Raw genomic sequence first — 144179 nt, 5'->3', positions numbered from 1 at the left:
AGACAGTTTTGACAAAGGAAGGCACTAAAATGTTCATTTCTTCATTGCACGGTCCATGACATACAGCTTTGGGCATCAACAGCTGTGTCACTGAACAGCTGTATTTCACTTTAATAAAAGTACTAAAAATACGTTTTTTATGTATTCTGAAATATCAGTAACGCTAGTTCATAGCCACCGAGAGCTTCGGTGGTAACTTACACTGTCCTGTAGTCAATACTGCTGATAGATACTGCGTTGTAGACCTAAAAGCTCATCTCATTGTATCACAGTTCTGCTGGCTCTAGATGCTATCTCAGAAAAACTTCCTTTTCCTTGAATTCAGAAGTCTTTTGGAAATGAACTACTAAACCTGAAAAGAAGTGACTATAAAGCAGTATCCATACACCTTTTGAGCTTCTGGCCTCATCAATTTTAATATAAAATAACAATGCAGTCCTATGGCTTAAGAGAGATTTTAGCAATGTGATTAGCCTTCTGGCTTTTCCAAAGAGGGAACAAATGTAAGTTACTTGGCTACTTAACCAGCTTTTTTGTATATGCTTTGTAATTCTGCATTTTGTTTAAGAAATGAGCAGTGAGTTGTCAAATGGTTAAACAGATAGAAAACATGAAAACAGTTTTTCAGTAAAATAAATTCAAATGCAGTCATCTTCGTACTTTGCCACTATGCATCTTTAAGCTCCATGTAGGAACAATTGCCTTCTAGACTCTTTAGGTCATTTATTGGGACAACTGAATATTTCTCAGCCAAAGAAAATGTTGCTAATTGTTACAGGTAGAGTTGCTTGCTTCTCAGTTTTATACTTAATGTGGCAAGCTTAATGTTGGTTATTATTTTATATGGAATTATAGTAATGTGTAGTATTACAGCATATGCCTAATCATTTTACTATTTTCTTGTCAGGTGATATGAAAGACGACATGACTGACCTGCAGGTGAATGGGAACGCTGGTCATTACCCTCTGGATGTAGAGGAGGTTGAAGAAGACTCTAGTGCGCAGCTTAACATGCGTGGAGTTTTTCTACATGTTTTTGGAGATGCCTTAGGTTCAGTAATTGTGGTAGTGAATGCCTTGCTCTTTTATGGGTTGTGGAATCCATGCCCCAAAGATGGGCCCTGCTTTAATCCATGTGTCAATAATCATTGCATGGAAAATGCTACTTTATCCCAAACAGTTGGCCAAGCAAACATGTCTGAGCAAGAGAGCATTACGGTGGCTGGTCCATGCTGGTTGCTATATTTAGATCCTGTCCTTTGTTTGATGATGGTTTGTATACTCCTTTACACAACTTACCCGTTACTTAGGGAGTCAGCCCTTATACTTCTACAGACTGTTCCCAAACAGATAGATGTTCATTCTTTGAACTCAAAATTACGTACCCTTGAAGGAGTCGAAGCAGTCCATGAATTACACATTTGGCAACTAGCAGGCAGTAGGATCATTGGTACTGCTCACATAAAGTGTCCTGACCCTTCTACATACATGATGGTGGCAAAGCGCATAAAAGAGATCTTTCATGACGAAGGGATTCATGCAACTACGATTCAGCCTGAGTTTGCCAGCGTTGGCTCTGAATCAGGGAGGGGGAAATGTGAGTTTCCTTGCAGGACTCAGTGTGCTTTGAAGCAGTGTTGTGGAACAGGAGAAGATAGTACTGCAAAGAAGACAGAAAAATCTTCGTCACTTAGTATTTCTTGCTCAGAAGTTATCATTGAATTTCCAAAAACTAGGAGGACTAAGTCAGAGAGCATCCCTTCAGTTAAGCTAGAGCCAAACACCGATCAAAACGAGCAGTTTGAATCATCTTTGTAACTCCCTGAATGGTGCTACCTGAATTTTGGTGACTTTCACAACAACTATATTGCAAGAGGAAGAGACAGACGTTTGAAATGCAATTTTGCCAAGTAGTGTAATTGCTGAAGTTCTTGTTCTTGTCATATTGCTAAATCTAGAATGCTTGTTTTAAAGAACATGTCACTGTCATGATACAATGTGTTTGTGTTGACTTTGTACTGAGACAGACAGAAAGTGCACCAATGCTGTAACAACTTCAGAAAACCAGTTTTAACATTTCAGCAGAGACACTTTTTGCTGTGCTTCAAATTAAAAATATTTTTTCCAGTGAAAAGGTATTTGAGGGGGTAAGCATGTAGGAACTCAATTTGTGTAACAGATTTCTTGGACCTACTCTTTCCTTTAATATTTGATTTGTAGATATTTTAATATATTGCTTATTTAGAAGCCCTAAGGAAACCAAAGTTCATAGAACATTTTTAAAGACGTAACTACTTAAAACTGGAAACCACTTTGCAGTTTCACATATTTTTCTTAAACCTATATAATAATAAATGTGAAGGCTTTTCTAATGAATTTATCATATAGCATATTTTAAAGAGAACATCATGTGATTGTTAGAAACTGTCCCCACTTTTTTTGGTAAAGTAGTGAGGTGACTAAAATGAACTGCTTCTGAAACTATCAGATGTGAAAGGGTTTTTTTTCTATTGGAATGGAAGTTCAAGCTACTGTACACTGCTCTGTGATCAAGACATGAGACTGATAAAGTAACACTTACTTTCATATTTTATGGATTTTCTGGTGTTTTTCCTTATTTCCAAATTGTTTCTGGTCATAAAAGTCTTTGAAGTTTAGAGAGTCCTTAACTCAGTGCTGTGAATGAAGACCTGGAGCTTCATTTGTAACTGATGCTCGGTTTAGTAAGATAAAAGAATTAGTTATGTCAGTAAGTGCTCTGTCGGGGAAGGTCTGCCAAGCACAGACAGTATAATTCATGCTTTTAAGCACAGATAGTAGCCTCCGTAACAAGTAATTCAAGTGGTGCATTTTGCTTGTAGTTGAGTGTGTCTAAGCACTTGCAGTGACTGCAGTCCTGGTCCTTTCAGTTCTTTGGGAGCCTTCCACTGACTTTTGAGGAAGTGGGGCAGGGAGTAGAATTTTATTCACTGTGTTTCACACGTCAAGATGTTTATGTATCACATAGTTTCACTTATTAAGTATCTGAATCTATGGTTTAAAATGTTAACTTGACAACTGGCTCTAAAGAAGCTGTTACAGTATGCTGCCAACTTATACCTTCACAAAGGAGAAACTGGTCTATGGACTCTGAATTTGGCAGAGACTAGATAAGAGTTGAAGGTAAAACATACAAGAAATCTAATCTAAAACCCTGACCCTTTTGATCCAACCTCAAGTTATGTATGGGAAATAATGTCCTGTGATTTAATTGACTGCTTCTATGCTCAAAACTGGAAAACGACTCAGATCTTCCATTGTTTGCTTTATGACTCTGGACATGATAAATACTCTGCCTCAGTTTCCCTGTCTTAAAATGGGGATAATACCTACCTCACAGGGGTGTTGTGAGGCTTAACTCTTGTGTGAACAGCTCTGAGATCTGTTACTGGAAGGCACTGGAAGGAGTATAAGATACTAAATTATTTACTCTTTCTACAAATGTATTGCAATACCTAGGCACAACAGAGGGAACTGAGGATAGTTTTGGCCTTACGAAATTCTTTGATGCTGTGGTTTTCAGGTTTTTAACAGTATTTAAATGTAGATTTTTTTAAAAAGAATGTTTTGTTAGTGAAGGGAATGTAGCTTTGCTTCTGGATACAGAACACCTCACTAGTTTGCATTTCTGCTATGTGTCTCATATGATAATTGCTCCTAAGTAGTTCAAAATAGTTTGCTGCTCGTCGGACCAGGATTGGCCCAGGTCACGTCAGTGACCTTACCCAACTTCTCGGCAGAGCATTGCAGTCAACTCTCGATTATCCATGGGTGGATTACCAGTGTTGTGTATCAGTTGTGCAGTCTACAGGGCCAGACTAGCTCTGCATTGTATGCCAATGGCGTTGGCCAAATGCTGTGTGCCGAAGCATTGGAAAAGTAGAGGAGCTCAGTCCAGTTTCTCATGAGCCTGCTCTCACGGGGTTTGTTAGCTTGGGTGCAGCACAGCACTGCGCAGTTCTTTTGCCTCTTGGCTGCTCAGATGCATCCACAGGAAGCTGCGGTGGGTGGATGAGTCGGTTCAGATTTGCGCTAGCTCGGGGATGTTGGTGCTTCACAGCCATCAGCATTGCTCACCTTTTTCTGTGTTTATGATAGTTGTATAGTCTCATAAACTAACTTAAATATGTTAATATAGTATTTATATATGGTTTTGTTTTGTCTGAGTTATCTTAACTCTTTCTCCTGTTACCTGTATATGATCTAGAGTTGACTGTTAAATGAGATCTTGTATGAGACTACATTTGCAAAATATGCTACCACTGCTAGTATACTACAAAGTATTAACCAAGTAAATCTTGAAATGAACAAAGTACTTTTTTTTTTTTTCCTTTGGAAATGTGTATCCTTGCTTTTTATGGTAAACTTTCACTAATTATTTTGCTCGCTAGTTTAAAATTGGTCTTGGTCATTATTAGTATGAATTATTGAGGTCCTGCTGTATATCACTAATGCGCCGTAGAACTACTGCGCTTTATTTTTAAAAAAAATCAAGACAAACCACAGTAGCACCGAGAAGCCTGACTTATTTCTCTCCTATTGCTCTTCTGAAAAGAGAGCAACAGTTAAGTCTTGACAGTTGCCAGCATTGGTTAACAGTCTCAGTAAATGCATCTGAATAGATGGAGTTGTAGTCACTAATTACATTGTAACTTTTTTTTTTTTGATGCCAGAAGTCATATTTTTCTATTTCTGTGTCCATTGCAGGCAATGGCTACCTTAAAAGACAAAAAGCTCTCCCCCATGTTATTTTTATCAGGACAGGATGCAGACATGATGATGATGATGGGGACAGAAGGGGGAGTTGCGTGGCCTCTGTCATGCGCCATATTGCATGTGCAGCACCAGTTAGTGTTAATGGGGCCCTTTAGTTTTTTTAGCCCTCGATGGTAAATTCCCTGAAAACATATAATCAGGTCAAGGTGGTGGCTGTACAGCAGCAGGAACACAGTTTTTGTGGCTGTATGAGACCTGACTGTAACCTGCTACCTTGCGATAGAACTTGATTTTTTTAACCTGATCTGTCTGTGCTTACACAGACTTGATTTGTTCTGAAGATCACAGTTCCAGAATACTGACAGCACTCAAAAACACTGCGCAGTCTCTTTTTTCTTTTTTTCCACAAAGCATGAAATTAGTGAATCTCATGTAAGCGAGCACTGCAGTGGTGGGGAGCTAATTGTATTGTGTATCACATTCCTGAATTTTTAAAATAAAAAAAATGGAGCACTGATTTTAAGGAAAAATAAGTTTGTATTTCAGTGTCTAGATTGTTTATGCTTCTGATTAAATGTGTCAGAGATGTATCAAACATCATTGGGTAAAATATTTTACACTTAGTACATGTCTCATCCAGAAACATGCTATTTTAGAATCACTACTTAGATTCCATCTGCACCTAAGGTTGCAGTGCAGAACGAATTCAGCTGCTGAGTGGGATAGTCACAGTACCGTGAAGCTTTACTTTTTAGCGGAGTAAGCTGCTTCTGTGGAACTCCTTATAATTTTAGCTCAATTGCATTCAACATCCACTCCAGGCTTTTTGGTAATATCTGTTATTGCTGCGTCATGGTATTTGGTATGGACATACAAATAGTTATGTAAAAGACAAAACTAGCCCCAACTTGTGACTCCCCAAAACTTATGCCAAGGGCTCAGTCCTGTAAATTTCTGTATTCATGAATAGTTTCTTTGGGCTGACGAGTAGTTACTTGCATGCAAAGGATTACTTGCAGGAGGGAGTCCAAAGCTTCTGCCAGGACAGCCTGGCTTTTGAAGAATGACTGAAAGTACCTAGATTTTTATGGGTGTATTAAAATCAGGAGTACTGTGGTGGTTCTAAATTTGCTGCAGAAATACTATCAGTTTGTTATAATCTTAATTCCAGGATTTATTCCTTTTCTCCATTCTCCAAAAATAAAGAACAACTAAAAAAAAAGCTCACTGAGTGTTCCTAAGACTTGTTAACAAGTTTAGCTGAACTGACATTGCTGTTTGCTTCTGAAATTGGGCCATCTGAGCTTATTAAACACTGCCTAGTGGAGTTTGGGGAGGAGGGATAAAGATTCTTGCCATTCTCCTTCCCCTGCCCCCTGCTTTGACTGCACTTTCTAATCTCTTCAGCTATGGAGAGACGGAGGGGAACGGAGGGGGTGAATTTTGTAGCTAGATGTTCTGAGTTCCATGTGGAGGGAATGGGAAATACTGTTAACTATATTTAAAAGCATATAAATATGCTTTGACTATTTTAGTTTCATAGCATAGCATCAGTTACGCCCTTTTTAGATACGCATTTAAGTTATTCAGCTCTGTAGTAACTTTGGCTTTTTCTTTCTCTGCTGGACAGAAAGAGGTGGATGCGCCATTTGCCTGAGCTAAAGCCAGTCTTGACAATTTTCCAAATCAAACGTAGCTTTGCTGATAACAGGAGGTCTGATTATTCCTTATGACCTTTGCTTTGTGTGGATAGCTGCCTGTGAGGTACAGTACCATGTTTTAGCACGCTTGCATTTATTTTTTTTTGCATTCACGGTGTTATCTTAAGTAGTTGAAGAGCAAAACCATAAATAAAGGTAAAAATACCTTTTATCTATATGTCTCCAAAAAGTACATGGGATTAATTTGGCTTCTTTTTTTTTGTGTCCTGGATCTGAGCAATGTTAAAATATAATGGGCATAGCTAGTGTTCATTGATGGTATTTCTTTTTGCCTTCTCTTAAAATAAAGAATAATGTTCTTTTTTGTTCTTTTTTTTTTTTTTATTAAGTATTGGAGTCCCAAGAAAATAAATGGAGCGCTTGAATGTCAAATACTTTTAGTTGGGATTTCTTTCTCAGGTCAGTTCCTAGGAAGAAATTTGACTAGTAGCAATGCACTTTCACCGTCTTCCAGAACCTTTCAACCTGTACTTCCAGAAACAAGTACAAAGAGCACAAGTAGGAGAGGAGGTTAATAAATGGGTTGTAAAGGGATGGCCTCCAACTGTCTGGATTCCAGGTGCAATTAAAAGAATAGTTGCTCAGTTCTAGTATCATGTTAAGAGTTAATTATGCAAAATGGATTTTTCTTCCTAAGAAAAACAGCCTTTGAAAAGAATAAAAAAATCTTCCTGTCCTGTTAACTGGCCATGGCTAAATATGTAACATATGGGTCAATAAGATAGGCTTCCTTATAGAAGTCTGTACTGTTTTATTTGATGTCAAAGTCTTTGGAAGATAGCTACTTTAGAGCAGAAGATGCTTTGGTGGTTTTCAGCTTCCATTTGTTTCAGTTCAGAAACACTGCAGTTTGTAAAGCTTGTTGGGAGAAAAGTACTGACTGCAGAAAAAGATACAGCTGCCAGCAGTAATACTGGGGAAGGTGGGATCGTGATTAATACCTGTCCTGAGCTGTTCATGAGCTTGCAACGAGGAGTTCATTTTGGAGCCCTTCACTGCTGCAGCCTCAGCAGCTGCTTTTTCTGCTTCCCACTTCCCAAGAGGGAAAAGTGGTCCTGTATTGTTAGTTATATAGGAAGGAGGGTGTTTGGTTGTACTGTAAGCGCTGCACGTGAGCTTGAATTTTGCCATTTTCCGAAGCTGCTTCTACCTTGTCATGAAAAAATGTGGTTTAAACTTAATGTGAACATCCTTTAGGAGACATGCCAGCATGGGGATTTTTAATTAACAGGATGGGTAAGGAAACTTCGGGTCTATAGCTTACTTTTGCTTTACATGGACCTTTACCCATGCCATTCCTAGAGTGTAATCTCCTACCCCAGATGGTTGCCTGACCACCTCAAGGACCAGATCCAGCTCCCAGAAGAGCTGGTGCCACAAGGGAAAGGCAGGATGGGAGGGAAGCCGTGTCTGACTCCAGGCAGGCAATCCCTTTCAGCAGGAACCTTCACCTCAGTCCGGTCTGTGCTAGCATCCCAAACCTGGCATGAAACCCTTGCCACCGAAACTTTGGTTAGCATTTATATGTACCTATTTTCTGTTACCTTTTCTTTTTTTTGTGACAATCAATACAAACTTTAAAGTAGTGCTCAGGCCAAACTGTAATCCCCCCTCCTGTCACACAAGCTCCATTTCTAGTCACAGCGTTGGTAGGCATCCCAGCGTTTCCCTCACCCCAGCTAAGAATAGCCGTGGCGATGCTGTGGAGCAGGATGCGCAACCTGCTGGGTTTCCTGCCTTTGTGCTTGTGTCGCTGGCCTGGGCTGAAGCCTGTCCTCCTCCATCTTCCCTGATAGCGCTGCTGGACTCGCTAGGTGAATATGTTAGGTTGGATTTGTGAGATTAGTTTTGCTGTGCTGGTTGGCCTACGCTTGTTCCAGTTGCATTCTGCGGTTGCAAGGCGATTGCAGTCTGCAGTATAGGCAAAACCTCAGCTGAGTGAGAGAGTTACTCGCTGCCGGTCTTTCTTGCTTCAGAGTACGGCTGCCGAGCGTAAGCGGTTGCTGCTGGCCCGCTGCAGACAGTGGCGGAGGAGGGCTGCGGACCTGGATGCGGCGTTGCCGGTTGGTTTGATGTTACCGTGTCACCCTTCTAGCTGAGGGTGCAGCTCGGCAGGGGTGTGCAGCAAGTACAGCACGGTGAGTCTCAGCAGGTAACTGGGTCATTGGCGCTTACCTGATCGTGGTGCTCGTACCCTAGTTTAGGAGCGAACACCGCTCCCACAGATAAATGCTGCACATACTGCTATAGCCTCAAGATTTTTGCATTAGGCAGCGTTGGCCGGAGGCGCAGCCCATCGTTCTTGTCCTGGGGTGCTCTAGGACTCTTCCTTCCCCCAGTCAGCCGCAGACAAGCTCATTTTCCCTTGAGAAAGGGATTATGTGAATTAACAAAATTTGGGTGATAATTTTCACTTGTATTTTTGTGGCCAGGTCGGAAGGGTCTGACCCAAATGGATGGGGTTGATTTTGTGTGCTTCCAGCTGAGTGTAAGGAGGGGTTGGGTTAAAATACTAGGTAACATCTAGGCTCAAGCAGTTCATCTTCTGAATATCCATGGGGGCAGAGGTCTTAGACTTTTATATCATGCTGTTTTGAAGGGATTTGCTCTTCTCACATTGCTGTTCAGAAAAATGAAAGGAAGAATTGTGTTTAATTATCAGAAGAATTATTAGCCAGCCTTGGTAGCTGTGTTTCCAGTTTGAAAATCTCCCTGCACATAGTAGATGCACAGTAGAGACATGATGAGTTAGTCGGCAAGCTATCACTGAAAAGGAGGTGTTTGGTACATATGCTTCACCTTGTAAGTGGAATGACACTTGGCACCATAATGTCCCAGTTATCTTTTTTTGAAGAAGTAGGAAAACTACAGAACTGAATATCGAGTCAAACTGCGTGGGCACAGCTCCTGTGTCAGGATCGCGCTGATGTCATGGTTGCAGTGTGACATCACTAGCCATATGTGAAAAGCTCAGAGCGTCACCCAAGCCGTGTATGTTATTTAAAACCTCAGTAACATTTGCTGAAAACCCGCACGGGTTTTTTGCCCTTAGCATATCCAGAGAAGTTCAGCCACGCAGCTTAAACATCTCACTACCAATTTACATGTTCAGCTGGAAGGCTTTAGAGCGCGGTGTGTAATTCACCTGCGTTGCAACAGTGTGTGCTGCTCTGGAATGAAAATGTGCTATTGAACCCAGCATCTGAATGCCATTGCCCTTGTGTGCCCTTTCTAAAAGTATCTCTGAAAATGAGGTGATGTCAAAATAATGTTTCTCTACTGAAAGCTGTTTGGATACTAAAGTCTACAGCTTCTGCAGTAGCCTTCTGTCAACAAGAGGCTGGCTGTCTCCCTTGCAGTGCTCCTGACCACAGATGCATTGCAAGACCAGCCTCTGTGGCGCTCTCAATTGCTGGCCTCTGCCCAGACAGTTATCTTAGCTATTGCTGCCTCTTTGGGAGTTTCGCAACAATTAATGTGACGTGGAAAAAGAAGGGGACTGGCACTGGAGTTCTTCAGATTTTTTTTTTTAAGAATGGAAAATTTGATCTGCGAGATTTTTGCCAAAACTTTTCAACTCTGGTAGTATCAGGAAGACAGATCACTTCTCCCATGGTGGTCACTCTGGTTAGCAGAGAGCAAATGAAATTATAGCTTTGGAGAAATGGAGAAAGATGAGCAACGGAGTGTGTATGGATTTTGCTTTTGGACTGATTATAATTTTTTTCCCCCCTGCAGCTGTTTTGATGCAGGTAATGATGTTCTTTGGTCTTCCTCTATAGTTCTGCAGTGCTTAACAGCTTATTACTGTGAGACCTACACGTGATGTCAGTGGAAATCAAAGTTAGTGAAAGACATGGAAAAAAGTGCTTAAACAGATCACAGCTGAAACTGAGACCTTAATCTTTCCGAGACTGAAAAGGTATCCAGCACAACCTCAGCTGTTACGTCAGGAAAGGATAGTGCGAAGCACCAAGTTTAGCACACTGCTATAAAAATGGTGTAGAAAATCAGGTAACAGTAGTTTTGTTTCACACCTGAGCATATGAGAAGTGGCCTATATGAAGAGATTGCAGCGTGGCAAAAGTAATTTCTTTGCACGGAGGCTTTGTTGCTGGCAATGGTTAAAATTCTGATAGAGCAGTATTTCTCAAATTAACTTAAGGTAAAGTCAAATGTAGAGAGTCCTTATGCAATATGAAGTTCCCCTTTCGAAACAGCAGTTTGGAGAGAAAAAGTCATTGGTCTGAGCTAGGACAAAAATTGCTTAAACAAGATAAACAAGGCCATCTTTCCCTTCCCCTTTATCTCTAAACCTTAACCTTAAATTACAAACCTAAGGTTAATGCAGTGCAGTGCAACTGCAACTACTGAAACTAGCTACATTTTAATAGATCTTACTTATTTTGATAATGATAAAGATTTGAAAGTTCCTCTAGGTAACAGAAATATTTCTATTCTTTTAAGGTTCAAATGCAAGTATTTTTTAATATTACCAAGAATGTTTTCAAATTAAATAATTAGTTCTCCCAATAAAGCATTTCATAACACTTTTGGCCTGTATCAGACATAGTGTGGCCAGCAGGAGCAGGGAAGTGATCGTGCCCCTGTACTCGGCACTGGTGAGGCCGCACCTCGAATACTGTGTTCAGTTTTGGGCCCCTCACTACAAGAAGGATGCTGAGGTGCTGGAGCGTGTCCAGAGAAGGGCAACGAAGCTGGTGAGGGGTCTGGAGCACAAGTCTTACGAAGAGCGGCCGAGGGAACTGGGGTTGTTTAGTCTGGAGAAGAGGAGGCTGAGGGGAGACCTTCTCTCTCTCTACAACTACCTGAAAGGGGGTTGTGGCGACGAGGTTGTTGGTCTCTTCTCCCAAGTAACTAGTGATAGGACAAGAGAAAATGGCCTCAAGTTGCGCCAGGGGAGGTTTAGATTGGATATTAGGAAAAATGTCTTCACCAAAAGGCTTGTCAAGCATTGGAACAGCCTGCCCAGGGGAGTGGTGGAGTCACCATCACTGTTGTTCAAAAAACATGTAGCCGTAGCACTTCGGAACATGATTTAGTGGGCATGGTGGTGTTGGGTACACGGCCACGTATGGCGTAGGTGTAAAGGGAGCGATGGGCTGGTGGAAATGGCAGCACCAGTGATGTAGCAACTCTGATACTGGGCTACCAGTCCAGTTGTTCCTTGGATTAATGCCTCTGCTGAGTTTAGATCTGACGTATGAGTCTTGAAACTCAATTTATGCAGAAATGACTGCTTAAACCTGGTTACTACTTCTTTCCTTGTGCAGGTGGCTTTTCTAGGTCATCCGCTTTTTCCACGATGACTTCGAGGCACTGCTTGGGCAGTAGTTGCCTCCCCCCAGCGTAGCACTGAGCTCGCAGGTAGGTATCCGCCAGGCAGGGCTGCTGCACGTTTCCTACTCTGGTAACGGGGAAAAACATCCACCACAAGTGAGTTTGCAACGCTTCACTAAATAAGTAATAGATACTAAAGTCTCCAGGACTTTGGAATCACGTGGACTCTGACTTTTCATGCAATGCTATATAGTGTTTAGGTAAAAGGTTACAACTATACTTACTCTAAAATAAACCTATATGTAACATGGAGGCAGAAAGACAGACAGAATTAGTACTGCTTCTTCTTTAATAGGAGTCAAGCTGAGACAGAGAAGGAGAGTTTATAAACGTTTTCCGTTTCATTTTTTTCCTTTCACACTTTGCATGACTTCTTGTTAGAAGGCTGGAAACAGACTTCTGTTAACTTTCGGTTATTAAAAAACCAAAGAGCAGTCTTGGAAAAGAAATTGGGGTCTGAGAACACAGCAGGGTAATGGGAAACTTAATAAATATCCTGTTGTTATAACATCTGTCATTTTAGCATTAACAAGCTCATGACTTTAGCTGTTGTATGATCACAGCTCCACTCTGCAGATTAAGCGAAAGGCTGTTAGACCTTTCAAATAAAAGCTTTCTGCACGGTAGGATGCTTTAACCTCTTGTATCCTGAAGCTATTTAGCTAAAGCAGCCTGAAAGTGATATTGAGACAGACTCCTGTGTGGGTCAATTAGGAGGGATACAGAAACAGTTAAGGGGTTTCCTCATTTTGTTCTCTTTGATGTCCAGAAGAGCCAGAAAAAAAAAAAACCCAAACTAAAACCAAAATAATGATGTGGGTTGTTCTTTGTTTTAATTTTGATTTGGCCATACTCCGATTCTCTTAAAGGTTGTGGAGAGGAGATTTAAGACACTGTCTTATTAAATGAATAAACATCACTGGAGCAAAACTGTGGTAGATGTCCATTGCTTCTAAGGCAGTAAACGTATACCAGACACAAACACAGAATGGTATTTACATTCATTTAAAACAGGCCTATGTAAGGACCAGAACAACTGTACAAATACTGAACTCCATACAGCATCTCTCGCCACCTGTTTCTGTGATTTCTTTAGCCTGTTGACTCATATTTTTCTTTTCTGGAAGCTTAGGAAAATGCCTGCCATGCTGAAAATGCTCCTGGTTTGGTTTTAATCTTGGATGAAGTTCATCCAAAAGAGTTCCATGGTGATAATGTTTCTAACTTCTTTATTTTTTGCTTTTATGTGTCAGGTGGTGAAATGAGAGCCCTCCATGAACTGTACGCAGCGAATGCTGCAAAGACACAGCAGACATTGCTCCCCTGGTACATGGCTTCTTACACAAGGAGGAGCGGAGGGGCTGAAAGAAAGAGGTTGTCTTGGTGGTGGTGGTAAGTCCATAGCACATCGGGTGCAAGCACGAGCTGTGGTTTTAGAAGAGACCTATAGCTATCTTGTCCCAGCGCGCTCTGTTGTCCTCCCTCAGGGCAAGGAAGGACCATGTCCAGCTCACAGCTGCCTCCAGGACCGGTGTCAGTCTACCGAAGTATCGGTGGATGACATGTCTCATAGGACGTAAGGACAAACCACCATGTTCACATGCTGCTTAGATGCTTCTGAAAAGCCCAGAGGCATCAGTCTGCACTCCCAAGTGCTTTCAAGCCCCTGCGTACTTTAGGAGCCTACATCCCAAGTGATTTTTCATAGAATTTAGGCTCCTTAATGCATGTTTGACTTGTAGAGGCTCCTTAGATCATGTTTGTTTACTTTAAATAGGATTGAGATTGTCCTGGAAATGCTACTATTCTGTGTGGGGAAAAAAAACGGTTAAGGCGAGATGTACAGAAGAGATGGTGTCTCATGTGGCATGACTGGAAAGCACAGACGTGATCTGGGGCACTGGGGCACACAAAGCTCTTGCTCAGGTCATTAATAAGCCACTGGTTTCCTTCATGTGCTTGCAACTTCTGTGCCTTTTAATGGTGTTAAGGCAAGAGCAGGAATCTACATCCTCCCCTCACGTTTTGAAAATACCAGCACAAACATTTCAGTAGTTGGAGGTGGTTTCACTGCAGTGACAGACTCGGGAAGGACTTTTTTTTGGTAAAATGCTTTAACTTCCTGAAATAGTTAAAAAATCCACCTGGCTCCAAACCACTTTTCATTTTGAAATACTTTTCCCTTTTGTAAGTGAAATTAAAAGTTCAAATTCTTGCAATGTTTTGAGTAGAACAAAACATTTGGACCCCAGTAGGTTTTGCTAAAGACTTTCAAAGCTGCTAACATCTAGAAAATCAGTTATTTGCATGGGGCTTATTAGAACCCATTGAAGAATGAGAGAAATGAATCCCAACATTGCAGTTCAACGGTAGTGCTAAGATCTTGCAATTAAACTGTGCTGTTGGATTATGCATATTAGCACATAAATTACTCTTTAAGTGATAAATGTTGAACCAAATAAGTATCTAAAGCTTCTAGGAAGGGATAATCAGTAAGGTTAGACTGTCAAAATGCAATGCTTTTCTTTTGCAGAATAGAAATAGAAGTACAGCTTACTGCAAACACAACAAATTGTTCACTGTGACTGAATTGCCAGGTTAATCCACATTTCTTCTTTTTGAAATAGAGGTGGCACCTTATGGGGGTTTTTTTCCCTTTAAAACAAGGCAAAAATTAGAATAATCAAAACCTTGAGGAACATCTACCAGACTTCCAGAGAGTGGCTGCAAAAACCTACGGAGGTGCTAATTCATGTTCTTCTCGTTCCAGCAAAGAGGGTGCTGGGAAGATCAGAGGCCGGCTGCGTGGCAGGGAGCGCGGCTGTGTGGGGATGTTGCTCGCTGTTTGGTGCCAGCGTGGGCGAGCGCAGCCTTGCTGCTGTGCCTGGGCTTGCAGGAGCCAGCTGCCACCAGAGGGGCTGCATCACCGCAGTCCTCGTCCACGGCTGCAGTCACCACGCACCGCTGCAGTCACCACGCACCGCTGCAATCCTCGTGCACCGCTGCAATCCTCGTGCACCGCTGCAATCCCCGTGCGTGCCTGCAATCGCCTGGCGCAGCGGCCGTACTTAGGCACAGCTGCAATCCTCGTGCACCTCTGCAATCACCGTGCACGGCTGCAGACCTCGTGCATGGCTGCAATCCTTGTGGATGGCTTGCAGTCACCTTGCAGGGCTGCAACACTTAGGCATGGCTGCAGTCCTCGTGCGCGGCGGTGCTGGGGTGGCCCTGGGCAGGTGCAAGGGGATTGATTACGGGGGCTTGGCCGCTGGCGCGGAGGGCAGCCCCACGCTTATCTGGCGAAGCAGCCCGGCACCACCCTGCCTCTCCCCTGGGCAGCCTGGGGACGGCTGCGCTTGGGCTTGAGCAGGCTCTGGCCGGCAGCGGTGCACACCTTGCCGGCCTCCATGGACAGTGGCAATTTACTGAGCCCTCCACCATTGCTCACTCACCCAGGAAGCTTTACCCCGTCCCTCTGCCCCGTGCCAGTGACCAACTAGGACATTGCCAGCAGGATCAGTCCCGCTTTCTCCTGATGGCGGGTCCCTGCCCCGCAACTGCCCCAGAAGACGCCGGCCTCCGCGGCGCCGCTCCGCCTGAGGACAGCCCGCGGCGGAAACCGGCGCCGGGGGGGTTGTGGCAAATGGAGCAACAGTGAGGCTTGCCGCAGGGCCGCTGCGCAACCCCAATGATGTGAGCGATTGCCCTCGCGCTATAAAATGCAATTTGCCGAAATGAAACCGCTCCAGCCGCATGCACCCAACCGCAGCGTCCAAGCAATGCCGGAATCACCACCACCACAAGAAAACAGGCGGCCACCATTAGCAGGGAAATTCATCTTTTACAAGAGCCACAATGGGCCATTAGCTTTTAACCAGGTTTTAGGGGTGGGAAACAGCTTTCCTGTTGGGCAAACCTTAACAAGGAAATAACTGGCTCCAAACATCCAGGGGCGGCGGGGAGTTCAGAGCAGAGTTAGCTCTGAACTCCGCAGCTTGAGCTCCTTGGTACAATGCAGCCAGCTCCCGCGCGTGGAGGAGCCGGTGGCGGAGCTGCAGGGAGCTCCTCTTATTTATTTGTTCCCACTGTACAGGCTGACACAAGGGCTGTGTTTTATGTTCCTCTGCAGGAAGGTGATAAAGGGCCTGGGAGCTGCTGAAAACCATTCACCAATAAATTCAAAGGGAAAGGCCATTTCTTGTGCCTTGGAAGGAAAGCTGAGGGATGCTGGAAGGCAGAGAAGACCAAAACGGCGCATCGCATGGCAGCGTGGCAGGAGGCATCAGAGCAATTTTTCTGGTTCGTTTTGTTGCTTGTTTTTTCTTTTTTTCCCCTCAGTGATTTTTACTCTGCCTGTGGCTAGGCAATCAATATCTCTTTGCCACCAATAAATATTCTGGGCTTTTAAATGATGATGTATTCCAGGGTGAAACAAATTAAGTGCGAGATTGCTGCCCTCTTGTACTCAAAACTAATTCTGTGGGTCTAAATGGAAACTCGGAAAGAGATTCCTGAACCAGGTGGCAGATCTGAACAGGGGGAAAACTGTCAGGTCTGGCTTCAGCTGTCAGCTCTGTCGCCAATCCCTCTTCTTTCATTGAGTCAAAGCAGAGATTGGGCTGAGCTCTGTGAGCAACTCCGCAGGCTGAATCCACTGGGGAGATGCACAAGGTTGAGTGTCAGCCTGCCCGGAGCACCGCAGCGCCCTTTGTTGCCCTTGACAGGAGTCTGAAGAGCTGGATACGGGTTCAAGGGGCTGGCATGACAAGCATAGCCTGGGCTGAGCTGCAACGGCCCAAACGCCCGGCCCCTGGGGTGCCACACGGGCAGGGACTTCAGCTTTGACCTGTTGGTGCAGTGGCTGGTCAGGGAGTGTCCCCTGAGGACCTGCTGCTGCAAGCAATCCTTCCCTTTGACACCCATCCCGGGGAGCAAGTTGGGAACTTGTCTGGAGCCCTGAAAAGTCTGCCGTGGCTGTGACAGCAACCGATCCCGTCCCCATGTGTCTGAGGGAGAGCAGGTCAGCTTAACTAAGCACGGGGGAAGTGACCTGATTTGCTTCTTAAGCAGCGTTGGATGATTTAGTGCCAAACATTGTTACAGGATCCACTATTCTCTTTGGTTTCCTATGGTGTTTTCCTGAGGTAGTAGAGGGATCGTGTAGTGACTGCCGCTGTGTTTCTCCCGTGGTGTTACTGCTGCTTGAACCCTTCAGCAGACACAGAAACTTTGCAGGACAGTTCAGGAAACATTTGACTCTGTTCTCTAACTTCTGCTGCAGCAAGAGCTGCTGGTTTGCGGGATGAGGACAACCACAGAAGACGGAGGGCAAAGACACTGCGCAATTTTGCCAGGAGCAGATACTGCAATGCAAAACACAGCTGGCCCTGAGCAGGCGGATGCGTCACGTCAGTGACCGGCCCTCCCTCAGAGCCAAGCCCTCACCGCGGGATCCTGGCCTCCTGGGGGGGGGACAGGAATCCCCATGGAGGGTTGTCTCTCTCTCCCCCTTCTTCGTCTTGGGGGGGGGGGGGAGGGGCGGAGAGGGTGCTGCCGTTTTTATAGCGGCAATAGTGTGCTACCTGTGCATTAATCCTCCTTAGCTTGTACATGTGTAAGGGCAACGCATGATGGGCCTTGACATTTGTCATCAAGAAAATGAAGTTCTCCCAGTTTCAGGTCACACTGTCCTGGTTTTCTACCAAAGCTTTTCATAACAACAGCCATTTCATTTCGATAAGCTAATAATAACCCCTGCAAAACCTGTATATCAGCACAAGGCTCGCCACAGCTGCAACTGTCAGCAAAACAGCAGCTAATGCTGCAGAGGGGCGAGTGCTGAGGAAGTCTGAGCCCTTGCCCATGGTTAGTCTTAGGCAGCGTTCGCCAAGCCAGGCCCATCGCAGGGCTTTGGCTCTGTCCTAGCCCGCCTCCACCATGCTTGCCGGTCAAGTTATCACTTGGGAGAGGAGGCAGCAGCGTAAGACCAGGCTCCACAAATAGAAATTTTTTTTAAATTACCGAAGTATTTTCTCATCCTTTCTCTCCAAGAAGTGCCTGGATGCCAGAGGAGGCCAGAGAAATGCTTCGGGTCTTCCGCTGCAAGAGGAATCAGCTCTGAAAAAATCTGCATTGGCATCTGGTGGGAATATTTGGTGCATCAGAGCTTGGCCTGCTGCTTCTCGTAGAAATCAGCAGGAATTTTGTGGCTTGCTTCTCTGGCCCAACTCCGCTCCCGTGGCTGGCAACCCCTGCTAAAGAAAAGCCGGATTTGCTGCGGAGGGTATTTCAAGGGGGGGGGTACTGGGGAGAGGGCAGGTCCTGCTGGCAAGTCCTTCGGCCTGAGTCCCCCTGTAGCCCTGAGATCTGATGTTCATTTTTCTTCCCCTTGGGCTTTGCCCAAGGGAGCCTGTGGGTTTGCTGCTGGCCAGTGTGTAGTGCATGCAGCTTGGGGCCCTGGGGCTGAGGACGGATGGGGGAGATAAGCTATCTGTGAGTATAAATGTGCCTTTAGCTTTGTGCACCTTGTAGTAAAAAGGAGAATTTCTGAAAAGGAGATGCCAAGAGAAGGGCTGGGCGGTGCGTGCCTTGTTTCTCACCCTCTTTCCATCAGCACCCACTGCTAAGTCCTTTTAGAGGCAGGCTACAGAATGAAAGACCCATCAGACCCAGTGTGACAGTCCCTAGATGACAAAAATACAAGTATTTATGAACTGATGAACGTGGGATACTTCCGACCCTGGGCAAAAGAACAAAGACCCTGCTTAGGGGATAAGCCCTGAGATCTTGTAATGACCAGGGCACTTGTGGCTTTTTTCTTGCAGTTCCTGTATCTGGCTACCCTGATATTCATCCACATGCTGCAAGATTTGAAACACATACTCTGCAAGTTAGTGTGCTGTTCAAGCAATGGTAATATGGGCAACTTTTCAATGCTCCAGCACAGTTTGGAGCATAAGTCTTACAGGCTGCAGTGAAGCTTCCAAGCAGGTGAGGTGGTTGAGCCAAGAGAGGTGTTCCAAGGTGCTGCTGAGCGCTGCTGCCACAGCAAACCCCATGAGCAGCCGGTGACTCAGGTCTCTGCTGTATCCCCTAATGAAAGGCCAAAGGATCTGGTGCCTTTGTATTAACCACTGCAAGCCCAGCTCTCCACTGTTAGTATCTACCCAGAGTTTTGTGTATCATGGAGTGTTTAGATAACCAAACAATTTTTTGAGTGCTCTGCTGAGAAAAAACACTGGTGGCAGACTCCTAGGAGGCAGCACCATGGGCCGTCCTGTGTTACCCTTCTTGCAGAGGGAAAAATACAGGACCCCTGTGCCATCGCCGTATGCTGCGCTCTATTTCGAAATGAGCCTGACGTGGATGAGCAAACAGATTCACAGCCCAGCAGAATGTTTCCACTGTGCCCTGCAGAGTTTCTGTGAGTCCCGTGGCCCATGGGATGTGTTAGTAAGTGAGCTGCAGCGTTCCCACTAATTTAGCATAATAACACTCAGCATATCCCTTGAGAGGCTGTAAGGAACGAGCTGCATCCACTGCAGCCAAGGGGAGCTGCATCCTTTTGCTTGCTACGCTGCTGTTTTCATGGTACCTTTTATGTCTGGTCCAAGATGGAGAGAAGCACCTGAGCACCAGGGATTTTACAACGTGACCCCACTGTATGTGTTACGCCATGATCCCAATCTTCACGGCTCCCTTTTTGGCCTGGGTGCTTTTAGGTCAGGTACATAGCTCTGCCCCCAGCCTGCACACCTACCTCAATGTCTAACTTGCTGTGCTGCCTACTGCTTTTATTTGCACAAATTTTCAAAAGTGTTATAGTGGCCAGACTTGATGGATTGCCTTCCTGAAACAGATGGATGACCAGATGAAGTGTTTATTTGGGCATATCGATTCCTACTTGTGTCCTAATTTTTTAATTGCTGAGTTCAGCCTGCAAACTCTTTGGGGGAACTGTCTTTGGTATTCCCTTTTCCTGAAGTAAAAACCCGTACATTTGTCCGTACATTTCCTGCTTTCCTATATAAAGAAAAAAACATAGGATTTTATGTTTGAGGAAATAGAATGTAAAGCACTATCCAGCAGTTCAGTTTAACGTAGGGCTGCTTTCTGCTGATGGGCAAGAATACACTTCTGTGTGTTTTTCTTAGGTTTCCATGATATTCTCTTACTGTGAGAAATGAGCAGCGCTAAGAAGAGGTGACGCACGCGCATGACCCTATAGTATTTCTGGCAAGTCCCCGTCACGTGCCTGCCAGCAGCTGCCTGTGCGAAACATGGTGGTCAGATGTGCCACCAGCCTGGGGAGCCTGAAGTTTTCCTAAGGCACAAGCCCACGGATATGGAGGAAATGGTCAGGAAACATCATCCCAGAAAAACATCTTAAACAGGGCTACTGCCAACTCAGGGTTGGCATCTCTGTCCCTTCCCAAAATCACCAGATGCAATTGCAGGTGCTGATGGGCTAGCCAGCGTCGCCTGGCACAAGGTGGAGAGCTGGAATGAGAGGGGGACCTGGTGCGCTGCCGTTGAGCTAACGGCAGCACACCAGGTATCGCCTCTTCTCCTCCTGCTGCCAGAGAGGCGAGTAATTACCATATCCATTTTAGAAATGAAGAAACTAATGCATGCATAGGCGGAAGGGTAGAGTTTTAAGAATATGTGGGCGTCTGAGATGCAAATGCTTTGGGAAACACCACGTTGCACCTGATTTGCATCTGTAGGCATCTAAATACTTGTACTGATGTGACCCAGAGGGCCACGTGCGAGGGCGCAGGGAGCACGAGCAGTGGCTCAGGGTGAGCTCCTTCGCTCCCTCACTGGGGATCCCTCGCTCCTTGCAGTGCCTGGGCCAGTCGCTCCCCTGCCTTTGGACCCACTCCAGGCACAAGCACTCCTGAGTTCCGCTGAATGGCAGTGATGATGGGATGAGATGGGATGGGGCTGCGTTTCCCTCTTCGCCTTGCAAGAGTAGCCTGCATTGGCGGCCTCGCTGATCCTCCCAGCTCCTCCTCCATGCCAGCTTTCCTACTTCAATTAGAAATCTATGTAAAAACTCAGCAGATTTGTTTTGCTTCAGGAGTAGGAAACCTGCTGGTTTTGCCTGACTGAATATTACCCCAGCTCAGGCTGGATGCTGCATGTCACCTGCCAGGCGCCTTCAATGCTCCTGGGCAGGAGGCAAAGCCGATGCCCCATGTTCACCTCTCCCAGTCTCTCGGGACTTTGGACACTCCTTTTTATGATGATGACAGGGATGTTGAAAGCCATCACCCAAGCTGAAGTGCAAAAGAGTGAAGGAGATTACCTCAGCGGAAAAATAGATATAATTATCTGTAATAGACTCAGTAACTGTGTATGCAATCATTTCCTCCTGAAGACCTTGCTACACTTGAGAAGAGAAACTTCCTGGTTTCTGTGCAAAGAAGAGTGTCATCATGGTTTATCATTAATGAACCATCCTGTTCCAACCTTCATTTTCCAGTTTTCAGTACACCTGTGGCATCACTTGCTCTAGAGAAACAGACAGACTCCAGCTCAGATCTTTTGGGGAGCTTTGAGGGACAATTTTGATAAAGGTCAAGAAGTACTTTTTCAGCTGCAGCCAAAGGCTTTTCCTTTCTTTCTGAGTCCAACTGGTGGGTTTCCTAACTTTGTCATGGCTCTGAAGTTCACCTGCAGGCATCTGCTCAGCTGTTTCTATTGGAGCATGGTCCTGCCATTTTCCCAGAGGACATCTAGATGGGCAGCCGGATGTGGCCCTCCCTTAGCAGTGCCCTTTCCATGTGGTTTCACACTTTCTTTTTGCATATGAGCAAAGAAACGCTGGGACTTAGATTTATCCTCAGGCAGCAGGAGTGCAAAATGTTGGGGTTTTTTTCCAAAGTCTTTACCATACAAATATTCTAATTGCCTTCCCTGTGTTGTGTGACCTTAATACTATATTTGAATGACCGTGTCCTTTCATCCATGGCCACTTGCACCAGTCCATTTTTCAAGGTCCAAAATCCAAGCCCTTTTTTCACAAGTAATACTAAGATGCCTTTTAAAAAAATGGGTAGAAAGAAAACCTGAAGAAAAACATGAATTCCATTTTCTTTTTCCAGAAAAAAAGTATGAAAACTAATACGTGAGCAATGTGATGGAAAAACACAGCCTTTGTGTGAGATAGGCTTCTGCAGCTGAAATGACAAACTCCGTATCAGTCTGAACTACTGCCAACCATGTCTTCACCAAAAATATTCGGTTATTTCCACAACTGACTCCAGTTTTTTTACACAGACCGCCCCCCTGCAACTGGCAGGGGACTAACAGTAGTAGGAGCCCCGGAGGAGGCAGATTTGGGGAAAAGGCATGACTGTCATGGTGGCAGTGCCATAAGTGTATGGGAAATACCGTGCAGAAGACGTAAGAGCAACAGGCACTGCTACAAATGCCTGATTGCACGAGACTGGTAGTGTGGGAGCCTCACATGAGCTTAGGGGGTGAAATAAAAGGACTCCCTGGTGAAACTGGAAATTGTCAAGGAGGCTGACGTTCAACCGGGCGGTGGGATCAATGGGGAGCTCTTGAGAAATGTGTGCTGCAACCTCTGACATTTCATCCCTTATTGGGTGTGAGTCAGTCTTTTGCGGCACAGTTATGCGGTGAGGCAAGGTGGTTTTGGTGATAAGTGTTTTATTCTAATGACCTTGTTTTTGTTGAATGTCTTGGACCTTTTGCTATTGCTAATACATGTGCTGAGGAACAATGCTGCAATGCTAAAAAGATGCCAGTTAGAAAACCAGTGAGGTCATTTCACACCACTCTCCCGAGCTCTTTACCTAGGCTTCTCCAACATTTAAAAACAAATTACAAATATGCTTAAATACTTCCTCCCCAGGGCACTGGCCCTTTTGAAGGTTACCTGTCCTGCAGTGCCTGTGCTGCAGGGATTCTGTGTCACTTTGGGAGGGTTCAGGAGAACCAGCATTACCTCTTCATTCACAGTGGCTGGTATACAGAGGTGGCTGGGCAGGATGAACTGTGCCCTGGGGACACCCAGCAAGCCTTGGCTCAGGGTAGCCCTCACATCTCTCAGGTCCCTACTGCAGGCTAGAGGCCACGATGGGGCTGGAGGTGGCATGGTGGCTTGTTGGGAAAGGATGCCCTGGCCATGGAGAAGCAGTGCCCTATGTGCACAACTCTTCCTGGAGGTTTTTGGCACTGGCCCCTTGGTGTCTTAAACATTTCATACCTGTCACTGGTAAAGCTCCTGTACTGAAAGTAGAGGGTGCATCGCTGCTGCTCTTTCTCTCACCACCTTCCCCAGCAGCCTCTCCTTTCCTGTAACTGTTTTTGTCTTTGTGAAGCTTCCCCCCACTGATATTTAGCTATATTTCCCCCTTGCCTTTCATGTCCATCATTGCTTCTCTTACTCTTTCTTGCTTTGTCTTGTTTGGAGCCTCTGTGCATGGACAGAGGCAGAGCTAGCATCTTCCCTCTTCCTTGCCTAGGCCATGGCTCACATCATAATTTTCCTTCAGTTCCTGAATGAATTTATTGTCAAACAGCACAACTGGGTGAAAACTCACACCCCAAGAGCAGTTATGTATAGCTCAGTATCAGACTCTCATAAATTTACTCACTTTTGGGGTTCTCCTTAAAAAGTTGATGATAGAGCAGTGAATACACTACTTGGGGGTGGTTGGTGTTGGGAGAAGTTGTAACCCCCTTCTCATGAGGAAAGACAAGCACAATCTGAAACACCTAAGCTACAATCAGTGGCAGAACATCACTCCAGGAAGCATCATGCCTCTCCAACGGGTGTTGGCTTTCTAAGGCACCTCAAATACTCTGCCAGAGTAATTAGCAGTGATCCAAATTAGACATCGCTATGTACGCATCTGTCTACAAGGGTGACACGTTTCATCATACACCTGCAGTCAACAGCAATTTTGAGGAGGATACACTCCCTAGCCCACAGTAATCACCTGCCTTGTGCTCAGTGTCACCCTGTGCGGGAGGTGTTTGTCCCAGCAATGGGTCCTTCGGGTTCCTGTTCGGGGAGAAGCTTGGGTGCTCACAATAAGCACTGATCTCTACTGCTAAGCACTCTGAAGGTGGAGATCGCCCTTCATTTGTCTGCCTGGTATCTGCAAGAAGTCCTTGCTGTTCGCAGAGGGACACGCACTTAGCACAGGTCCTCGTGTTGTCTCCATGTCACTCTGGCAGTCCCAGGCTTGCTGGGGGCAGTGAATGCAAAGTAAAGGATAAAGCGTGAGGGAGGTGGGCTTAGCTTAGCTGGGACAAGTCAGGCATTGCCTCTACCAAAGGAAAGAGCAGGTTTTGATCTCACTGTGTTTTCACTTGTTCTGAAGGAAAAAAATCAGTTGTTTATTGGGTGCAACACAGACATTTCACTCTCAGCCCAGTGGCTAGGTAAACACCTTCCAGTCAAACCCTTAAGTCTCCCATAAGGAAGGTGGAAAATAGGGGATATAGTGGTGTTCTTTCACTGAAAAACATTAATAACATGCAGCATGGACTCTGCCTTTTCTCTGACTACCCTGTAAAATGCTGATTGTCGGGCTGTGGGATTGCTGTAACAACAGTCGTCAGGTCTAGACACCACTTCTTGCTCCAAGCACCCAGGCTGAGGTCATGTCTCCGTTCATTTTATTTTATTATTTTGTTGTTTAATTCTTTGTTTTCATTCTTTGTTTTCACAAAAGGCTTGTAATATGTGATGGAAGGAGAGGGAAAAAATTAACCACTGGACTTCCTTGCTGTCCACAGGAGCCATTTTGGAAGAAAAGAAGGGGACATGAGGCACGCGGGTGTCCCTCACCCCTTTGCGGTGCCAGCCGGGGAGCAGCCACAGGCCTCCTGAGGCCCAGAGGAGCGTCTGGCTGGAGACCAGTGGGATCGGTGGCCCAAGGACTACCCAGCTGTGGAGGCCACAGCCAGCGGAGCTGGTGGGGAGCCAGCAGCCTTTGGTTATCCCCTCTCCCCGGAGGTTGCGAAATTCCTCAGTGGGGAAGCACAAAATGGCAGCAGGGGAAAGGAAAGGGCGCAAGGCAAAAAGGCTTATGCGTCCTCAGGGCAGAGAAAAGTGGGAAAGGCAGAGCGAGGAGACCGGGAAGGAGATGCCGGCACTAAGCGGAGGGGAAGGGCAGAAGCCCTCCTTTCCCAGAAGGGAGCTATGGAGACGCAAGCGCTGCAGAGCCAGCAGTCAGGCAGGACGAGGGGTGTGGGTGAGAGGGAGAGAGACGCAGACCGGCGGTACCTGTTTTGCGCTGCTTCACCTGTGACTGTTCGTGCAGCTCTTCAGGCATGCCTTTGTGCTTCATTTTTTTAATCAGCCACCAAGATCTCAATGTAAACTTGCTCGTCTTACTCCGGCTAGGGCTAGCCCTCCTGTCTCCGTGGCCTCTGTGCCAGCCATGCTCCGTCTTCTACCCCAGAAGGGGAAGGCTCTGCCAGCCTGTGATGGTTGTCCACAGCAGAAGCACCCGCCGGCTCCATCCAGGCTGCCTTTCCCCACCTCGTCCCCCTCAGATGAAACATGGGCACCTGCAAGCAGTGCTGTGATTTAGATTTATTGTCACACTTCCAGGATGACTTACGGCTTTCAAGCTGCTTCTAGGAGGTGGACAAACATGTGCAATGTCCCCTGTAGAGCTTCCCGAGCTTTGGGCAGGTGAATGGTTTGCTAGAAAGTGGAATATGAGAGTCCTGCCCTTGGTGGTGCCTTGGGTTGGTAGGCTCTTCTAGACTTGAAGCTTTGAGACATGGCATAGAGGTGCAAAACTGCATGCGTGTTTGTGGTATATGCATACAAAGTGAGTGGGGATATCAGAAAGAAGGACTAGACGCCCTTGTCTTCCAGGAGGGAGGTGGCTTTTGATGAAGGCCCAGACAATCTCCTTTGAAACAGTACTAGTTTACAGGGGAAGTATGGGATTTGTGTTATTTTGTTGTTCTGTTCTCTGCTGCTTGTCCTCAGCACGGACTATGCTTGCCTGCAGTGGTGGTAGATCAGATTTATTCACATACCTTCTGTCTTGTATCTCAGTTACTTTGGCAGCTCTGTAACTCCTGGTCACGGTGGGACGTCGCTGTGGATGGGATACACAGGGAGCATTCCAAGGAATTTCTCAGGCATAATGCCTCTCGGGACACAGGATAGGGATGTCTGGGCATTGGGAAAAGACAGTCGGCAGGCATATGGTCATGTCACTTGCATGAGCCATGAAGGCCCCTGTCTCTGTCTGACCCCCAGAAGCCACATTGGGGATGATGGGCTGGGGGTCCCTGGCCCCAGCCAGCTGAGGCCTCATCTTTTCATGTCACAGAGGATCACTTGGAGGCGAGACCATAGCAGGTGACCAGCTGATGGTCTCCTGCAGCCCCAAGGGCACTCAGCCCCATACAGAGGTGGGTGCCAATGGACAGCTGAGTCACCTGCTTACCAGGCAGCAGGCACTGACCTGCCACAACGTCCCAAGCTGTACCAAGCTTCAACAAAATCACAGGAAATCACTTTTCTCTACCAAACATGGCCTGGTGAGCCCAGTCCTGCACAGCTCCCAGCCTGCCTGGCTGTGAGGATGACTGCCACGGGGGTGAGAACCCGCCTTGTCTCTCCAGGGTGGTTTGGATTATGGCCAAAGAAAATATGTTTTTGTCTGCTCCGTCGGTCTCCAGGCCCAACACTTGCATGTGACATGTTACTTGCTAGGTACTCCCATGTGACGCATGGCCCCAAAAATAATAAAAAAACCTAATGGGGAAGCTGGCCTACAGGGTGTTGCTTGCTTGCTGTTATTGTCCAGGGCTGGTGACTGCTGCTGAAGGACACCTACTGTATAATTAAAGCCCAGCCTTAGCAAGTCTGCCAGTCCGTATGGCGCTGCTGAGTGGTGTGTGTGCCTGTTGCTTCCACAAATGTGTCTCTAGAGGATAATTACATGCACAAGAGGAGGACAGGATAGAAACCTGACCGGGAGGATAAGGAGAACCTGCTCCATGCCACCACAGGGTTACATGCGAGAGCTTGGTATTGTCTGAAGAGAGAACAGTTGAGATACCATCGGCTACTCCTGTTATTACACCCCAGAATTCATCAAGGGCTGAAGACAAAGAGACAGTTAATTATTTATGACCTATGCATAAAAGGGGAAGGCAGGAACACGCAAAGGGCTATTTCATCATTTTTCAGCCTAGCAAGGCTGCTTGGTTCAAATTAACCAGCTCTTCTTCTTTTAAGTCTAATTTTGAAATATGCCAACAAATTCTTCCCCTCTGGCATCGGTCAGGCCAGTGGTAAACTTAGATTTCTGCTCTGCTTGCTTAATTGGTACCTCCGAACCCGGGGTTTATTTTGCCTGCCTGCTTCAGCTTGTCTCAGGCCTTAATTGCAAGGTCTCTGGGGGAGGGCTTGTTAGGTATAACGGGCTAACGTTTTTCAAATGGCACAGCTTTTCCCTTTGGAAGAAGCTGATTCATTGACGTGGAAACTTTTTGCACAATGGTCTCAACTTCGCTTAAATTTCCAGTTAAAAGAATGATCAAAGTGCCTCATTTTGAGACGGCCAAAAGCATTTCCTCTGGTCTCATGTTGCAGTGTGGGGCTCCGGACCCACCTGGTGAGCCAGGGGCCGTGCTTCCCCAGAGGATATGGAGGATTGTGCCTGAGTGTAGGCACGGGTGCTGTGGTTACTGCAGCAGCACAGCCCCATGTTGCACCTGACCCTGCCTGAAACCCATCAGCAAGGCTGGGAGCTGACGGGAACAGTGCTGAGCTTCAGGCCAGTCCCTCGCACTTCTCAGAGGTCCACCTCAACCATGGCCTTCTCCTGGGGACCTGTCATGGTGGGCCGCAGGCACACTTTCCATCATATGAAGAGTGTCCACAGGCCAGTGAAATGCATGCCTGCATGTTTTCCTCTGCTCAGGAACAGCTCTTGCTTTGCCTCCGAGCATTTTCCAGCAAGACTGAAGCACCTCTATCCTAGTGAAGGAGTGGTATGTCTGACTGTGGATTCCTTTCTCCATCAATTTATTGTTGTGCTCTTGATTGTACCCCCTTTTTTTGACCCATTCCTCAAGAGCACTTTCATCTCAGCATAACAGGAAGTTTTTAATGAGCACGTTGTTGTTGGGATCCACAGAGCAGGCTTTGAGCTGCTTCTGAAGAAAGTACATTTGGTAGAGATTATTCTTCTGAATGGTTTAAGTGGGCACATGAAGAGGAAACTGACTGTGTCCCCGCAGTGGTTTCCTTTCAAGAATGAAGCTGTCAGAAGGGCTGGAGCCAAGGCCAGCCTGGCCCCAGCATCTGTGAGTGCTTCAGGAGGGGCTCGTAGCTGATTCAGTCAGAGAGGCCAACCTCTCCACCAGGAGAGACAGCAGCTTGCAAATGGCGCTTGCCAGTCCTCATTCCAACACAGTCGCCTCTGACATCCTCCTCGAGCACCCAGGAAGGGTGTCAGTATGTCACCATTGGTTTTCTTCTCGTGCAGCATGCTTTGTAAGGTGAGCAGCATGCTGTGAGACGTGGAACTGAACATGATTTCATATGGAGAGGTTGGGGTGGCAAACCACGCTATTAATGCAGCTGTAATCATCAAACACTGCTAGCCTGCAGAAAGGAGCCAGCTCAATCCCACCTTTCTGTAGCTACTGGGAAAACAGCTGGGGAGAAAAAGTGAATTTTCAGCATGACCGAGACAGCGTGCCATGGAACTGGGCCATGGGGTCTTCCCTCCCAGGTCAGCCTGAGCAGAGGTTATTTGGAACCGAGCACTGCTGTGTATGTGATTAGCTCATGTGTCTAGTGTGTGTGTTGGACACATCAGTTGGGAGTCCAAGCAAAGAGAACCAGAGGTGAAGGAGTAGGAGCTGCAATGTCCTCCTCATCCTTGGTGGCATCCTGTTTGTCTGAGGCCTGAAGATATGGCTAAAGCCTCCTGCATATCTGACGAGTGCTTAATTTGACAAAATTGGAATAGGAGGCTGTATGTTTAAGGGATCCAAAAGCCAAAAACATGTTACCTGTTATTTCAGGACGTCATGGGTTGAGCAGCTGAACGTATATGAACTTCTTCCTCAGCAGGGGATTTTGGCAGGAAACTATATTATTTTAAATTTGGTGACTTAGCAGTAGTTTGCTTCAAAAGGATCTTCCTGCCCTTAATTATGATCCTTAGATCCAGGACTTTTATTTTGTTTAGGTGAACACGTGTTGTGAAATGCCTTTGTGAATCAAATCTAATCAAGTCAGTATTCTCCAGCTGGAGCCTGGAAACCTGCCCAGATTGCATGGCAGGGGAGGACGGTGCAAGAGGCAAGGAGTGATGACAACCTGCCAGAGGAGAGCCGAAAAAGGTGGAGCAGTGAACTGGCCCTAGCAGACAAGGAGATTTCCGCACTTTTCTTCTCTAAAATGCCTGAACTCCAGGACACACTGGGTGTGTGAGTTTACTCCAGCGAGCCTGAGGCAGTTTCAATTTATGCAACTGCTGTTTGCTCAGCAGATGAGAGGCCCAGCTTTCTCTGATCTTGGTGATGTTCAGAGAACAGACTCTTCTGTAGCTCTCTCCAGCGTTCAGATGGGCATCTGCCCAATGCCAGGTATGGATGTGTTCTGCGTTTTTCCAAGCCATGCTTTTGAGGGGGCTTGAAAATGAGCATCTGAGGACCCTGTAGAGACTTAAGAAGAAGAAACGATTAGTATTCAAAGGACAGAGTGAGCAGAAGGAAGGGACGTATTCCTGAGTTTTCATTCTGGATGCGTGATGGTGACTCACCTCCAGGGTTGGGATGACACATACCAAGGGGTCTTGGGCGCAGGGATATGCAGCCCTGTCAGCCTCAGCGCTCTGACAGGGATTGCTGGTACAGTTGCTGTAGCATTTGGAAGGAGGGCTGTCCTCCAGGGTCTCAGTGCATCCCCTGGCCTTCCTGGAGTGATCTGCCAACAGAACATGAGCAGGCAGTGACACTTCTGTCGTCTCTCCACAGCTAAAGACTTGCCCTTTAACCAGGTTGCTTTGAGGAAAACCTGGGATCTGATCTCTGCAGAAGTTTGTGTCTGTGGTGCAGCTCCACAGCAGCATCATGTGCCAGCAGCGTCTGCAAGCACTGGGGTGGTTGTTGGAGACGCTGGTAGTCCTGGGGTGTCACGCCCGTGGGGCAGGCTGGCCACTGAGTGAGCTGCAGCTGCAGATTGGCAATTCGGGATGTGCTGATGTATCTACTCTGTACTGATGTGCACAGCTGGAGTGACCAGCTTGACTTGACATATGCTAATCTGAGAGTCAGAGAGGAGTCATCTTGTCCTCCCATGTCTCCTCACGGGAGTCTCTGGTGCTGGCAGTACAGCGCCGTCCGGCACCAGTGCTTACCACATGCTTATTAATGGTAAAATTAGGAGAAAGGTACCCAGCATGTCAGCTGTGCCAGGCACAGCCAGGCTGACAGCCTTCGGGAAATGCTGCGGTTCACAAAGTTAAACGAGAAGACTGCATCAGCTCATCCCTCCTTCAGAGCAGACAAACAAATGGGCGCGTCCTCTGGGTGAGCATCGTACCCACTCGCTGTGTTGACATGCTGTGCGGCGCAGGGGTCTCAGGTCTTTTGGGTACGGTGAGGAGCCGGAGCCCTGCAGCGCGTGAGGCTGGAGGATTACTATTGCTCTTCAGTGTTGAATCCAAAGAGCCCAACGTGACCCAGAGCAGAATGTAGGACAGCCTTGCGTCAGGCCCGAAGTACACACCTGCCTTTTAAAAGCAATCAGCAAGTTCGATTACAGCACAGCATGGCAGCCTGAACGGGGAGACAAACAGTATGACTGGTGTTTATCGTCGGGACTGTAATTATGCCTGCAGGTCCCATGCTGCCTGGGCCCCAGTGCGGTAAGGGTTGTACGAGACACGATAAAAGATCATCCTTGGCCTGAAGAAATTAGAATCTCATTTCAAACATCCCAGGAGGGCGAGCCAAATGGGGATGGTGTAAGGGAGTGAGGTTGGGAAAAAGCGGGGCAAGTTTGATCACAGATAAGGCAGCTTCCTGGAGGCTGCCGCTGAGCCGGGAGGGTTTGCTGGCACCTTGGCCACGCCACGTCGTCAGCCCGCTGGTGGGAACAGGCGCGCGGGGCGCCGAGGCAAGACGCGCTGGAGTTACAGGCTTTGATGCGAGGAGGAGGGAGGTGGGCTGCAGCCAGATACATAGAGATATATATGGAGATAATATATAGGCGTGTGCGTGTGTGTGTGTATATTCAGAAGGGGAGGAAGGAGAGGGCTCCTTTTCTCGAGGCTGGCGGAAGATGAGAGCGGCCGAAACCGCTGTCCCCGGCGGAGCGGACGCTGCCACTCGGCCCGTGCCCCGGCGTTCACCGGGGCCCGCAGCACAGCCCCCGTTGGCCCCAGAGCCCCTGGGGCGGGAGGCGGCGGCCGGGTGCCGCCGAGCCGGAGCCGGAGCCGGAGCCGGTGCCGGTGCCGGTGCCGGTGCCCGCCGCGCGGTGTCACTGCCGGCCAGGCGGCCGCCGCCGCGGAGCGGGGGCGCGGGAAGGGGAGCGCGGGCTTGCGGCCCCCGGGGCGCCGGCGCAGAGCCTCTTCTCTCCCCCGCCCCGTGCCCCAGGCAAATCCCGCAGGCGGGGAGGGATGCTCCGGGATAGAGCCCGGGAATGCGTGGGCACCTCGGGGGTCTCGGCACCCGGGAGCGCGGCAGGAGCCCCTCACCCTTCCCATGCCGCCCCGCCGAAGTGATGGAGCGAGCAGAAGTGATGGGCGAAGCCGGGAACAACCCCCTGTCCGGGGCGGGGGCTGGCAGGCAGGAGAAGCCCGCATGGATACTGCTGGGTGCGGGGCCCAGGCAGCCCCGCTCGCTGCATAGCCCAAGGAGAGCAGGCAGGAGTGACTAACCCGAGCCTGGGGCAAAGCTGGGCTGAGTGGAAATGATTGCTCTTTGATTTATTAGTATTATTATTGATTTTCACTTCTGTCTTGGCGCGGGCTTTAGAGCAGTTTCCAACTGGCTGGTCTCCAGCTGCTACGAAGGCACCTACAGCTGCCGCCACCTCACCTGCCTGCTGCACCTTTCCGGTGGCTGGAAGGCTCAGGCCTCACATTTCTCTTGTGAAGGCACGGCTGGCATTCTCCGGGATGCCTGCTGGTAATTATTTACACCGGACATCACAACTTTCTGGTTACAAATGGGGCTTTTGCACTACTAGAAAGGAGTCCAGGGCAGTGCTCTTTTGCCGTATGCTGGATCCTCTTCTTTGGGCAGGGGGAGGCTGAATTCTGCAGCACCCAGGCTGAACGCGCTTTCCCCTGTGTTTTACTTTCAAGAACAGTTTTCTGCAGGCAAGCTCTATTTGGGAATCCAGCCACAGGGAGAAGGGAGGTCCCTCAGTTACACAGCAACCTCTGAGTGTGGTATTAACTCTCTCATAGAAGAAAGACGACTTTCCCCTTCTTGACAGAAGCCTGTTCAGCAGGGTTGCTGCAGATGAGTCCTTCCTTCTAACAAGCAAACATATCTGAGCCAGTAACCTTGCTCTCACAACACACAAAGGGCAGCATTTAACCATGCTACATTTTCAAGCATTCCTAACTTAATACTCCTTTAAGCAAATTTTAATAGCTTTTTCTTCTTCCTCTGGTTTCAGAATTTGCCTTGATAATTGAAGAGCCTGAAATTTCATATGTTTCTTTATGATGCCTGAAATTTCCTACAGGAATGCATTTTCTCCTCCAGTTTGAACAACTTACAAGATCTAATATGAGATGACAGGCAAGAATTCCATACAGCGGGGCATACACTGTCTCAGCAGGCTCCTGCCCTCTGACACAACTGACTCAGGGTGGCTTTGGAAGGAAAAGCTCAGTATTTCCCAGACATACTTCATCTCCAACATTCCTGCATTGTTTGTATTTCTGTGCACAAGTATTTTGCCATATGTGTTCAAAGCACTTTGCAAGCAGTAGATGACTGTCTTTAAGGGGCTGGTGGGTAATCAACCTGCAACTGATGGTTGCTTTGGGTGCTGGTGTGGCCAACAGTACCCCAGGCAAGGCAGGGAGCAAAACATGTGAGCAGCAAACCTGCTTCCTTCCTTAAGCTTCCTAGGGGTTTACTTCGTTCACTGTTTTTTTCCCTTTTTCGGGCATTCCTCAGTTTAAAGCCCCTCCCGCCAGATACAGGTATGTCTCAGTGCAAGTGATTAGAGCTGCAGCAATATGGGCTGCTCTCATCACTTCTGTGCAAGGTCTCATAATTTATTGTTCTCCCTGAGTGCCGCCACAGAACTGTGGAGTTCTATGACAGTCTCGCTTTTGGGTTAAAAAAAAAATCAATTCTGGCACTTGTCTTTCTGGAAAGAAGCTTTACAACGTAACTGGAGCACACCCAAGAAGCTAAAAAACCAGAAGATAAATTAAAATATCCTGATTTTATGTTAAAGCTGGTAATTTTGAAAGCGCATTTTATGTGCAGGGGTGGGAATGAATGGATTTTGATTCACTCCTTCTTTTGGAGCTGGAAATAGCTGCCTCAGTGCAGGTGGAAGTATTTGTTTCCGCCACATGTCTAATGCAGAACTGGCCTGTGTGTAAAACTACAGAGTAAATGATGGCTGCTGAGACTTGGCAGGACCATACTCATCTGAATCAGTTTTAGAGACATCTGGCCCAGAGACGCAAGCTGGCACTATCCCGGTTTTGCATTATGCCACCAAACCACCTCACGCAAAGCTCTCTTCCCACAGGTGGGTATTAACAAGCACCACTCGTTTTGGTGCTTGCTGGTGCCTTTTTTCACTCCCTTCTCTTCACCAGCTGTCAGTTTGCTAGATGATTTCTGAATATGGCAGGTGGATGCAATTTCCTTTCGTGACTGTTGCAGCAGCTCACAGCAGATCCCACTTACTGTCCTTTGGGGAGGTACAGAATTAGGTAGAGTCCTGGGGAGTCCCAATGACTTTGAGCAGGTTGAGGATCTGCCTGCCAGAGCACAGATTATCTATTTGAGGTCAGTACCAGACCCTCAGCACTCAGGAGACTTTGTGTGGTTTTTGGTGAGGGTGCTGTCTCTGTCACCAGCTAGCTTAGGTGTGAGCAGGACTGCCCCAAGTGTGGGACTGGACCCTAAGAGGAAGGCTGAAGAAGGGCAAGAAGAAACTTTCTGGAGACAAACACCTGGCAGGATTCCTCCTGCCTGGAGGGAGGTGGTGAGCAATTCATGAACGGTAGGTTTCTGTGGCATGAAGGGAGTAATGCAGCATATGGACAAAACATAAGCTATGCAGTCATTTTAGCTGTGTTAATGCATATGGTCCTGCTTGCTTGAGGTATTTTAAGAGATGAACAAATTCCTGAACTACCACAGACAAATTAAATGATGCTGTGTACAACAAATACTGTATAACAAGTTTATTAAAGGCTTGAGAAGTCTCAGGCTGCTATGAACAAAGTTGTGGGTAGAGATGTGGATTGATTTGAATGCAACTACATGATATTTTTGTGTATAGGGGTGTTTTAAAGCAGCTTTATAGTTGGCAAAGTTGTCTTAAGCTTAAAAAAAAAAAAAGTCAGACTGGATACAAGGAAGAACTTTTTCCCCCTGAGGACAGTTGAACACCAGAGCAGGTTGCCTAGAGAGGCTGTGCAGTGCGAATCCTCCAAAGTTTTCAAGGTTTAGCTGTATAAAGCCCTGAGCAACCTGGTCTGGCCTCATTGCTGACCCTGCTGTAGGCAGGAGGTTGGGCTGAGACCTCCTGGGGTCCCTTTCAGCCTGAATTATTCCCAGTCCTGCCTTCATTCCTGGAAGGATTGGGTTTTGCCGTGCAGCCATGGCTCAAATGGTCTCTGTGCCCACACCCACACAGACACGTGCTCACCCCTTCTCTCCCTGCCTCCCCAAGCAGCTGGTATTTTGCTGGTGGGTGATGTCATCCTATTTGCTTACTTAAGAGAGGCATCATTAGGGAGTAAGTAATTTATGTAATGCTGCCGCTAGTGCAAATTAAGGTAGAGCTGGGTTAAGCAGGCCCAGGGCAATGAGGGCACGCTCCCTGTGGTGGGCTAGGGAGAAAATTGCTGCAGAAGGCTAGCGGGCTAGATTACAGCAGATCAGAGGATCCAGGAACACAAGGTTTGTTTCCTATTCCTCATGCTCCACACAGCAGAGCAGCAATGTGAAACAGTTTTCTGTCTGTTGCGGTAAGTAAAGGCATGTTCCCTGGCAGTGCCCTTTACCCAAAAAGACCTGCCTTTGGAAGTCAAATACAGGCTCAGTTTTTTAAAAAAAATAGTTTAAAAAATTGGTCACTGTTGTAAGATCACTTTTTCTCTCTGCCTGTGTGGATTCCTGTACCATTTTTGCCTTGTGAGGCTGTGCCAACCCCCCTGAACTACCAAGGTGTCGTAGCAGCTAACATGTGCGGGGGAATGTACGGACCTTATGGCAACAGTAGAAGCTACTCTGCGGATAAGAGGGAAAACTTGAAAGGCAAAACTTGGGAAAAGAGGGAAGGAGGTGCTTTGAGGTTGGTTGAGCAGTAGATGCACCCTGGTGGTTTCTTCTCCCCGATTTGTGTACTGTTACTGTTTATGATCCAGTGGCGCTTAGAAATGATGGTGCTGTTGTGGAGCAGAAATGGTGCACAACAGAGCATTTGCCACCAGGGATGTATCTCATACCAAACAGAAAAGACAGATAAAGGAAGGACAGCAGCTAAAGAGGGCTGGCCAGGGGACACAGCACCCTAAAGCACCTGTCTCCTGGCTGTACCATACCCCTCACATTCGGAGATGTGTGTCAGACTCTGGATTCTCCTGAACTCTGAGGGAATTTGAGTGTAGAAGGCTTTTACCTGTCACAGCTCAGGTCAGGGTCTGACCCTCCCCACCTCATGTAATTGAGCAGATGATGTTCCTGCCCAGCTTAGCCTGCACAGCACCGGTTTGCTCATGTTGCTAATAAAGGTCTGGTTTGGATTAGCACACCGGGGTAGGTGATCAGGGAGGAAAAGAAATGCAAACATACAGTCCTTTGGTAGGCAGGGTAATAATCATTACTCAGTGCCTTACTAACAAGGGTCTTGCCACTGTAAAAGAGTAAGTGTTGTTGAACAGCATCCTAAAGACACCGTTCTTCATAAGGAGGGAGACCAGATCCATGGAAGAGAGGAAAAGAAAGCAGAACTGGTGAACTACATAAACATTATTGATTTTCAGGGTTTTAAAATGTTATTAGGAGAGCTGTCAGCATATCTTGGGTGACTGGAGAAAGGCACGGGAACAGCTTCTACCAGGGTTCAGGGCAGCAGTCTGTTCTCCTGCTGATCCAAGACCCCTTGGTGGGAATCTGGCAGCTGTGAGCGCTGAGTGAGTGCGCGCTGAAGGCCTGGAAAGCCACCAGTGCCAGCTGCAAGCCAGAGGAGCACTGCTGGGCACACAGCTGGGGTGCAGGTTGGAGGGTGCTCTGAGATGGATGTGACATGCTGGTTGGTCCCTTCTGCCAAAGCAGCGAGTGCCACGGGAGCTAAGCTGCAAGCCCTGCAAAGAGGAATTACAGTAGTTAAGCCTGTGCCATGAGTGCATGTGTTTCTGCTGTGAGACCCTGATGGGATCTAATGAAGGGATAATGGGAGAGGGATAACTTCGAACCACATGAGTTCTCTCAGGCTTTCCTAGGAAAGGAGGGGCTGAAAGGGCTGTGGAGGCTTGCCTTCTGCATCCACCTCCACCCTATCCCTGCCAAGAGGCAGCTGGAGAGGAAGAGGGGATTTTTGTCCTGCCAGCATCTGCCAAGCACTGCATCCTTATATTGGGGCTAAGGACAAAGGATCCCCCATTCACCGGGGAGATTCCTGCTCACAGTGTAAATCACAGCGCAAGAGACACAGCTGGTTATTAACCTAACCTTACACCCTTCCCTCAGCCTAATGTGGGCACGACCCCTACTCGCAGTTCTGCTTGTATGTTTAATCACACGTTCATTTACTGCTGGGGACTGATGTTGGCACTTGAGCCTTTTGGGTACGATTCCAGCAAAAGGGGGAGCGCACCTTTGTCCCTCGAGCTGGAGCCCACTGAGAATGCGATGCGTCAGCTCAGCTCCCCTCTGCAAATGGGATGAGCTCGGGATCTGGAGAGGACCCACTTTCTTGCACTCGTCCTGGCGGATGAACACCGACCACTCCCCTTCCCTAGGGCAGCCTGCCTGATTTGGGAATCCAGCCCCAGGCTCTGCCCTTGGGGCTGTCTGGCCAGGGAGAGCTGCTCTCACCTTGGCTTGGTTTCTGTATGTTTTGGGGCATCCCAAAGGGCTGCATACTGTTGTGTTCAGCCACTCTGAGGGTAACTGAGATTGCATGGAGTTTAAAAGTAGAATTATTTATTATGACACAAACCTAACTAAATGCACATTTATTGTGCTATGTATTGTTTTTAAGCAAAGCTTTTCTTATAATTGCATTCATTGACAATTAAAAGTTTATATATGGAAATCTAACTAAAAATATGAATGTTGCTTCTTGATTATAATGACAAACTGCAAAAAGAAAAAAAAAAAAATAGTAGTTCTCTTTGTTCTGCCTTTCTTACCTGAAGTAAGATCCTGGTTAAATTAGTTAACTATTATCCTACACTTCAGAATAATGCTGCTAAAAATGAAACATAAAATTAGCCTGTCATTTTTCTGTCACTCACTTGAGATTCGAGCTGTCCTTCTGCAAAGCTTTTAATTTCTATGAAAATATCTCACAGCAAGTGCACAGAATTTCAGCAGCAGCAGTGATTGACCCCAAACTGGTCCAGCCCTTACCTCCTTTCAAGCATACCCTGCCTGGCCAGGACAGTCCTGCTTACTGTCCCTCAGAGAGAAATTTTGCTTCTCCTCCTGTAAAGACCTTCTTGAAGCAAATCCGACCGGGAGCGCAGCCCCACGCTTGGGCCTGCGTGTCCGAGCTGTGCTCCGTGGGATGTCCAGCCCTTCCCTGCTGTGCCAGGGAGGCTCATGGTTACTCCACGACCCTGGCACGGACAAGTGGGGCTTGTGGCTCATATCACCCAGAGAGCCACGTGGCTGCACTGCTGTATGCCGGTGCTGGGAAATGGGGACCTGCTGGGGGGTTTTGCCGGGAGCTTTGTGAGGCCAGTGGGAACCTGCTGTGATCTGTGGGAGCAAGCCAGGGGAGGAGCCCAGATGTGAGCAAGAGTGATCTCTTCTCCTTCACAGCAATTCTGGTGCCGGGATGAAGCTGGACTTGGCTCAGATGGCACAGAGACCAGCCCTGGCAAGAGCCCAAGCACCCGCACGAGAGGGCCAGAATGAGAAAGACAGGCGAGCCGACGGTCTCGGCACGTATCGTAAGGAGCCAGCTTACTCTGGTGAAAGCGAGAGGTGCAGGTCAGCCCTAAGGCAGCACCACCCCGCTAATGCCAGCCAGAGCCCCTCTGGAGAGACAGTGCCGGGACTTCTTGCCGCAGGCAGGGCGTCCTGTCAGGTTTTGCAGCACATCATGGGTTATGAGTGTGCCTCAGCTAATGGATGGAAGGCAGTTCTATTTAGGTAGTAACTCACATGCACATTTGCTTTGGCTAGTTTGGTGCTGGAGGAAATTATTTTTTCTCTGCTGGACCATGAAGAGGCCTGCACTGCTCCCATCTGTTCAGATAGCGAGAGTCTGATCGATCGGCTAGGCAAACCAGATAAACTCCCTCTGAGATACTGCTCCTTTGGTGATTTGCTTGTCCTGCGCTTCTTAGTTTTATCTTTGAGCCGTCAGGGTGAAACGGAGAATTTTTTAAAGCCTGAGGAGAGTCTAGAAGTGAATTTGTTTCTAGTTTTAGCTGGAGGACTCTGTGTATTGGCTGGCGCATGGCTGATGCACAGGCCCTGCCCAAAGCCAGCTGAAGCACTTCACCTGATAGAAGTTCTCAGTCTCTCAGTTTTATTTCTTCCATCCACAGGCTGCCACTCTGATTTTTCAGACAGTCCTGCTTAATGCTAATTTTAGGATTTCACCAGTAGTTTCTAGATCTTAACTTGGCTTTGTTCTCCCTCCCCAGGTTGAAACGTCTCTGCATCACATCACTAGGACCAAAAAACATGTGCTAACTGAGAGCGGTTTTAGCTATGGTGCAGTCTCCAATGAGTCCTTATGTGCAAGCTTTCATGCCAGGTCGAAGCAGGTATGAACCAGCATTAATAGCAGTGACCATTCCTAAGGACACACCTAAGGCAAAGTCAATCGGTATTTTCCATCACACCAACTCCTTCCAGCGCAGTGCTTGAGGACATGACATTAGTAACCTGGTACAGACATGTTAAGGCATAGGTGGTGCCTGGTGATGACCCTTGAGTTGTTTTAAGTTGTTTCTAGCAGTTAAATAGCTGGTTACAGGCTCAAAGGAAACCATGAACCAGGGTTTTTACCTGTAGGGGAAGCAGGCCATGGGAGGAAGGGACGCCTTGGTACTTACACCTGCCACATTCAGAATGAGCAGTAGAAATTTTAAAATAGCTAAAAGCCTGCCCATGGTGCAGGGGGTGCTTGATCTTGCAATAAAACTGCCCTGCTGCTTGTAATGCAGTCTGTATTCCTGTTCACTTAAAAGCTGTTGCATGCCATTGGTGCTGCTGACAGTGAGTGCTGGCCAGGGCCAAATCCTTCCTCCAGCTCTACGCAGTGTCTCACTTTTGATGTGTAATGTTTGGTGGGCTTTCTTTCAGCAGAAACTATCAATCATGTTAAGCAACATGGAGGACGTATCACAGAATCACTAGGTTGGAAAGGACCTTCAAGATCATCAAGTCCAACCATTAATCCAGTGCCACCATGTCCCCTAAACCATGTCTTGAAGCGCCACATCCACACGTTTTTTGAACACTTCCAGAGATGGCGACTCCACCACCTCCCTGGGCAGCCTGTTCCAATGCCTGACCACCCTCTCAGTGAAGAAATTTTCCCTAATATCCAATCTAAACCTCCCCTGGCGCAACTTGAGGCCATTTCCTCTTGTCCTATTGCTAGTTACTTGGGAGAAGAGACCAACACCGTCGTTGCCACAACCCCCTTTCAGGTAGTTGTAGAGAGCGATGAGGTCTCCTCTCAGCCTCCTCTTCTCCAGACTAAACAACACCAGTTCCCTCAGCCGCTCCTCATAAGACTTGTGCTCCAGACCCCTCCCCATCTTCATTGCCCTTCTCTGGACACGCTCCAGCACCTCAACATCCTTCTTGTAGTGAGAGGCCCAAATATGCTACTGGTAGGCAGAGATCATCAAGGTTTAGGACTGGTTTGCTTATTGTCACCTCTAGCCTGAGTTACGTCAGAAAAGGCTGCTCATTATTGGGCCCCTGCGTGGTTTCTACCTAGGAAGAGATGTCAGCGCTCCTGGCAGCTCACCTCTGCTTGCAGACATCAGCCCACGCTTGATCCCAAGCTCCCTTGGAGTGCAGGGAGCTCAGCTCCTCTTTGGTTTGATAGCTGTTTTCTTTTTAGAGGTGGTGGTGACTGCATTTGAAAGGCACTGGTGTCTAAAGTAACATCCCTCCTTGAAAATATAGTTGTTAACTTTCTCAGAGAGCCTTGAAACTTCTGCTAGAGTCACAGGAAGCAAAAGTAGCGATGTTAGGAATGAATGAATGAAAAGTGCCTCATCCACCGCTGAAGTTCATTTGTGCTCAGAACTGTCATGCCTGGGACTCCCCAGTCAGCCCATTGCAAGCCTTCGGGGTGAGCAGTGACTCATCCCCCTCATTCGGCTTTTTACACCTCCACACATCTGCCTGTGTTTTTAGAGCTACGCTCCAGTGAGAATAACAGTTTGTTTACTCGGTGAAGGCAACATTACCAGTGCCTCAAAAAGCTCTGAATGGTCCTGCTACTGGTGAATGGCACTGGCGCTTTCCTCAGTCGTGTGAAACTGTTTTGACATGCTGTCAGAAATACTATAAAGAAATAAATGGAGGGTATTTTTGAATAATTGTGGTTTGACACAATTTGCATTCCTGTGGATTGCAGGTTGCTAAGCCCCTCACTGACCAGCCCATACTGCATCCTGTTACGCTGCAGAACCAGGACCTGGGGTAGTATGTGACCTCCCCCAGCAAAACATTTGGGAGGAGAGGCTTTGCTTTTGCAGAACCCAGAGAGACTGAGATGCAGGAAGAAGCAGATTTCCTATGTGTTTCCCTGGGACTCTGATTGTGACTTCCAGGTGACAGCTCGCTCCCAAAGGCCAGGGAGGTACAGGACAGCTTTGCATTAACCCACACGCCAGAGCAACTAGGGCTCACCTGCCAGCCTGGTACAACAAGGATCCCTGCAGGAGAGATGCAGGTAAGTTCCAGTGTGTCAGTGGTCCCCTCACAGACCCTGGTGAGTTGGTGCTGGGCTGTCTTGTCCACTGGGGAGCAGATGCAGCTGTGCATGGGAGCTGCTTTCCACACAGATGGTTTCATTAGATGAAGCCGAACTCTTAATATGAAGCAGGGCAGCGGCGCTGGCTCCAGTGGAGTTTCAGCTGTCTGCAGCAGAGATGAGGTCTTCTCTCAGGACCAGCGCTTGGTGTAACTTCCTTGCAGTCAGTGTGCAGAATGAAAGGAGGGTTTGGCTTTCCACAACCGTTTTTCTGAAGTGACCCACGTGCTCACTTGGAGCAATGCCCTAGTAGATGCCTAATCTGAAACCTGCTATTAAAACAAAAGGAGCACTGGTTTTTTTAACTTCAAACATATTGGACCATCTTATAGTTGAGCAGGGTTAGTAGCTTCCTCTTTTTAAGTTTCCTCATTGCACAATTAATGTAAGGGTCACAGAATAAGGGTTTTAATTTGTTCCATTCAAGATGGCTGCTAAATAAGTGTTTAAAAACCCCAGGTGTGTGTCTGCAGGTTTGCACATGGCAGGGCAAGGGGGAGGGAGAGCTGGTAATGGAGGACAGCACGGGCTTTGGATTTCCTGCTTTTTTTATTGCTTTCAGATACCTCTAAAACAAGGTGCTCCACAGCCATGCAGTGCAATCTGCAGTGATGAGACTCTATCTTTGTCATTTCAATGTCTGTCTTTCTTTTGCTGACCTGAAAGACTAATTCCATGCCTCTGTGCTTTGCTGTCACTCAGTTCCTGCAGCACAAGTTCTGACTCCTGTAATGCCTCAAATACAGTTTACCCAGTTACATGAGGTCTTATTCCTCAGCCCAAAGCCTGAGAGGACAGCTAAATGTACATAATCAGCTCCCAGAATTGTTGTGTGTGGAATGTACTTTCCTAGACACGTCCATTATTAAATCATCCCAAACAAAGCTAAGAGGGCACACACTTTTTTATGCTATTACAGAAGAGTTGCTCATTATGGATTCCAGGACTTCACATTTATCAAGCACGAGGTAAGCAACATGCCAGGTGCCAGCTGTGCACAGACTGTCATCCTTCACATCACACATCACTTGGTATGCACTGGTTGACCTCTGCCAAAACGTTATCCCAGCAGTCACGCCGCATTTGGCTGCGTAAGGGGTGCCAGCGCCCTCAGCCAAGCAGAAGACCATAGCATTGCATCTGTTAAATGCAGGCTCAGAGAAGTGGCCAGATCCTTGGCTGCCATAAATTGCTAGGGTTGTGCTAACCTCAGAGGAGCTACCTGCATTTGCAGTGCATAATCACCATTTAGGAATCTGGGCCATTAAGGAGACAGATGGTCTTAAACCTCTTCTTATTGGATAGCTGTGCACATCACAAGTAAGACTTACTGGACTGTTACAGGCAATCAGCAGAGACCTCAAGGACTAAGTGTCAGTGGAAGCTGAATGATTTCTGCCTCTGCAGATGGTTCCTCCCAGCCAGGTTGGAACAGATGGCAGGCGAGAAGCTCTCCGTATGGTACCTGTTTGGTCACTGAAAAGACCAGTTCTCAGGACAGTTACAGCTTCCATAAAGAATAAATAAACCACCCACTGAGCCGAATAATAGCTCCAGTAGCCAGGAAACACCTTAAAGAATAAATGTGCGGGTAAAACCTGTCCCACAGCCATCTGAATAAGGATGCCGAAACCCCTGTGAGAGGTGACTGGTGTGTTTCTGCTGAAAACAGCATTCTTCACTGGTATTATGATTTCATTACAGTTGGTATCCTAACTCAAAAAAGCATTATCTGTCTTTGTCAAGCACTAGTATAGTATGACAAGGAAAAAAAAAAAAAAAAGCAGTGCTGTTGTACAGTGGACACTTCAGCTTACCACAATTCAATCTTTCTTTCTTTCTTCTTTCCCTTGTGCTACTGCCTCAGCCATTTTTGAGTGCTGGCCCTGCTACTTATAAACTGTCATAGTGCCCACGCATGCCCATGTCCACCTTCCAGCTTTCTCTTGCCAGTATACAACAAATATCAGTTCAATGCCAAGGATTGGGCCCCATGAGCCAATGTGATTTTTTGGTCACTCTCTTGTGGCCCTTTTCAAATTCATAGCAGAGACTTTCAGTACAGTTAATGAATTATTCTGCAGAGGCCAGGCAGTTTCTGGAACGCTGGACTCAGACATCACAGAACTAATCCTCTGGTAGACCCATCACTGAAAACACATCAGCGTTTCTGCCCTTCAGCTTCCTTGCATTTCAGCTACTGGTACAGGACCGGGTTCATTCTGGCTGATTTCATGAATCATGGCAAGCCACTCCTTGCAGAGATGATAATCATTCTAATCTTCTATCATTATCTCCCAAAGCATCAGGAATGTGCTGGATAAATATTTAAAGAGATGTCAACTCTGTGTGGCTGAGCTGGGTTAAAATCTGACCTTCTGCTTTGAGCTCATCTCCAGTCTAAATCTTGAGTGTATGACAGACACAGATTATTTGCTCAGAGCAGGGCTGAAAGCAGCATAAAGTGAGGGTGAAGCCATCTCAAGCCAGAGATTGCTCTGATGTACACATGGGTTAGATCCCATGCTGTTGCGAAGAGAGTGGAGTCAACACAACTGTGATGGTATACCTTAAGTTGAATATCAAGTCCTTCAGGGTAATATCTACGGAAGCTATTACTGAACTGCAGCCATCAGAAATGTACCTCCTCGAAAGGAAGAAACCTGAGACATTAAGTCACCAGGTCTGCTGTTTGACCTTCTGGAGTGGAACTCAGACTCCCTCACAGGCACACAGGCCGTCTTTGATGCTAGAGCACTAACTGCTGCTGCACTGCTTATTTTAGCCTATCTGCTCCTCCACAATCACTAGATCAGCAACAAGATGTCAAGACGACCTTTTTTCCACCTGCTCCTTCTGCACAGGGCAGTGCAGCCCTTTGCAAAATGGAGCAGCTTCACAGATGTGCAGGACCCATGGTTCCTGCAAGGAGAACGGTCAGTGTGGGCACCAGGGTCCAGCCCCAGAGCCTCTCCACACCATGTTTCATATGAGGATGTAGGGCTGAGCTCTGAGGAGGAACCAGAGCCATCCGTATTGTAACTCAGTGCAGATCCCAAGGTCACCGTGGTCTGCAGGTTACTGGGAGGCCTTTAGTGAGACTTAGGTTATGAAAGACCAAGACGGAGGAAGGCAGAGCAACTGAGGAGCAGTGTCACCACACAGGCGTTGAAGAGGTTGGGGCTTGATGTATTTCTACACATCAAGACCATTACTTGATGGCAATATATATTCATAAGCACATCAGAAAACCAAGGCAAGTTAGGCAGGTCCAAGGCTCATTTCTCTGGCTGAGCCATCCTGATAGATGAGGGGCTGTTGGGGAGCCTGGGCAGGGAGAGGTGCTCACACTGCCAGGCAGCGGAGGGAGGCCAGTGCCACAAGCCACAAGCTGTATGGTGTGCCCATTCTGGGGCAGTGAGGAAGATATACCACTTTGCAAGGAGGCACGCTGGGTACCGTAATATGAGTCAATCTGCCACTGCCGAAATGCAGCCCACTCCACAGAGCCAGCCGTCCCCCATGTTCGTGCAGCCCCTTCACAGACCACCACCAGCAGGATGGTTTGCTTTCAGGTGCAACTTGACAGCAGCAGAAGGGAAAGCTAAGATGGCAATAGGACCCTCTGCTTTGAATGTTGTAGCTTGTCTGCCCATAAAATGTCACTCTAGAAGTTACATTGCCCCTCAGCATTATGGCTGTGTGTGCGCTTCCCTACTAAAAGCACTCAAACTGTCAAAGAAAGATGGTCACGGCCCACAGGAAGCCGTGCTGGTCTCTGCTCACAAAACGAAGACAATACGAGCTCCCAGGCATGGACAACACACTGTACATTTATATCCTCCTTGCTGACAGACGATTTCACTTTAGCAATAAGCAGCTGAAAGTGAACCAGGTTATTTGGTTTGCATTTTACTTTTTGTCAGTAGTTTTCCAGGGGAATCTCTCTAGTTCTGCTACCTGCTGCTAAAATGGGTCCTCAGAGACAGCAGTGCCCAGCCTTCCCTCTTTAAGAGAGTAGCCTGGTCATTCAGGTTTCTGTTTGATCTTTTGCAGGCATTTGAGGCTTGTCTGCATGAAAAAAATGAGACAGCATTGAATAATGAGAGGATCTCTTCCTCCTGGTAGGCACGCACTGAGCAGGCTACCATTTCACAGTAATATCAGTACTCAGGAAAGAATGGGAGCTTTCATTTTTGAACCTTTCCTTTCCTACCAGACCGTCAGCCCTTGGTAAGCAGAGCTGTGGCATCCATCGCCAAACAGGCAGAGCATGGGAGAAGCTGTGCAGGTTTGTGTGCCCACTGCCACGAAGGACCTCCGACCCCTCCGAGGTGCCAGGCTCCAGCCCAGGAGCACGGCTCAGTCCCCGTGCCCAGCTCCATGCATGGCATTTCTCTCCAGGCCACAAGCACTGGAAATGGGGTGTGCAGAAAGTGACCCTCTCGGAGACTGGACTGGGAACAGTACCCACTGCTGCATTTCAAACCTCTTTTTCAGACCTCCTCTGTAAGTCCATGGAGAGGCCAAGTGAGTACAGTGGGACAGAGACTCTCTTTTTACAGAGAATTACTTGAAAGCAGTGTTGAACAGAGAAGTTCAGTATTTTTTTGTAACTTCCACGAGGGAATGGCTTGTCTTTTCTTGATATAAGGGGGTGGACAGCTTTTGCATATGAAAAGAACTTCTTGCTTCTACATTTTCTCTCCAGACTGCCTCTGCTCTTGCTTGCAGAGCTGCCTGATCACCCAGTCCTCAGCTTTTCAGCAGCTCCAGTCCTTTTATTTCAACAAACAATCCCACCTACTAAACTGGTATTTTCCACATTGGGCATCAGGTATCAAAATCCCTCACTTTCTGGGATTTTCTGGTACATAAGGGACACAGGGAGCTCAGTACTTCACAAAACTGGAGCCTGCATGTTCTGAATTTTCTTCCTGAGACACTAATCATAGAAAAGAAACAAAATGCTTTGGTACAGTCGCTGCAATTTGCCTGGCTCATCTACAGGAAGAAAATCTTCAAGAAAGTCTGTATTAGTTCCCATTTGTCCCTTCAGGTTCATGCACATAATCCAGGTTCATATCTTCCTCTGAATTTGCAAGCAAGTTATAGCTTCAGCTTGGAAGGATGCATGCTATGTACTTCTGAGGCTTTGTATATATATATGTCTAAATGGGTGGCCTGGGAGTTACGGTTGGCCCTGACTGCCTCTGTCTCACAAAAAGGCTGTGCTTTGGGGGACATAGTTCTCTTCTTTTCTTGCAACTCTGTGTATTAATGCCGTTCCTTAAGCTAAGAATAGATAGTCTTCATCTTGATGGCTCTTGAAACAGCATGGACCAGAACAGCAAATCTTAGTAATACACAAGCCAAATCCTGCTGTCAGCTGTGGAGACTTCTGTGCAACAATTTAATGATGCACTAGGGACACTGTGGTTTAGACTGAAGTACCATAACAAAGAAGTGCTGGTTGCAAAACCACTCTCAGAGCTCTCTCTGGTTCCTTTATCTCAGTGTAGGAGGTAATTTCAAATAAGCTCTCATGGGGATATGCTCTGAGCCTGGCTCTACTGGGTATTTTTGTTAGTGTCCAGTGGGACTGACTGGAGAATATATTTATGTCATTTTGCAATGGTCTTGCCAGGAAGGACTGAAAGCACCTGGAGTGAGGGCCTGAGCTAAAAATTGTCTGGACTAACAGGGGACATGGCCCAGAATGAAATTCAGTAATGACGAAGGTGAAATTATATATTTAGGAACGTAATGTGGGCCTGAAGGGATAGAATTTTTATTCTGTGCAAATTGTGGGACAGTTGTGCAAACTTGCTGAATTTCTCCATGTGGAAGAAGAGGTTGTAAGAGGGTATTTCAGCCACCACGTGCCTGTAAAGTCCTACATGGACTTTACAAAAGGAAAAGTGACAGTCTTGTTGCCATATGTTAAGAAGAGGCAAAAGAGCACTCACCAGGCTTTGAGAAAATAATTTAAGAGGATTGGATTTTGAAGCACTCATGTACACTTTGAACAGCTCCCTCTCTGCTAAAACCCAAGGTTATTTCAGAAAATTGCCAAGCAACACAGAGGCCATGTATTGTAAAGACTATATAATCCAGACACTTGCTTCTTGAAACACAAAAACAGGATCTGAAGGACAGATCAGGAAAATCTTGCTTTTCTGAGCCTCTGTTGGGTTTCTTGTCCCTCTGCTCCTTCCACACACAGGACCTTCTCCACTGACCCCAATAGTCCTTCCTTGCTTCATTTTCTGTATCTGGAAGAAGATAAAAACAATGTGGTCAAAGAGACAACAAAACACTATAAGAAGAGGCAAAACAAAGTGTGACAGCATTGCAGTAAATAAGGAAACACCAGTTAAGTTAGACATTAGCAATGCAGTTTGTATTTGAGCATTTCCAAATAGATCTTGATAAATGCAGCCCAGCTCTGCATCATTTATATATCCCCCTTTGCCAAAAGGAACATAGTTGCTGTAACGCTCAGAGGGAAGGAAAGGGAGAAAAGAGATGGATTTAATAGTACACTTTTTGTCATTTTTTACTACTTTTGATACTACTCTCTGAGGGAGACAGTGAACGAAAGGCTTTAAAGCTGCTGCCTGGCACTACTATATAAATGCTGGGGAAATGCATACCTTGTGTGAGCAGAGGGGTGGCAGGGACCTGTGCATAGTCCCCACCGTGCTGCTCCTTCGTTTCTTCTCTGCAGACTAAGCCCTAGGAGCCCCTTTCTCTACGTTCTGCACCACACTCACTGTTTCCCCGGGTCACTGCAAATGCCAAGTAATAATTGGGATACTCTTCTCTTTTGAAAGTCTAGATGTTTTAAACTTTGTTTTTCATGAACAGGTTGTTGGAAAAGTTGTTACCCTCTGAAATGCAGTTAATCTTTGGACAAGTAGACTTTAAATGGTGCACTGTTGTCTAGCAACTATGCTATAAACAGCCCTCCATTTGTCTCCTGTTGGTAATCACTGATTTCTCGGGGATTAAAGCTTAAGTAACACTCCAATCTAGGTGCGTGCATCAGACCATGGCGTATTACAGCAGATTACTTTTCCTAGTATACAGCTTGCTTAACCATTTAGAATCACATCAGAAAACCAACAGCTGCAATGATAAGAAAATGAGCACTAGCCTGTCAAATAATTAATATTTTGAGTTATGATGTAGAACATTTTATGGCAGGCTCAAAAGGATTTCTGTCATACAGGAAGGTGGGGTGGCAGATAAGCATCAAATTAGAAGATCTCATCTGGGCTGAGCCTGAGTTATTTCAAATACATCTTGATAGCTGCTGCCCAACAGCCTCTGCATGTTCTTTTGCATTTGCTGCCTCATGCCGCAGGTATGGAGTTTTACCTTCCAGTGGTGTGCAGGACCATGCCACAGTGAGATACTACAGTTCACTTGTGGGCACAGAGGCTCAGGACTGGTTGAACTGATTCTCTACGTGTTGTGAATACAATTTACTAGCTAGATGCATCTGTTTCAATAGATCACCGTCTGCTTAAGAGACTCAAAACATGTGCTGTTGCTAAATCACTGCATTTAACACCTTCCCCAGTGAAGATCCCCTGCGGCATGTACTGTCTTTGGTTGCTGATAGTCTCAGTGTAATGGATGAATGAGGTGGCCTGGGGCGGGCCATAAGGAAAGAGCAATTGTTGAGTTGAATTTAAATGAAATTAAAAAAAAAAAAAAGTCACAGGCTCTAGATTTAGAATAAATCTCAGCATTTGTGGGATTAGAGTTTCAAATGTTGACCTCCCACGCTGAAAGAAATACAGGTCTGTGGGTGGGTAATGCTACATGTCTTTTGGAAAACAGGCTTTTAACTGAAGGAATTATGTTCAAGACATTTATCTTAAGATTTACCTTAAGAATTTGCATTTTAGAGAGAACAAGTCTGATAAGATCTGAAAAAACAAACTCATGCTGGGCTTCCCCAGTTCCCCACCCTCCCCTTTCGATCCTGCTTTAATGGCTTGTTCATGAACCAAGCAGTGACTAAGATCTCCCCTTGCCCCTGCAACGCTCAGGCTCTCCAAGCTTTAAATCCGCAGTCACAAGGCAGCAGAGGCAACACACTCAGCCTGTCCAAAACTAGTGTGCAGGAATGGGTAAATTCTTGTGACTGCTCCCCACTTTTCCCAGCCCCACTGAGCTGGGGCAGCTCTTGCGGCTTCTGCAGCAACAGACCCCTCCGTCTGCAAGCTCAAGGAGAGAAAGCATGGGGAAAGCAGAGAGCAGCCCCCATGAAGGGAAAGACCTCTCCAGCGCCGAGCTGGTGTGAAGGTTGCAGTACGCCATCTTTTCTTTTCAGCATTTGGTCCTTATGGCCAGGGTTTGAGTGCTCAGCAGGCTGGTAGAGCTGTGCAAGGGGCACCCCAAATGCTGGGTTAAAACCTATGTAGATACCAGTGCTTTCCACGTGCTGTGTGGGTCACCTGGGAAAGAAGCCATAGATATAAGCGATATTCCAGGGAATGTGGGCTTAACTCAAATGCCCACAAGGTGCTCTCCTCTGAACCACCACCATTTCAGAAATCTTTATTCTTAAGTAGTTGTTGGCAAAGGGAAAGGGGTGATCCTACTTCCCTAACTGTGGGGTGTAGGCTTTAAGGTCTTAGGATGTAGCAACAGCGAGATTTTAAACCCTGCATCTTTTCTTAAGTGTTTAAAAGAAGCATCTGATAGACCCATCGAGAATACAGGCACGCTCCAGAGTGCTCTCTGCCTTGGAGTGGGAAGAGTTGGCACAACTTTCTTTGGGATTCACTACACAAACAGTGTGATCACTCGCTCCCCTCCTCTTTATCTAGTGAGGATATATCAAGCTGTAGCCCTATATGTAGTACCTATATATAGTACCAGGACTTGTTTGAGTTTTCAGTTCTTGCCTCCAGAAGGTCTTCCCGTTGTTGTGTCCTCCAGTCTCAAATCCCCAAAGCAGTTTCGTGGGTATCCTTTGTCTTCTTCCTACTGATCTCTCCTGTAGGGGATGTATCTGATAAAGTTAGTATTTCTTGCACAATACATCCCATAAAGTTTTTTTACAGTTTATACACTGTATGAAGCAACAGTTAGATTCCCTGTATGCTCTGTATTTATGTTAAAAGAAACTACAGCACTACCATCTTCCTCTTGCCCACTCGCCACCTTTTTTTTCCCAAATTCACTTCCAAGTCAGCTCAAATCCCTCCATTGATTTCAGTAGACTCTGGAACAAAGTCAGAGTATGGACAAAGTCTTGGTCCTCTTGAATTTAAGGGCAAAATTCCTGTTGTACTTGAATGGACCCAAAAGAGAACAAACAATTCAAAGCCCCTAGGATTAATGAAAATCTGTCAGCTGCTGTCAGTTAGATTTGCATCAAACACTGTAAGAGAAAACAATGCATATTTGGGTAAGACAGAGGAAAAGGGCCTACAAATATGGTGTGAAAGCAATTATGTTTCTAGAATTAGAGGTATATTCATCACATAATGAAAACCAATGCTTAAAAAATTATTACCCCTGTAAAGGTGACATTATGGACTGTGTCAACTTTTGATATGTGGTCATTTTAAAAGCCAACAACCTTGATAATGTCCTTTGGAGATTATTGTTTGTTAATAGTGTACATTAGGAACCAAGCAATCATAGAGAGTGCAATTAAGCAGATAATCACAGATACTTTTGACATCTGTCTACTTTTAGGCTCCAAGGCATTTTTTGCATCTTCCCCCCTGCAGCCTAGTGTCTTCAGTTAATTTAGCATGACCATCTGTGTTGTAATTTTTGCTGCTCAGCTTGCCTTTCTACATCTGTTTTTTGACTGAATATTTCATGACACTTCATCATTTTCACTCACAGTGCTAAAAATACGGAACTAATATTTGCTCAGTTAAGTTGCTCGGTTAAGATAATCAGCAATTAAACAGACCACTACACTTCTGTTAAATGACTCTTTATAATGGCGAACAGAAAGGCAAGGAGGAAGCAACATTTTAAAAACCGTGTATCAGGTTTTCTGGTGCTGCTTACCTCTGATGCACAGAGGTAAAACCATCAGTGGTTCTACCAGCTACTATGGTGCATGCTCTGAATCTCCAATTTACAGGATGTTTCAGAGAGAAGGGGATATGTCATGGCTGGAAGATTATTGGGTTATTGTGCTCTGGATAATCTCCACGAGTGTAAGTGTTTTTGAGGGCTAACTACACTCCCCACATCAGGGCTAAGGATGCTCTGAAGTACACAAGGATCAGCGTACATCCAGCCTCTCCACCGACTACAGCGTATCAGAAGGAATAAGCAGTTAAAGCTGACTGCATTGAGTGGGCAATGCATGTAGCAAAGAAGAAAGATTTGTAGGTGTTTACTTCCTAGTGCCATCGAGGTTAGGGGTATAGTGCTCCTGGTAGGTAACTCATTCCATGTCCCTGTAGTGAAGCAAACGTTTTCTATTGCTTTCCCAGAGCCCTTTGAAATGTTTAGCCTGAGGGGTCATCCACAATAAATATTTGCCCATGATACAAATCTTTTATCTGAAGCCACTGTTTCTGCCTAATTTTCTTTCCTTAAATTTCTTCCATTACTCTAGTTAATACTAATTTTAAGCAATCTTTTTTGACTGCTGGCATTGTAGCACCCCATGATTCTGTTTTCTATGGCTTCAGGATCTCTAGGTTTTCATGAACCATGGCACAACTGTCATCTCCTAAAAGAGGGAAGGAGAGCAAAAAACCTACATCAGAGCCTACAGTAACAAACCTGTCACTCAGGAGCTTGTACAAGGCAACAGGAGAAAGGTTTTTCACTCTAGCAAGAGCTATCCTTGAAAGAACATTATGGTATGTTTGTCCAAAGACAAAAGTCCTTGATGAAGTACATCCCTCTCTGTAATAGATTTAACTGACAAGTTTTCCTGAGAAAGGCCTGTATACCATGTTCTTCATCCAGCTGTTCCCTGGAACACAATATCCAAGTTTCTACCTCTTTTACTGACCCAGGGAACTACTTTGAGTTGGGTTTTTTTTAACCTTCTGGATTGGTGGTGATGTCATACCTCTCGGGTGAGGTCACACTCTGCATAGCTGAGGTAACAAATCCAAGTATTTAAGCCTTGCTGGGCACAGCCCCATGACCCAGAAACAGCATGTAGAGGGAGAAAGGGGCAGCCCCACAGTGAGAGAGGGGAGAAAGAGATATTCACTACCAGAGACACAGTAACATTGCCAGTTTTTCTCAAATGAGCCACAGCTATGAAAAGGCTGGGGACTGCTGCTAAAGACTGAATGAACTCTATCTTTTTTGCTCATAGTGCACTTCTGTGTGGATGGGCTGACTGGATGTGAAGTAAACAGCAGGAAGATGATCTTCCCAGTGAATGAAAAACTGCTTTGCTGAGGGAAAACAAGTGCTACAAAAATATGACAAATAGCTCTGGAAGTGGCACTTTTCTAGGCAAGGTTTTAAGCCTATGAAAAAGGCAATGTTCTCTCTGTGAGCCCCATTACATTCATTGACACACTTCACCAAGTCAAAAAACAGTGGGCCAAATATAACCCTACCACATTATACTTGCTTTTTGACAATGATTAAGTGAGATTATTTGCTTGTGGTTGGACCCATGCAGAAGATAGCAGCAGCATGATTGCTACTGATTGAAGAAGTCCATCTTTAGTGCCCGTATCAGAGGTGTGTGGCTTTGATACGGAAATAGGAAGGCTCTGTAGCTAACAATCACAGTGGCTGCAGCTGCAGGGTTACTAATGTGCTCAGGTGAGTCAGGGCAGCATCTGATAAATCATGAATAATAGCAGTCCCAAAGGGACAGCACTACAATATATGGTGAAACTTGATTGTCATGGAATGTCCAGGAAAACGTACTGCTGAATAAAGCTTTACTCCATCTGTGTTACCAGAGTGCTGCTACTGAGCAAATGATGATCTGACTGATGACTGATCAGGTAAGTCATATCAGCACAACAGTATCAGAACCCTTGGATTCAACTGCTAAATCAGGTATAGGAGAGATGAACTATTTTTCCATTCTGAGGCTTACAGATCTGCAGAGAAATGCTCCTGAAGATATTCCCCAGTCATCAGTGTCTCTGGTTCGTGGCAGGAATTTTCCAGGAATTCACTGCGTTAAAAGCACAACAACTCATTTAGCTGGTACGTAGGTATTTTCAAGATGGGGTCTGTTCTGCCTGAGTCAGAGCTGATGACTTTTGAAATAAGTTTTAATGGATGAAAATATTAAAGGTCTTTATTCATGTAAGATGACTTTTAATCAAAACTCAACAATCCCATGTTGAGCAGAGCATATCCATAATGTTATAAACCCCTGCAAACCGGGTAGTATGCTGGGCTGGAGCTGAAACTCAGGACAGACACATAATCCTCCACAAATAATTAGAGCAGAAAATGCTTCTAATCTCTTTGTTAGTCTAGTCGTGTTATTTGTTCTAATAATAAACTAGACATTAAAAAACCCCTCCTCATACATTTTAATGTAGACTGCAATGGGCATCTTTTAACCTGTAATTGTTTAGCTGGTCTGTTTTGAAGTTTAGGTTGCTCCTTCCCTCTGTTTTGATTTATGCATGTACTGTACAGACGTACATGGTCTGAAACACCTCTGTCCTCTGGCTGTGCGAGTACTGCATAAATAACAAGGTATCAGACTGTGGGCTCTAATTTATGAAAGCTTTTTGGCAGGGACTTGGTGGACTTTACACACACACACACTTAGGTTCACACGTCCCTAAGCGGTGGCACCAGTCTGTGTGCTTTCCTTAAACAAGGCCGTAGCTCTGCAGGTGCAGCTCAACTCCCCTTGAACTTGGTGGGGGTTTGGCCAATGACACTGGGGATGTTTCTGTGCGTATTGCGCTGCGGGAAGAGGCAGGGTGAGGAGCCATCGCGCACACGTGGCTGGGACCGCGAGCGCGGCCCTGTCCCCTGGCATGAAGTGCTCCGTGAGGCGCAGGTGCTTGCACCCTCACTGCCCACAGCCCCATGTAATTGCCTGTCTCTCAGGCGGCCTCCAGGCCGCTTTTCACTCCTTTTCACCTCACTGCCCCTTAATAAATACAACTTTCCTCACTGACCTCTTACTAAATACAATCACTTCGCAGGATTTCCAAAACCTACACATCCCTTGCAGCTCCCAGTGCCCGGACTCTTGCTTGCAACGTGCTTATTTCCCAGCTGAAGCACTACCCTCCGACACTGCCTGTCTTTGACCTTCCCAACAGCACAGCTGCCCCTCCTCCTCCTCTTCGGCTCCCCCATGTCCTTCAGCTCCCACGCCGACCCCTCGTCCTTCCTCATCCCTCCAAACCCAGTGAAACCCGTGTGACTTTTGTGACTGAAGCCCCTTGGGCAGCTATAGCTATTACTGAAGGCCCTGGCGGGAAGTAAATTAAATAGATCCATTTACTGTGCCGTTATTTATCAGTGCAAATTTAATCTATAGGGGTAAATCCCTGCGGGGGGGCGACGCCGTCCCGGGGCCGTGGCCGGGCGGACGCCCCGGCGGAGCGCGGGTTTAACGTAGTCGCTATGGCAACAGCGGCTGCCGGCGGGGGAGCGGCGAGCGCGCCTCCCCCCGCCTGAAGCCGGCGGCAGCGGGCGGCCAGCGGCGGCTCCGCTCAACTTCGGCGAAGGGGCGGTGTTGAGGCGGTGCTGCTCCGGCCGTTCGCCGCAGCGTCGACGGCGGGACGGGAGCGGGTGGCCGCGGTAAAGAGGAGGAGACGACACTGCCGGCGGCAGGTGGGATGCTGTGGCCGTGGGGAGCCCGGCGGGACGGGGGTGGTGCCAAGCGGAGGGGACCGCTGTGTTTCCCGGCCCTGTGCGGCCAAGAGTCCGGGGCTGGGGTTTCCCAGTTTCCGCCTTTGCCGCCGGTGTGGTTATCGCTGCCTGTGAGGAAGCGGCGGCCGCGTGCTGCCCGCCCTCCGCCGGAGCAGCGCCGTTAGAGCCAACGGCCGCCCGCCGCCGCGAGCCGTGAGGCGCGGAGCCGGGGTGGGCGGCGGCAGGGAGGCGGAGGTGCGGGGCGAAGGCAATGAAATGGCGACCCTTGCCTTCAGTGACTTTAGAAAGTCCGAATTCTGTGGGTTACGTTCAGTTCTTCGAAGTATCAGCTCAGCCGCAGATTAGAAAACCCCACAAAGTTCTCATGTTTTGGAGGGATTTTTAAATAGGTACCGAAATCTGCCTGGGCTGAGAGGCATCAGCTTCTTGACGGGTAGCTGTATCTTGTAGAGGTACTGGACCAAGCCCTAATAGCTCAAAAGCACTGCTGTAAGCCCAGCTGTTATCCCTCGTCACCAGGGCTAATCCGTACCCCAATGTGGGTTTAAGCTTGCTGTGCCAGTTTAGAGGGCTTGACTTCAAGCCACGTCCTCTCTCAGGTACACTCTTCGCTCACTCTGGGTTCGTCTGTCCGCACAAGCAGCAGGAGGGCTGCTGCTAAAGGTGAGGTGGGATGGGTGGGCAGGGAAGGGGGCTGGGGTGCTTCAACAGTTTTCCCGGGATGGGCTCGCACACGGCACCGCGGGGCTGCCTGTGTGGCTTAGCACTGGGTAACTGGTTATGTAAAGAACAGGCAGTCGGGGAGGAAAGCATGGTTTATGCTGCTTTATGCTTATTTCACTCTTGCTTAAAATCTCTCAGATTAGTCACCTGCTCTACTGAGTATCTTCAGTGTGGAAGTCCAATGTGTAGTAAGGCCAGCGTGGTACCACTGTGGTCAGTCAGGTAGCTTTGGTGTTACGGCAGTGTAACTGAGAACAGACTGCACTGTACATCTCTTAATGCTAACACATTAATTAACATTTGTCTCAAGACAGCACTCTTCACTGCTTGTATGGCTGCTCTCTGTGGAAGGGTCATACAGCTATTACGGAAGAGAAGCGTGAGCTTTCCCAGAGCTCTGCCAGTTGCTCCCTATGCTGTATGAGATCTCTACAAAGAGAGGCTTAAGTTTTCATACTGTAAACTTAGCATTCTTATTTTGGGTGCTAATTTTAAAATAATGTGTATTTTTAAGTAACTTCTGTCACAAGGAACAAACTTTAACACTGTTCTTGGTATTCTCCAGTGTGGGGGAAACTCCCACATAGGTTAATAGTTCTGCAGTGAATTGAGACAGAGTGAGACTTGGGGATCTCCAGTAAATATTCTGATAGGTACAGTAACTAAAGTTCAGTACTGAATAGAAATGTACAGGTATCTGTTAAAATGCATTCTCACCTTATGATGCAATGAGTTACTCCTGCTTTCACAGCAGAGTCAGTCCTCAACCTGGATGGAGACTGCACATCTCACCCACCCATTTTCACAGCACTTAGCCTGGTCTACACCACAATACACGAATTAAAAAAAACAAACTTCAGTGGACCTGACAACAGGTGAAATATTCTTTTGGGCCTGAGTTTCAAGCTCTTACCTCTATCTATAGCATTATATAAAGTATCTGCAGTGAACGACAGAGTTAGAAACTCCGGTTCGTGACGTTACTGCCCCTTTAATAACGTCGTGTAGTTACAGTGATAGTAGAATAGAGAAGGGTGAGCTGGGGATCTCTTGGAGTGTTAGTATTGAAAGCCTTTTGTGTGGGAGCCTTCCATCAGCTGCTATTGCTGCTTTATTGTAGCAATACTTTTTTGTGGTTTGAGTAGTTTTAATAACAGGAAAGATGTGTGTCTGTGTTACCTTCTGAACTCTCATTTACATGGCAGAATGTAAAGAAGAATATTTTAGTTCCTCTGTCCTGACTGGAAACATGACTTTTTAGTTTGCAGAGATCAAAGTAAGATACAGAATTGAAGGTGTGTTTGGTCCACCATAGTGAGACAGCCATATATGAGCAAAATATAGGAGTTTTAATAACAAGTTAGACAAACAGAGCAAATCAGTGTGTTTTAACTTCCTGGCTTCAGTAGGTTTAGGTAACAGTCCGGTATAAGTTGTATATGATAGAGTGTTTTTATGATTGCTATTAGAAAATATTGTTTAAAGCTTGAGTGGGATTTTGGCAAGAAAATAGTCCTGTTTCTCAGCAGATGGAACTCATTTGCTCTGATAAGTAGACAAACTGTAAAATGTTACTCTGCTGCATAAGCAGATTTGAGTAACACCCACCCTTCTGCAGATAACAGGAAGATTATCTTCTGTAGAGAATCCCAACCATTAGTAGAACTCTAGGCTATTGGGCCCTTCCTTCACTTTTTCTTTAAGATCTGTAGACTGGATTTTCATCTGGAGTTAATCAACACAGCTCTTTTATTTATTTCAGTGAGGCAAGTCTGTTTTATATTAGTGCAGCACTACTGAAGATGAAGCTGTACCAGTCTACTGAAGATCATGAAGCTGTACCAGTTAGATCAGCTACGTCTTCTCCTCATGCTTTGGCTAGTGATTGAAAAATACCTTTCTCATTCGTGCCTGAGCTTGGAGCCCAGTTCATGCCGAATTCTTGTTTCTTTACTCCTCTTGCAATCAAAGTGCAGGTGTAACATGCACCAGATAGACTTGTTTTCTAAAAGATCGAGGCTCTAAGAATGCATTACAAACTACACAAATGCTGAGGAGGTGAGAGCAGTATTTTTCGTGTGTTCTCAATTTTAAAGAGTGTAATTACAAAAAGTCTTTAGAGGGCTACTAGCTGTAGAAAATGTGACATATACCCATGTATACCATAACTGTCGTGATATTTTCAGAAGGCCACTCAAGCCTTCCTTTGGTAGAAATGGTACATTTTTGTTTCTCTCTTGTCTTGCAGCACTTTGTGATACGCTCTGACTGTCCTTCTGTTATACTACCTAGTGGTGATTTTTACAGTCGTGCACATTCACAAATGGCTTAAGTGACTTGTAACTCTCTGTGGCAATTATACCAGACAAAGAGCCAGCTTTCTATAATGCTGAGAATGCAAAGTCTGCTGGAGAAAAACTAATACAGAAATTAGATTGTATACGGAATGACAGCATGGTTCTTGCACATTTTGAGAGCACTTGTCATTCAGAAGCAGACTTGGGCAGCAGCAGGACCTGTCAGCCTGCAGCAGGCTGGTCGGACCATGCAAGGGCCTGCTGGGTGCCACAGTGCCCTGTCACGGTTAGCTCACTCTTGGACACCGCTGTGATGCTCTTCTTGCTGTCCTTAAACACCTGCAGCCATGAAGACTTGACAATAAATATGCTGTATTACTATAATGATATTTGCATTGCTTTTAAGTTTCTTGATTGCAAAGCTCTTTTTCAGCATTAATTGCCTTGGAGCAACTTTGGGAGATAGGTGTCTGAGGTTATAATAATTTCCATGGCAAGTAGCTGTAAACACCATAGTCTGCCACATCACTAAACAAGAAGGGAGATTGCAGACAGATAGGAATTAGGGTTCTTTGGGCCCTGGTAAGGTAAAAGTCTCTGTACAGAGAGGATAATGTTAAGTAAGCCTGCAGAAAAGCAGTGAACAGAGAACAGGGATTCTTTTACAAAGCTATGGTAGACTGTATAAATAAAATTGAGAAGGTGTTGGCAGAAGTTTCTTAATTAGAACTTGCTAAGAATCTTCGGTTGGAACAAAATTAAAATATGTTTATCACAGGAGAAATAGAATTTGGGGTTCATGTATGATGCGTTCACTACTTGTGCTACTTCATGCAGGTATAGCTAGCAGCATAGCCACGACCACAAATTCTGCGTGAAAAGTTGTTTAAATGTTGTGTCGTTTAGCACATAGAGACTTCAGAGATGGGTGTAGCCAAAACAGCTTTAATCTACCTCTGAGTTGCAGTCCAGGGAGTTACTTAGATGCCCTTTGCTATCTGAAGGACACTGGACTTTTCTGGATAATGTAATCCAAACTTTACTGTAGAAGCAAATAAAAAAATAAAAATTGAATATGCTCCACAGTTTCACATATCTCTTTTCCCCATGGCTGCATGTCTTTTGAAAAGTATGATTATGAGCACAATTTGGGGATGGAGCTTTTCCCGCTTGTTTTAGAAATAATTTTCCTTGTTTGTTACCCTCTGATCTGGCATGTATGGAAAAAAGTTGAGTAGGTATCGTGCAGGAAGAAATTCTGTCTTTCTGCTCGCTGACTGTAGTAGTAAGGAACTATCACCCACAGGAAGGGAGGGAAAGCATTTCCCAGCTGTTCAGCCCAGTTTGTTGGTGTGTTTTGCCTGAATAACAGTGGATTTCCTGTGACTCTATCTATAGCCATCTGAGTGACAACATTTCCATTGTCATCACTGGACTTTGGATTAGGCTTGTACCCATCCAGCCCCTTAGGGCTTTTCTCCTTCTGCTCTGACACATACCCCTAGGAAGAGTGAGAGTCACTAAGGATTGTCACCAGTACTCCTGGACTGACGGACTGTGAAGGCAAAGGCAAACCACAGGAGACTTGTCAAACTGAGGACATAACTTTATAGGGAGTCCAGCTGTATTCTCATTTTTTTGCACATTTCCCACCCTAAACCTATTCCTTTCCTGTCCTGGAGGGCGTTGGAAGCTGGGAACCAGGAAAAGCATCAATGGAAGCAAATTTTTTATTCTCCGAAGTCCATCTTCTCCAAGGCAAACAGGTCCTGCTGATTGACTCATGGTTTACCAGAAGGCAGCCCTGCTGTAACAAGACTTAGCAAGTGGTGATCTAGCCTGCAAGAGCCTGAAGGAGACTGACCTGTTGGCTTACATGAACAGCCTCCAGCTGGCTCAAGGACAGCCAGGGAGCAAGCTACAGAAACATATTCCCTTTGTTAGTAAAAGAGCTAGGAAAGGCTGAAATCCTGTTTTAGGAAGATGAAAAAACAAATAAGGCGTGCAGACTTTGATATTTTTAATGATTCTTTGATGCATTCTCTGAAGTGAGAAGAGGAAATCACATGGAGAAATATGGGAGAAGGTAAAAAAGTGGAAAATGAGGTGAAATTGTACAGAACATGCCGTGAGAGAGAATGGAGAAAGCTGTAAAGTACATGAGGAGAAAAATGCAGCAATTGCTGAATGTGGAGAACAAAAATGAGATTTGGAGAGAGGCAAAAAACTTCTTTAGAACTAAAGCTAACAGTAAACTTTTACGTGAGGAAGTCTCCGAAGGACTTACTAACAATCACTAAAAATTGAAGAAGCCCCTCAGAGGCTGTGTGAGAAAAAGCAAGCAAAGTATTCCAGACTTTAACGTAGCTAAGGTAAATGTATGCTTAAAACTTTGTGAGGTGATTGGCCAGACTTGCAATCCACAGTGTGAGGGAAAGGTTTGTTCTCTAGACAAAGGTCTAGGGTCAATGAGGCAAAAGTCTTGAAACCCAGATCTGCTTCTGGAGTGGAATTTACATAAACCACTCTGAAATTTTGCTTGAATAACATCAGAGTAGGTCATCAACTGGATTATGTCAGCTCCCAGCATAGCCTCTTGCAAGGAATCAGAAAATGGACTGATTGTACAACATAAAGATCTGTATTCAGATGGGGCAGTGTCTCTTTCACATTATTTAAATTATTAAAAGAATGCTTGCGAAGTGTAAATTTGTCCTTTTCCCCAATAAGAAGGTCAGGCTGAAACTTTTGCCTGCCTTTAGGTGCCCACATCCTGACAAGAATCCTTTGAGTCTTTTCTAATAGGAAAGCCATTTTGAGTCATTTAATGATTAGCCTGCATGCAAACTTTAAATTAAAAACAGCAGCTACAATTAATGGAGCCCACAGTATCTTCTGCAGGCTGCAAAGAACAGTAGTGGAAGTGCGGTGGCTTGTCAAGCCTGCTAAATAGAAATGGCCATTTTCCAGCTCTCAAAAGGAGGAGATGATGGATGAGAGATGGGGAAGGAAACAATCTCATATAAACAAGACTCCCTTAGGAACAGCCAGCACAAGCTGCCAGTGTGGATGAAATGCTTGGATAGGATTTTCCTTCGTTTGAGAACAGGCCATTTAAACTGCAGATGAGGTTCTTTCCTTACTTTATACTCTTGTGGAAGCAGATTTTTCGAGGAATGTATGGGAGACAAATGGAAGTCCCATTCAGAATCAGTCGTATCCATGTTCCCATCTCAAAAGCAAATCTGCCTGCTACCAGGACTTTATTAAAGCTCTGGGTCAGGGCAAAGCTCAGGTTCAGCAGACCTTGTTCAGACAAGGTATCCAAAATATTTTTCTAACTGATTGTCCTCTGCACTACTAGTGCTAGGTAAAATGGTTCTTCTCATGCAGAGCTACTTGCTTTGAGGGAGACCTGCGAGATAAAACATAAAGGCAGTAAGAACAGCCCAGGACCAGGTGAAAGCCAAGGCAGGTCAAATGAGAGTCCAGGTCTCCTTGCTGTCTTTCCCAGTTCTGACCACTAAATTCCCCTCTTGCTCCTCTTCTAATGAAACAGCTGGTGCGCTAGGAAGAGCTGGAAGGACATTTCCTCAGCTTCACAGTTATACTGCTTTATCCCTAATGCCACTGAAGTCAGCAGTCTTAAACCAATGTGAGACCAGGTCATAGCCAGAATAAAAGCAAAGCAAGCTAACGTTTGCTGGTAAAATACAGAAGGGCGTGCTCACCTTCATCGGGTGAAGGTGCAAATGGAAATAGAGATACCTTAATTGGTCAGATACCTGTAAAAGCTTATGAAAAATTGCTGTTATCATATAAGCTGAAAAGAAACAGGAGACTTTTACATCTTTTACAACACCCTGTGGCCTGTTCTGCTACTTACTTTTGCTAGCAGAGGGCTCACCTATGTGATACATAAGGGGTGATAAGACCAAGGAAAAAGGTCTTAAGTTTTAAGGATCTTCATCCTTAATAAAGTGTAATGGTGAGTGGAGACTACCATGTAGCAAGATCCAGGTGCATGTTAGGGTGGTGGGATTACGGACTTGAAGCTGTCAGCACATCAATTCCAGCCTGAGTTCATTGAAGTGTCTTGGGCAAGTAAGTCAGCGGCAGGCAGCCAGAGTGCTGTGTGGTGATTTGAGAGCTGTTAGCTGGAGTCACCCTGGCGATGAAAACAAATGAAAGGACCTGCTGCTCCTCCTCCTCCAGAGCACAGAAATGAGATAGGAGCAGCATCACTTCCAGCAGCTGCTGACTATGGCTGCTATCATAAGGATAATCATAGCTGATATTCCAGGGCGAAAACAGTCACTACAGCAATCCCTCATGTATAAGCATGGTAAACTAGCAAAGTTGTTAATATTTATACAGTCTCAGCAGAGTACCTGCGGCCTTACCTAGGTAGCTAGATCTATGTCTTGTGGAAGCTTGTAGCCCTTTTATGTCTTCCTTCTGAAGAAACTGGTATTGCTTGCTGGGAGAGGTAGGATATAGGACTAGAGAAACTAGTCCTTTGATGCAGTTTGGCAAACTTGATGATTCTAGAAAAGCCTAAGCATTACACCCTGAAGTTGTTTCAAACTTGGGACAATGTACAGACTATCCAGGTTTTTGGAGAATTTTCCTTTAATGGTGTGACATATTTACATATTATGAACATTTTTGAAAGAGAACAAGGCTACATTATGGCAAGTGATAAAGGCATGAAAGCAACTGAAGCACCCTTCTCACCTGGTGCAGACGGCGACGGTTTTCCAGGCACTGAAGGCAGAATCCTATTGACCATTGCTTTTCTAGGGAGCCTGGGAGCTCGTGTCTGGAGCTCCCAGTACTGGGAGTACTGGGTAGTTATGAGCTTCTGGTGACTTGCATTGCCACTAAAGGCTCTAGGCTCCGATATGGCCGCTTAAATCAAAAGCGTATTTTTGTCCCTTTTACGTCTGTCTTCATGTCTGTGTCTCAGTAGGGAGGATTTGCTCAGGCCCTGCCAAATCAGGCTCTTTAATCCATTGCTCTCACATTAACTTCTGACGCCATGTCCTGATTGAGCTGCTGCCAGGAGCAGCCTTTTGGTAATCCCAGCTGCAGCCATTATTTGTGCCACCCCTTCTCCCTGGGGGCTAATGGAAGAGAGCAACAAGGCACGTAACTGTGCTGTGAGAAGAAACAGATGCTGTTTTGCTCCTGTTCAGGTCCCTAGTGCCTGCTTTGGACTCTATTGTGTTTAAATACAAATACAATAGTTAATAACTCTGTTGCATGCATTGTCCTCTTGAAGTGACTATGTGAAAGGATTGGCTGTGTGGTGAGTTAATTCCATCTTTTGCTTGAGCTGATTTGGTGTGCGGTTTGTTCTGCCTGCAAGTGCTGGGTAACCCCCCAGCAGCAGAAAACTCTCACTTAGAAGTAGTAACAGTTTAAACCTTGGTATTCTGTCACTTCCCTCAGCCCAGCCTCAGTTCCCTTGGTGCTGGTGGTAGCACCTAAGGTGTATTCTTCCAGCATAGCTGATAGTTAGACTTCAGCTTGTAGCAGGTGGTGTAGCCTCTCCTGCATGCAGTAACACTTCTGCTAAATCATAGAATCATTAAGGTTGGAAAAGACCTCTAAGATCATCAAGTCCATAATGGTTAAAGCTCTGCCTGGCCTTCTAGTTAATGCAACTGTTGCTCCTGCCAGTACTAGCGAAGTACAGACAAGCTCTACCACTTATGCTACAGCAGCAGCAAACCTACCCAGCTCACCTATCCTGCCCTCCCCCCTGAGGATCCCTTGCTTTTTAGAACGTGGCTCTCAGGAATAGTTTGAGTCCACGTGTTGAGTTTTTGCATGTAGGGTCCTGCAAGGTCATGCCCTCCCATGAGGGTTCAGACAGGCAAGCCCTAGCCCCAGCTCTTCCCTGTGGGCAGGAGAACGCTTCCCCAGCCTAACCCTGAGGGAGCAAGGTATCCTTAGAATTTGGCTTCACACATAAGAACTGTGACTGTCATTTTAATTACGTAGTGACTGGAAGTTCAAGGGAAACAGTATCTCTTCACACTTTGTCTCGCTGTCTGCACAAGTTGTCTGCTATGGGTGAGATTTCTCAAGGTGCTCAGCACCAGCTAGTTCTAAGTGGCTAATCCAGTAGCACTTTTAGGTGAACCACAGACTTAAGGGCTGTGCAGGGGAGAATGTTCTCATCTGAGGTGTGTTGATGATGACACTGTTGTTTTTCTCTCCCTCCCCTCAACCCACTCCCAGCAAAGACACACACAGAGCACTATGTCACTGGCGTCCTGGTTCAGGTGGAATGACTCCCCAAACCGCATTTCCCAGAGGAACCCCACAGAAATGGTGGTTGAGACACTAATGATGGAGCTGAGCTGGCAGACCAAGCAGGCAGAGAAGCAGCAGCGAGAGCGGGAGAATGAGTATCGCAAGATCAAGACTGGGGTGGACTACGGCTGGCTGGTCAGCTATCCAAAGCAGAGCTATGACATCAGCCCAGCACAACGGCTGCAGCTGGAGGATATGTGTACCAAAATACATCCTTCCTACTGTGGGCCTGTCATACTCAGGTACAGTAAAAGATCGGATAGTATAGAACTTTCCTTTCCCCATCTCCATCATATATGAGGAAGGAACGAGAGTTGTTAGGACCAACAGGTCAAAAACTTGGCATCCTATATCATGAGTCATGTTGTGACAGTGTCTTCACAGAAATCCAATGTTTTAAGTCAGTTTAACATGGTATTATTTACTCCAAAAAGTTACTAAATACCATCTCCCTCTGAGACTGACTTGAGTACTTCATGCTCCTGAGCAGCTAGAGCAACTTTGTCTTCGCTGGTGAACAGTTACCATTTCAGTATTGTGATGGCTTTTGCTTCAGACTTTAGAATCAGAATAATTGAGGTTTAAAGGGACCACTGGAACTATATGCTTCAACCTCCTACTTGAAGTAGGGCCAACTTCAAAGTTAGATCAGGTTGCTTAGGGCCTTGTCCCATCCATTGTTGAATACCTCTGAGGGTGGAGATTGCACAGCCTCTGAACAACCTGCTTTGGTGTTTATCCATTCTCACTGGAACCTTCCTTCCTCGATTTAAGTTGGCCCAGCAGGTCTGTTGAGGCACTTGTCCCCAGTGTCCAGACTAGCCAAAAGGTGCTATTGTGTTTTTCAGCCTGTGAGCCAGATATTTCCAGGGAAAGGAGGGATTGCATGCTTCTCCTTCCCCTGCCCTCCCTCCACACCTTTGACATGGAGTAGGATGAAGGGTGGGGCATGCAGTTGGCTTGAACAGCAAGGTGGTGCTTCTGCCTTTTGCAGTGTAGATGTAGACACAGACTCTAGGACTTCTAATTGAGCCTTTCAGGTGCTAGACATAGGATTGCTGCTTGCCAGCTGAGTAACCTTCTGTGAGAATGCCTTTCGAAATAGATCTAAGCCTGCTGTAGCATCCAAACTGGAAGGGAAGGAGGTGACTCTTCCTTGGGGTGGGGGGGCTCTTCCAAGTTAAACCCTCTCACTTAGCACAGTGCAAGTGAGTAGTGACTCTGAAGTCCATCTTAGCCAAAGCAAAGTTGTGAAATGGGCCTTTATAATACACTTTCCCTGTTCCAACATATTCTTCAGTTAGGATTAGAAAGATGACAGTCCTGGCAGGCTATATACAATGGGGTGCTCAGCACCCTGCAGTCCCTCACTGCGTATGCTGGCATCTGTTTTCCCTTGAACAAATGAATCCACTGCTCTTCAGCTACAACCGTAAGAGGCCTGGAAATAGCTGGCCCTCTGTCTTACAGTGGGGGTAGCCAGGAAGAGATGCCAAAGCTACCTCTCTAGTTCTCATCTTGCCTGGGGCTGAACCTTGGAAGCAAGCTGGCACAGGGCTTTGGTTTTTGCAAAGGTTGCCATGGTGGCAGAATCAGAGATTTGGGATCACTCAGTAGCCAAGCTCTCTCCAGTGAAAGTTTGCTGGGAACAGCACCTGCCTTGTATTTGTATAACTCCGAGCTATGCTGTAAACAAGCCACTACAAAGCCCTGGGGGTTCAGAATTATTTTCAGCATCCCCAGGGCTACTGAGCAAGGCCTGTCTGGCAAACAGATTATTTCCATGAGAGCAGGCTTCAGTCATTGGAGTTGGGAGGCCCCAAGGTTCATCAGCTCCTTCAGAAAAGAGTATTAAGCTGAGCCATATGCAACTTGCTGCTGCTCTGCTTTTTTTTCTTTTTTTTTTTAACTGAGATCATGCAAGATGTGTGATTTCAGTGCAGCTTGTAGTGGTTGTTCACTGTTGTTCAGGATTCAGCATGCTGTTGACAGTAGATAAACATGCTCAGCAACATTGGTGGGCTCTATGTTGGCATAACTGAAAAAGGATAAAACCATCTTCTTAAAAATCCTCTTATAAATTGCTATTATAGGCTATCATAAATTGTATTACGGTATGATTCAAGAAGTGGCATGGTTTTGTTTGTTCCATACTATGCAGTTTGCATGGTTAGCAGAACCACAATAAAAAAATGAGGCTTGCATAACCTTTGTTGGTTCAATTCTGTGATTGAGAAGGGAATGTCATAGCCACAAAAATGGCAGAACTAGATTGAGTCATTGATCTGATGTGCAATCTGTATGTGAGATAGTGGCCAGTTGCATCAGTGTAGTGAAAAGAGAAAAGAACAAGGCAAGCAAATACAACAGTACAGATAATTATAGTATCTTGTATATAGCCTCCAACTTATTGTGCCCTGTAACTTGGAGACTTTTGGAGCCAGAAGTGGTCCCTCTGTCCATAATTGCCCTACATGGCTTTTTCTTTCAGTAGTTTATTTAGGTTTTGGGGTTTTGCTTTTGTTTTTTGTACTCATGTGAACTTTTAGCATTTGTGGCACCCCATGGCAGAGTTCCACATCTGAACAACAGCTTTGCTGGAGGAAACTGTATTTTGCTTCTCCCAAACTAACATGTACTACTTTTATTCAATCATCCCTTCTTCTTGTGTTAGAAATATGAACAGTTGACACCTCTCCTTTTCTGTCTTCTAACCGAGAGCACTGTGGTTCAGAAATCTTCATTGCTGATGCAGAAACAATGAAAAAGAATGGGGCTTGCCATGCTAGGAGCTGAAAATGTACAGGAGAAATAAGGAGCATGCAATCTAACTGAAAGACAGCCAAAATTGGATTAACTCTCCTGTCAGAAAGTGAAATAACATGGAAACTTCCCCCAAATTGCACAAGATGCAATAGGAATTCAACTGAAATTTTCACATGCCCAGTGAAGTACTTTAATCACAAGATCATTGCACTGCTGATGTTTCCTCCTGAGTACCATGTGACTTTCTAATATGTAGTAACTTTTAGAAAAAGCTTCCACAAAAAAAATGAGCTTGCACTTAGAAATTCAAATTTTACTGAAGCCCTTGATTCTGTCTGAAATATTAAGCTTGATCCTTCCCCTTCCATCGTAGACAGTTGAAGACCTGAATTCCTTTCTGATGTACTCAACAAGCATGTAATAAATAATACAAGTAGCATGCATCTTGCAAGACTGCAGAGTTTTTGTTTGTGTCATGCAAGCTGTCCTGCTTTGTGAGATTCTAAGCTCAAAGTCAAAGCCAGAACAAAACTTTTTTGTATGAGTTGTCAGAGATGTACTTTATTCTCCAAAGGTCTAAATGATTATCCAAATTGTCCTTTTCTGTGGCTACAGTCACGTTTACTGACAGGCAGAGTTTCTATAAATTTGTTTCTTTAGATGTGGAAGAGGCTAGAAAGGAGCACTTCTTAAATGGGAGGGTTTTTTTCAGATCCACTTTGCCTGTTTTGTATTTCGGGCCAACAGAAACTTTTCTTTGAGTCTCTTGAAATTCTGGAAGGATTCAAGTACACTGCCAATACCATCAGATACCTGGAGACTGACTCACCTCATACAGATAAAACTATTGCATTCAGGTGTAACTTAGCTTTAGGTTACTGGGTTGGAGATCACTGACTATAAAGTTAAATCCTGGAGTCATTAGAATGAAGTGACAGTGATTTTGGTGAGGCCCTTAGTAACTAACTGCCATGGTTAAACTGAACGAGCAGTAGCTTGCTAATACAAAATGCTGGATTTTGCCACCTTTACTCAGAGCTTTAGCTCTAATCAGAGCTAGTTATGGTCCGTTTCATTTCTTTCAGTTTCAGCAAAAGTGAAACAGTGAGTTTCTGTCCTCTGCCCAGAGAGAAACAAACAAAACACCCTAATATGGAAATATAAACCTGCATTTTGGTGATCTGAGATCTTATTAATACCACAGGCTAAGGACTGTAATTTAAAAATTACTAAAATCAGAAATTGATTTATTTACAATTATGAGCTTAAGTTTGAGGTGATGTGACATGAGGGTTACAGTTAGTGTGAATGCTGTAGCCCTTTGGGAGTCAAGTAGCCTTCTGGAGCAAAGCTGTTCATAGCTTTACAATGTAACCAGAATTCCTGCTCCAAATACAGATTCAGGAGTTAGCAGCTAATTTTTCGCACCAAGCAGCCCACATTTTCTTCAAATGACTAAATCTACTTAGAGGTCCCAGTTCAGACAGGCGCTCAGGAATACACTGAACTATAAGCATATTGTTTAAGTCCACAGACTTCTACTGGATTTAACAGGTCTTTAAAGTTCAGGCTGTACTTAGGAGACCTACTGAATTGGGGACCTACAGAATAACCCAGGCAGGTGACAGTGCTTTGAAAAAAGCAGTGCCAGTACGAGCCAAGTGCAGACAGATTCTTAAAATCTAATGGCCATATGAGGAAATGGAAGGTTCACAATTTAAAGAACAAATTTGTTTAAACTGTGATTAAAACACAGCCTGGACAGGGGAATGCGCTCATCCCTGTGTGTGCATATACATGCTCCCCAGGCTTCTGTGCTAGCTCAAGGTGAGTTTTGTTGACAGTCACACCTAAGACTGCATGACTCGCATAATATATTACAGGTTAGCTACCAGTAGTATCATAACTCATTTCACAAATAAGATAGGTATACTTTTCTGATGAGTAAGGAAACCCTGTTGAGGGATATCTAGATATGGTTGTGCAGTTGCCTAGTTTGAAACTATTCCATGCAAAAGTGTAAGGGCGTTAACCTGTGCTAGAAGATAGGTGAGCCTTGTGCAATTTTGTGTGCTTAATTCCACTGAGCAGGTTTGTGTGGAGTTTGTTTCCCAGGATACAAGCCCATATTCCTTGATTCTAGTGGTTTTACAGTTTTTATATGTTGTATGTTTTGTGCAGAGAGCAGACTGCTGGATCACCCAGTATGTCAACTGGCTTTCATTGATAGCTGGGGAAGATGGCTTCAATTATGTGTACACGGCTCCAGCAGACATCATCAATTTGCTCACACAGACTGGTTTAGCTAGACCTCAGCCCCTGATAACCTGTCCATCCTTTCTGCTGAGAAATATTTGTGGCACGCACACGTTTTGGTCTATCCCTTACACAAATGTGCTGGTACTGAGGTTACATGGGCATTAATAAAAGGGCAAAGTTAGTTCATCCTACTGGGGGAGAGGAAAGGCCCCCCTTTCCCTTCTCCATCTGAATAAGAGTGGCTTTTCTTTGGGTGACTGCCAGACAGTCTGTTGAATTTCTTTCTCTTTTGTTTCTTAGACCTGCTCAAATCCATATAAAGTAGTTTTTGTGTTGGTCCTGAAAAGTCAGAGGTAAATCTTAACAGCAAAAGCAGAGTTCACAAAACAATTCTTGCTGCCATAGCTCAGGAGAGTGCAAACAGCCAGATATCTATGAAGGTGGAAAGTTACACTGATTTTAGAAAATTATTTTGGCTAGATTGGTTGGGAATGTTATTAGCATTAGAACTCTCTGCTCAGAGGATAAATTTGGCATCATACCACCCATTTTCCCTCTTGCTCCCAGAGCCAGTCGCTGGTCCAGTAATAGCCTGACACATGTTGCTACCTGCTCCAGAGCCACAATCCAGCAGTATGACACACAGCCTCTCAAACTGGAGGCCTTTTGGGTGTACAATTGCCAGTACAAAAGAAGAGGATGTACTGATAGATATATGTATATAATATGCCAGCATCTTTCTTTAAAATACACATGGAGATAAAATAACGGAATGACTCGTTCAGTTCACCTCTGCAATAAAAGTCCATTGAAGGTGCTTTCCCTGGTATTATAATAATGTTGAGAAGACTTGGGTTTTGATAGACTCATCTGTCTATGCTTCTGACTAGCATAAAGGGAAAAGTGTATTTATTGTGAAAACTGTATTTTTGGCTCTTTGATAACACAACTGAAGTGCCTGCTCAGAAGGCAGAAAGGATGTTTGCAATGTACAGCGAATCTGTTACCGCTGTTATGTGCTAAGCCTCAGCAAGACGTAGTTTCTTGCTCATACAGGCTCTGCACAATTCAGTTTAGCATCGTGTAAGTAATTATGTATCAGCATGAACTACAGTGCCTCAGAGGCTTTTTGCATGCAAATGTTTAGAGGTTTTTTTGGTGGTGGGGTGGAGGAAGGTGATTAGGAATTCATCAAAAGCCATTGAAATGGTTAAGGAACATCTTCGTGACTTTGGTAGGTTTTGTATCAAACTCCACTAGCTTGACCCTGGAAGGGAGTGGTGCTTCTGCTGATACCAAGTTCCCTCAGCATGCACTGCTCGTGTCTCCAGAGCGATTGTATGTAGCTGCCAATACTTTCTATGAGAGAAGCACACTGAAATATGTGGGATACAGGATGATGTCAAGATGTATGTCCAACACTAGGCCTCCACAGTATGAGTCCAAAGGTACATAAATGTACAAAGAGGCTTTTTGTTTTATCTCTGGTTTTCTTTCTGTCCTTATTATCTTGGGTACCCTTTGGTACACCATTAAGCAGTGCAATTTGATAGTGTGCTAAACCCCTTGTTACATGCCTAGGACTTATCAAAAAATCAAGAGGCAGGTTCTTATTCTATCAGCGTCTTCTGTATTAGGCTTATTTAAATGCAATCCTACTGTTTTCCATCCTTGTTCAGTTCTGTTGGAGAAAAATATAAAAATGCTTACAGACCTTATACACTTCAGCTTCCATTAAGTATAAATACCTGGATTTTAGTGAAGTACTAGTTTATCTCTGTGTCTGCTTGTAGATATAATTTTTATGTTAAGAACTGAATATTTATTAGAAGGTAGCCATATTACTATCTGCATACTATTATGGAACAACTAGAATCTCTATGTGACCAGTGTGTGAGCCCTTGGAGTGGATCCAACACTCTCAGGATGGGAACCAAATCACCCAACAAGGTGTCAGGAATGGTATGTTCTCTTCTTGGCCCAGCCAGTGACCCACTCAGTGACTTCAAGAAAATTATCCTGCTCTGCATCTCCTCTTCTTCACCTGCAAAATAAAAAGTGATAATTCTTCACTTCCCTGGTATTAAGTTAGCTTAATATACGTCAGAAAACCATTTTGAGCTCTTTGCTGAGGAGGCACAGCATCATGCCACCAGTCAAGGTGTTGCCAGCTGAGCGAGTCCACTGTCTTACAGAAAGCCATAGGAGGATGAAATACCACTTCACTGAAATTTTAATATTGAGAGACTACCAAACATATAACAAAGAGTGTTACAGGATTTTTGTTTGTCTAGTGGCCATTGGGTAAGGGTCATGGCCACGGGTAAAGGTAATGGCCATGAGGGAAAGGCTGTGGATGTTGTCTACCTGGACATTAGTAAAGCCTTTGACAGCGTCTCCCACAGCATTCTCCTGGAGAAACTGGCAGCTCGTGGCTTAGACAGGTTTATTCTTCACTGGGTGAAGAACTGGCTGGACGGCTGAGCTCAGAATCGTGGAGAATGGAGTTAAATCCAGCGGGCGGCCGGTCACAGGCGCTGTTCCCCAGGGCTCAGTTTTGGGGCCAGTCTTGTTCAATATCTTTATCGATGACCTGGATGAGGGGATGAAGTGCTCCTTCAGTAAGTTTGCAGATGACACCAAGCTGGGTGGAAGTGTTGATCTGCTGGAGGGTAGGAGGGCTCTGCACAGGCTGGATCGATGGGCTGAGGTCAAGTGTATGAGGTTTAATAAGGCCAAGTGCCGGGTCCTGCACTTGGGTCACAACAACTGCCTGCAATGCTACAGGCTTGAGGAGGAGTGGCTGAGGGGCTGCCCGGCAGAAAAGGACCCGGGGGCGCTGGTTGACAGCCAGTTGAATATGAGCCAGCAATGTGCCCAGGTGGCCAAGGCGGCCAACAGCGTCCTGGCCTGTATCAGCAATAGTGTGGCCAGCAGGAGTAGGGGAGTGATTGTGCCCCTGTACTCGGCACTGGTGAGGCCGCACCTTGAATACTGTGTTCAGTTTTGGGCCCCTCACTACAAGAAGGAGGTGCTGGAGCGTGTCCAAAGAAGGGCAACGAAGCTGGTGAGTGGTCTGGAGCACAAGTCTTATGAGGAGCGGCTGAGGGAACTGGTGTTGTTTAGTCTGGGGAAGAGGAGGCTGAGGGGAGACCTTATCGCTCTTTACAGCTACCTGAAAGGGGGTTGTGGTGAGGTGGGTGTTGGTCTCTTCTCCCAAGTAACTAGCGATAGGACAAGAGGAAATGGCCTCAAGTCGTGCCAGGGCAGGTTTAGACTAGATATTAGGAAAAATTTCTTTACTGAGTGGAGTCACCATCACTGGAAGCGTTCAAAAAATGCGTTGACATGGCACTTCAGGACATGGTTTAGTGGGCATGGTGGTGTTGGACTTGATAGTCTTAAAGGTCTTTTCCAACTTTAATGATTCTGTGATGCTATGTGGGATAAGAACTGGAAATGGGAATTCTAGTGGGGGGCTTTCCCTGGTTTATCCTCAGCTTCTGGAAAGCAGCAGTTCGGGGACTACTTGAGCAAGGATTTGCATTTGGACAATCACATTTAATCAGCAGTGATGGGGACGTTTTCCACAAGCTTGTCTAATAATTTTGTTCCTTAAGCTATTGATAGCACCAAGTTCTGATTTAATAGGTGTTGTGTGAAAAGAGCACTTCCTTTGGTTTCAAACTTGCCACCTTCTAGCTTTGTTTGGTGTTCCTTATTATTTCTTGTGCTTATGAGAAATGGTGATTCATTGCTTCCTTACATTCTCTGGCTTGCTTGTGATTTTAGAGACCTTGAGCGTATCTTCACGGCACCTCCCTGTTGTTGTTCCCTTCAGTCCAGGGAGTCACATTTTGCAGGAGAGTGCAAGTTCCAAGCCTAGCACAGTGACTTGGCAACAGTCCCTAATTTGATGTTTTTAATCAAAGCTGTGCCTTGACTGTGCTTTCAGATTCCGGCAACTCATTGCTGAATATGAACCAGAAGTGCAGGAAGTATCTCGGCTTTTCCGCTCTGCCCTGCAGGAAGCTGCTGAGAAGATCAAAGAGGAAGAAGAGGCCAAGAAACTTGCCAGGCAATGGAACACAAAGAACAAAACCAGCCTCTCCTTAACAACGTTTAAATCCCGGTCCAGGATTTCCCCATTCATCAGCGACATCAAGACCATCTCTGAGGATGTGGAACGGGGCACCCAGCCCACCAGGAGGGTTTGGAGCATGCCAGAATTTCGGAATGCCAAGGATTACTGACTCTATACTAAACAAGGTTTTTAGACAGTGATCTTTCAGAATCTCAGTTAACCCTTTTTTAGCTTTAGAGTTTCTTCTTTGTTCCAGCTCTCTTCCTGCCCATCTCGTCTCTTGGAAGCTGTGTCCATAGTAACTGCTACTGATGCCTGTGGTGTGTGACACCATTTATTACCAAACATGCTAGCCTTTCCTTTAATTTAGTAGCTATTCAGTAACCTTAAGGGCAAGGCTCACTTACTATCTCATTTTTATTACTGCTTTCTTGTGGAAAATGAATTAGTTTTGTGGTGTCTGTCTTCTCCTTTCTCCCCTTAGCCTGGATGTAGTTACCTATAAAAGCTTTTGGCCGAAGCTAGTGAGAGCTGCTGGCTGGACCAATCTTGCTGAAAGCAAGACAGCCACTTACATGAGTAAGGCTTGCAGGATCAGGCCTGTGAGTTAAAGCTAGTATCTGATTTGGAACTGAACTTCCTTTTCCAACTAATAACTTTCCTCAGGTAACCTCAGCACTGCTCTTGATCAGCTTTTTACTGACAATTAGCAATCCAACCAGAGTAGAAACAGACCCAAGCTTTTTGAGATGAAAGACCAATATTATTCCACAGCAACTAGTTTATGCATGTTCAGGTTTCTTGGGTATTTTTGCTTTTGTGCAGGCAGAACCCCCTGAACCTTGCACCTGCAGAGCAGATAGAAATGTACCAACCTGCTGTGTAAATATACAGGCGGATCAGTGCTGTATCAAATGCTGTTCTTGGTCCTCAGTGTTCTGTGTTGCTGAGGTAAGTGCTCCACCCCACATCCCAGTAATAAGTCAGTGGGCTGAAATTAATGTTTGTGGCTAAGCCTGAAAGAGTACTGAAGTACAGTATCAATGTACAGAGAAGGGTGAAGGGAACTGGCATTCATCTGCAGGGCTCTTTGTACAGCTGCAGTAGTTGAGATAATTTAAACAAGCTGCTGCTGTGACTGAAGAGCTCTGGTAGCTGAAGGTTTGCCCTCAGTCTTCTCCCATGAATGCTCACAAGAGAGCTTTCCAGTATCACATGCTGCTGGCCAGTGAGTTGATACTATTACAAAAGAATCTTTAATGCAAACTGAGTGGCTTGTAGGCCAGCATGGTTCTGCTGAGACCTTGAAGGAACAGGAGAAGCCTGCTGAGGCCCTAACTCAGCATCTGTAGGGAGAGCTCTCACCAGCAAAGGAAAGAGAATGGCATGGTGTGAAAACCATGGGTCCTGTAGAGATGCCAGGGGCTAGGAAGCTTTGTGTTGACCAACAGGAGATGGGGAAGGAAGAGAGGGATTTCCCTGTATGACTGGCTTCTGGGGAATCATCCCAGTGGGGTATAGCCTCCTGGAAGACCCTGTAGATTTGTTTTTCTTTTGCCCGTTTCCAACTCTTTTTCCCTGGGGACCTTTTCAGCAGCATGTGGGTACAACAGCCAAGAGAAAACCCTTTGAAGCTCTGCCAACTCTGGGAAGAATTCCAGAACATGAAATCTATCCTAGAGTAGAAATGTGCAGTTTCTTCCAGAGATGGGGGGGCAGCATAAAATAAAGATCAAGATCAAACCCTTGAGAGCTCTTGAAGACTGTGGGATTCTGGCTTTTCTCTCTCCCCTCTGGGCTATCTAAGATTGAACACAAGGCTTTCTTAGTAGCACCAGGCTGTAGTTTCTAGTCCCTTGGTAAACTCTCCTGCCAGCAACCCTCCTAGGGACAGAAAGCAGAAGCTCACTTTTAATTAAAACTCAGGGCTTCCAATTACAGCATCCAGTTTGGGACATGCTATTTCAACTCTAGGTGAATGAGGGGAGCATTTAAAGCCTTCTGCCAGTCAGCTTGCTGTTTTTCACTGTATGTCCTTGTGAAGTAATGTGATTGATTGTGTATACGAAGTAAAAACAAAGGCTTGACATACTTAGCATAGCCTTAGCTGTCTAGATGTGGGATCTCTAGGAAGGGTTCACCACAATTTGCAGAGAAATTCCTGTTTGGAAAAAAAGTTAACCATCTTTTTTTATTGTATTTGCAAGTCACTGCATGGTACTGAAGGCTGAGATGAGTTCATGATTTTCATGCTACAGCTTTGTAGTCATTTTATTTGCACTCGCATTCTATTTTGACACCTTCACTATTGACTGTATTGATGCAGTATTTGATGGACTGCTGGGAGAGATGGGACATTCTGACACACTGACATAAAGCTCTTTGTTACAGTGCAGTGTCTGTAATGTGCTCACTCTTTCTTAAGGAGAATGAAGAGTAACTAACTTCCGTACATCAATGTACAAAGCCAAGGAAATCATCTGAAGGGTGTTTACACTATCACAGCAACCTCTGATTATACTGTGTCCTTCATTAACAACCTCCAGCTAGCCGACACCATTCTTGTTTAACAGCCAGGAAAGGGAGACAAACCTGACCTTTGGTCAAAGCCATGTATGTTATGGAGGCCAGGTTCTGGCAGTGCCTGCGACAGCTGTTGTGCCTCAACTTACCTTTAGTTTCTACTTCCATGATAAAATGTAATCAAAATGTTTAAACAGTATCATTCTCCCCATAACTCTTCTGCAAGTTACACTGGGCTCACAGTAGCATCTGATGATAAAGGGATATTCAGATACCAAGCTATGAGGCTTCTAGTCTTACTACATGCTATCTAGTACTCTTAAAGGTATAGAAGTAGTATCATGTTTGCCCACAGTCTGCTGCTTGGAGACTGACTGTGACCTTCTGCAGTGTGTGCGCACCAGCAGGTACTAAAGGAGAGCTGGGGAGGTGGTTAGGATACACAACTGCTGCATTGTACTTGTGGTGCTCGTTGTTCTAAGGAATCCTGTAGACTGAACCATAAATGATCCTTTGGTCACAGAGTGTGGCAACAACTACCCACCCATGCCTGCCTTGCCCTAATTCTACATTTTGTGTGACTAATTTAGCATTTTAGTTCAAATCAGGAACATGCAACTCCTGATTGTCCCCACCTACTGTGCCATGGTCCGTGGGTAGGCACAGTAGGCAAACCAGATTGCTTTTGGAGGAAGCTAACTCAAGTGATCCATTGCAGCTGGCTCACAGACCACAAAGCTGGACTAATGCTGGTCTGAAATAAACCCTTGTGAAACTTGTATAGTGTGAATATCAGGTCCTCACCGACAACTGTCTGACTCCACAGCTCTGCTCCTCCTGGGCTGCACTATTTGCTAGTGTAGAAAAAACAACATTTCTACACAGCCTTGATGAGACTCTCTGATCTGCTCTTAGCCCCTCCTGAGAGCTAGTCCAGTGTCTTAATTCATTGAGAAGAATAAAAAGTGAAATAGCAGCACAACATCATTAACAAACAAACAAGTGAACTGAACAAGAATCATTCTAAATCCTCAATCATTCTCTCACAACTGAGCAAGGATTTTGGTATCGGCCCAGAGCATCAGTTTCCTCCTTGTTGATATTAGGCTGTCCAAAGGACATTGTTACACCCAGGAAAAAGCAGTCCTAGACTTGCTATACATTCTAACACCACCTCTATAGCAGCTCAGCTGCACTGCTCAGCTTCAAGGGGCCAACACTTCAGAGTCGCTACTCACCTGAGAGAGACTATGCAGCCCTGCTTCTATGGCTTCTACAGATGAGCTTGGCCCACAGGCTGTGGCAGCCAGAAAAGGTGTGCAGGAGGTGAGGTTCCTCACCCATATCAGCATATAGTTCAGACAGCTATCACGCCGTGGGGAATTGGAGTAAGCTTCGCAGGAAATACCTGTCTGCTGAGATTGCACTGTTTATACATTTCATCACAGAAGCTCAGAGAATTAAAGCAAAGCTGTGAAATAGAAAACAATTTTTTGTACTTGTTGTAAAGTCTCCTGAAATATAATCTGTCCACACCTAGCCAAACACAACTGCTGTTTCAGTACCCTACTGTGCATCATGTATGTATCAAAGGCAGAAGGCAAGAATGGTAAAGGCACTTGATCTAAACAAATAAATAACCCCATCCTCTCTCTACAGGCTACAAATGCAGCTGCCTATTTTCTATCTTGCTACCTTTACAAACAGATCCCAAGATCTAAGGTGATAAATAACCAGGATTAAAGAAAGAACTGCAAAGGTCTGAAGTTATCTGAACCTAAGTGGTTTACAGATACAATCTTGAAGTCTTCATAAACATGCTTCCAAGCACATCTTACATTAATGAGTATTACCATAAAATGAGAAGCTATTTATGGCAAAATGGATGTTTTGTTTCCAGATACTTTTGAATCACTCCTGTTGATTCTGTACTGGGTACTAGAACACCTTAATATTAGCAGAGGGAGCCCTGAGCCTTCTGAGGCCATCTGCTAAGCCTTACACATGCAAAGCATGCGTGTGTTAAAAGGAAGTAAATTTTTCCCCACAAAGCATTACTGAAGTATGGATTGCTTTGAATGCTCAGCACATTCTGGAGATCAGACAAATGAGTGGCTCCAAAAGGGGACTACGCAAGTTCAGTGGGTTAGTAAACTACAGCGGTCAGGATGCAGTCTAACAGCACAGGGCTTAAGCTGTTCCTTGACTAAAGCTGTGGACAAGCAAATCTCTCTGTGGTGTTGCTTACGCTACTTCCCCAAAACATTGGTACAGGCCTCTCCCAGGTTGAGAGCTATGGTCAACGAGGCCTTGACTGGATGGCCATTCTGATATTCCTTGTGTTCTGCTACACCTCCCTGATAAAGGACAATGCACTGTCAGTCACTTTGCCTCAAAAACATTCTGACAAGCACTGGACTGCATGAGTCAATGCCTTTTTTGGTTGTGCCCTGCAACAGAGGCCAGGCTATTAAGCCTTCCTCAGTTCCACCCACCTGTGCCAGGCAAAGACATCATAATCTCAGCGCCTGCCTTTCCCTGGTACTGCCGTCCATGCTGTGGGCTGTCAGCACAAGGGACCTCTTGTTCCCTTTGTATGATCAGACAAGCCATGCTTCAAGCTGGCTTGCTTACATCAGAAAGATCCCAGGAGAGGCGGGTCTCCGGCCCAGGTCTCCCACTGTACTTTCTGTGCAGTTGCTGCACAAAGATGTTCTCAAACTTAGGGAATATCTTTGCAGGGTGAGATCTTAATAAACATGATGAAAAGGTGAGGAAAAGGGCTACAAGAAGCGATTTATGTTTATCTGTGTATACAGTATACTTCATAAAATATCAACTTCATAGGGTCTTGGCTAGATAACCAGAATATAGCATCTATATTTTAATCACAACTACATTTTGCCTCTACCAAATAAATCTAATCAGACTCAGTAGCAGATACTGCAGAAGTGTGGGAAAGAGCATATGTGTTTTCTACATCAGAGTATCTACTCTCAGAATGTAACTACTGTTACAGCTGCTTAGTGATCACAATGCCATATTCTCAGAGGCCTCTATCAGGTCACAGTTCGTGTGCAGTACATTTTCCAACCTTATTCTCTGCAGCGTCAGGCTGCCTACAGCAACAGATTGCATCTAATTTAGTCTGAAGACTATTTAAATAACTAGATGTGGTATGAAGCAGTGACAGCAAAATACTTCTCAGGTATATATATATTTTTTTTTTTCCTATATTCTGGCACTGGAGGTCTGAAATTACTTAAGAAATGCAGAAGAGCAGGGTGCAGTTTCTGAAGAACTCAGCAGCTTTCCAGGTTCCTGCTGGCTCTCAGCAACTTGCTCCTGTTGCATTCAACTACTTAGAAGTTAAAGGCTTCCTTCTGCCTTCAGTGCACTAGGAGAGACTTATTGTCTGTCCACAGCACAGCCAAGAGCAAGAAATGAACAAAGACTGGATTAAATTCATAGAACTGCAGTAACAAACGTTCCCCATAAACAACACATAATTAGGTCTTTGCAGGCTAATTATAGGCTTTCAGAATAAGAAAGTGCAAAGCCAATGTCCAAAGGTTGGAAAAAAAAACACCAAACCACCAACCCCTACAATTAATTTCCGACAGTCCAGCTGGACAGCAGTGCCACCTGCTGGCAGGTCTCCCACCTGTTCACGGCCACAGTGTTTAGCGCCTTATTGGAAGACAGCACCAGCGGCCAGCCTGCTGCTACCAGAACAGTTGTCATCTTAAACATTGTGCCTCTCTGATCAATGGATCAGACCAGATATTAATGATGTTCTTCACAGTGACTGAAAGGGCTCAAAAAATGCTTCCTTACAGCCCCCAGCACCATGTCCTGCTCTTCCCTCAGAAAACACTAGAAGTTTCATACTCCTTGTGAATCACAATTAAAGACCAAAATTGAACAGGCAGGGAAAAAATACCCGTTGTCAACAGCCAAATTAATCATGATCTCTGCACTGAACAGTAATTGTGATGATTCCTTTTGTCCAGAGACAGAACTAGAAGGCTGCGTGTTTGCCAGTAATTTTAAGAAACAGCTCCTCAAAAGCTTATCACCCAATAGCTTCAAATATAACCAAGTAACAGACTGGAGATTTTCAGGTGTGCCCAGGACCTCTCATTCTTCAGGAGGACTCACTACCGCTTAAAATCCAGCCATTTCATGGAGTGCCCAAATGAGAATGGAGCTCCCAACCTTGAGAGTTGAGCAAGAACTTTGGAAAATTGTTTCTAAATATGCACTGGGAAGACCAGGAGCACAACAAAGCGCATCAGAGCTCCATCCAGTGGTCAAAGCCACCACCCACACCTCACCAGGGCAGGTTCAGCAGGCGACCCCAGGGCAGGTTAGTTCAGCCTCTCTGACCTCTGCTTTTCTCCTGCATATAGAGCGCTCTCAGTTTTCCCTGCTGCAGAAGACGACTGGGAAGTTCATATGTTCCTGCAGCATGAAACATCCAAGTACATCAAAACAGCACAACTTGCCTAAGTTTAATCACACTAAATATTAACCAGGCTCTGTTCAGCACTGCAGGATGATACATCTTAGTTCAATGAAGGCAAGTACTTCCAAGACAAAGTGGTATTTCTAAGTATTTTCTCATCTTGATCTCTTGTACATTTTTGCACAAGCAAAGGAGTCAAGTTCAGGCAAATCATAAAGGAAACCAGAGTAACAACGAATTGCATTGCCCTTGAGAACTGGCTGAATCACTTAATTACTTCCATCAACCATTCTTTCATGTTTGGGCTTTTGCCTGTTTTTCCTGCATAAGAAATTTATGTAACTGTGCTCCATCCCTTTCCAATAACTTTTTGGACTACTACCAGTTGTATCAATTGTGGAAAGTTCTTTAGAAATACCTGGTTCCTTTCCTGCTTCACAGCAATTACTCACTAGAAACAGGAGGTCCAAATGAGCACCCTCCACCATGGGACCAATGAAAACCACACAGCCATTTTACATTTATGCCTAACTACAGCACAGCAAGTGGGAGGTAGGACTAGTGTGGGTAGCAAGGGCTTAAAGAGCAACAGGCAAAGAGATCCCAAGTCTTACCAATTCTGCCGCTTGTAGCACAACGGTGCCAAAGAGGATGGGCATGGCAGCAGCAACTCAGAGACTAGGCCCTTCTCCTTTCCACCCCAGTGACTTCTGTTTTTGGAATTTCTGTTATTAAAAAAATTCAGTTGAGTTCTGCATGATTCCCAGAATGACAAACAGTGCAGGGACACAGAAAGCAAGTGTGATAAAGACGACTGTCACACACACAAAAAAGTATGTTTCACATCTGAAAGACTTCTATTATTCAGCATTTTAGCAAGAATCTCAACTGGTCCAGCCAGGTAAGCATCTGCAGCCCCTTCCTTATCACCTGACCTCTGCCCAACTCCATGACTTTGGACAGCAGCAGTCTCCCTCCATCCCTACCTCATACCTTTTCTTTTGTTCTGTTGTTCCAGCCTTCATCTTTCCCCATGACATGCACTTTTTTGCATCCTGGTAGCAAGACTCTCTATCAGCCATCTGCGTATCAGGTCGACATCCCACACCACTTCACAGTTCCCTCATGCAAATTTCTCAATCTGTATTTCATCACATTCCTCTACATCTCTTACCTTACTGTCATAACCTTTGCATCTGATTCAGCCTTTCAGCTGCAGCAACAATAATCTGAAGCAGTTATTAAGAAGCTGTGCGTTAGTGAAAAGGTCAACAAAATTAACTTCCTTCCTGAGGCAGCAAGGCATGGACAATTATTCTAGCTGTATGGGCCTGTACTCACTAGAGACTGGAATCTGTTGGCCAGCTCCAAACAGCAACCTCAAAGACACTCAGTCCCCAGAAGATGCAGGTGATCTCAGTGCTTGTGGGGAAAGAAAGGATGCAACATGGATTTAAACCTGTTTAGAAACCTGAGAATCTACATGGAGATGGGTAGGAAAGAAAAAAGAGACTTATAAAAGCAGCAACTGCTGTGAAGTTTCAGACAGCACTTAAAACTGATGGGGCAGGAGGGAATAAAACGGAATCACTGCCACAGAACTTAAACAGCCTGGCTTTCTAAAAGAAACAATAGCTTAGCAGTAAATGCTGGCATAGAATTATGTTAAAGCATCACCAAACAATATCCAGTATGTCAAAACTGAACAGGAAAAATTCCTCTGTCCTGAAACAGATTTTAATTTTTTTTTTAAAAGAATTGGTCTGACTCATTTTGTAGTCAAGAGTTGGCAACTACCAAAACCCTAAGAAAGGAACAGACCACATCATATTACTAAAGGCCCTCTGCCTTTTCCGTACTAGCATGGAACAGTGAAAGGTGTTTTTACAATCTTGACCGATCTTGAATAAGGCAGCAAAAAGCAAATTATTTCAATTAAGTCTGAACTTTCCAACCAATGCAGGTCTTTACAAGTGCTGTCTCTGGTTTCCTATTACCATTTGCTTACCATCTTCCAAATTTCTACTCCCCTCCCCCACCTAAATTTTCAGGAAATGATACTATCTTTACATAAATTATAACCTAGGGAATGGCAAGGATGTTAGTGCCTTCTAAGAGTGTGTTTGGGATTAATCTTGTTAAGAGAAGCCCAGAGATAGAAGTTGCTTATTTGGGCAAGATGCTTTGGCATTGCTAGCTAGAAGATACCAAAACAGCATAAATCAAAGCATGATCCCCATGAATTTGTTTGTTTGTTTTTTCCCCTACTGACATTTCAGAACAGTGCTTCCAAAAAAAGCTTCCATGATCAGGCTAAAAGTCCAGGAAACTCCAGTTACTACCTATGTGTTTTCATGTTTCATGTTCATAAGGATGTAGGGACTTGCTCTTCTGGATCAGGGGCTTCAGCCTCTAAAGAGTTACATCTCTGCAACAATTGCTAGATGTTTCACAAAACCAAACCAGAACAAAAAAAATCTAGGGAACAGGCCGAATTCTAGCATTTTCAGAAGGTGTCACACATGAAAAGAGTTTTAAAATTATCCTTTGAGCAATGGTACAAATCTTCAGATTTACTTAAAACACCACGGCAGACACAGATGCAGAGTCTTCTGTTTGTTTGCTCTTTAATGAAGTCCCCACACTCTGACCACTGTACACCTGATACTCTTGTCAAAGTCAACTACCCTTGACTCCTTTTTTCAGGCATTCCTGAACTGCGGTTCCCGACAAGCACTTGCTACGCAAGGGATTCAAGTGGAATTGCCACATCAGGGTTATGTACACAGGGGCCTGCTGGGTAAAATCAAAAGTCAAGTGAGGGAAGAAGTGAGAAAGCACGGTGCAAAGTACCAAGTCTAACACACACAAAGTTATGTTGGGCTCCAGCTGCACGACCAGACCTGTCTCATCTCACCGTGGACTGTCAACACACCTGGAGGGTCACTGTCACTGCCTGCCTCAGCATCATTCCTACAGCTCTTTCTCTTTTCATTAGGCTAAGATAAGCGATACGTGTCTTGCGGCACTTCAGATGGAAGGAGAGTTGACACACAGCTCACGGGACCAGAAAGGCAGGCCTAAACTCCAGAGTTTTTGGATCTAGAAACTGCAACTCCACATGTGGAAGGTAAACTACCTATTGTGAACTGCCTTTGAACAGCTGATCCAGATAAAGAAAAAAAAAAAAGAGACCTTTCCTGCTTCTATTTCAGGATAGAAATCATTCAGCTACCATTATCGCTCTAGAGTGTTTTACTGTTACACTTTCTAGTGAGAGCAATGAACCATCCAGAGAAAAATCATCTCTCAAACTCTGAAAGAAAATAATACATGAGTAAATGAACTGTCAAAAAATTATTTATGTAAAAGCATGTTCTATTTACAACTTGCTCTTTAGGACAAGTAAAACCACTACTGGAAAAAATATACATATATAAATGCCTCATCTTTCAAATAGACATTTACAAATACTCTGCTTTGCTTAAACTACTAGAAACATTAAGACATTTGAAATTAAGAGTGCGTTCTGCATGCAGTTAGGATAGAAATTACATTATTCGACTTCAGTGTGTCATTTCTCATCATTGCCAACACCACACTCTTAGGCTCTTCTAAAACACCACAGCCTGGCTATTGCCTTAGGATCTCAAAAGGAGGACATAGATCTTCATTAACAAGTTACCAGTTGCTCTTCATTTTGCCATTAAAAAAGGACATCCCGACTGTCTTCTTTTCAGTCCTTTTCCCCGAGTCTCCTTTCAGTGTTTTGCTAGGCATGATGATCATTGGCTTGGTATATTTACAAGTCCTTGGTCAGCACTCTTCCCATTATAAGGCAGAGTTCAGAAATTCAAGGAGTTCTGCACGGTTCCGGTCTCTCTGTGGAGCAGAAAAGCAGAGGCAGTGGTTTAACAGACCTGTACTCAGTGGACCAAGGCTGCATAACCCTGCTTTCTGTGGGGCTTTCGCATCTCAGCATGCTGCACAACAAATGCTACCACATTCAAACAGCTGGATATGACTGGCTACCAGTTAGGTGTGAGTGCCTGGACGAAGTGCAAGGCAACTGGTACTCAGGCGTGATGCTATAGGAGACAAGCTGTCACTGTCACTATTTCGTGATACATTTTCTAAGTGTCTCCCCGTGGAGGCTCCATTGAGTTGTCATCATGTAGCTCACAACCAAGAGAGATGCAATTCTCTGGTGTCTGAGGCCACAGCAAGTCTTGTGCTTTGGGAAGTATCTTGGGTTTTTCTTCTATGCATAAGCAGCAGCTTGCAGCATAAGAAAAAGGGAACCATGAATTTAGGTTCTTTCTTTACATAACTGATGGCCTGAACAGTCAAAACATTTGTTTCCAGTGTTTTCAAAAATCACAATTTTTAAAACAATCATTGAATCTTAAACTATTGTGAAGAATGGATGTTGCTCAGTTCAGCATGTTCATGACCATGGACACCAATCAAAAAAGGACCAACATCAAATACTTGACATGAAATATTTTAACGAGCAGGTTACTGGGATAGAGCTAGCAAGCATTCAGCACAATTTAACACAAACTTCACTGCCACAGAAAGATAATGTATTTTTGATCAAATTTAACTTTGAATGCTCAGATCTGCTTTGGAAGCTATATAATGAACTTGTTACAGCTGAATCAGCCAAACTGGATACCTCAGCAAAGTAACACTTCTAACACATACTGAGTAGTACCAGAAGCCCTCTGCAGATCACTCTAACGTGTGGCAACTGCTGAAAGGAGTGAACATATTACTGAAGTGCTGAGTCCAAACACCCATAGCTATAGCACAAAATGCTATTCATGATACCTATTTCCCTAGGTATCTCAGCAAAAAGATGTGACTGCTTTGAGAGAATGCATGAGCATGAGGTCCTAATGCTACTATCATCTTTTTTTAATTCCTCTCTAAATAATGGCTACTCTCTCATGCGTTAGAAAAACACAGTAAAGCAGCAATTACCACAACTGATCACAAGAGACTGGAAGAAGATGAGGTCAATTAAAAACAGTGCAAATTAAATGAACAGAGAAAGGCACGAATCAGCTAAACATTATGGACTGAAATTCTAAGAACCTGCACAAGCATCCTTTGGTTTATCTACTCATGCCTGAGCTTTCCAAGCCCACTCACAACACAACACCTGCCAAAAGAATGAATTAGAACTTCTCAGATTGCATCATAGCCACATTAAAAGCAACAATCAATTTACAACTCCTAACTGTAAGATCTTCTCTTCTACAAAAGACTACTATTAAAAAGACACTAAAAGATAGAGTATTTTCCCTTAGGGATATACAGACTATTTTAACCCTTACCTCTTTATCCTTCTTAGTCTTCTTTATTTTCATCTTAATTTTCTTTCCCGTTATCATGCTGTAGTTTTCATTCTTCTTTTTGTTTTTAAAGAACTAAAATGAGATCACACATTAGAAAGACATAGGCTTTGCTTTATTTTGTAACGTTACAAATCTTAAATAAAATTACAGACAATGATCTTTTATACTCCCTAACTGTCCAAAACAAGAGATGGGTCTCTAGTTGCTGATGACAAAACTGGTGGTGTTATGACAGGACAGATTAAGTGTTTAGATAAGAAATATAATGGAACTTCACACTCACACAAGCATACCTTGGAAAGCTGGACAGGTCCTGTTTTCTCTCTCTTTTTCTTCTTTTCTTTCTTTTTCTTCATTTTGTTCTCTTTTTTCCTTTTCTGCAAGTATAAGACACTTATGCTTACAGATTCACAAGGGCAAAAAAAGGAAATCCACAAGTAGCTCTTAACACTCCGGCTAGTCATGACAGCCACTACTGCTTGCCCTTACCACTGCTGAATAGGTACTACCTGAAGTACACAGGAAGTAGTGCAGCAGGGTTGGCAACCCTTGAGATCCTGAGAAACAGAAATGGTCTGACCCCTAATTATATCTCTTTTAATGTAACCCCAATATACAAAAATCACCGAACAGAAGGTCCTAACGCAACGAGAAAGAAAAATTACAATAGCAAGAATCTGCCACTCTCTGTCTGACTAGAGATAGTTTCTTCTAACAGAACTTATACAAAGTTATCAAGACTCCCCACTTCTCTTTTCTTCAGAGACTACTCTAAATTCTAGCTGGACCAGAAACAACTGACAAAAGGAACCTTTAAATTATTTCTCCTTTAGTATACAGTCAAATATATGCCAACCTGTCAGCTCACCTGCTGTAATGCTAAAAGCGCGATTCAGATTTACATAGCCACAGACAAAAGCATTACATCTTACATGACATTGAAGGTTATCGAAATATGAAGAACTATTTTCTGTTTGTTAACAACTTATTTCTCTTAGTAAATGTTTACCTTTTTGTTGTGCTTTTCTTTTTTCTTTTTCTTTGATTTAGACTTGGGAGACTCTAAAAAAACCAAAACAAAACGCTCTAAGTTTAGTATTCTGAAAAAGGCACTTCGTTTTACAGAATGCACACAGAAGTGTAAAGCATTAGAAGAAAATGCTTTAATTCAGCTACATATATATATACACACACACACACATACACACACACACAAATGCTGGCTGAAACTAACCCTGAGGAAAGCAACACATTAACTTACTGCCACTTACTGGTCTAACATGGAAACTGAAAATACCTGATTTACTCCATGATTACTTATACCAATCTATTATATTAATAGAGACAATATTTCTCTCTTCTTTCCGCAGCTCATTGCTCTGAAAGTCACAGTTTTTTCACTCCTCCTCCATAATGGCAACTACCTACACCTATAGATCTGTCTTAGCTCTATTACTTTAGATCTTTTCTTGTCTAGATGAAGTAAATAGATTTGCTTAAACATGCCCTTGTAGGACATTTTGCTAGATTGTCTGCTTTCTCCTGTGAATGCGAAAACTTAGGAAAATTTTAGCTGTAAAGTTTTAGCAAATCTCTGAGCATGCAGACTGATAACTTGAGCCTAATTCAGAATGTTTTTTTCCTCAGACACGTTTCTTGACATCCCTCCAAAAGATGAGCCGGAAAGCATGTCAAGCATGTTCACACAGTCAGTGTCTGACATGGCATTTTAATTCTTTTTAAAGTTTTAGAGCATATCACATGGGGTAAAATTAGTTCAAGAAGAAAGGAAGACCTCATCCAATCAAATGTACAAGTTCATAGATTTGAATATTTTCAGAATTTATTTATGTCAGATACATTGAATCAAGCTGCTGAAGTATGAGAACAAGTAGTATTTCCATACAGACCTGCTTCAAGAGAAGTTTTTCTTAACTGTGGAATACACAGTCACAAATATAAGGTCCTGTACCAGATGGTGAAGTTTCAGCCAACACTGATGTTAAAACTTTTCATCAGGATTTCCCAATCATAGAAAACACACTTCAGTGTTTAGCCTGACACATTTTATTTAAAAATGGCAATTTGATCACTTTACCTGCAGTGATACCAAATATTTTGATACAGAATATCAAAACAATGCAGTCCTGTTACAATCAGCAGTGCATGCCCCTCGATGTCACAAGTTATATGCATAGAAAAAAACTGCACTTACTCCCGTATACAATCTACCCCAAGCCCTCCAAGTAAAAACTGGCAGCTTAGTATGGAAAGTCTCAATCCTGCACTGCTTGCATATGTGTTCCCACTGAACTTGGTCATTGGTACTAATAAACTTCACATGAGTCCTCAAAGTCAATGCTTGAAATGTTAAGACCAAAGGAAGACTAAATCAAAAACCCTATCTGGTCTTGCTAGATGGGTGAAGTAGAAAAAGATCTGTGTTTTGAAAGTATAATGAACACAGAGTTTTAAATATATACAGCATATTGTTACAAAGTAACATTTATTTGAATGGCAGTTTCTCTTTTGAAGTTATTTACATTAAGAGAGGAACGCTGCATACCATGTGTAAAGACGTACCTTAAGACAGCAAGAGGAAAAGGGTTCCGAGAGAAACAACCTGAACAGGCAACACTGGCATTCTACACTGTCACTTTGTGGTGGTTTAGCCACATTTAAAATTAGCTTTAAATGTTTCCAGGAGTGCTATCAAAACTGGTAAACATCATGTGTGCACATGGAGGGTAGCTTACCTCTGCTACTTGAAGAAGACGACCTTGATGATGAGCATGATGAGGAGGAAGAAGAGGATGTAGTGCTAGAAGACGATGCAGATGAAATGGATGATGATCTGCTTCTACTGCGTTTTCGTTTCCTTTTTTCTTTTCCTGAGGATAACACAAGGCAACAGTGACAAGCGTCCTAGTAACTGCCATCTACAAAAACGACTCTTCGCAGAACTTAAACGCAACAAACCTCTATGTTGAGGGGTTGGTTCCGTTTTTTTTGCCCCTCTTCAGTGTGCCATGGTCTACTACTGTTAGTGAGTGACAGCGCCCAACATCGGGGTCAAACACAGTAACCGACATAAAGGATACCACACGCAACGCCGTAGCATGGAAACAGATCACCAATGCCTACCTCGGACATTCAGCCCTTCCTGTGCAGCTGCACACAGTGTCCTACTTTTTTCATCCTTCCTGTTATCCATATCTAGTCAGAGACAAAAGCACATTCAGTAACACCACTCCCAAAAGACTTTGGGAGATTAAGAACAGAAAAGCGCAGTGCGGGCACAGCAGAAACCGGCGAGCACTGCTCGGGGCAGCCCCTCACCGCTCCTACCAAGCTGCATGCCGCTATGATGAAGGGCACGTTCAGGCTCTCATCCTCTGGCATCAGGAATCGGAGGCCAAATCTCTTTTCGTGGCCGTTAGTGCCTACGCTGTATCGCTCGCCACGGCAGCTGCATTTCAGGTCATCGATGGATTACGAGATCTCGCCCCGCGGCCCGCCTGCAGCCGCCAGCAGGGCCCCGAGCCCGAGGGCCGGGGCCTCGCGTCCCGACCCGCCCTGCGCCCGCCGCGCCGGCACTCACCCACCCACTCACGACCTCCACCAGCCTCGCCGGCAGCCCGCGGCCCGGGAGGGGCTCCCGCTCTGGCCGGGCCGCGCCGCGCCGCGCCGCCGACCAGCACACAGGCGCGTACGGGCCGCGCCGCCATTTCCTGAGGGAAGCCCGGCTCCCACCCCCGCCCCGCGGCCGGGTCTGGTGCGGGTCCGGCGCGGCGGCTCGCAGGACCCTCCTTGCCTAACCCGCCCCGGCTGCCTTCCCGCCGCCGCGCTTACCTAAAGGCGGCCCAGGCCCCGCCGCGCCCCGGCTGGCGACCCGGAAGTGCTGCCAAAGAAGGCTCCTTCGTCCTCCCTCCCCGCCTTTTTCACCGCACCGCACCGCCCACCCTGCCCGGCCAGCAGGGGCCGTTGCGCTTGCTCGGTTCCGGCCGCTGCTCAGCCCTGCAGCGGGCCCTCACGGGCTGCAGCCCAGCGCCTGCGCCTGTCGCGGCTCCCAGGGGGCGGTTCGGGCTGAGCCACGTCCGGCCGCGGCTCCTGCCATGGAGGCGCAGCACGCCCCTGCTGTGCACCGGTGCGCGGACACAGGCCTTCTGCACGTCTTTTTCTCCACACGCACAGGTGTGGGGTCACACAGCATTGGCTGTAAATCATAGAATCATCGGATCTTTGGGTCGAAACGGACCTTTAAAGGCCATTAAGTCCAGCCCCCTGCAGTGAGCAGGGACGGCTTCAACTAGATGGACCACCTGACCTGGAATGTTTCCAGGGATGGGGCATCTACCGCCTCTCTGGGCAACCTGGGCCAGGGCTTCACCACCCTCATTGTCAAAAATTTCTTCCTTATATCTATATAATATATCTAAGTATCTAAATATAGAAGTATCTAGATATGTAAGTACCTAGTAAATCAACTAAGGGTGCTTAAGTCCTGCCCCAGGACCTCGTCTCCCGCTCCCTCCCACCGCGTGAGGGCTGCTCTCGTGCTGCCTGCAGCGGCACAGTTCTAGCGCTGTGCCTCAGCACCACCCTGCCGGCCGTGGGACAGCGCCTGGCACCCACCGGGTGCTTGTGCTCTCACAGGGAAGCGGAGTGCAATGCTAACATGTTTCCCAAGCTGGCTTCCAACGCTTTGGAACACACCGCCAAGCTTTCCATTCCCATTTTTAAAATACCATGTTCTCAAGCATGAAGTAATCATGGGATACTGAAGCAACTCATCTGTTACTGGCCTGAGCTGAGCAAATCCGACCTCAGCTGAACCCAAACCTGCTCCGAAGAGAAACAGTATCCTGTTGTGATTCCGATGGATCCTTGGACCTCACTGATCTTCATCTGATCTAGCTTAGCTTAGAACTTGCTGAACTTCTATGCACAGCTGCTTTATGACACGCAAGTATAAACCAAAATATCTGTGAACCACATTGATTCTTAATCTAAAGCAGTGTCGGGTTTTCTTTGGATTGTGAACAAATATCCAGTACTCAACATCCTTCTAAAAAGTCTGCTTAAATCCAGCCAAAAGGAATATATACCACACACAGTCCAGAAGGATGGTAAAATTATTTATTCTTACATTAGTTTATGTATACAGTGATGGCATTTGGCTAGAAAAATGTCTATTTTGTAGACTATATTGTAGTAAGGGATATTCAAACAACTACAAACTGTCAATAAATACATTAAAAACATACTGTATGCTGATGTAGAAATACCCTACGCTCTTTTGGTTGCTTACCCAGTACAATATTATTGAAAAGTTTTTTGGTGTTTTTCATGCAACATCAAAATTCTTCCTGACAGTTCATGCTACACAACTTTTTTTTCTTTATTAGGAACAGGATGAAATTTAAAATCCTGTTTAAAAATAGTAAAAATTGCTGAAAATTTTAACATAAATCTCTCAATTGTTGTGATAAAAAGAACCAATTTAAAGAAGGTTGTCTTTAAAAAAAATGAATTTTCTCAACTAATTCTTTACAAAACAGGCAGTATTTCAAAAGGGATGTTTCCCTCACCCAGGATGAATCATTTGTGCTTCACAATTTTAATAGGAATATTCGTGGCAAAAACCTAAACCCAACTGGTAGGTAGAGGAGCGGCTGCAGTACAGGCTGTCTAAAACCAAACATGCTTTCAGAGTCTGTCCAGGAACACACTAAACACCCACGTTACTATGCCATCACCTACTCTAACAATTAGAAATGGAGTTTTAATAATACTTAGCTCTTTTCATGGTCAAAATTGTTCACAAACATTTAAATAGCCCTAAACGCTTCTGCAAGTATTATTATCCCCATTTTACGCTCGGGGTGGTGGAGGCGGAGCGGGCTGGGAATTTGCCAGGACACAGACTGCATCCTTTCCATCTTGCCTCCCTCGATTGTCCAAGTTCTTTATCGCTTTCTGTATTTTACACTCAATGTACCGGAGTCCCAGGAAACACAGGTGGTACGCTTCCATCAGTTATTGGTGATTCTTATGCAACTTGTGCCACTTTGAAAGTTACGTGACAAATATTAAAGTAATAATTGACATGAAGTCCACGTCGGAGGCTCAGGATTGACGTCCTAGAATGCCACACCATTTTCAAACCAAGCTTGCTCTTTCTGTAACGAAGCATTAGGGACATGAGGCCTAATTGCCTCTGTCGTACTGCCAAAATGACTCTTAAAGTTAGTCATGGTGGTACACAAGAATAAAATCCGTTCCTCACCACCTGTCCCTGAGAACACGGAAAGCTCCTACAGTGGCCCAAGTACCTCCTGGCATCATACAACAAAAAAGACATCTAGATCAAAACAAAGATTTCAGATGTGCTAACCCACCATGAGGTACAGGTAACTAAGGTCTCTTCCTCTCCGCCCCTGAATTTGAAAATATTTGTTTCTGAATTACGTCCTAGAAACCATGTGGGAAAGCAGACGCCTAGCAATGAGATTGCAGATACAAAATACGATATTCTGCCTTTGTCTGAGTATCAATCCTCAAATCGTTTTATTACAATTGATATCAACATCCCACACAAAAAGGGCATTTTTGATTTTGCCACATTTGCCCTCTGGAATTTTCTACCTTATGCCTTGCAGTCTGTGCCCCATTTTGATTTTTATCCTACCTAGTTTACTCTTACTCTAAACCCAGGTTGGTTTTCCTGCGGTCTCTGGACAAGCTCTGGGTTTGCTCTGCCAGTGGACTGCAGGAGCAATGGATAACGTTGTGGTGTTTCACTACCTGATCTGTGAGAGATGAGAGACACACAATTCTGTCACTTGTAATAACAAAGTGACCGAGTGTGCAAATTACATCCCTCTTACAGGCACCCAAAAGGCTTTAAAAAGGCACGTGTGTTCTTTGTCACTTGTTCCTCAGTGCCTGATCTTGATGATTTTAGTGCGTCTCCAATAAACCCTGTACAATGCACACATTCCCTTGCAGTATGGAAGGAACTTAGAATAAAAATTAAGATCTTCAGATGTACTTCATAGTCAGCAGTTGTTCCTCAGTGCCTGTCCTGCCCTTTAACAAACAAGAGCTGCACTACCTGTGAGAATTGGCTTCTTACAGCAACCTCACTCCCTAATCCATTTTCCCCCCTTCTTTCCCAAACATCCAAATTTCTAGCAGAGGGGAACAGTGCATGTTACGTGGGCTTTTACCCAAGCAGATATCCAAAGCTCTTCCTGCCTTTTGTAGAGCTGGTAGGCCAGAAAACATCTCTTCTGCGCAGATGTGGAAGCAAAAGCACAGGAATTTTGCCACTCTTCTTCCAGCAGTGCAGCCAAGAGCTGGCAGGCTGGTCAAGTACCCTGCTTCTGGCCACGTCCTGAGAGGTGAGAAGCGCCCACAGCTTCTTTTGACTTCAGGTGGGGACTGTGGATGTTTACCACCAATGGAAATCAGTCCCAAGGCACTAGGCAGGAACGGAAAGGACATAGCAAAGCTATTGTGACCTGGGGGTACTCCATATAGCTGAAATCACAGGCTAGGAAAGTAAGAGGCATTGGCATCTTCCTCTGGGCTTTCTGGAAAAAAAAATATATTAAAAAAAAAAAGCAAGATCCCAGGCAAAAGTTTGCCCTGCCTAACTGAAGCCATTCTCCCCGCTTCAAAAATCTAAGAGGTGGAGGGATCAAATCCATTGATTCAAATGTGCTAATGTTGAAATGCTTCCATTTCAGACAGGTGGAATGCACTTGCATGCTTGGGCATGGCTTCACTTCTGCGTGAGGGACCCGAGCCCAGAGGCCTGCTTGGGCTCCAGGGGGCTTACTGGAGGACTTTCATCTCCAATCGCCAGTCTGGTGATAGGAGCTAAGCATTGCCTCCAGCCTGGGCTGAGCTGAGTCTGGATCAAATGTGTGTTCACATCCGACTGGACTTCTAGCTGCCTTAAAAACGCAGTCTTGAAAAAAATAGGTTAAAAAAGGAAAGGCTGATGCTTTGGCAATTCATTGTCTGTTGTGCAGTCCGAAAGCCTCAAAACATTATTAGTAGCTTGACTAGTGGCAATTCACTATTGCATGTCTGGTAGTCACCAAAAAATCGTTTCTTAATGGTTAAAGCAGTCACATTTGATTGGGCATGCTTTTCACAATTCCTCCAGGTCGGTTAAATCCACAACCACTTTCAAAAACAGAGTGTCATCTCTGATGTAGGTGTTCTTTGTGTTCTCCAGGACCGTGTGCGGAACGAAGCGTGGACATCCAGAGGCAATATTCATTTCTCCGTCCGGCCTTTTGAAACTGCTGCTATTGGGGTCAGCTCGAAAGACTTCCACAATGTGATTTTTTTTCCCACTTTGGTCCAAAAGCATAAGTGTAACTTTTTGCTTGAAAGGCCACAGTAGCAGTGAGTCAAATTCCCCCCTCATCACTACAAAGTAGAGAGAGACATGTGTTCCCTTTCCTGAGCCATCCCCGTTCAGGTAGGCTCTCGCGCATAACCTGTACCCACAGCGGCTGGTGTAAAAGGGCTGGCTGAATATGGAGAGGACACGGCCTTCCACCGCTTCTTTTTTCTTCATCTTGTAGTCTGTGATTTTCCAGATTAATTTCCCATTGTAGCATGTGCCTTCCAAAAGCCTAAACCGTTCTTCATTTTTATTGAGCTGTGCTTTGTGAATATTGATCTGGAGATCGTGTTTGCTGGACTGACCTTCCAAAACAACTGCGGCGGGGGGGGGGGGGGGGGGGGCAAAAACGAAAAAAGGAGGAAAAAAAAAAGAAAAGAAAAAATTAAAAAAAGAGAGAAAAACATTTAGTAAAATAAAACTGTCAAAGCACTGGATACAAAGAGCAACCAGAGTCGAGCTGACAATACTGAACTACTCAAGCCTGAGTACAGGCTGTTAATTAGTGTAACTAACACCTGTTCACTTCTTTTTATCGTAATTGCAGCTGGTGAATAAGGTAAATCAGTAACTACAAACCAGGTTTAATGCCTGGCAGTACCACTGCCTCCATCACAGTGCACCAGCCTGACCAAGGCCAGCTCTCTGGCCCTGCGGTGCCACAGGAATTTAGGAGACATTGTGGAGTAGGGGAAGGCAGGAAAAGCAAAAAGAAAGCCCTTTCTGGCTAGCAGCTGCAACTGACTGACTGTAGCACCAGAGCCTCTCCTTAGCCACCAGTAAGTCAGGAAAAACCCCCCACCCTTGCAGAAAAGAAACAAAAGTCCCAACACACCCAAGCGCTGATCGTATGTCTCCATCAGGGCAATCTTCTGCTTTACATTTTCAATTGTGTCAAACAGGGGTCGCAAGTCTAATTTACTTTGCTGCTGGTTTGCCATCTGTATTAGCTGTTTCACTTGTGATTCCAGGCGTGCAGACTTATCCAGGTGACTGGCCAGAGCCTTCCCAGTTGATGCCATTGGAAGAGGGTGGAAGCGGAGACATTGATAAAATCAGCCATTTAATTTGAAATAAGATAAAGAAGCCTTTAGCATGTCAGTAATAACCTTACGGTGCATTTGAAAGTACTCTGCTGGCTTAGGAACGTATCCAAATGCTCCTTCACAATTTGTTTGTCATTCTGTGACTGAGAAGCCATGCCTTAGATCCATTCGCACTGCATCACTTCATTCAACTGGTTATTCCAATTTGCACCCACATATTCACCATGGGGATCTGGCCATGAGGATTTATACAGTGCTTTTTGCCCAGATCAGATATCCAAACTTCTTTATTGGTTAAAATGAAAAGACAATACTGTATTGTAAAAAAAACAAGAAGGGCTTGTGAAGTGTCTGGGAGACCTTATTTGTTATTGCCCTGCTATTAGTAACAGCTATTACTGGATAAACGCATTTAAGGATACAAGAAGGCAATTGTCAAAAAAAAGGTAAAATTAATGTCTCACCTGTGTGCTAACCATCAAGTTGCTATTTTTACCAAACAGTTGTGTAAACTGTCTGAATTCTTTCTCACACTTTTTAATAGCCTCTGCTAGCTGCTGGATTTTAATCTCTTTACATTCCAGGCTCTTATACAGGTCAGATATCTACAGATGGAAAAAAACCAGTAAAAATGCTAAGGCGCACCAAAACATACATCAATCAGATTAAAACATAAGTGACTATATAGGAGAAAGTGGAAAAGTTTACAATGCAAAGTCTCTAACTTAGCTAGCTATAGCAGTACTTAATTCACAATTCATGGATGAGCGCTGGGAAGAACAGAATATGAGCGTATTCTTTAATAGATCTATGAAGCAACAGGTGCAAGGAGGCTCCTTATCTCTCATCCCCATCATGATGATCCATTCGTCTCTATAGGGAGATAATACATACTTACATGCGCACATGTGCATGTGTGTTTCTATGTGTATGTATATACATTTTTTTCCCCCCCTCTACTGAGGTCTAACCAGTAAAAGAGATGAGTCAGTGAGGAATACTAACTCCAAAATCAAGTTGTAGCACTGCGGGGCACTTATTTTTAGCATAAACAAGCAAAAGAGTAAGCCAGGATGTATTCACCTTAGTAGGGTTGGGCATGCACCCAGCGTCACCTGCTGGGAGCCGTAGAAGTGATCGTGAGTGGCAAGGTGCTTGCAACTGGCTCTGCACTACTCCGTGCTGCCTCTACAGAGGGGCATCTAAAGGCTCCTTTTCAGAGCAATCTGACCAGCCACTGAAACTTTAAAATGCTCTATCTCCAAACCTCGTATTCACTGTAAGCAGGTACCAAAAGCAAATGAGGTAAGAGATGGCAACGAGCCTCCCACTGTGCTTGGTGGAGAATATACGTGCCTGAGCACAGAGGGATTTCCATCCAATTGACTGACTTCACTAGAAGAGCTTATTCTGACTTCCGAGGTGTGCGAAGGCAATAAAAACAGTCTTTTAAAATGTAGCTGAGCTAAACCAGGCAACAAATGCAGAATCTTGTATTGTCGTCCAACCAGCCAAGCACCGCTGAAGAGTGCTCGTTAAATATGACTTACCTGTTCTTCCAACTTGGAGTTCTTGTCTAAAATCTGCAGCATGTGTTCCCTCAGGGCGCCGTTTTCATGTTCAGCAAGTTTCCCTCTTTTAACCTTAGTGAGGCAGAGGGGGAAGTGAAAGAAAAAATAGTAAGATACGCAGATTTTTGAAGCTGTTAATAAAAAATTTATTGATGCAAGCATTTAAAATGTCTCCTCTGTGCTTTGAAAGTGAGGGAATGGCAGTCCTAATTCTTTAGTACAGCACCTTAGCCAATACTAGAAATGGCTGTGAAAGAACAACAACGGGTTATTTTGAATAATTATGCCAATTGGTTTGGGAGACAAATTCCAGTCCCAGTACAGAGATCTATAAAACAGTACCTTTACAAGACAGCCGTACTGCTTATACGGGCAGTCCACTTCTGCCTCGGGACACACAGCGTGGTGCTTTTCAATCTGTGTGTATTAACAAAGAAACTTGCAATGAAATAAATATTAAGTAACTTGCCTTACGGATAAACTCTGAATGGCTGCATAAAGGGTGAATAAAGGCCAGTGTCATGACACCACCGATCATGTAAAGAGGAAAATGAGTATTCACAGTGAATAAGCAAGCCCAACATTCTCCTGATACTGCAAAATGCCAATGCTTTGCAGTGACCGAATACCTCGCTCGTAAGCTGGGCCATGGATTCCTTCTAGGACCAAACAAAGGAAACACTTAGAGCAGTGAAGCTTTATTGGCACGGGCCAACGTAGTCTGCAACGTAATGTTCAGTTTTCATAAACATGCGTGATCTGCTGAATCACAGTATATGAAAAAAATAAAAGTACCTCCTTTTTCAGAATTATTTGTGAACAGTTTTGGAGACAAGGCACAGGGTAGTCAGGACAGTCATTTTTCTCATGATTCTGGGGAAGAAGAAACAAAACAAGGCAATGGTTTGCATTTTTGTAAGGTGGTATACATAGAGGAAGCTTTTCATTCTAGCATGCAAAAAGTAATCCCAAACATACACGTGCAAGCCCCATATCGCATTGTTGTTCATAAGAGAGCAACAGTAATTGGTATTATTTAAAGCATGCTTATTATACTTTCTCCATCAGCTACTCAGCCAAATTTTGTTTCAGGAGTTGTTAAGCCCCGTTGCAACGCTGAAAACTTTTCCCTCAGCAACATTGAGAAGAAACATGTGCTATGGATTCCCAGTGAATGCTTTATAATCTTACCTTTATGTTTATTAAGACCACATATTCATTACAGTACTGACACATTTCTTCTCGAAATTTACAGTGCTGGTTCAAGTGCTCTTTCAAGTCTTTCCGAAGGATTTGATCACAACATCCGTCGTTAGTGCATTGCACGCTTTCAAACAAACACTGCTGAAGATGCTCCTGCAACATGCAACAGCGGATTAAACCCCAGAGTATTTCATCGCATCTCCAGTTGCCCAACAGACCCACAGAAACATTTGGCAGTTTGATAACAAACAAAACTCCAAACACTCTTTCCTCCATAAACTTTCTCCTTTTCCAGTCTCAAAACTAAAGTGAACATGAACATTTGGGGAGACCTTTGTATGACTTCCACTTTTCATTCAACTGATATATCAAAGAGAGGCCAAAACGGCCACTACACCTTGGCAGGTTTTCTTGAATCGACCATCGCGTGGCACCTAAGCATACAGTAGGTATGTATAGGCTCTATGGATATACTAAAGCTACATAAAGCAAACAGTTCTTATTAAACAAATATCTTAAGGCAAAGCTGGAACAAACTTAGAGCCATAATATTTTGAGCTTAACATTTGTTACTTACAGCGTATAGCTAAGTCATAATCTATGTACTTAAGCCACATTGCTATAATAACTCTGAAGTCTGAAGACAATCACTGGAATTTAGCTTATAATAAATACACAGACTCTGCCTGAAAATCAAAGGCTTCAAAATTTGATCAACCAAACTAACCTGATATCGTCCCAGAATTATTTTTGAATTGCAGTCAGGAATGTTTTTGCAGAACACATGCAAGTTGAGAACTTCTCTTTTACAGCAGTTGTCTTTGAATACCTGTAAAAGGACGCAAGCCAGCCTTCATATGCAGTCACAGAAGATGTTATAAAGAATATAAAAAAGCAAAACATCACAAGAGATCTTTTAAGCACACAAGTGTAGACTCCATAACTGCAAGTATGGTTCTTGATGATTCATATTGAAAATGTATACTAAAAATATAAATCAAAACATACATGAATTTTCTAATAAGCATAGGGTTTTTTCCCCTTATAGTTATTTGACAGATGCTGATCCATCCCACAGCCAGCAGAATTAGTTCAGGAGCTACAAAGCCACTGCCAGAGCCTGCCTGCATCTGGAAGAAAGCAGCTGGAGCTAACGGGCCCCAAAGGCCAAACCAGTTCTCTGCACGCAGCTCCAATGTTCAAGCACGCAGCACGCCTTTGGGATGGAGACAATGCTGAGATATCCCTTCTATAGACTCTGAGAAACAGCACCGTTCCCAGTTGTGTAGGCAGAAGCAAATTAAGGCCCCAGAGCAAACTTTCAATCTTATTTAGAGATCTTCCTATAAGGAGCGTTATGAAGCTGCTCACTGTTGCATGACTGCCATCAGAACTTGCACAAAGTAGAAGACAGCGAATGAAAAACAAAAATCACGTGGACAGTCTGATTACAGTCTCCTATCAGGAGCAGGAGAGAGAGGAAGGGGACATTTGATTTCACTGGAAAATTCATTCTGGCAGGACCAAGTATGTAGCATACTTTCAAGCCTTGGTGTATATATGTAATAAGGACAAAAGAAACCATTATGAAAAAAACCCCAGAAATAATCAGTAGCTTGCAAAATAAGCAGCATGAACTTATCTTTTCCGCTAAAAAGTTACCCAAAAGTAAATTAAGTCTGCAGGGTTAATGAGATATAATGGAAATCGTTAAGGCAGTAAATTATAACCAAGTCAAAACAAAGACAATCAAATAAACAAGATACCCCAGCAAGATGGGGCATTAAAAAGGCAATTCAACAAACTCTCCACCAAAAAAAAGCATTTGATGACTACGGAAGATTTAAAACTTTGTGAAACTCTTCAACAGTGTACTGGAAATACAGAAGACTAAAATGAAATCAGTTCAGAACATGATGTATAAAATAAAGCTTTAGCTATACACCTATACTTCCTTTCTGGGAGAGCACCACCGAATACACTGCTTCCCCTAGCATAATTTCAGAGACAAAACCCGCTCTGCCCCTGAAGACTAACAGACTACGAGCCATCTTGTTCTCAGCTGTCTTGCTCTTTCCAAGCAGATGTTGACTGCTGGAGCAACTGCCACTACAGCCACTTACCTCGTGCATTTTTATTGTTTCTTTGTCGACAGGACAGGTGGGTACTGCATTCAACTCTCTAGATCAAAAGAAGAGTCATGTTAACCCACAGAAAATTTCATTTATTTTATGAAATTGGGCTATGCTAGAATCTGACTCGGGCAGAAATCAGTACTAGATACCGTGAAAAAGCAAAAAAGCGCTTCAAAAACACTTTCATCTGGCAACTACACAGCCAAATTCTGCCCACAGCTCTAAAAGGCTATGAATCTGTGACACTGAATATGTAACAGAAAGCCGAGTTTGTCCTACGAGTGTTAATAAGATGGTTTTTAATTAAGAGGACTTTGTCACTCTCTGGCCATCTGCTGCTCGCAAATGTCATATCTGAAAAAATCCCATTACGTGCATTAAACCCAGCCTTTGCCCAACGCAAAGAGTGCACTCCTTGCTACACCAGCAAAAGCAGATCTAATGGCTCCTGTCTTAAAAGGCTTCCAGATAAAGGAAAATAAAATACGTATTGAGGCAGTGCAAAAGGGAGGCAACCCACAGAGAGAAAGCAGCAAACATCTAAAATTCATAAAAGGTAAATGGGGACATCCATCCACATAATCAGGCTCCTCCACAGCCTTTCTGGGCCAAATCCTGCCCTCGGCTACACCACACAGCACATGCTGTATTTCCAGCATTTACTTCTTTTTAGGAGGGGGAGGACGGGGAGCTTGTGGGCGCAGAAGAAGTTTGCACTAACCTCAAAGAAAGAATGCACTGCTGGCAAAATCGGTGGCCACATCCCGTCTGGTGGGGATTGCGAAGGACGAGGTGGCAGTAGGTGCACTTGTACCGGTCTTCTAAGGTTTCGACAAACTTGTAGTTGGCGTCCGGCTCGAAGTCCAGAGAGACGGCGCTGGCGGAGTTCTGGCGCATGAAGATGCCCGAGAGACCAGCGGGTTCGTCACAGGCCATGGGAGCTGCACCGGGAACCAGAGGCAGGAAGAACCCCTTCAAATATTCACTGGCAGTCACGCCGCCTCGGCTACCCCTTGCAGCAGGCTGCCGTTCGCAGGAGGGTTGTCATCTGCAGCAGGGTGCAACAGATTTTGGAGGGAACGTGCCAACAATGGAAGAACAACAAAATGCTCAGAGAACGACAAAATGACACGACAAGCACTGACTTCAGAAAGGAGTTTTACAATCTGAAAATTATTCCCCAGAACAGAGATTTTTATCTTTTTTTTTTTATTATTTTCTTGCAGCAGCTCTTAGTCTCAAAAAAATTACACGAGTCACAGACATGGCTGGGGAAAGCAAAGGCCAAGTCTTGGCCCTAATGTCCACCAGGAAGGTCTCCACTTAACATAGAGGCCATCCACATGACTTCACGCGTTCATTGCACTCATTCAAGCAAGAGACAGCTTTGTGGTTTCCAGCAAGGAGCATACAAAAATAAAAAAAGGCAACAAGGGGATTTTACCTTCAGTTCAGGTGTTACAGGAGTCAAAGCCTCTTAACTTGACATCTTTCTTTTCCCAGCTGATCACTCATTTATAGCGGTAAACTCTAGTCCTATTTTTTCAAAGTTTTATTTAATTATGTGCAAGTTCTTGGCTATATTAATCCTGCCTGAAAGAAATTGTGGGGAAAAAAAAAGAAGAAAAGCAAAATTGCAATCAGAAGTGTGATGTAAGTTTTTCTCTCAACCTACGAAAGCTCATACGCAGCATGGAATACAATCTTAGTTTTCCAATTGGAAAAACCAGCAACATTTGTTTCCAGCCCTGAGTCACAGACCTTGAGATTTGCCACCGGTCCCTTGATCTCGCAGTACTTTTTTTGCAAGCAGCTCAAGACCCAGAGCCACTCTGGTTTCCATTGCTTGCGGCTTTGCATTCAGAAGACACTTTTTCCTTACAGGATGGGTACCAAAGCACAACGCACCTGAGCTCTCGGATCGTTTCATGGGGAAGTGCTTCAATTTTACAGCTGTGCTACGGGATGCTATTTCTCCTCTGTGTGCATCACCCTCCCCGCCAGTCACTCGAGTCACTCTTACTGGCATCAGCACCCCTCGGAGAGCTCTGACTCAGCTCCTGTAAGGTCACCGAGGGTATCTGCTGCTTTCGGAGGGAAGCAGGGCCAACACATCACCATTGACAACCTTACGCTGGCATTAAACAGCATGCCAAGTACTGACACACTGCCCTACCCCCCTGCTGCGATGGATTCCTGGCCATGAAAGCAGCGATTAGTACCGTGCTATGCAGAGCTCAAGCTCTGCCACAGACCTCCTGGCCTTCAGAAAGCAACATCCATTTTCCTTCCTACTTTAAAATCATTTTCCTTGCTACTTTAAAATCCCATACTGGGGAAGGAAATCCTGCCAACAGGTAAAGTACCTGACTCAAAATCAAGTCAAAGCACTTAACCAGCGAAATGTATTTCACAACGAACATTTACCTGCTCCTGTAACTCAGCACCCTCGTTTGTGGTTGTACCTGGTATTCACCTGCCCAGCTTGCCAGAGCCTCCCGGTCCTCCACCAGGCTGAACGTCAGGCTTACTCCAGCACAGCTGATCACCTAATATTGGTAACCCACAGGAATACGAGCCCTAATCACATTCCAGGCATAAAGACTTACTATTCCAACCCTGCTTGGTCCCTCCAAATGAACAGCCCTCTGCTTCAAACCAGAGATGATTGTCCGTGTCGCTCCTTTCATTTTTAAACAGCTGACCTTTTCTCCTCTGAAAATGGGGTTCCTGGTTCTCTGACGCTTAATCGGGAGCAATTCTATCTTCCTCACATCACACCCAAACGCAGCCTGAGGGCTTACCAGCCTTGTGCCTGGGCCGCCTTGGTAGCAGACGCCAGCAGCAGAGCGCGCCTGCTGCCCCAAAGGCAGATGGAGAGCTGCCACCGTTAACTTCCACAGCGCAGGCTACCCACAGGACAGATTTCCTACAAACGCGTTCTGTCGTTGGTCGGCAAGCACCCCAAAACACGTTCCCTTCCTCTCTCTCAGTAGTGCTCTCTCCCATTTACACGGCATCCACTTTCCTGCGTTCTACTACACTCCAGGACTTAGATCATCTGATGGTATGGTTTAGCAAGCTAATGCCGCACTGTGTAAGAACACGTAAAAAAAAACCCCAAAGAGCCCGTTTTTTACCCATTTTTGCCTTTAAGGTTCTACCTTAACTCCTGAAGTACTTCCAGCTGGGGTGAACGATGTTACAAATGTTTTAGGCAGAAAGGTTATGTCATGCATTAAGAAGAAATGCAGTCACCAGCCTAAAATCCCATCCAGAGACGCCTTCGGAGCTCTTGCCACTAATTAAACTGCCCACATTCATTCCCACCTCTTTCTGCAAGGAGCACCCTGCTCTGGTACAATGCCTTCCAACGCTCTTGCTGAGATGAGAGCCTTTATCTCTTCCAGCGCCTTCAGGATGCACCGATACCCCCGACCCCATCCCATTCCTAAAAAAGGAGGCTCTCGGCATCTCCAGGGAAGCGCCTCCTCCCGCTCAGCCTCGCTCAGCAGCGCATTGCACAGCTGAGGGCACCTCAGGGCACGGGAAAGAGCACTTCGGGCAAAAGGCGAGCCTGCCTGCTCGGAGGGCAGAAGGGGTGCGCCTCCGGGAGCCCCGAGCACTGGGACGTTTGCCACGGCTGCCAGCCTCGCCAGGGCTTTGCTGCGGGGCTTGCAGCTCTTTCGCTGGAGGAAGCGGCTGCCCCGGGAGAGGGCCTGCAGATGGCAAGGCTTCACCCGAGCCGGAGAGGCGTCCGTGTGGATCAGCCGGGGAGACGGGCTCACAGGAGCCACGGAACGGCAGCCCTGCCAGACCTACCGCCAGCCAGTGCTCGGCGGGGCGCGATCCGAACCATTGCGGGCGGCGCGTAATTCCCATCTCAGCGCCCGCCGGTGACTCAGGGCGGATTGCAGAAGCTCTTCTTTCACTTCTGGCTTCCAGCGCCTGCGCCCGTGCTCCCTGAACTGAAACCAAAGGGAAATGGTCAGGGGAAAAAGTGCTTTTTTGTGACAGCGAGAGCACACCGATGGTTAACTGAATCAATTTCCTGCTTACGTTAACGCCTGGCCTGCGTAGGAGACGAGGTATGCTTTCACTTCTGCCTGCGCATAGCTAAGAGCAATGGGAAGGCGTCCCTTCTTTGCGTACACTGCAATTTTTCAGCACGTGTGCGAACTGTAACGCTGCTTTAAAATACTAGAGAGCGGCAGGCTCATGCTGCATAATGATGCTCTTGTGGCTGGTGCACAATGCATGCGGGAAAAAGGGATTTCCATAGCAACTCCACCGCGACAGCACACACACAAAAAACCCACCAATGTATGGACATTGAAAATCCACACGTCAAAAAAAAAAGAATTTCCATAGACTGAAATGAATAAAATTAGTTCTGACCGCGCATAGAAAAGTAGTACGAACCACAAGAAGCTAAGCCCAAGCCCTGTAAACGGCTACCAAAGAGTGGGAGCCCAATGGCAGCGCGGTACGAAGAGCTCCCAGCTGCCCCTTCCTACCATTTTGGCATCCCAGCCCTGCCTGCACCAACAGCAGCACGTGCAAAACACTTCTGGAACAACTCTTCATACGATGCAGATGCTTTAACCTCACTGGAAAGAATCCAAGAGGGAGAATTTTGGTAACAAAAATAAACTTTCTTAAATGTGGGATATCCTGTTTTAACTACCGCCACACCAAACCGAGCCCAAACGTTTTCCGTTAAAATGCTCCACGCTTGGTATGTCTTACTGTTCAGGAATGGAGCAAGACACGAGCAGGACATGATAATGAGAAAAATCATGCTTTCATGAAATACATACAACAGGCCCCAGAAAAAAAAGTTATACGCTTTGTTCCTATACCTCTAGCTCTAGTCCAGCACTATCGCTTTGCCCTGAGGCACTTGGTAGGGACAAGCCTTAGAAGATACCCTGTCCCTCCCTCTGAAACTTACGTACTTTTTACGGTACACCAGAACTGGAAGCCTGTCTTAGTCACACTGAGGAAAGTTTTGTCAAATTTAGAGGTCTAAGATCAATTCACTTCATTGCGAGCTGACAGGCAGAAATATGATGGAGGGGAACGTACCTTGCATTAAAATGTCCCTCTCCTAGCTGCCTTATAAACTAGGTAGATTAACTGCCTCCAGTATTTTTTAATTAAAAGAACAAAGTTATATGATTTACTATTAATAGAAGGTCCTCCACAAAACCACTACATTTTGGGGACAAGAAATATATGCCCCAACTCTTAACATACGGAGCAGAACAGGTAACAGAGTGCTAAAGAATGACCAAAAAAATCTATACACTTTGAACTACACATTTAAGATACAGCAGCTTATATGGAGACATGTGAAAACAGCAGAGGATGACACCTGACATCACTGAGGGATCATCCTTGTCCCTTCCAACCCAGGAAGAGTTACAACGTTTTGACTGCTGACCAGAAAAGGCACTTGCAGAGTCCTCATGGGGGAGAAGCACCCGGGCTGCATCATCTGCGCCCCCCCCAGCCCAGGGGCTGCAGAAGGAAAGGACCCTCAGTTGCACCAACACAGACCCACCACCACTGATACCCAGGGCTCGCTCCTACTTCACCCGGCAGCAAGTCAGCCTCGGGAGCTGCTCTGCTGCCATCCTCATCGCTTAAAAACCGCGGTGCAGTGACCCGCTGGTACCCAGGAGAGAACGTTTCTAACAGCAATCATTTTCCATTGGGTACGTGCCTGTGGCCCCGCAGGGGATGTTGCTACAGAAGGCAGCAGAACAAATTTGTTGTCTTTTGTATATAGACAGTATTTTCCAATTCAAAATTCCAGTATCACCTTATTCTCAAAGCACAGTAAAACCTTACTAAGCAAGCATCAATTTGCTAATCTCCATAGGCAAATTTTCAATCAGCAGAGTAAGACGGTAGGGTTTCCTTTGCATTTACAGTGAAGCATTACAATAAATCCCCGTAAGACTAGACTTCATTGGTTTTTTCAAGGCATAGATTACAACACAGATAGCAATTTAAAAAACATTTTTAAAAAACTATACTCTTACAACTAACAAAGTGTGTCTGGTGCTGAGGTAGCTTTGATTTTACAGCCAGCTTGCTTATTTGCTACATCTACGCTTTTCCCTGGATCTCCTAATCATTAATTACTTTTTGTTTTATCAAGAAATCTCTCTACGTCTAATGAACCCAATATTGTTACAGTAACATGGAAAACTTTTGCCTTAAAATAATCTCATTCTCAGCTGGAAAATAACTTTGTTCCCATCACTTCTGTAGCAATATCTGGATGTCTTACCACCTTCTCAAGCACCACCAAAAATTTCAGTAAGAAGGCACCTCCACTCACCCCTACGACACCCCAGCACCGCTTTGCCTGTTCAGGAGGTGAACTCGGTTCCTGAGATGTTTTGGCGTCTTGCAGCCTTCCCCCAACGCAGCCCCGTGCTGCTCACACCCCCGTGGGCCACGGCTCACCCCTGAAGAGCCCTTCAGAGATGAGAAATAATTCAAGCAACGTGAGGCTCCTGCCAGTATTAACGAGACAAGTTTTGGTAAAGCCGTACCTGAAAACAGTAGCTGGTCCTCAATGGGGAGAAAATGAGAGAGCGAGCAAGAGAGAGAGTGCGCCAGCGTAAGCTTTGTGGTTTAAACAACAGTACGAGCATTTTAAAACAGCAAGGCAGCGGAAATCCCCCAGCATAGCTTTGAAAAGATCATGTCTAAAAATGTTTTAAAAGTGTTGGGACAAAAGGCGAGCCATTGAAAAGTATCTTCCCTTACTGCGTTGATGTGGGGACTGCAGATTTTACCATCTGGAGCAACACAAGGTTACCAAGAACTTTTCTCTCAGGTTTTGTCTGAGATACAGAGGAGTTTTCACCTCTCACAAAAGCGGTGAGTGATGTGACCAAAGAAAAAAAGAATACAGGGGCAGCAGGAAACACATAAGGACGTAAGGAAAACCCAGGTCCAACGCTGTGAATCCCTCCACGCTAGCCCTGGCGAGCCCGGGCGGACCCGCTTGTTGCAGGAAGCCAAGGGACGGCTCCCGGGGGAAACGGCACCGGCTCGGTCACGGCGCGACTACCTCAACTCACGCTGCCGGCTGCACGGGCGTTTCGCATTTAAACCAGGACTCTCCAACGGAAATAAAATCCGTTTTTAAAAAAAATAAGTGTTTATATTTGGGTTTGTAATACATGAAGTGGCCATAAACCCTAATGATTTTGTAGCCCGAACTTAACTGGGCACACAGGACTCCTGGCAGCCTCCATCTCCACTGCCTCTGTGTCAGCCTCCTTCCCCAGACCAAAACGTGCTGCAGGGCCACGGGCTCCATCTCCAACCCCACTCTTCCCTTAGTCTTCTCTGCCCCCTCCCCTGGCTTTCTCGTCTCTTTCGGGTTTTTTTCCCCTCCCCTGAAGTAAGACATCTTATTTTCTATAAAAGCAATAAATTTTAAGTCACTTATTATTTAAAATACTAGAAAAAAGCTTCTATTCTACCTTGCAGTAAATGCAACACATACCCTCTTTAGCCTTTTCCCTTTAACTGAGCTTGCTCCCACAGCATTTCTAACCTATTTCAATTTCCATCACCCCTCCCAGGAGGCATCTCAACCCCCTGCATATTTTCCTGAACCTTCCCTGAAGCTCTGGAACAGACAAGTCATCGCTGAGGTCAGCGGCAAAGGGAAAGGCATCGATTCAAAGGCATGCTCCTTCTTTATGGGATCAATTAAATTGATCCAAGCTGTATTTCTAGACGCAGCCTAAGCTCACTTCTACAGTCAAGCTTTTTAAACCAGAAAATATTCCTTTGTCCTTGCCATGACCTCCTGTCCCCAGGGTGCACCCTGGTCAGGCTGTTGACTATACACAACTTCTGCACAGGTTGACATCAGAAGAGCAAAACAGCTCGTACGTGGGCTTTCCTTGAACCTGACCGCTGGGGAGGAAGGACCGACCTGGCCGGTTTCGTCGGGAGGAGGCAGCGCTGCTGAAAGCGTAGTGCTCTGCGAGCACAGCTCCAGGAAGCACCATCTGCTTCTGGGAAGCTTTGGGGAAAACCCCAAATGGAGAAGTTGAGTAGGAGCAGGATCTTAATTTTAAACAATTTCACTCTGCAGATGAGTAGAGAGCAATAGGCCGGTGTTACTGTTCATGGGCAGCCCTCGATCTCCTCCAGCACCAACTGCAGTGCTGAAACCCTGACCAAGTTTCAAGTAGGCTCAAGGGGATCAAGGTGGGTACAAAGACAGGCAGCAACAGCATTTAGGAAACAGAATGAAGCAAAAGAGACACCAGAACAACATAAAGAAACAAAAGTTACCGAAAAAGAGGCAAAAAGGGACGGAGAGCAAGACAACTAACGGGTTTTAATTTTTTTCTTTGAATATATTAGAGCCAAAGTGAAGTTCTCGCTTTTCCTAACATATGATAGGCCATTACACATTTCACAGAACTAGGTCTTTGGGGCTTTTAAGTTTATGTCTCCTTCTCTGCCCCAAGGGGACGCACTATCCAGGACTTCAGTTGCTTTGACCATTCAGTTGGTTTGGCTACGAATACCTACTCCAGGCATAAGAGTCTTGGTTTTAATTTTCCACAGCCCTGACCCTTTGACTTAGTCTCAATGAAGAACTTAATCAGCATGTATACAGAAACCTGTGAATCAGCTCAACGGTTATTCATCCAAATTACTAGGATGAACTCAAATTTTGCAAAGGCTGGCCACCGCAGCCTTCTAACGTGTTCCCTTGTTCCCGGCGCAAACAATTCCCCCCGCTGCGGCCTCAGGAATTCATGAGTTCAGTGGACCCCAAACACCCCAAACCAAACCAAAAACAGGGGAAAGGATTGTGTTCTTAAAGTCCTTCCCATGAGATCAAACAGGACGGGCTGGAGATTCCCGGAGGTATGACCCGGGAGCGGTACTTTCACACGGCCTCTTCTCCAAATGCGACCTGCACGCGGCCGCAGGCAGGCAGAAACGCAGCAAGCCCCGCCGCCGCCACGGACGAGTGCCCGGCGCGAGGCGCAGGGACATGCCGCGAGGGGTGAAAGGCAGAACCTCCCCTTTTGGCATCAGAGGAGGTGCTAAACGTGCCGTGGGCAGCACCCAACCCCGCTCTCGCTGTTGGCACCAGTTTTAGCTCTATTGCTCCCAGCAGTGAACCACGTTGCTCTTTTTAGTGACCTCAAGGTGCATCTCGGGTGTCACGGAGGTCCACATTTGTAATTCCTCAGTAAAAAAACTGCCATGACACAATGTTTTATGTCGATGACAGACAAACAGACTGGACAAGATTTTTTTCTTTATAGATAGCGCCCAGTAGCCTTCCATAATGTATTTCATTGAATAAGTGGCCTTGTAATCAGATCTTTGCACACCAGGTAAAGAACCCTGTTTTGGGACAACAATCTGGGAATTGTTTGTACCTGCTGTCTCTAAGGCAATATTAAGAAATGAAACCCTTGATTTTTGCTTCTTTCATAGTTAGGAAGGGCCACATTCCAGCTTCAAGTGCACGGATGTAGTGGACGAGACTGAAAACCGTATGACTTGGCACAGGTCTGATCATTGCGTGTGTCGCAGCCACTACTTCAGGAAAAACTGCTTTGCAGATTGTTCCTCTTCTTGAGGTTTGGTTAGTCACTAGCTGGCTTTGTGTAATAATAATAATAATAAAAAAAAAACTTTTACATTTCCATATTATCTTCTGCAAAATAAGCAGACAGCAACATACTTACCCTCAGAGAATCCCTGTATGCAAATATCAGTATATCACATACAAAAACTTGCTTTAACAGTCCCACCCACAGAGACAAACATGCTTTAACTACAGAGCGTTCTGGGCAGTCCCGTATCAAAACCGCTGTGGTTTAGGGTGCAGACAGTTTCTCACACACTTGTTTGTTTGTTGCAAGACCAAGCTGGGGAGACTATGGAAATTTCTGCAACACTTTTATTAACAATATGCATGACTCAAGTTTCCTCACCTTCCCGAGCTCAGCCACGCAGCAGGGTAAGGGGGTTAGCTTCCTTCCTGGGCTGAGGGAAGAGGCTGGAACAACTGCACTTGCGGCCCAAACTGGCAGAGATAAGGGACTAACGACTAAGTGTGAATATTAACCCTTCACAGTCATTCGCCAAGAAACTTGGACAGAAAAGGACCAGAAAGCAAAAAGAAGAGGTTCTGAACTCCTGTGACTCGGGGCCCAGACCCGAGGGCGTGCTGGCCGTAAGGTACCCCAGCCAGCCGGGGGTCCTGCAGCAGCACCCTTGGGCTGGCAGGCTGCTCTGGGCGGCCGCTAGCCGCTGCCGAGAACGGCATGGCTGCGAGATGAGAGGAACAACCCCTATCACTGCAGCCATCATCAACCGTCTCAAGAAGATCAGGAGCCCAAGAAAAGTTACAACTCACACAGATTCCCTGGAGGGCCAGAGAGAGGAACATCTCTCCTTAGTCAGCTATTTACTGATGATAAATAACATCTACTTATGTAAAATCAAAGGGCCAGACAAAGAATTGAAGAAGATAGAGAGGGCTATAGTTTAGCTTAAAGATGGAACACAAATACAGGCCGGGAGATCAAGCACCCTACAAGCCTGTAGCTGCCCACAGCAGGGATTTGGCAAAGTGACCCAAACAATATGCAGCACAGAAGGAAGAGCTCCTGACCTGCACCACAGCTCTGTGCTTTGATGGCTACGCAAAAACTATGCTCCCGTCTTAGTGAGACCGATTAGGGAGCCTGCAGGGTGAAATAAAGAGCTGTCTGGTCTCTGATCTCTGCACTCATTTGAAATTCCTTTTGTCAAAGTCTCCAACAGCAGCTTTCTAGCTTTCAAATCTTTCCTCCCCTGGATGTTAATTCCCCATCCTCTCTAAGCTCTGCAATTACTCCTTTGGTATATCCTCCTGTGCCCTCTGCAGTTTCTATGAGCGCCACAAGCTTTTCTTTTTTCCTTCCTGATGTTACCCTAAATCTTACCTTTCAGCAGCTTATACCTCTTCAGCTGAAGTTTCCTGCCAGCTACTCACAGATGTGCCCTATGGCCAGAGATCACCTTCCTGCACGGGCCTCTCCTCCGGTATCCAGGCTGCGGGTGACCACCAGCTTGGAGGTAGCCCGCAGCCCCCAGCCTTCCCCAACAGGCCTTCCTCTGCACAGCTCCACAGTGTCCCAGCCTAACACAGCCAGCTCGTACTCCACTTTGGTCCATAACCTTCATCCCTCTGTTGGGCTTAGAGCGTTAGGTCTTCACAATGTCTCACCAACTTCTGCTTCGTATCTCCATGTGATACAGTATTTCTTGCCACTTACACAAATAAAACTCTTGTCAGTCCTCCTCCGCTTCCTCTGGTTTTACAAATGCTCATTTCTCTTAAAATGCAATTTTTTACTTATTTATCCACCCAGGGTGCTGCCGCAGGGATCGTTTTTCTAAACCGCAGCTATAACCACATCACCTCTCTGTCTGTCCTTCCACTTCCTCACTGCACCAAAACCTCTTGACTTTCAAAGCCTATTCTAGTCTCCCTCCACTTGCTTCTGCATCGCCTCTGACGGTTTAAAAGGGCTGGTTTCATCTCATGATGATACCAGGCTCCACTGCGTCCTTGTTACGTATTTGAGCAAGCGTGTACTGGGAGGGCAGATTTTTTTGGGAGGGATATTAGCCAGCTATTCTACTGCAAATCTCCTCTGTAAGATCTCCTTTGCCAAGCTCGTTGTGGGAACAACTAGCTTCTGATAAGCTGCAACCCCCGGCTATCATGCCTGTCCCTCCCTCCCTCCTGACTTGAACTGTAAATCCCCTTCAGCCAAGGGCTACGGTTTTGCCCTCCGCTCATGCAGCTCCTGGCACACCGGGGTCCTCACCCACGGCAAACACTGCTCCACGTGACAAAAATAAAAAAGATAACCAAGGCTAACAGCAAAGGAAGTTACTCTGAGTGGTTATAGGCCGAGTGTAACACACGACCACCACGGCTTGCACCAAGATCAAAAGCAACAACTCAGTGCAGTCCTCAGATGAAGCAGGATGAAGCGCAGTACTAGCCAGGCCGGTAGTCCTGCACGGGAGCATCCCAGAGTGCCTCAATTCTACGTTCACCGTTAAGCCTGCGTGCTCCGTGTAGAATCAGCTGGGGCGGTTTAAAAAGACGACCGTGTTACCGCTGCCAGTCTGGAGCCATGCCTGACCTGAATACACCCAGCTATTTTTAGCACATCGTTGTGCTCCTTTCCGCCAGCCCGTATCAATAAAGCGGAAGTTGTGAGCAAAGTTGTTCTTGGCTGGCACCGGAAAGGTGCAGCCAAGCTAACAACAGGCAAAGCGATTCACGGAGTGCAACAACAGGAGCTCTCCATTTTTCCTTCTGCATCTTAAAGAGTGTTGGAAGTATCTGGTCAAAGCCTACCGCCTCGGGGAAAGGCCGGCTGGGTCCTCCTGCACACACACAGAGGGGAAATCCCCTCCCCCCAGCAGAATTCAGCTGGTGCCAGCGGGGATACGGGCTTCGGTTCCCTGCCGTCTAAAGAGATCCGAGCCGCCGCGACGGTGCTCATCCAAGCAGCCCCTGCTCTTTTGTTTCCTTCTCAGCCCCCAAAATTTGGGCCCTGCCACCCCCCCCGGCTCGCACCTGGCCCGCGCCTCCCTGCAGCATCCCTGGGGCCGACAGCGGGAGAGCGGAGCCACCGCCCCGCAGCGCGCCGGGCAAGGGCTGGGCTCGGCGCTGGAGGCCGGGGGGAAGCCTCCAGCGCCAGCGGAGAGGGGCTCTTGCACGCCAGCGCGAAACTCCGGGGGGCACCGAGGTCAGGTTCGCTACATGGGCCTCCTTTGGCAGCGAAGAAGCGCCGCGAAGAGAAGCGCCGCGGGGGCAGGGAGAGAGCCCACAGAGAGGGGGTCACCCACCGCCCGGGGCCTCCCGCCAGCCCCCCACCACCAGCGCGCCCCGGGGCCGGGGCCGGCCGGCACCAACCGCCGCCGCCCGCGGGCCCCGCGCAGCCCCGGCCCCGCTCCCCGACACGCCCTCGGCACCTGCCGGCGCCAGCCCCGGCCCCGGCCCCGGCCCCGGCCCCGGCCCCGGCGTGAGCCCCGCGGCACCGCCCGCCCCGGCCCGGCGCCCGCCCCGCCGCACCTGTGCTCGCTGCCTTCCCTGCGGGGCAGCGGAGGGGCCGCAGAGGCCGCCGCCGCCGGTGCGGGGCCGCCCCTGGCTGCGCGGGGCGCGGCTCCGTGCACGGCGGCGGGGCGGGGGGCGCGGCAAGGAAGCGCCGGTGCGGCCCCCGCCGCCCCTGGCTGCTGCCGCCGGCCGGAGCCGCTTTCGTTTTCATGGCAACCCCCGGGCGGGGAGACCCCGGCGGGGCCGGGGGGACAGCAGCAGGCCGCTCGGGAGGCCGACGGTGTTCCCGGGTGCCCCTGCGGCCTCGGGAGCGGCCGCGGCGCTCGGCTTTAATCCAAGGCGTTAGCTCCGGGCCGCCGCCGCTGCGGAAGGCTCCGCGGCAGCCCTGCTCACCGCCGCCGGCTCCGAGCTCACCACCGCGCCCCGCAGCCTCCCAAGGGCTCTTGGAAGATGTGGTAAAGCCAGGACAAAAGTCCTCCGCGGGCCTCGAAGTTCGTTTTCCTGGACGGGCCGAGGAGCACCGCCATGGTGGCGAGCATCAGCAGACTTCACCTGCTCGGCCTTTGGGTAATGCACCTGCCTCACATCCCCGCCTGCCTGCCTGGAACATGGTTACTCTTTTTTATTACTTACCTCTATGGTGCAGAAATGGAAAAAAACCCCCAACCCCGCTAAATATGCAAAGAACCCAGCCATTAGCTATTGCCGAATGCCAGTATTATTTGCGAATTACTCAAGATATACCAAAGGATTTTTTACAACCGCAGACAACGCAGCCATTCTCCGGCCAGTGGTACTGATGCAGTCGTTCTACCGCCCGCTCTCCACCACCTCCTGCTGCACTTTGTTCTGTCTCTCATTAAACCACTTCCAGGAAAACCAGTCTCTAAGGAAAATACTATGCCAGCACATGCACGAAAGCACTACAGCTGAAAAAGAAGAAACAATTGGAAAAAGAAACTGTTAAGATGAGCTCTAAAAAGAATAGCAATAAAATGGTTTCAGAAAGATGCTTCTTTTTCTAAAATGAGTCCGACTTGCCCCTCCCAAGGGTGTCAGTCCATATTGCATTAAGATTCTGGAAGTCCAGCAAAGGTGTAGAGGCTGTTACTATAACACAGACCTTTTAAAACACTCCCTCTTGCAAAAAAATTGAGGACTTCCTTTCTTTTTTTCCTAGCTTTTAGGAATATTCCGATTAGTCTGCGTACTACTTGTCCGGGAAGTTCACAGGAACATCCATCAGAACAACAGGTATTACATTTCTGTAACTAAGTATTTATAAACATAAAAGTTTTGGAGATGGGATCAGGTTCCCAAGACAGACATTTGCTGCACTCATGATCCTCTTTCTAATGCAGAAGGTTATAGTTCCCCAAAACAGAGCTTTGTGGTGACAAAGATCTGTCAAAAGAGTCATCAAAGATCAGGGTGCAGGTGCTACTGCTAAAATTGCAACTCTTAAGATGCAGCGAGCAGAAGAGGAGACCTGGTTTGCATGAAGACGAAGCCGTATCCCTGAATCTCAGTGCTTCTGTTTGGGCCAGTTCAAGGGAAAACTTCCAAGTCAGCAACAGCAATGAGGATTTGTTTTGCTGCCAGCATTCTTTCAGTGTACAAAACTACAACAAAAGAGAGCTTTAAGACTAAATGGTTGAGGCAAGTGAAAAGTACCAGCCTTCACTAGTGGTGAAAAGGAAGCAAATTTTTCCTGAAGTTGTACTTAAATATCAATTTTAAGGATGGCTGTTATATAACTGGCCAGTTGCTCATTAAATAGCCCAGATACTGTTGCCTGTATATTTTGTCTCTCCTCCCTACCCAACTATAGACTTTTAATGCCTAATTCATCTGTAAGAGATTGTAAATGGTGTTAAAGAGTTTATATATTTCCCATTTATCTCTCACATACAACTTCCTGTGATCTTAAAGCAGATGTCTGTCGTGGCGGTGCCTGCTTTTAACTCCCTCAGAGAAAGGCAAACTCCGAGGTTTAGCTATTTCAACCTCAGGAAAAGCTGGAGGTTCACCACATTTATTAAAACTACGAAGCTGTCTTCAGCACGATTTACCGCACACGGTTTTGCACTGGAGCTGTGACAGCTGCTAGCTGCTCTACAGCTTCCTTTGCATTTTGAAAGGCACCTCTAAGCAAACAATTTCAAGATGTTTGTCTTTGCTCAGGGTTTGCTTTTGCCCGACAAGCACATTTCTGCCTAGCACCAGCTGTAATCTCAGTGTATTCCTTTCTTTTGCTAGCAAGAGGCAACAACATCACAGTTCTGTTAACCTTCACCCTAAACTCTTCCTGCAACTCTTCCATTCCGCTCTCTTTATACACAAACTCCCACATATAAGCTACTGATTTGTCTTCTATGAACTGTGAAGTTTCCAGAATAAATACTGCATGATTTAAGAAAAATCCCAACACCACAAAGATGAACAAAAACCTCAGGACAGAGGAACTATAACTCCTTTTGCTCATGATCAACTGTAAGACAAATTACACTGCTTTACTATGATGTGCAATGTTTAGTGATTGTTTTATTAATGCAGAAATACCTGCTTAACTTCATACCCATTCTGCTTTAAAGTGCAACAATTAAATCTGATAATTCTTGTACATCCATATTTTGCAAGTGTTGTTCCTAGAAGACATGTCGTTCAGATTATGCCTTGCATTTGTAAAATCTGTCATTTTTTAGTACCGTTTTGCTTTATTAACTAAAATAAACTGTACAAAAAGCTGTAGAGTTACATTAGCTTTGAACAATGTAGGATACACGTTCTCTGCCAAACTTTAGTGTGCAAACATTTTACATTTTTTAAAGTGACAAAATTAAGCCAACCTTGAAGTCGGAGTTCATTACTACATTACAAAACAGGAGACTAGATACGGCAAAAGAAATCCCCCACTGAAATGAACACCATTGTATAATTTTATTTCTAATTCTTAAAAAAATATAAATGAATTTAGAAGAGAATCACAGTATAAGGGCCCTAACATATCAGACCATTACAAGGTACATAAAAATAGAAGACACAGATTTCTTTGAAACTTTAATCCTTTGATTAAGCAGCAAGCATATCACTCTCCAGGCAAACACTGCTTAAAACAAACCCTACCCCCCAAAACAGGACGTGCAAACTGTATGCACATATTCTGCGAAGCACACAATAAAGACATTTTGCTATGTACATACTTATTTAGTACTACAAATGCTAGGAGTTCCCTACTGTGTGCTACAGTGTATGTAAATTAAGAAATACTACCTATCTCTGACCCTCCCTCCCCCCTTCAAATACAGCACCTTTGCCCAGTTATAGAATATTTAAACAAGATTAAACGGAATTACAACTTACTGAACAGTTTTATAGCAGTTGGTGCTGGCCAACTGTACTGCAACACCCAACATTCTGCATACTGAAGTCTATCGACAAGAGACAAGACAAAAAATTAGCAAAGGTACAATACACACAACTGGGAGACTCAATGCTAAAAAAAAAAAAAAAAAAGAAATCCTGAAGATAACAATTAAATTGAGATACTTAGGATGTCAAAATGTACCAGATCAGTTTCATATCAGTTTTAACGATTGGGGAGCAGCCAGATTTGTGTGTAGCTTGCGAGGGGACACGACTCTCCGAACACAAGTTTTGGTGACCACAAATTCCTTGGTGCTTGTTTTATAATGCTGCTTTTCTTAGAGAGGTCATCTGATGCTCACATAGTGGCTAAGCATCTACTCTGATGCAAAAGAAAATTCATAAGGAGGATCTTTTACATGAGACCTCAGCACACCAGTGAGAGTTGGGGGGGGGGAAATCAAGTTTGGTCTGAAAATATTTTTAAATGAAGAACTAAACTATAAAGGTCAACACCTTAAGTGCAAGTCAGGCCACAACTATCAAACTTTAATACTGGATTTACAAATGAAATAGGATCTGATGGCATAAGAACTTCCCTTTGCACATAAAAAAAGACCTTAGCCAGCTGCTAAACTGATTGTTAGACCATTCAATTTATCTGTGAAAAAAACTAGGGAGAACATATTCCATTTTTAAATAATGTCTCATTTTAGTTAAGGGCAAATCTAATTAATAACAAAATGGATTTAGAAGGATTTTCAAACACCATTTCAGGAATAAGCAAAAATAATTTTCTAAATGCTATGACAGTCAACATGAATATTATTACATAGCCAAGAATGCAATATTTTTCAATAGATCAATTCAGATGAGACAGTTTCAAACAGCACTACTCAAATTTGCAGCCTGGTTTACTTGTAGGGTAGAGGCATCTACTTAAAATAAACCCCAACCTAAAAAACCAAACAAAAACCCCAAAACACAGACATAATCGTTCAAAAGAAAGACTGGGCTGGCTGGCAGCAGGTAACAACTGCCACAATATTCTACTGCCATCATCAGCCTCTATACTTCCCTCATGAATTCTTAGGCAAGATATCAATGATCTAACATACAGGAACTGCAGACAGCCATTCTAAGAGGAATGAAATTCTACTGTATTTAAATTAGAAGAATTAGTGGAATAACAAATTAAATTAATGGTTCTTACTATATTGTTCCTCTCCTGTCATCCCCCTGGGTGGTGGAAGTTGCTGCCTCTCTCTCCACCCTAGCCCACAAGAGGTATTGCAGCAGAAAAGTGGACTCCTGTTTTCGGTTAACTTCTACGAGTAGAACACGCATGAGATTTAGTAAGTTTGGTACAATAGCTCATTGAGTCTTCAGAATCCTCTTTCAGAGGAGTATTTAATAAGACAGTACCTTTTTAAACAAGAAAAAGTGTTCTGGGAAAAAAACATTAAGAGAAGAAACACCTAACATTTTACAAGTGCGTGAAATGCTTCTACTGTTACCTAAACAGGGCCAAAAAAATCAGAACCTCAGGCAATTTTTTTTTTTCCACTAAAAAGTAAAAAACCAAAAGTAATTCACACACACACAAAAACCCAATGCTACATTTAAGTCTCCTACAATATTACCTATTCCTAGATTTGCCAGACTACTTTCCTGTAGTTAGATGCTTGACTACAAAGAACTGTAATAAAATAAATAGAGTAAAAATCAGTTAAACAAAATCTTGGTGTGTTGAACATTTATTCACTTAAGAAGTTAGCTTCCTTCAACAGTTACTCATAGAGAGGAGGGCTGTATTGTAGGCATTGTTCTGCTGTACAAGTCTTCGACATAAAAATATTTTTATACAGGTGGTCATTCATGTGGTTCCATTTTTAGTTATTAGCTTGCTCCTCTGTAAAACTGGTCTGATACCTGTGAAGGCTTGCTCTTTTCTCCCCTTCATTATTTGGGAAAAAAAAAAAAAAAGAGTACATTGATACAATTTTTCAAATGTAGGAGTTAGCATAATTCTGCTTTATTTCTTCAGTGCAGAGTGGACTGGGATTCTGTCTGAATTCCAATGAGCGAGGGTGGCTGCTGGCCACTAACCGTGGTTAACACTGGCCTTGGGTTTAGACGAGGAGGCATGGAATTAGCTGGGCGGATGAGTGGTGGGGGAGGCTGATTTAGAGTCGGCCTTGGCTGAATAAATCGCGCCTGCTGTTGAAGCGGCGGAGGCTGACGATGGAGAGCAGGAGCAGCAGGAAGCGCTGGACGAAGTAACGGGGGCGGCTGATTTAAAGTTGCCATAGGAGCGGTAGGTGCTGGAGCAGATGCCTGTGCTGGAGGTGAAGGGCCTAAACACTGAGTGGCCGGAGTGCTTTGTGCCTGCACAAAGGACAAAGACAAGACTGCGTGAACAGCCGTCCCAGCCAGAACATGATGCAGTTGGGCTGCCACTGTCCACTACACAGGAAACAGCATTTAAAAAACAAAACCAAAAAACTGAGAAGTTACTGAAAAGAAATCACCAACCAAAATATTATAGACAGCAGAACTAAAAATATTTATGAAGCAGGAGTCTTCTTTCTAGAACAAGAACTGTATTTTAACAGTAAAACAGTAACATGATCATCACTATGAAAGGTGCAGTCCTGCTCCCAGCTGGTTAACGACATTGGCTGAAGTTCTATGCAAGCTCATCATCATTCTTTAGAATGCGGTTTGCCACTCCACACCAGTTAACCTTACATTATATCACTAAATAAAATGCTGTTCCTCAACCCATGCTTACTTATTTCTGGTACACAAAACACACCTCATCTTCTTCATCAGTGCTCTTTCCTGATGGCACATTAGAAGTATTTTTTGTGTCCTCCCCTAAAGCAGAAGCATCACCATTAGAAGCCAGGGTTCCTTGTTCCGCTTCCCATTCCTGCAATACCTCCTCTAAGTTAAACCGACGCCTGTAGTTTACAAAGAAGTTCTTCACTTGGCCAACAGTCTTGTTGCCAATTACATCTGCAATAGCTTGAAAATCTTTACCATATTTTCGGACACCTGGAAGGCAAAGTAAATAACATAGCTGTGAAGAATCAGTCAGACACAGCTACGTGTGATGTATTTATAGAGAGAACCTATGGGACCTGCAAACCAAGGACTCGCTAATTAGGAGGACTTCTCAGTTAGCAGAAGGCCTCAATTTCCATTAAAACAAAATAATTTTTAATTGCACAGCTATCAACATACAAATCAAGAACTTTATTAAATGATCATTACCCACTCTTCTTAAAGATCCTGGCTTACTCACCAAGCCTCCCAACCTAAAACCACAGAGATCTGGCCTCTGACGAATAAAGTAAATCCTTCAGTGTGCTTTCAGTAAGGGCAGAAGCCCAAGACAAGTTCAAGATGGGAGAAGGAGGGTGACTGAGCATGTGTGTATAGCTGTAAACAGGGCATAACACTAGAAATGTCAAGTGACAAGTGTTGACAGCGTCTATAGGTTCCCTCCATGCCAACACACAGATGTTTCTTTGCCCACAACCTGTACAGGAGTGACAGAGAGCAGTAGCTACTGCTCCAACCACAGGGCAGAAGAGGGGACACAGTGCCTAAGTCATGATATACTGCTCATTCCTCCACCTGTTGACATGCTCTACTGAGGCTACAAAGAGCAGCTTGCAAGCATTGACCTGACAAAGTCTTTTTAAAGCTTTCAGTCACCATTCAAGCTGGGTAGAAGAATCTGGGGTTTTGGGACAACCACCTTGGGGAATGTTAAGTAAATATAAACAGACACCAATAGCTTCTAAGACAGCCCAGCACAAGCCTCCAGGATCAAATCCTCCAGCGAGAAGCAGCATGACAGAAGATCTTTGAATTGTTCATTAATTTTCACATTGACATCAGTAGGTCATTTTTGTTTACAAGCACTTCCCAAGAAAATGCTGCTGGCCCTTTCCAAAAATCCCAACATATGCTTTTTAAAGTTCTAAAACTACATTTGCATATAACAAACCCTGCCTCCCTTGAATACAGCATTCCATAGTTTTTAACCTAAAACTGGAATTATAATCTAAAGTTTATTGATTTTTCTCTCAGTTGTATTTAGGGTATCTAGTTCCTCCTCTCTCCTGCTTAAGGAAAAAAAAAACCCTCAAACTCTCCAGCATCCTAGAACACAGCTTTTAGCTGCACAGAGTGTATTTTTAATCACAAGTGTCCAAAAGTTTAGAGACTAGACGAAATAAACCAGAGTTTTATTCCAGACTCAGTAAACAAGACTAGTTTTTTTGCTCTCAGCTATGCATGAGTGATTTGACTTCTTCTGTGAAGCTCCTGATAACTAAACTCATTCTGAACATTGTACACTGCTTAGGGGACAGGCACTCATTACAGGAAAAGAAATTTATGCCTGATTTCATGCCTCGCTTTAGAAAGTGAAGCAAAGGATTCAGAAAGTGAGAGTTGTTTCAAATCTGAAAGCTATGTTCCTTTTCAACTTAATTGTAAAGAGTATGACCTTCAGTTTGTTCTGCTCATTTCTACTTTCTTCATCAACAGGTACTTCTGACATGGTAATGCACACTCACTGCAATTTAAGAGAAAAGTTTGTCTCTAGGATAGTAATAATTTCCGTAGCTGAAGCTGGTGGTTCAACTGTCAAATGCACAGCTACGTGTAAGAACTTTTCTGGGGCATACAAAAGAATCCAACTATCCTGACGGCAAGAACCTTGGGAAGACAACAAAGGGACCTAGCAGAGCCACGTGGGAGGGCATGTATCTAGGAAAACACAGGGATTTGGCTCTGCTCTTTATCAGTTGTACACAGGATCAGCTACACTCCTTAAAAGCTGCGTGTACCCACAGAGTGCTCCCTCCAGTGTTTTAATACTCTCAGATTGCCCTATCATTACCACCGTTACTAATTTATAATGATCATTAAATGTCCACCACAACATATCTAACACCCTGTACAATTTATCAAATGAACAAAGTGCCCAGCAGAACAAAGCACATTTTTGTCTGAAACCTAATTCAGGCTTTTAGTGATTTCAGCCTTTTCTGTTATTTCTACTCTTTATACTTCTTCCTTCCCCTTAATCTGCAAACCAACTGAGCCTGTTGGCTAACTTCAACTTCAGTTGTCAAAAATAAGGTCTTCAAGGCTATTTCCAAGCAAACAGCTTGAGAACGGTATATCTTGCCTTCACTGAGAGCCCAACTGTAAGATAAGATTTAAAGAACATAAAATTCCCTTAGTTCAGCTACACACAGCACTACTCATTTTGGATTCTTTTCAGAGTGCTATTTAGTACTGCTCTAGCATCACCACAATGACTTCTACACGATAACATAGTAAAACCCTTTTAAGCTGCATCAGAAACAGAGGAAGTTCAATACATGTTTATGGAAGTTTTATACATAAGGTGCTGGCATATCTGTAAGAGTTGATGCCAACTCATCATCCCTTTCAAATTGATGCACATTACTTACACATCCTCATACATATTCTGTGCTAAACACCAATTTATTTCTGAAGCATTTAATCTGTTATCCAGTAAAGAATAATTTTACTAGGTTGCTGAAAGTGAAGCTCAAAAGATGACTGCATAGCCTCACTTCACATGTATGAATGTCTTTCTCCCAGCTCATTTGAAAGTAGCCCTGATCATGGGAATCCTTCAAGCTCTTCAAAACTTTGCCCAGTTGCAAAGGCACGCTTGAACATGTGCATGCTTGAACATGTGCATGCTCACCATTACAATGTTTCATCTTGAACGTCTAACTCTGAGAAACTCATAAATCCAAGTTTGATGCCGTCTACGCTGCTTAACATTGTGCAGTACAGCAAACACTGACAGGCACACAAAACATTAGCCTGGGTCCAAATCAATATAATACAGCACCACAATGAGGCAGAAATAGTTAACAGCAACCTCCAGGTTATGAGAGCTGCAGTTTCACCGTGATGGGATTACAGTGCTCCTGGCAACTACCTTACCTAGAGTTAGATCCTGGTTGTCCCAACTACTTTCCACTGCAATGCTACGGAAGTCATGCACTGCTTTTCAATTCAACTTTTGTTTTAAGGCTTCAAAACAACATTTCTGAAACTGCAATTTTCATCTGGCCAAGATCTCAGTTTGAAAAGATGATCGTGCTCATGCATTTCTATACGTAAATAAAGTTTGTAACTTCAGAACACCTCAAATGATGAAATGGCCCATTACATTCAGTAACTATTCAGACAAAGTTGAATAGTAACCTGATAAATTGTACTGCAAAAAATTGGCTCAGAGATCATAAGTCTGAGTTCACAAGCCCACTGCAGGCAGCCACACTGCTTTCAAGATTATACATGTAGTTCTATTTTAAGGCGGTTTTTTTTCATTACCTCCTCTTTAGCTATTGCCAATCTCTTGCAATTAGCCCACAGATGACAAGAGTTTTTTCCATGTTTAGGAAAAACGGTACCAAAATTGTATTACTGCAGATTGTTTTTATTATTTCCATGTTAGGATTTATTGTCTGAATTCAAGTGAACAAATCACAGAAGTGCCACCTACCTGCTTAATACTTATGATTTCTGTGAAATTATTAAAATTTTATTAAACTTATTAAAATTATTTACGTGCCAAAACGTATCAATGCATTTGATGAAATAAATTTATTTTAAATGTACAAACTAAATGTCCCCATGCTAAAGTCTACTTCCAAGTTCAAGCCTAACACACATTAAGGCATCTTTTAGCACAGCAACTATGGCTACTTTCTTTTAAAATCAATCAGGGCAAAAGACAGCATGGCTCCTTCATGCAGAAGTCTACTAGCTGAAGCAATTATTTTGAAGCGAGAGATCAGAGTCCTTAGCCTGAGGGACAGGAGGTTAATACCTAGAGCACTCTTATTCCAGGAGGGAGACTCTACTACCAGGCAGTAGGTAAGGGAGGAGTAGGTAAGAATACTATGTCCCTGGCATTAAGGTGCTCTCCCATCTCCATTTTATACAGTGGCAAAGGAAGTGGACTAAAAAAGAAACAAATATAAGCAGGACATGTAAATTCAGTGAAAACAGGTTTCTTCCGGAAAGCCTGATTTCTCACCCCACCCTTAAGTATTGAGCCTGACTACCTTCATGAAACACAAAACGTTCCCTAGAGGAGAGACCAGAAGACCAGAACTCCTCTCCAGGGAGTCATCAGCAACCCTCATTCTTTCACCCATGCTCCAGTTTTATTATTTACCTTGTTGGTTACATAACAAAAGCTCAATGCAATCTTACCGCTTCCCAAACAGATGCTTAGTGAGAGCTCTCATAACTGAACTATGAAAATGCAAGATGGTTTGAATCCTTTCATGCTAAGGCTGGCACAATGAACCTGGGTTTTCCCCACTTCTCCGCCAAGCATTCTACTTACTAGACTATCATATTAAAGACAGTTGCATTTGGGAAGAAAATAAAAAAAAAAGTGAGCTTCTTAGCAACACTGAGAGGATGAACTGAGGAGAAAAAACGTTTTGGAGATGCAAATCCCAGTCTGAGGCACGCAGGTTGAAAAGCCATGGCTTCAGACACACCATGCTCTTCAGCATTTCCATTCGCACTTCAAAATAAATCTAACTTCAGGTTCAGTCACCTGGCTAATAACCAGGTGTGGCACACCTGACAATTTTACACTGATATCCTGATCTAACTGAAGGCTGTACAGTAAAATTCAGCCTTTAATTTTCAGGGAGATGAAGAATACAGAGAAATAAAGCAGATGTGTATAACTGAGCTGATTATATTATCTTAAAAAAGATGATCCATAGGAGCGAGTCAGTATACAGTGACTTCAAGAGAGCATTAGGCTCTCCAGATATTTCCTTTGCATGTTCCTGGATTACGCAGTGCATGTTAAAGCAAGACAAGAGTCAGTTTTCCTTCATATAAGTGAAATAACTGCAAATTAGCTGTATCAATAGCCTACTAGAAAATGTTGGTTTTTCTCCAATAAGACTGTTAGTCAAGTATCCGTATTCCGCTTCAGACTCTTAAAAGGCCTCCAACTGGGTAGGTATCTGCTCTTTTTATTCCCTCATAAGCACAGAAAACTAACTGTAAAGCAGTTTTACTTCTGCTTTTTCCTACTTTAAGAATATGGAGAGATGTCTTTCTAAGCATTTGCTTCAAATTTTATTACTTCAACTATTACTTCAGTCTTCCACTTTAGAGAAATTAATGTAAGGTGATTTAGAAGATGATTGAAGGGACATTTTGGTTTTACTACAGTTGTTAAACCCAGCTTAGCTTTTCTAGTTGAGATTTAGTATGGGTAACTGAAAGACTAGTGTCATGTTACCTGAATGAATGTCCTAAATATTCTCACTGGTTTTGCTGTTTTCCCAGTAACTTTCGTGTAAGACCAGATAAACTTTAGCTTTTCATTAGAGGGAGATACAAACATAAGTCTGAGTACCTCTTCAAATCCTTTGCATCAGATTTCAAGTCGCTACTACTATTAACATACCTTGTACTGCAAGAAGCTGCTCTTCTGTGGTCCAACGGGCATTGACTTTCTGATTAGACTATTAAAATTAGAAAAACGGCACAAAGATCATGAAAATGTTTCAACAGCTGCAAAATGTCTGAGCATCAGAATGTGTTTTACTTGGACTACATTTTGTAACACAAGTAAAAATCTCTTGCTTATAAGCCATAAATTTATAGTTTAAGATTGCTTTCATGACCAGGAAGTAGCATTTAAGGATTTGAGCTTAGAACCACAGCAATAGTTTTCCCTCTGTTTTATTGCAATTCTTAGTAGCAGCTATATCATAATTTATGCACAAGCTAATGATCTTTATGCAGACAGAATTTGAATTTATAGTTACATTTAGATTAAACTATTAGGACTTGGTGTGTGGAGTGTTTTGCATTCACATTGTTTCATATCCAAGCCTTTAAACCAAGCAAAAAAAAGAACTTCAACAGTAATAAATCTTACACTTCGGATGCCCAAATGTATATATAATCATGTTTTCACAAAGAACATAGAATTTACTGCTAGCAATCTACATTAACTACTTTTAATCAGAACTGTGTTCCCCGCCCCCCCCATACATCAGGGCTCAATTTCAGCTCCCTATTGCCACAAACAGAAATGACATTTCAATTTCTTCTGCCTCTTTATTCAGTCAGTTGCCATAAAAAAAGCCTACCACTAAATTCCTGCAAAGAATCCAGACAGACTCACCCCTGCACGTAACTCAACAGAACCTGTTTACGGGGCTGCATAAATGCAAACACTATGCTGCAGCAAAACACATTTCTGTAACTTCCCACTAATGTAAGTGCAAGGCCACAAGTTTTAATATTTATTCTGATTTACCTCAGGAGGTTTGAATTCTTCAATCCCGCCTTCCATTTTCTGTTTAAGTGCACTGTTTACTTGCTTAGCATTTTGAACCTTGGTCAAAAACAACAAAGTTAATCAGCTCCACAAAGAAAGTTGGTCACTTTACACATATATCTTCACTAGGATTGCCACAAGTGTACCTCCTAAGTTAGAAAGAGAAATATTATGGTTTAAGGCTTCACTAGTTTTAACTGTTTAAAAAAAAATAAATTGAAAGAATACAGCACAGTTTACTATGGAGAGAAAAATATTTAAGCCAGTCTTTCAAAAGAACAGTTCGTCTGCAGGAATATTAAAAGTAGGACATAACAAGCAAGTTTTGATAATGATGCATATGTTTTTGAAGAAGAATGCAGAATATTCTTGACACAAAATTTGGTTCCTAGAAATCTAAGTGAGATGTACTGCATATGTTAACTTCTTCCTTCTCCAAAAAGCACTTTGGGCGGGGGGGGGAAGAGAAAGATTTATGAGATGTTTCCAGTTAGTACCTTCTGACAGACTGTTTTTTATTGACCTTAGATCATCACGATTTCCTTTAAGTGTGATTCTTGAAATGAATTAAAATATTTAAATAAAATATCTTAGTCTATAAAAACAAGAGAGCTTCCAAATCGTACATATACATATCTATTAGCCATTTAAACCTGACAGTGATGCACATAATGTAACGGAGGTAAGAAAATAGTTTTGCATACTATGGTGCACAGCTATTACAAGTGTTCTTTAAGTAGGGACACAAAAGCAGACAACTCAACGGAAGATTCCAAAGGCTGCGTCTCTGAGATCACTGCAAGAAAGAAAGAGAAAACACAACCTCAAGGCTATAACTCACCTACACTTAGGCTACAGAGTGAAACCCACCTATGCTATTCAGGCCCCATGTCCTGCTGTGACAGAAAGAAGCATATTTCTCCTGTAAAAGAATACAAGGGAGCACAAACCCCATGAAACCCTTTATTTACTCTGTGAATTTGCAACATGGCAGCTATTAGCTGTCTAGAAGGAGGCAAAAATTCCACGAGATAAGCCTTGACTTTGTAGTCCCATCGCTCCTAGAAAGCAAGCATGCACATACTGCTGTCCCCTTAGAAGCTGAATAGATTCTGTGTTTCAACTTTAAGTGCCAAAAGTTAACTTCTTCATGCAAAGGATGCAGGCAATTGTCCTCTTAAAGATGAAGACTACAAAGCTTTTCTAAATTTAATAAGAAGTAGAAAATTCATCAATTCAAACAGAGAAAATAACTAGGCCCATGACTTCCCTCCCCCCATACTTTCATGGTATGTGGGGCCAGACATCCAGAAAAACAGCATAAATTTTAAGCATAACATATGCAACTTCCACTGCTTCACTGGTCTTATTCTCACTTGTCACACAAGTATGTTTAACAAAGTTAAAAACCCCTCAAACCAAATGTGACTTTGGTTTTCTCCTGTCCCCAGATCTGGAACACTGTTTTCATGCCATACTCCACCCTCCACTTCCCCCCTTTTTTTTTTTTTAAAGGAAATCATCTTGTTTCATGTTATCCACAAGAGCAGATGAACATAAAAAACAGAACTGAAGAATAGCTAGTCAGCTAGTGTCCAGCATTTCTGGTGATAACTGTGGAACAAAATTAGAAAGACTCACATTAAAGAAGTTTCAGAATCTTCATAGATAATCTTCAAAATCATTACAATCAGAACAATCTGAGATGAAAACAAAACAAGACCAATAACCCATGGTACCTGTCGCTTTAATGAGATTAGTTCCATATCCAGCTGTCTAAGAATTGTGTTGGCTGCATTGGGACTACAGGAAACAGCTATCACATCTTCCTGGGTCAGGTACATGCCTTTTGGTGGACGGCATTTGGAACGCTGAGAATGGTGGCGATGCTGCAAGCTCTGATACTCTCTTCTACCCAGACCTATTTTGCTGGTCTGAACAGGCTGCTCATTATTGCCCTTTAATTTACAAGAAATAAATCATTAAAGAATAACAGTGTCTAATATACAACTTTATTAAACTATCACATAACATTGTAATGTCATATTTATGACCAAGAAAATCTAAGCCAACATCCTCCCCTGCATGTACGACCCAAAGTCTTGCAGAGGAGCTGATGAAGCATACCAGCCATTTGCTGGATAAGCCTGCATTAGTCTTAGAAAGGCCATTTTTCAAAACTTTTTTTTTTTTTAAATGTCTAAAAATACAGTAAATGGTTTAGAAATCACAGTCTGAATACTGTGAAAGAGGGCAAAAATCAAGAACCTCTTATGTAAGCATAAGGTAAAGAATATATATATTACATCTTTAAACCAAGCAAGCAGTGAATTTACACATTTATTTCTGGTCAGATATGAAGAGTTCGGGTGAAGATCAGACGAGAAGAATGAGTGAAAAGTCAACCAGGATGGGCAAGAATGCAAGATGACACTTTTCCCTGCTGTAAGCACGATAACTTGGAAAGCAATAGTGCTGTTTGCTTTGGCAGGGGATCTGAGATTTGAAAGAGAGAGGATGGATTTACTTTTGCAGTCATTATAAAAATCCACGTAATTTAGCAAACTTAAGTCTTCGTTGTTTGCTTTTTTGAAGTGGAAAGGGATAGCAAAGAGGAGATGCAATCTTTGTAGCTGCTGTTTTGATATGTTTGAACACGTAAAAAATTGATTTTTGTCTTCAACAGGCACTGCTGCACAACAGCTAGTCTGCATGTATGTGACTCCCATAGAGCAACCAGGTAGGGTCCCTACAGACTAGGAGTGGAGAAGCAAAAATGACTTTCCCCGCAAGGATTTTCCCATTCAAAGCAATGCTAAGTACCAGAACAGAGATGAGATTCAGGCTTTTTGCTACTTCAAGCAGCTCCCTACTGTTCCTCCCTGCTGGCATCTATGCAGGTTAAGAGGAGGTGGTCATCTGATCACAGTGAAGAGAAAACAAATTGCAGCAGCCATTATTACTATGTTCTGTAGCATTAGTACAGATCAGCAAACAGTACTTTGCTCTGCTATGCTTGACCTTCTGCCACATCCTCTTCCCTGCTAATGTAACATCTTAATAGAGTCCACAGACTTCAGAGAGGCAATCTTAAAAGCACTTAAGATATTTGTTAAGTTTACTTCTAGCCCATTTATACTATTTGTTTTTTGGTTCTGCCTTGCTCTTTCAGTATGAAATTGCAGTTCCTGTCTGTTCAATCTGTATTTAAAGTGAAAATAGTCTCTCAAGCTTTTGTCTTGCCAAGTTAGAGTGCTTGGCTTGTTTTAGTTTCCTCCAGTAACAGAAAGTTTCCATTGCTCTGTGCATTTGAGTAGTCTGCTCAGTTTATATTTTGCTTAGAAAGTGAGAGTACGCAAATCCTACCAGAAATATTACTTCATGAAATTACCTTATGTAGATCCAAATAGCTGATCAGAAACTGCAAACCTATTTGTCCTGTTCCTAGAAGCCTATGAACACACTACTTTCATTCTGGACTGCATGTAGTGATTCAAACAATAACTAAGGAAAGTAAATTGAAGAAAATAGCCCTTATTTAAAAGTGGCTTGGGCAGCAACTCAAATCAACAGATTGCAAGAACATTGTTACAACAGCAGAATAAAAAATAAAAGTGTTCATTATCAGACCTTGTGCCATTTCAAATTCTACACCACATATCCTGGCACGTTAAAAAAAAAAAATCTCAAACTCTTTTACGGGAGGGAGTAGTTGTAATTGTCCTTCCCCCCCCACCCTGCCCGCCCCAGGCAGTTAAAGCCATACATTGAAGGTCACTGCAAAGCTGAGAATGGAATCTAAACTTATCAGTCTCTTATTCCGCATCATTTTTGGTAGCACTGCAAAGGTTTATTAATAATCCTAGATACCACTTCATGGGAAAGTTTTGCACTACCTCTCCTCTCATATTCTCAAGAAGCATGAACTCTACCATTTTAGGAAAATCACAAATGCATTAAGTTCATTGAGGAAATAATCAAACATTTACCTGCTTAACCGTGTTTTTCGAATCTTGTTCATAAATAGCTTAATGTTTACCAAAAGAACCCCCCAAAAAAGCAAAACCTGAACATACCTCAAACACAGCACTCATCTGTTAAGCTAACAGTAAGTGCTCATTAGAGGAGACAAAAATGTTGTTCTCCAATTGATTAGTAGGAAGTGTCTCAATAAAGCCACGTAATAGTGGAAATGCACAATCTCATTGTGGCTTTGAAAGAACAAAAAAGTTATTCTTGGAAAAATGTCATTTAATTTTAAAATGCAAAGGAAACATTTAGTTTCCAGTAATTCACAACCAGTAAAACTGTAAACGTATTAACGAGACAGAAGTAGGGGTAATGTTGTTTTACCAGGTAGTGATAGCCATGCATCTCTTACAAAACTTGGAAGCTCTCTCAGAAGATAGTGAAGGTAATGAGAGATGCATTTGTGTCCACAGAATGGCAAAAATATACGGTAAAATTTTTTTTCAGTCAGAAGTTGTCAAGACCTTGATCACCTAAAACCCCTGTGAATTCACCAGGCTGCAAGCTAAACCTCTTTACTACAAGTCATACTCTTCACAGTAACACGTTCACAGAAAACAAACAAACTGACATTCACCATTAAGCTATCTGTTACCTCCTTTTTGGCTTCTTTTTTGGGATCATAATCACTATCATTTCCATCCATTGGATGAGCTTCTTCTACGTCATCATCACTGAGGACAGATGATAAGAAGCTGGTAATTTTATCTATTTTTTTAAGCCCAAATATAAATGTGTATCAGGTAAGACAAAATTATCTACTCCAAAATACCTACTGTGTATACAAAGTATATGGCATCTCAAAGTTATTTGTAGTTTTCAAGAGAGCTGTTACAAACTTATTTCCTTTATCAAGTTTTAACAATTATTGTGATAAACAAGCAATCCTGAACTGTAGTTTCAAAATTACTTTAAGCAGTGCTGGTACTTGCTGCCAAAAAATTTGGTGTCACCTTTCTTCAGTTCAACCACTTGTGTCAGCATGAACACACACAGTCAACTATACCAAGGCTAGAAATAACCTTTCATTTCCCACGTTAGTTTTAACAGATCAATTTTCAAACCACTGCACCAGGTGTATGAATAAACCCTTGCTGAAGTCTGTGGGGAGCAAAAGGGGACAATGTAAGATGGGAAAATACAGGACTGCTTTTTTACCAAAGTGCTCAAGATCTAGCAATTTTTTTGAGGGTGAAATCCTCTGAATTAAATCAAAGAGAAAAGATTGAAAAGATAACAGTTAGTTTAGCTGAGTCCAATCCAGTCATTCACACAATATAATTTCTGAATATATAAATGTAAAAAAACCCCTAAAATTTCTAACCATTAAAAAAACAACAAAATGATGTTTTAGAAGCAAATTTATTTTCTTCTGTAATTTTTCAGCTATAGGGTCACTAAGTAAGCATATGAATTTTAGATTTCAGGAGTTTTTTTTCCAATAACATGTAATTAAATAGACCTTTTTGCTGTAGCTAGCCAGTTTTCTGTAGATGTAAAATCATACTTTCCAATATAAACACAATTATATTACTTACACATTCAACATACTAAATCACTTTTTAAAAAGTGCAAGTTAATACTCAAGTATACTAAATACAACATAATTTTAATTTCACAGTAACTAGGGGAAACTTCATTCCCTTCTATCCAAGACAATTTAAAACTATTTTGAGCTCTAATTCTCTTTGACTGATGGCAGTTCTAAGTCTCCTAAAATCAGATTTGTATTTATATAATGTTTTATTGTAAGACAGTACTTGGGCATTCTAATTGCTACAGCTCTTTACAGTGGTTGATCTTGCAGTTTTAATTCCATTCTAAATGTTCAAAAAACCCAAACACCCAGAACGTCTCCCCCCAAACACTCCCCTCCCCACACAGTAATATAGGGCTAGACTTCCCAAATACAGAATTATTTCTAAACCACATCCCCAAACTTCAGGTTTTTTTAAACCCTTGTTTTTACCCATTAAAGCACTCAAGTGTGTTACTACAACTCCACCAACTGGAGTGATACAGTTCTTAAAGGACAGGTACCAAACCCCTTGCTAAAAGCAGAGACATCACCACAGATGCTCAAACCTAAAAACATGGTTCATCCTGAAACATAATGGCTGGAAATTACTCTGACATATCTACGTAGAAAGACTTCAGTCTCTGGTTAGCTACTTAAGAATATAAAACTTACCTGTCACCTTGATTATTTCTATTAGCTAGTTTTCGAGCCTGTCGATCCATCAAACTTGTCCTAGAGCGAGTTTTTTTCCAAGAATAGTAATATTTTACAAGGCTTGCAATAGTCTTGTCTGGAAGCTAGAAGAATTCATTAACTTATTAATACTTTAAAAAATTTAAAATTCCACCCAAGATTATATTCTGCTCTATTTACAGCCACCTTTACTCAAATATCTTAAGTGCATGGATGAGATGGAAAGGAGGGATATGTTTCATATCCATTTTTAAAAAGGGGTTAGAGGGGGGAAAGGCTTTTTCTAGTCACAGTGAAAAAGCTATAGGTCCAAAAGACATAATGAAATTAACTTAAAACTTATATTCAAGGTTATTCCTGAAGCTTCTACACAGAAATCAACATGAAATTTTAGCCCAACAGGAGACTTCGTTCTTAGTGCATCTGAACTGTTTAATGCTTCTGATTAAAATATTACTTTACCATTTGCTGGATCCTGTGAAAGCTCTTTCCATGGAAGCTAAATGCTTGTTCAAATAAGACTTTATCTTCAACTGTCCATTCATCGGGGAAAGGAGTGAAGTTAGGGAGATCCGCAAGGGACTTCTCAATATTGTGTTTATGCCAGAACAACATGCCGAGAGCCTTTGAAAAGAAATAATCCCTTTTTGGATTTGGTCAACTTTCTAAAATGTTGAGACAAGTTAAATAAAAACCCTGCAATTTATTTATTTAAAATAAAATTTGACTATTAGAACCCCTTCTCAAAACGTATTTACAATTTTATTGGCTATGTACTATAGGTTACAAAATTCTCTTTGGAGACAATATGAAGAGTGGGCACATCTGTACTTTACTAAAGCTATGAAAGCTAGACAATTTAAGGTTAGTGTGGCAGTGGTAATTCTGAAGTAGCATGAACTAGGCTGGATAGGCTCAAATCTGACCTGCTCACTCTTTTTACAAGCATGTATCACCTAGACAGTTCAGGCCTTTCTTACTAGCCCACTGAAAAAAAGAAAATTAAAATATTTTTCAGCAGCCAGAGGATCATCCAAAATGGAAGTCTGAAAGTTCCAAGTGAGAGTCTTGGTCTTTCTACAACTCTCCAATCCACAAATAATAGCATGGCCACTTCCGTGTCATGAGCATCTAATAAGAATTGAAATTTAAATATATTTTCTTACATAGTTTAATTTCTCTATATTCTTAAAGAATTTTACGCTGATTAGACTTTCTGCCAGAGAATCAGTGACAGATTTGACGCCACGTCTAGCATGGGAATGGGGAAATGTAATCCACTCTGTTTCAACCATACAGTGCAGACATGATCACCAGTTGTTCATCAGCTCTCCAAACCCCCGATTTCACACCCTTCTAATAACCTGGACATATCAAACCTCTTTTCTTGTTAAAATGACAAGTGACAAGCACCTCTTGCAAAGATAATTTCTATGCCACTATGAAAAGTCTATAAATATTTTGTATGACAAGTTGTTTTGAAAATTAGCCTTTTTTGTAGACTTTTTTTGAGATCTCTCACTTTCCTCTCTCCCCTAATGAAAGCCAAGCCATAAACAAACATCACCAAACTGCAGGTATTCTGGACACCATAATCTCTTTTTCAGACAGCAGTTGACTAGCAAGTCTTTGCTATTATGAGCTTCCATCCTCCAAAACTTGATCATTCAACTTGTTTCCACTTGTACACCAAATATTATTTTTTGCAATAGGTTATCTCACTTTTACATAAATTAGTTAATTTATGAAGAAAACTGCAATAGAACTAAGTGCAGACCAGCAAAGTTTTATCCTGTACTTTTTACAGGATGGTGACTAAAGGTTATTAAAAAAAAGTGAACTTGTTTGTTACTCTGAAACCTAGAATTTGATTCCATTTTCTTGCCTCTGAAAAAACACTCCAAGTTGGTTTGCCTTTTTTTTTAAATATGCAAGAAACCTTTCCAGTGCTGTCCTTATGGCAATTAATGGTTCAAAATTGTACCATATTTTAATGCTAATATTAAGCGTTAAATTTGTAAGCTGCTTTCCTAAGAAATCCTTTAGCTAAATATACACACACAATTGCATGACATGCCCAGTGTATCAAAAAACATACCAAACCTTTCAAAAGTGCACATTACAAGCTGAGCATGTCATGAAAACAAAGAGCTCAATCTTTTGCAGAGAATCCAGACCACAACTGTGTGCAGATCCATTTAACTGCAGTGTTTGCTGCCGTGCCTGAAGAGAAACAGCGTTAATTAATGGTAACCAAGGGAAAAAAAAAATGAGTTGTGTTATACTTTTATATATAAAAAAAAATCCTTTAAATGAGCACTCTCATTTCACAGCACTTACCTGTTCCACATTGTATCCATGTTTTTCCTTTGCTATTGCTATATATTCATCCACTGTAACAAAGCAATGTCAGAATTATTCTTTAGTACTTTTACTGCTGTAAGATGACACAGAATTAGCCATCTAATGCGGAAAAACAGTTTTCCTATGCTTTAATATACTGCATAGATCCAGGTCCCCCAAAACATTAAATATATTAATAGCTTTATTAATAATAAATAAACCCACTGTCTTTAATCCAACATTTAATTTTATAAACTTTTTACATAAGCTAATTCTCAGGAAAAAGATTCCCCCCCCGCCATCTTTACTACAACAAAGCCACAGAGGGTCATCATTTATTTAAATCAGAGGCTAGTTGGTTATTGAAAGGCTGTTTCGTCTTGGAACCCACTCCTAAGAACACAGACACACTGGAGGTGTGTGCAGACACCTGTGTTAGTTTAAAATTGAACTACTTCTACGGTTTGTATTCCCAAACATGTTAAAAATTTATGTAAAGAGATCCTAGATCAATGATTATGCATATCCTCAATATTAATATAGTTTTCACTGACCAACGTGAATTTTAACCATGGCATAAAGTTAGTTTTCAATAGAAAATATGAAAATTCAATAATTAGGTCATCAAATGCACCAATAATGTATTTTTTAAAATAATATTTGGCCATACTAGAGTCAGCTTTGAGTTGAACACTTTCCATCATTTTGCAATTAAGTCCTGCTAGTTTTGATCTTCAATGGGTACTTTTTATTTTTAAAGAAACAAACTCTTCACATTCACCTTCTACAGTTCACAACTAAGTGGCAACTAAATGTAGTTGAAAGGAAGCATGGCTGAGAAAAGGAAATAATTATAACTTCAAGCATTGGAACAGGCTGCCCAGGGAGGTGGTGGAGTCGCCATCTCTGGAAGTGTTCAAAAAACGTGTGGCTGTGGTGCTTCAGGACATGGTTTAGGGGACATGGTGGTGCTGGATTAATGGTTGGACTTCATGATCTTGAAGGTCCCTTCCAACCTTAGTGATTCTGTGATTATTCTAATGGACCAGAAATGTCCTTGCCATGAACTGCTGCAGCAGTTAATTGTACTTTAAAGGAAGGAGAAAGTGTTTAATAATCACAGTTGTACAGTATTTTATTTCTAACTGTTCTGCAGTAGTAGAACGTCCCTCAAATGTAGCGGGACACAAACCTCTAACTACTGGTAATAGGTAGAAACTGTCCTGAGCACCAGGTTCTCATGACTGCATCCTCGAAGTTTACTCCCCTATATTATATATGGGAAATACTAGCATAGGAGGCAGGTTTAAACTAGATTAAACAGATAATTGATCATATTTAGTCAGATGATTCCTGTATTTCAGGTCACTTTTGAAGGGGGAAAATGCTGTTTTTTCTGAGCATTGCCCTTGAACTGGGCCTCAGCACATCTTTTCTGAATTTATCCAATGCAACTCCTTCTCCTAGAAATTTAGAGCATCAAGTCCCTCATGTTTAGATGTGTTATTCCTTTTATTAATAACTAAAGGTTTCACAGTAAATGATGATGATGATACAACACAGGCAGTCTGATTTGAAACAAAAACAATTATAAGAGAAGGTGATCTTTCCTTTCCCTGAAGTTCTCAAAAAAAGAGAAGCTTTGAGTCTAATTTACTAATTTGCAATTTCACTGTGTGTAAAATAAAGAGTGAACAAGTACACCAGAAACAATTATTTAGTTATACTTAAGCATCCAAATTCCCAAGCAGGGAAGGACTTACACTTGGCATCTGGAATATTATGATACGGAGACCATACAAGCATCCCTCCATTATCTTTATCAGTATATTTTGTGGCACCTATAAGAAAACAAGTCAGTCTCAGTATTTATAAATATGATCTAGAGAACAACTACTCACTGCACAGTAAGTAAAAGTGAAGTATATTAGGAAGTCCAGCCCAGCTACTACAGGGAGGAGAAAAAAAAAAAAAATCATTAATTCCACATTATTTCCTTAAGACATCAAATGGCTGAATTTGAACACTACTCTTAGGAGGTTAAGTAATAACTGGATACTAGACAGGATCCTGGTTACCACAACTGGAGCATGAAAGCACGTTGCTCAAGTCAGCATGGATGCAAAAAATAGAGGTAGTTGTGTTGAAACAGTCCTCCAGAAGTTATGATTGTCTGTTAGTACTCTAAAACTTATCACTATTGGAGGAGTACCAGGATCTACTGGGTTAAATCTGGCTTCCTTAAAACAAAACCAAAAAAGACATATGGGCTAGAATCCAGTCACCACCCCTGATCCTTTCAACAGGGAACTATACTTAACAACTATGCCAGAAACAATTGTGTTCATCTCTCTCTAGTTTTGATTTTCATAGCCATGTAATTTTGATATTCATAGTCAACCAAATTCTGTAGCTGTAGACTACTAAAAGCAGTCGTCTTTTGTTTGGTTGTTTTTTTGGGGGGTTGCGTGTTTTTTTGTTTGTTTCTGCTTCACCTCCACCTTGAGGTAGCAAGAGAAGCAGTCCAACCTACCTAACCTATCAGGAGGACAGAGCAATTTTTGCAATACTGATACAACTTCGTATAAAGCACTAAGTCACAGAGTCTTTGATTTTTAAAAACACGCTATAAAAGAAAAGGAAATTCCCCAATACTGGAAAAGCATTAACTAATAGTTATTTTTAATGAGTATTTTACAAATGTATGCTACTACATAAAGCGTTCTACAATCTATTTGTTTACAACAGTTTATCTTGCTAAGACATTGCTCAACAACTGGAGCATTTACACTTGTGTCAGTATGAATTCCTTGAGGAATCACCCTCAGAGGAACTTCCCTGGAATCTTGCTTGGACAAGGAGAGATATTTTTTTTTTATTCAGTGAAACAAGTAACTTTTCACTCCATTTTAAGCTTCCACACTTTATATTTAGGTTCTACATCTTGCTGAAGGAAACAAAACAAATCAATGTTTTGGAAAAGAGAACAACTTAGTGCTTTCTGATTACGTACTATGTTTTGTTGCTCTTCCCTCTTTGGCAGTGTTTTGTATTTGCTATCATCTTTGCAATCTTTAGATCCATTATGACTGTGAACTTGAAAAATCAGTTAACTAGAAAAACTCATGCATCTTCCAAAATGAGATGTCTAAGACAGATAACCTAAATGCACCATAAACTCTGTAACAAGTTAAAAATGTACATACATTCATAAAGCATCAGTTTCAAGGCATAAGCAGTACTAAACTCTGAAAGGTTTTGGTATATGAGAACAAATTCCTGAATATAACATTCTACTTTAGAACAAAAAATGCATGCCATTTTTAGTCATTAGGAACACAGTGTTTCATCAAGAGTCATGCAAACATGTTACAGGCACACCATTTCTCTTGTTCATTCAGTTTTTATCACAAGTAAATGACCACTACCCTGTACTCCACTCTAAGAGATGAGGAGAAAACAAGACCACTAGAGAATGCATCAGAACTTCAGGCTGCAAGCAAGAAATGTCTGCATGAGTATACCCTCAGTTTTTCCTTAATTAAAAAAAAAAAACAAAACCAAACCAACCAAAAGAACAGACACTTGCAGACAAGTGGGTATCATGAATACTATCAGGTATTGAATATTCAACTATTAAAGTGAAAAAAACTTAGTTTCAGAGTCCTATCACTTGCTCCTGCAGGAGATCATCTATGTGGTGACACTCCCCTACTGAGGTGCCACCCTCACGTGGCTAACAAGCAGCTCCCACCAGAACACCCCTTTTTGAAGCAGTGTTGTTTCTCCAGCAGGAATCAGACAACTATTTCTATTCAGGTGGCATCTTGACACTGCCAAAAGGAAAGCAAGGATGACAAAAGAAGGATGGGATGCATACAGGTAGCTCAAAGAAAGACACCCTGTCCTCAACACAGGATGTCCATAGCCACAGTACAGGGAGCCCTCCATCTGCATATGCAAGACCATGATCCACCTTTATGAGAATGGCTTCTTGTCCTTTGTGCCCCAATTATTCAAGCAGCACTCCCATCCTCCAAAAAAGCTGTATTGTATCTTAAAGGCAACATGACCGTTACCTGCGAGATCCACTCTTATGGACAGTGGCTGGAAATACCAGGCAACATGTTAACCTAAGCCAGTTAGAAGAGCAAGGTTGTAAGCCAGTAAGGAGGAGAAAGACGATGAGCTACATCTCAAATAGAGCAGGTCTCCCCCTGCCCAAACCCCACATTCACACCACTTGGTTAGAGGCTTCTGTACTTCAGCTGCTGCGCTCCTCTGTCGATACCACTTCGAAAATGGGGCTAGCTGAAGATGACCCACAGGTACTCTCCACTGCTGCCAGAATAGAGAAGCATACAAGACTTAATAAGGGCCCTCTGGGGCAATTTAAAAGTGTATTGTTTTCCAGCATACAAAGTACCATCATCTACTTAAGACTAAGCTTTGAAAGTAGGAATAGAATCACAGAAACTAATAGGGGGAAAAAGTAAATTTCTAAAATACTTATTTTTCAGATTTTCAGTCCTTTAAGTAAATAAACAAATAAAAAAATCAGGGAATGTGAGGACAGATGGCATAGAATAAATGGAAAATTTTATATACTTCACCACAGATTTTAATAATTTAAGAAAGCCTGTTTTTATCTAGGAAGACTAGAGGGAGAAAAATTATAAGGATGTACGCAGAAATGGAATTCGTAAGTGACCTTAAAAAGTGTAAAACATTCTTCTTGACACCCCCCCACCCGGCCCTGAGAAGAGGGTAAACAGGAAATAAGTATTTCAGAATTAACTAAGCAAAATTCAAAATAAAGTCTTTGGGAAGTCCAAATCAGAGTATAGTAAAACTTATCTAGCTGTTATCTCATGTGTGCATGACACAACAGCATGATGCCTCTCCAGTGCTGGCATTCTCCACTAAACTTTCTAAGAGAATGCAGACAGTCCACAACACAAGGATACCAGCTTTGTAACATCCAGCTACATCTACAGGTGGGTCAGACAGTACAAGCAGAAACAATTTCACTTCAAGAATATAAAGTACTATAGGAAAATCAGAAGGAGGAGACATATCTGGAGTGCAGGAGATGGTTTATTAACTCAGCAAATTAGGTAAGGAGGTTTAGGAGTTTTATTTTATTAAAACTGTTTTTTTGCAGTGAGAAAATTTACCTCATTGCAGTAGTACCTAGTGACAACTAAAAATGCTATTTCCCCCATGGCTCTATCTGAAGGCCTGCCTGTAAAAAGGTGATGGTGGGGGAAGAGGTAAAGAGAGTATGTTTAAATTAACTTTTCCTAATTGTTGCTTCCAAACAAACAGTTGATTCACTTTTACTTTAAAAAATTCTTATCGTATACATGAACTCAGGTTAAAAAAAATAACGATTAGTACCATCACAACTTTAATCATTAATGTTTTGTTCCTCTATCTATTGTCATAGAGCATTGCTTACAAGTATTTTTAAACACAGGCTAAGTGGGGCCAAAGGATTGGTATTTATTCTACTCATTTTAGCATTCTGTGTGTGTACCAGGGGGCTGACTTTGTATCTTAGACTTCTATCTAGTTTCATCTGTCACTGATTCCTTTCTCCCACCTATTTATTTTAAGGTGGTTAAAAAAATGCAGCACTCAAAGTACTGCAAATAAACACACATCTAATCTATCTGGTAAACCCTCAAAAAAAAAGGCATTGAAACAATTCCAAGAAGAAACAGCATTAAAGCTAGTAAATTAGAGATAGTGCCTAGGTCCATATATGCAAACCTATAAGTATGATGGAGTGTCCGTTACATCATTTGCTACAAAAAAATAAATCATCTAGGTGTAGCTATGATAAAAGCACAGCTTTTTGTCCAGCATTACTTCCATCTCTAAGAAACAATGCCTCAAGATTCATCAGAGAGAAAAAAAACCCCACAAACAAAAAAAACCCAGATGAAAGCATGAGATCTTGCTGAGATCTCCTCAAATAATCAATGTGCTAACATGGTAAGTATGTATTGTACTTTTACGCTTTAGGGACTTTAAAGTTATTTTACAAAATGCTTCAGTGTTCCAAAAAGTTACTATCTTCTTACCCTAATAATCAAAATACGCACACTAAGAAGAAAAATACTATACATTATGCCTCTTACACAAGACTTATGAAAGAAATATTTCCATCATTAAGAAACTGTTCTGATAAAGTAAGAGTATGTGTTAATCCCAGTTACTGGGGACAGGAGCATCAGTTGAATTCTACCCCCCCCCCCCCCCCGAACACTTATGAGCTCTAAAAAGTCTGGTTATGAGAGAGCATAAAATTAATTCTGTAGTTACAAACGCAATGATCCTATTGCATGTATAGTTTACAAAAGTGAAACCACAGAACCTCAGTTACCCTACAAGGGGTGAAGAGTCCCTTTAATCAAAAGAAAAACAAACACTACACGTTTTCCTAATTTAAGTGGCCTGTAGGAGAAACAAGCCCAGGCTGCACATTAGAGACGATCATTTTTATTTATGTTTGTTTTTATTTAGGCAATGTAAAAATAAAGGGAGTAAACGGTTAGTCTTATTGACAAAGAGACCTAGACTACGCGCTCCTCACTAGGAGCAAGGCATTCCCTTATGCCAAGATCATGCATCCATTTAATCCCACCCTCCCCCTTTCTTTCCCCCGGCCTTTTCTTTGGCCTGTGGGGACTTGCGCCCATCAAAAGGGGCTCGCTCCTGTTTTAGGAGGCACTATGTGAGCAGCTCTGGCCCAGTCCTCTTCCGGTAGGAAATCATCTGACACCAATGGAGCCTGTTTGGAGAACAGGAAAGTAGATAGCCTTCATCTGACCACTACAACAAAACTGATAAACGCTCCTACGGTCTCACTGCTCAGGCTAGTAACGCAAGATCGCGTTCTAGCTATTAACTGGCTAAAACCCAGTAGCAGGCTATGCAAGCGTGCCCGTATTCCCCGGGGAGGGGCTGGGGGGGGGGGGCGGTGAGGAAGGCGGAGGAGAGCAGCTCAGCCTGCAGCAGCGGGGCTAGCGAGGCTACCACAGCGCACAAAACCAGGGGCAGGAGTTTCCCACCAAGCGCATCTTCCACCCAGCGCCTCCCGCACGCAGCCAGGTCCGCTCCGCTGCCGGCGGGGCGCATCGCTTCCCACTCCTGCGCCCACCGCCCCTCCGCGGGTGCTTCTAAATCACCTCGCTAATCTATTCCATGCTTTAAGGGGGGGCGGGAAGGAAAAAAAAAAAAAAAAAAGAGCATCCAACCTTTTTCTGCTTCACCGCCTGCCTCCCGCCCGGAGACACATAAAGCGGCTGATAACGAAGTGAAAATCTCCCACCGCGATGCCCGCCGGCCCCAGGCGCACAGGGAGCGGCGGCTGCCCCCGCCGGCCTCCCGCCGCCCGCACCGGATCGCCCACACAAAGGCTCTTAGGCGAAATAAATACAATCCCGCCGCCGGCGGGAGAGCGCCGAGCCGAGCTCACCGCAGCACCGAGCCCACCCCTCCCGCTTCGGGAACCGCAAGATGTCAGGTTGCAGCCGAAAAAGCGATTTACCGGGCTCGAAGTCAGGAATGCGCGCCTGGTATTCCGCTCCGACCCTCATTCCTACATCTGCAAGGCAAAAGGGAGGGGAAGGAGGGAAGAGAAATTAACGGCTTGGATGTCCCCGGGCAAGCGGGCGCCGTCCCAGGCTACCGCCGTGTGGCGGGCGGGCTGGCGGACGCGCCGCCCGGGAGCCCCCGCCGCCGCCGTGCGGAATAAGCCACCTCCCCCCCGCCACCCCGCCCGCCGCCGCCACCGCCGCCGCTTTAAGCCCCGACGACCGCCGCGGAGGGGGCCGGAGAGGGAGAAGGGGGAGTTTATTTCAGCGGAACAATGGGGACGGCGGCGGCGGCGGCTCCCGGGAGACACTCCCCATCGTTAAGCACCGCGGGGCCGCCCGGCAGCCGCGGGGCCGCGCTGCGCGGTCCCGCGTACCCTCCTCCCCCCCCCGCCAGACGCGCGCGGCCGCGGCCCGGCCCGCCGCAGTACAGAGGCGCGGCGGCGGCGGAGGGGTAACGGCGGCGGCAGCGCCCGGCTGGGAAGGGGGAGGCGACTGGGGTCGGCTCGGCGCCCCTCCTGCCGCCTCCGCCACCCCCCTCCCCCCGCTGGCGGGGTGGCCCGGGGCCGGCCCCAGGCTCGCACCGTGCTCGTCGCCACTGTCGCCGCCGCCGCTCTCCGGCTCCGAGTAGTGCCCGTTGGAGGGGCTGCTGCTCTTGGTGCCGTTGGGGGCTGCCCGGTTCTTGCCCCCCAAGAGCTCCGCTCCCTTCTCCATCATGCCCGGCATGTCAGGGCTTGGGGGGGGAGCGGGGGAGAGCGGCGGCAGCGCGGGCTGCCGAGGGGGGGAAGTTAATACGGAGCCGCCATGTTGCCCCCTCCCCGCCCCCCCCCCTCGGGCCGCCGCGGCGCCGGCACCTCCTCCCCCCTCACACCGCCCCCCTTCTCCTCGCGGTCGCGCTCCCCCTCCCCCGGCTCTACACAGCCCCCGGGAATCCCTCCGCGCCGGCCCAGCCGGATCTAGCCGAGGGGGCGGGGATGCCGGCAGAGCCCCGGAGGCGCGGCGGAAGAATTGCACCGCCGCGCCGAGCTCGAGGACTCCGCCGCCGCGCCGCGGGGCTCCCCCGGCGGGCGGGGGTGGGAGGGAGAGGGGACTATTTCCCCCGGCGGCGCAGGGATCCCGGTGGGCGTGCGATAGTGTGAATACTGGTGGTGCTGCTGCTGCTGCTGCGGCGGCGGCGGCGGCGGCCTGCGGTGAGGGGCGGGAGGTGTTGGGCTGCTACGGCTGCGGCGAAGGGGTTGTGTGGGAGAAGGGGGGCCCGGTCGTGGGGCAGCGTCCGGGTGAGTCTGGGGCGGCGGAGTAGGGCCTGAGGGGAACGGCCGCGAGCGGCGTCGGAGGGCGGTCACCTTGTGGGGGCGGGCCCCGGCCGTGAAAGGCGATGCCGGCTGCGGCTGCGGCTGGGGCCGGGGCCGGGGCCGGGGCGGTGTGCCGCCTGCTTGGGCGGGCCCCGCTGCCGGTGGCCGCCTTCCTGGCCATGGCTTTTGAGAAACGTTTCAAACCGGAGTCAAGTCAGGCTGGGGAGGGGGTTTAAGGATACGGGGAAGCCGGCACCAGAAATGGGCAGCGTGGCAGGTAGTCACGAGTGCGTGTGAAACGGTGCTCATTTTTCTTTCTAAACGAGCAAAATAATTTATTCTTATTTAACGTATAGTGTGTGACCAAGTGCTTAGGTGTCACCATCCAGTTCATATGAAAATATCCAGGTTTTAAGAGGAAAAAGAAAAAAGGCTGAGACTGGCTCTAGATACTGGCAAAGTTACAGTATGGTAACGGTCTTGTTACTTAATCTGGAGATAAGCTAGTCTGGTTTG

At 44.6% G+C, this 144179-nt stretch overlaps 5 protein-coding genes across 8 annotated transcripts in view; 2 read left to right on the top strand and 3 right to left on the bottom strand.

Annotated features, from left to right (window-relative positions):
• The window catches only part of SLC30A1 (solute carrier family 30 member 1), a gene marked incomplete at both ends in the record, with an annotated part of 5015 nt that extends 3197 nt beyond the window's left edge, over positions 1–1818 (top strand). The window contains one exon of the mRNA XM_081997664.1: positions 908–1818. Within this exon, the coding sequence (XP_081853790.1) occupies positions 908–1818 (911 nt within the window). The remainder of the gene's footprint in view (positions 1–907) is intronic.
• Positions 1819–64382: 62564 nt separating this feature from the next.
• RD3 (RD3 regulator of GUCY2D) lies at positions 64383–73714 on the top strand (the record flags this gene model as incomplete). Its single annotated transcript, XM_081998162.1, has 2 exons — positions 64383–64678; positions 73417–73714. The coding sequence occupies 2 exons, from the start codon at positions 64383–64385 to the stop codon at positions 73712–73714; spliced, it is 594 nt and encodes a 197-aa protein (XP_081854288.1).
• A 9643-nt stretch (positions 73715–83357) lies between these two features.
• Positions 83358–89627, bottom strand: LOC309404206 (uncharacterized protein; the record flags this gene model as incomplete). The annotated part of the gene is made up of 7 exons (XM_081998594.1): positions 83358–84418; positions 85879–85971; positions 86193–86276; positions 86909–86961; positions 88656–88790; positions 89044–89115; positions 89501–89627. 7 exons carry the CDS (start codon positions 89625–89627, stop codon positions 84368–84370), a joined length of 615 nt encoding a protein of 204 aa, XP_081854720.1. The 3' UTR covers positions 83358–84367.
• Positions 89628–94063: 4436 nt separating this feature from the next.
• Positions 94064–101681, bottom strand: TRAF5 (TNF receptor associated factor 5; the record flags this gene model as incomplete). 2 transcript variants are annotated; one of them, XM_081997052.1, is made up of 10 exons in its annotated part: positions 100997–101681; positions 100268–100321; positions 98872–98973; positions 98133–98297; positions 97737–97814; positions 97284–97358; positions 96921–97013; positions 95835–95975; positions 95160–95328; positions 94064–94641 (listed from the first exon to the last, which is right to left on the bottom strand). In XM_081997052.1, exons 1-10 carry the CDS (start codon positions 101213–101215, stop codon positions 94064–94066), a joined length of 1674 nt encoding a protein of 557 aa, XP_081853178.1. In that variant the 5' UTR covers positions 101216–101681. The 2 variants fall into 2 exon arrangements, with proteins under 2 accessions (XP_081853178.1, XP_081853177.1); XM_081997051.1 differs by having other exon boundaries at positions 100268–100325; positions 101001–101681.
• A 16867-nt stretch (positions 101682–118548) lies between these two features.
• Positions 118549–143097, bottom strand: RCOR3 (REST corepressor 3; the record flags this gene model as incomplete). Of its 3 annotated transcripts, none has more annotated exons than XM_081997211.1 (12): positions 118549–119171; positions 119602–119843; positions 125302–125359; positions 126163–126240; positions 127923–128141; positions 130808–130886; positions 132404–132528; positions 132887–133048; positions 134765–134817; positions 136495–136608; positions 142326–142382; positions 142956–143097. In XM_081997211.1, 12 exons carry the CDS (start codon positions 143095–143097, stop codon positions 118827–118829), a joined length of 1674 nt encoding a protein of 557 aa, XP_081853337.1. In that variant the 3' UTR covers positions 118549–118826. The 3 variants fall into 3 exon arrangements, with proteins under 3 accessions (XP_081853337.1, XP_081853338.1, XP_081853339.1); XM_081997212.1 differs by having other exon boundaries at positions 130790–130886; positions 136531–136608; XM_081997213.1 differs by having other exon boundaries at positions 136531–136608.
• Between the last annotated feature and the right edge of the window lie 1082 nt (positions 143098–144179).

This window comes from Phaethon aethereus (assembly GCF_964289735.1).
Source record: "Phaethon aethereus genome assembly, chromosome: 3".
NCBI classification, from domain to species: Eukaryota; Metazoa; Chordata; class Aves; order Phaethontiformes; family Phaethontidae; genus Phaethon; species Phaethon aethereus.
Note: the sequence above shows the minus strand (reverse complement) of the source record. Positions and strands in the feature narration are given on the sequence as shown.